Source organism: Poeciliopsis prolifica, unplaced genomic scaffold, assembly GCF_027474105.1.
Source record: "Poeciliopsis prolifica strain line A6 unplaced genomic scaffold, Auburn_PproV2 SCAFFOLD116, whole genome shotgun sequence".
NCBI lineage: Eukaryota > Metazoa > Chordata > Actinopteri > Cyprinodontiformes > Poeciliidae > Poeciliopsis > Poeciliopsis prolifica.
In genome coordinates, this window is record NW_026562491.1 from 392263 (window position 1) to 514158 (window position 121896).

Consider the following 121896-nt stretch of genomic DNA (forward strand, 5'->3'; position numbering starts at 1 on the left):
CTTCTGAGGCCTGAAAACACAAACCAAACCAGAAATGAGCCGACAAAACCAGGAAAAACGTGAACATTCAAAATGACAGAGAAACTGAGCTTTTTGTCCAGCTTGCTTTTAAATCCAAAGTTTACTACTTATAAATGACAGTTCCTGAGGTCAGCTGTAATCTAAGTCAATTAAACAGTACCTGAATTCAATTATGTCAAGGCTCTTGAAGCCTGGCAGCCTGTCGAAGGCGACTTCAACCTGTCAGAGGAAACACAAGTTAAATCCTGCTGCAGTTCGGACCAGAACAACCAGAGGAGGTTCGTTACTCCAGAACCGCTCATCTATAAAGGTCATGGTCATCACTTACTGGTCCACTCTGATTTTAAAGCTTTTTGTCATTGTTCAAAGGTCATCATTCAAACTCAAACTGAAGCAGTATTAGCGGATGGAAGGTGAAACATGTTCAGGAACCAGGAAATGTTCTGTTCATTCCCTTCCAGGATGTTAGTCTCAGCACATCTGGACCGTTTGGGGTCATTCAAAGAGCCACAACAGAAGAGCCTCAGTGGAGGAAGGAAAGCTAAAGGTCTTCCTAATAAAGACCGACACTCAAGTTTTTAATGAGTGAAATCTGCAGCTCAGACCTTTCAAACAGAGTACAGTGGCCTGTGGCTGCCCTTTTCTTCTTCTGCTGATTCTATTAGTGCAGTTATCCACTTCATATTCCCTCATTAAAGATCCTGACCATGACATTCAAACCATAAACTGCTTTCCCGCGTCACTAACATGGAGCGAGGCCCATAAACCTCCCAGTGGAGCGGGAACACACCGGCGCTGCGCTCTGCTTTCCTGGCAGCGCAGCTTTTTCCAGCGGCTCGAGGTGAGTCACTGCTCGTATACTGTATGTTCTCCGCAGCCTCCGCGGCTCGTATAGCTGCTCTCTGGCAGCCGCAGCAAGCTGAGCTGTAATGCATAAAGATACTTAAAGCGTGAAAGTCAGGCGAGGCCTTTAAACCGGAGCCAAAGTCCTGAGTCTGCAGTTTGGAAGAAACCACAGGCAAATCAGTTTGGTTCTGAGTGAGTGTTGTGGACGTCAGAGAGGGAAAGAGACTCAAAACAAGAAGATGGTAACAACACAGAATCATTTTCAGTGGTGCTGATGAAACCATGAGGAGAAACTGAGCTGAGGGGCAGGAAGACGGAACTGCTGCTCAGAAACACCTTTCTGAAAAAGACCTGCATAAGTTAGCTTTCAGTGGGTTCATTGACCTTTGACCCTTACACCTCTGGTATAGACTGGACAGACGCTCACCCTGCGTTTGAACTGCTTGGCCAGCTGCTGGTACTGGAAGCTGCTGGGGTCTCTCAGAGCGTTGCTGTAGGTTTCTCCCTTCAGTTTGATCCGCTGCTCCACCACGTACTCCTTCAGGGGTCGCAGGGGTCGCAGCAGCGTGTCGTCTATCTCGTTACCAATCTGACAACACAAAATATACCCAGAGGATGATCTGATGATGGAGTCAACACTTAAACATTGTGAAATGTTCTACCTCTGCTTACCGAGTTATCGTCCTCTTCCACCTCCACAAAGTCATTGTTCCCCAAAAAGATGTCTTGTTCTACGTAGGGTCGGACTGCTACATCTGGAAAGTTTCCATTGTTGGTTTCCACTACGTACTTAGGAGAGTGTGTTGTAGACCGAATGGTTGCCTCCTCGGTGGGTCCCACTGTTGAGGTTCCTAGTGGAGTTTCCTCTGCTACATCTGGAGCTTTGTTAGCTGGTGGGAGAACCATTAGGGTACCGTTCTCTCTTGGTAAAACATTTTCCTCAGAGGGACGTTTCTCAGGGACGACAGTTTCTCTTGTTTCCTCAGGGATGATAGTGTCTACTGTTTCTTCAGGGAGGACAGTCTCAGTTGTTTCCTCAGGGAGGACAGTCTCGGTTGTTTCCTCAGGGAGGACAGTCTCAGTTGTTTCCTCAGGAACGATAGTGTCCACTGTTTCCTCAGGGAGGACAGTCTCAGTTGTTTCCTCAGGGAGGACAGTCTCAGTTGTTTCCTCAGGGAGACAGTCTCAGTTGTTTCCTCAGGAACGATAGTGTCCACTGTTTCCTCAGGGAGGACAGTCTCAGTTGTTTCCTCAGGGAGGACAGTCTCAGTTGTTTCCTCAGGTACGACAGTCTCAGTTGTTTCCTCAGGAACGATAGTGTCCACTGTTTCCTCAGGGAGGACAGTCTCAGTTGTTTCCTCAGGGAGGACAGTCTCAGTTGTTTCCTCAGGTACGACAGTCTCAGTTGTTTCCTCAGGGACGATAGTGTCCACTGTTTCCTCAGGGAGGACAGTCTCGGTTGTTTCCTCAGGGACGACGGTCTCGGTTGTTTCCTCAGAGGGACGTTTCTCAGGGACGACAGTTTCTCTTGTTTCCTCAGAGATGATAGTGTCCACTGTTTCCTCAGGGAGGACAGTCTCGGTTGTTTCCTCAGAGGGACTTTCTCAGGACGACAGTTTCTCTTGTTTCCTCAGATGATAGTGTCTACTGTTTCTTCAGGGAGGACAGTCTCGATTGTTTCTTCGGGGACAACCGTCTCGATTGTTTCTTCGGGGACAACCGTCTCGGTTGTTTCCTCGGGGACAACCGTCTCGGTTGCTTCCTCAGGGACAACAGTCTCAGTTGTTTCCTCAGGGAGGACAGTCTCGGTTGTTTCCTCAGGGACGACAGTCTCCACTGTTTCCTCAAGGACGACGGTCTCGGTTGTTTCCTCAGGGACGATAGTGTCCCTGTTTCCTCAGGGAGGACAGTCTCGGTTGTTTCGTCAGGGACGACGGTCTCGGTTGTTTCCTCAGGGACGACAGTCTCCACTGTTTCCTCAGGAACGACAGTCTCCACTGTTTCCTCAGGGACGACAGTCTCGGTTGTTTCCTCAGGGACGACGGTCTCCACTGTTTCCTCAGGGACGACAGTCTCCACTGTTTCCTCAGGGACGACAGTCTCCACTGTTTCCTCAGGAACGACAGTCTCCACTGTTTCCTCAGGGACGACAGTCTCGGTTGTTTCCTCAGGGATGACAGTCTGGACAGTTTCCTCAGAAGGAGGCTTGATGGACCCTTTTTCTGATATTGTCACTAAAAGGGCTTTGGTCACAACTTCTGCAGGTGTTTCACTGGGTTTCTCAGCTTCAGGAACATTTTCAGTCACTTTGATCGCAGGTTCAACCTCATGTGAAGGAGTTTCTTTGATGGTTTTGCCTTCAGAACCATATGGAGATCCAGTTACTATGTCTTGTCCAATAGTTCCCTCCAACTCAGTCACAGGTAACTCTTCTGAGTCTTCCGGGCCTTCAGTGGTTACAGTAGTCACTTCTTTTTCAGGCGTCTGTGGTACTAACAAGTCCTCTGGAGCATCTGTTGTTCCTTCGGCTACTTTATCTGATGTATCAGAGGTTCTGTCGTCTCCGACCTTAAATGGTTTCCCTGTTGCATCTGAAGATGTTGGAGGAACACCAGCTTCATCGGGTTTTAAATGAGGTTCAGTCTCTTCAAGTCCTTCTGTAGGTTCCATTTTACCAGAAGGTTCTCCTGCAGGTTCACCTGGTGCTGGTTGTCTTTTAAGTTCTGCTATTGTTTCAGGCTCTTTGGGGAATTCTGTTTCTGCTACAGATTCCCTGGGGACTTCCTCTCCCGGTTTTGGGTCTTTAGCTGGTTCTGATTCTTGTGGTGGTTCTCTGGTAGGTTCTTCCTTGTATCCTGTTTCCATTGGAGGTTCCAATTCTGCAGTTGGTTCTCCAGTAGGTTTTGCTGGTGGTTCTTTTACTGCCTCTTCAGAGGTATCAGTTGTTTCTGGCACTAATGCTGGCCATTCAGTGGTTGCTGGAGTTTCTTTGACTCCTTGTTCAAGTTTTGTTTTGTGTAGATGTTCTTCATCAGTTTCTACTTTGGGGCCTGGTTCTCTTGTAGGTTCTGTTTTAGTTGGTTCCTCTGTGTGGTCAATTTCTTGAGCTGGGTCAATGGTTAATTTGGCTTCTTGTGTTGTTTCTTTTATGAGTTCAACCGCTGGAGCTGATTTTTCTATGTGTAAAGAATCTTGTGTCGGTTTCTCAAATGCTCTGGGTGGTTCTTCCACAGCCTTTGCTTCTGGAGCGGGTTCTTTGGTGGGTTCTGCTCCTTTTCCTGTCTCTGTGGAGGAGACTGTTGTCTGTTCTGGATCTCTTGTGGGTTGAGGTCTTTCATCTTTGGTTGATTCTGTGGGTTCAATGATTGGTTCTCTTTCTTGAGCTGATTCTTTAATTTGTTTGGGTTCTTGGCCTGGTTTCTGTGTTGACTCAAGTTCTTGCACTGGTTCTTGTTTCAGTTTTACGTCTGGATCTTCTTCTTCTTTGTCTTGATCGATGATGGAATCTATTTCTTGTGAAGGCTCTATGGTAAATTCTGGAACCAGTGATGGTTCAGGGGACTTAGCTTCAACAGTTTTTTCTATGGTTGCAGTTTCTTCAGCTGGTTTGGGTTCTTGTGGTTTAGTGGTTGGTTCTGGTCCTTGTGTTGATTCTCCCAAGGGATTTACTTCCTGGGCTGGTTTAACAGAGTCTTCAGGTTCCTTTTCTAGATCTCCAGCAGCTTCTGTCTTTTCTTCCGCTTCCTTTATTGGTTCTATGACCATATCTGGAGATGGTTCTACTGTGGGTCGCGGAAACTGTTCTGGTTGAACTGTGGGTTCTGTTGCTTTTGCTTCCACTGTGTCTGTGATTTCCATTTCTGGAGTTGGCTCTGTCTGTGCTGGTGGTTTTGTGGTTGGTTCTGCTTTCTGTTTTGTCCCTAATGTGGAACTTATTTCTTGGACTGCTCCCCTGGTGGCCTCAGGTTCTGGTGCTGGATCTCTGGTAGGGTCTGTTCTTTGTTCTTTGGCTACTTTCTGTCCAGTTGATGGTATTTCTGTAATTTCGCGTGTGAAAGTCAACTCTCTTTCAGGTTCTGCTCTCTCAAGAGTATCTAACTTGAGTTGCAGGTCATGTGCCGGTCTCTCAACCATCCTGTCTTCTGCAGGTTCTATGTCATCTCCTGGTTCGGTTTTATCTTCTGCTGTTTTTTCTACTATTTCTGGTTCCTTTGAAACAGTTCCTGGAGGTTCTCCTGCCTGTACTGTTTCTCCTGCAGGTTCTGGTTCATGTGCAGTTTCCTCTCTTGGTGCTGGTTCTTCTATAATGTCATGTTCACCTTGTTCTTTGGGTTCTGCAGATGTTTTAGGTTCAACAGATCCTCCAGTAGCTTCCGTCACTGGTTCCTCTTCAATGAACTTCTTGTCCAATGGTTCCAGCTGCTCTTCTGATGGATCTGTTCCCTGAATAGTGGTTTCTTCTGTCTGAAAACTTTCTTTTTTAGCACTAGCCTCTGTTTCCCCTTCCAACATATTATCTTCTGTAAGTATAACTGTTCTTTCATGTTTTGTTTCCACCTCTATCACATACTCTGGCGTTGATGTCAAAACAATAACACTTTCTTTGGTAGTTTCCTCAGGTGTCATTGTCTGTATTGTTCCCATTTCTTGAACAGTGTTTCCTTCTACCATAAGTAGAGGTTTGATTGTCATCTCAGTAGTTTGTCTTATTTCATCCATCTTTCTGGTAGTCCTCAGGATGGAGGCCTGAGAGGGAACGGCTCTATCTGATTCTTGCTCTGGAATCTTGTTGATTTCCGTCTCGTCTTCAGACTCTACCATCAGAAACACAGTTGGTGTTGTTTCTTCTCTGATCTCTTCTTGGCTAACATCTATTGCTGCCTCTGATGGATCATCTACCTGTGGCGTTTTCGCCTCACCTTCAGAACCTAAAGAAACATCAGTCTCAGGCGCAACAACTACAGTTTCAACAATGGGTTCCTGTACAGGCTCTCTAGGTGTCTCAGTCAAAGTAACACCAGGGCTGGGATCTAAAGCGTTATCCAGATTTCCTCCTGGATGGGGCTAACTAAACTCCAAGCAGTTGTTTCAGGTGTGTCTTCAACAACAACAGGAGTGAAAACTGGAGTGAAGGCTTCGACAGTAGGGGGCGTGGTGGGCTTTGGAAGAACCACAACTGCAGGTTCTGTGAGGATTTCTTGAGCAACCAGCTGGGCTGATGGTTCCTCATCCTCTGGTATTACTACAGACACACTGTTCAACTCTTCAGTAGTAGTTTCAAGAAGCTGTTCTTCTACTCTGCCAACATCAGTCCCAATTTCCTGACCCATCGGGTCAAAAGGCTTGTGCGTAACCGGGTGATAAACATCTGTGATCATCTCTACAGTCTCCTCTGAAGTGACTCCAACATTTAGAACGTTTCTGACGACCTCAGCTGAACTCTGTGAAGTAATAATCGGTACAGTTTCCAGGATATCATTAGAGTCTTCTGGCCTGGCGTCAGCAGCAGGGTCAGCGGTTAAATCCACAGGAGAAGTCACTGCAGCCTCTTTAAGCGGAGCTTCGGTTGCAGACAGTGATGGAGTCCAAGAGGTGACTGGAGAAAGCTCCTGCTGACGGACTGTAATAGCTTCTGATCCAAAGACGACACTGTTGTCTCCTGTGAAAAGGAATTAGTGGAAGCTCATATGAAGGTTAGAACAAAAGAGCAAAGGAATATCTGCTGCTAGGTAGGGGGCGCTACCATGTTCTTTAGTCAATTTCATGCATTACATCTCTTCAATGGTTCAAACAAAACCTGCAATAACCTTAAAATAAGGATTTGCTGGACTTCATGAAGGGTTAAAGTTCACTGTTTGACTTTTGTGTATTGAATGAAGCCAATGAGGCTTTCTGTTCTCTAAGCTTCACAGGACAACAGTGAAAGTTGCTCTCAAACAACCTGAAGGTTGAGCTGAATGTCGGGTTTGGTGAAACGGTTCTGAAGTCATTATTCTGCAGCAGGTCTGGTACTTCCTGGTTTGAATGTGTAACCTGGAAACGCAGCCAGCCTGGTGATGCTGCCTCTACAGGTTGCGATAGCCTGTAGCTAACCCTGATAGCTAACTCAGTCCGCTCTGCATGTCCCGCTCCGTCTCCGTCCATTGCCCAGGCTGCTGCCCGTAAATAGGCTTACAGGTCTATTCTGAGAGCGGAGCCTGTGACGGGAATCAACCCCCCTCACAGACACACACTGGGGTGTAAGGTGAGGCACGGCAGCTCCAGACTCTCCAACCTGGGCTGAACACCAGGCCTCATGCTGAGCAACTTCTGCTCCAACCTGCAGGGGCAGGTAACTAATCCCCATGTTCCTCCAGGGCATCCATAGAGAAGAATATTTCTACTGAAACTCTTTAACTTTGGTTTGAAGGTTTCTGCAGCCTGATTATGGCTAATGTTCAGGAGCTGCTTGGAAATGAGAACTGGTGAATAATCTCATCTCTACTTCAGGGACAATATTATCATCGAGCCAAACAGTAGGAGCAACGCAACACACACAAACTGCTTTCATTCACTGATGTTTAGATTTCATTTCTCAGTGAGTTCAGAGTAAACTAACATGGCCGACAAAGAGGAAGCAATGGTTGCAGTTTGTGGTTATTTTGAACAAAGAAAAAAACAATATTAAAAGATGTCTACCAAACTTTCTGGTGCAGCACTGCAGTTCTTTGTTGCTGTCAGACTAGCTAAACGTCTCTTCCATCAGGGTGTCAAAGTTCTGCATCATCCTGACAATACGATGATGCAGGCTCCGCACCATAAGTGCTGAGTGAAAGTCTGGCTAGTTGGCTGGTTTAGGGAAAGTCTGTTCTTCTGGTTCTGGTTTATGACAATGGTTGAGAGGCAAAGCAGCTTCTACCTGGTAGAGTCCAAACGGCGGGTGGTTCAGTCTGGACAGGCGGTGCCGATCTGCAGGACAAACAGACACGTTTCAATAAACCAGAGATAAAACGAGGAGATTCAATCTACAAAGGGGGATGTCAACTATTTCACATCTTCTGATTCTTTGCTTTGAAGCAAATCCAGAACATGTGTTTATTTTCTGTTCTTTGTTTCTGAATCAGAAACTAAAACCTCAGTTTATGGTATAGCTGCTCATGCTCATGTAATGCAAGCCATTAAAATAGTTGGAATTCCCCTTTAAATGATTCTAAGTGCAGCCATGTTTGCACAGCAGACTGCAGAAAGCGCCTCTCACACAGCCAGTCCTCCAGACGAGGCGTCTCTGGTCTATGAGCGGGAAAAGCAGCAAAGCTGAGTTAGTCTGGGCTGGAGTCATTCCTCTTCCTCAAATCCTCCTTTAATCTGTCATTTTCCTCTTTCTGCTCCATATTGAAAGAAACCGAGTGTTTATATCAAAGATTCATTTTAAAATATATTTCCATGTGAACACTCAAGTTGTGTTTCAGCCTAATGTCCAAATATTTACTGAAGTCACTTCAGACACAAACAGACACTTCAGGCTTTGCCAGGTTTTCTCCAGGTTCCTTCAACATGTGTTTACTGGACTTCAGATGAAGTCAAAAGTAGAAATGTTCACTGGAGCAGCATCTGTGTGAAAACAGCCTCAGAGACTGCTGACATCTCTGATGCTTAGAGAGATCCAAAGTGGGAACCACCAGGAATCCAGAGCTTGTCCCAGACCTGGCAGACTGGCGTCTTCCTCCAGGTGATCTCAGACCCGTTTCTTCAGGCCTTTAGATAAACTCCTGGTCATTCCAGGCAGAAGCTTGTAGATTCAGTGGTTTAGTTTGAAGCTTGATTTGGGTCTTTCTCGGCTAGCCTGACCTTCCTGTTCAGAATGACTCCAGCCCTGCTCTGGTTTAGGCCTCCTGCTGGTGGAGCCTACCTGCATGGAGGAGAGCCTGAGGAGACGTGCGCACTGCAGCCGGTGAGGAGGCAACACGGATCAACACGGGTCAACACAAACACAACACAATCAGCTTCACAGTGATTCTCATCAAACCACCCGTCTCTTCTCAGATCCACCAGAACCGGGTCAGAAAGTTTACTGACCTGTTCAAGGCAGCAGCCAGGGCAACTCTCTGAAATAAAGCATCACATCATTAGCACTGCGGCATATTTAATGGTACAGAACATCCAGAAGGTCAAAGGTGAGATGACTTACACTCCTGATGAGACTCTGATGCTCCTCTGATTGGCTGAAGAAGCTGCCGATGTCCTTGATGCTGACCGATCCGTCAATGCAGCGGTTGACCCAGGCCTGGTACTCGTCCCGGTCCGGGAGTCGGTCCCAGAAGATCTTGAAGGCCTCCCACACGGTCTCCTGGCACACTGAAGCACAACGTTCCCGTAACTACCTTGGTAACCAGCAACGGCGCAGCCTGCTGGTACTGGACGATAACAGCATGTTTCTGAGGTCTCAAAGGTTAAAGAAACTCTAATCTGAGTCTTTCTGGACTCGTAATCCATTGATTCTGAGACAAACAACGTGGTGACCCTTTACCCAACTGGCCAGACTGATCTGGGCTCAAACCAGCAAACTAACAGCTAAAATTAGACGTTAACAATCAGATCTGGAGAAAAGGTTGGCCAACATGAGCTGAGCTGCTCATGTTGGTCAACATAGAGGAAGAAACCTGGAGGCTGCGGTTGAACTCCTGACATCTCAGAGACATTATCTGTCCACCGTTTATAACCAGAGTCTACTGCAGGATCATCATGACCAAATAATCTGATCTGGTGCCTCCATCCAGCTGGTTCTGGACCTTATATCAGCCATACTGGATTAAAAGCTGCAGTTCTCTCTCTGTACTGTCAAACAAACCAAACTAATTGAAAAACCTGCCACTGGTTCATCGTCTTCACACCTGGTTCTCCTTCAGAACCCTGCCAGTTGGTTACACCCTCATTGAAGACTTTTCCACCAGATCAGGATGAAGACGGTTTTGGTTGAGTTGTTTCTTCAAGGCCAAATGAAGGACTGAGACAACCTGGTGTTAGCCAGAGCTGTGAGACCCACGGCTTTCTGGGATCGGACCGTGTTGAATCCCTTCACTCCAACTGTCAAATGTCTCTCATAACCAAAAGTTAACCAGCTCTTTAATAGGGTTATGTGAAGCATCTGCTCAGAGCGACCTCCGACCTCTGACCTCAGGCTCCCTGTTTAAGCCCGTAAGCTGCAGCTGAAAGAGAAACAGACGGTACCTCTGAGGTGGAAGAAGTTGAGGTGGTTGGAGACGGCCTGGTCGAACGTCTCCTGGGAGCAGAGCTTCACTCCGCTGGGAAACAGCAAGCTCCTCTTCCTTCGGATCAGAACCGAGTGCTCTCTGACGGAGAGCGGGTCAGAATTCGCCAGGTCCCGGCTGGGATCTGGATGCAACAGGAAAACAGGAAACATTGACCCGACCTCCAGAATAAAACTGCAGGAAGACGTTCTGACCAGGACGGTTCCTCTGCTTCGGATCAACCAGAACCGAAGAAGTTACTTCTCTTTGTGACAATAAATAAAACCTTTTCTGTTGATTAAAACCCAGAATGTATCTCAAAGTTGGACCAGCACAGTGCAAAATGTAAAAGGTCCAATAAAAGCAGTAACTGTTTGGTTCTGAAGACCATGAACTGGAAGAAAAACACCAGAACCTTTCATTCATAACATTCAGATTCTGCAGGGAAATTCAACAAGAGTCCTGAAAAGCTGAAGTTTCCTCCCAGAACCTCCAGAACCTCCACTCACCCGTCTCGGTGCACAGCAGCCCAGACAGCAGCACGGCTCCCAGCGTCCACAGAACCACGCTCCTCCGGCCCATTTTCTCCTCCAATCGGGTCGCCGCTGCTCCTCACCTCCACCTGCTCATACCTCCTGTGGATCTCATGGCAGAACAATCAGAACCAGGACGGGTCGGGCGCGTCGTGCAGGACGTGCCGACAGTGGCAGCTTCTTGCTGTCAGGTGAGCAGATGGGACTTTGCTGCTGCTGCGGGAGATTTCTTCCTCTCCACTTTAATCCTATTTGTTAAGCTGCTGAAGTAGATGACTGTCAGAGGCAGCAGGCCCGACGGGTCGGAACCGCCCAGAGGGAGTCCCATCAGTTCCAGAACACTGAAGATGTTTCAGCTTTCTTTTCTGAATGAAGAAAACTGGAACTTTACTCAGGCAGAAACTGAAGGTTGAGATGCAGAAACTGAAGGTTGAGATGCAGAAACTGATGGTTGAGATGCAGAAACTGAAGGTTGAGATGCAGAAACTGAAGGTTGAGATGCAGAAACTGAAGGTTGAGATGCAGAAACTGATGGTTGAGATGCAGAAACTGATGGTTGAGATGCAGAAACTGATGGTTGAGATGCAGAAACCGAAGGTTGAGATGCAGAAACCGAAGGTTGAGATGCAGAAACTGATGGTTGAGATGCAGAAACTGATGGTTGAGATGCAGAAACTGAAGGTTGAGATGCAGAAACTGAAGGTTGAGATGCAGAAACTGAAGGTTGAGATGCAGAAACTGAAGGTTGAGATGCAGAAAACGATTCTGATGACATGAAAAGTTCTGTAAAAACTTGGTGATTCTATAAATTCATCAGTTTTTAACCTTTAACCCCAAAACACCAGAAATCAGACATTAACGTGGATAAAAGTAATGCCAAGCAGGTCAGAGGTCACACCAATTCCTGTTGATGATCAAGTCTGAAACAAAGTGGCGAGTTTTCTATAATCGGACCCGTCCAGACTGTAATCCCCCAGAACCGGCCCAACCAGACATCTTTTATTGGATAATGGGATTAAGAGGAAGGAGAGGAGATGAGGAAACAGCAACACAAAGACTGGAGAGATTACATCACAACGGATCGGATCAACCGGAACAAAGGAGAACCAAAACCGGCCCAGAACTCCACAGAACTTTCTCCCTTCAGACAGAAAGGTCCGGTTCAGTACAGCAGGTCACCTGATCCCCAGAACAACGATTAACCACCATGGACAAGGTTCTGGACTGGTCCGAAATACCACCAGGACCGGGCCAGAATGCCAAAACCGAACAGAACTCAAAGGCAGGACTTCAGAACCAGAAAAACAAGGTGGATTACAGTCCAAATAGGCAAAAGACCTCTCCTGTTCTGGTTCAGAACCAGAACCGGAGATGAATGAGAGTCCAACATGGACCAGAACCAAAGTCAAACTAAACCGGTTTCAGATAAAGGAACCAAAGTAAGTCCAGAACCAGGTCCAGATGTTGACTGAAACAGAACCAGGCAAGACCAAAGATGGGACAAAATAAGACCGGACCTGAAACCAGAGTCTAGAACGGTTCTGGAACCAGTACTGGTCCTTTAGACTAGAACAGTTCCAGAACTTTAAAGGAACCAGAAACTGGGCCAACTTCAGCCCAGAGAGCCGAACCATAGCAAGCAGAACCTGTCAATGATCCTGATTGGCACCTGGACCCGGTTCTGGTGGTTCCGTGAAGAGATGATCGGCCAGTGAGGTTGTTTTGGTGCCTAAACCCGGTTCAGCCAGCAGAACCCCTCGCTGATCCACTTAGTGAGCTGTAAGCTGATTGGTGCCCAGCGGGGGGCGCTGCGCTGAGCCCTGAGATTAACCAAGCAGCTCCATGATACCAGGGAACCGGATCAGGCTGCAGAACCTGGACCCAGGGAGAGGCACTGGGACCACTTCCAATGATTCTTTCAAAATAAGAGCCTGAGCCAGCAGGATAAATTAGTCTTTATTTTATAAAACAGGAAGTGGACTCATTTACACTCCAGTCAGAACTCGGTGTCCGGGTTCTGTTCACTCAGCTGGGCCCGCTCCAGCCTCAAGAGCAGACTCCGGATCTCGTTACGTTTCTGTCGCACCCGTTGCCGTGGGAACCAGCCCTCTAGTCGCAGCGGCGGGTCAAAGTCGACGACGGGGTTCTAAGGAGCCAATCAGAAGGATCGAAATGTTTTTAAAGATGCAGTTTCACAGCTTCGTGACGATGACATCACTTCCTGTGGGGCGGCCGACCTGCAGGAAGCTCTCGGCGAACTGCAGCAGGTAGACGCCGCAGTCGCTGCCGTTGTCCTGCTGAGGAACGCTGCAGGTGCAGCTCCGCATGGAGGCGGGGGCGAAGAGGCGCGGAGACTTCCTCCGAACCTCCCACTCCACCTGCAGGTAGCTGGAAGGGGTCAAAGGTCAGGGGGTCAGAGACGCCGCAGGCGAGCACAGAGGGGGAGGAACTCACCCTCTGATCAGTCGGCAGACGTCGTCGTGGCTGGAAAGCTTCAGGGAGTCCATGACCAGGATGCACGGCCTGCAGGGAGCAAAACCTGTTATCTCTGGGACAATTTGTTTAAAGTCTCCTTCAATAAGAAAAGATGAAAAATGATTTACTTTAAGATAAAATAAGATCCCAGACATATTTTATCAGCAGAGGAAGGAGAGGCTCACCTCTTGGTGACGGTTTTCTTCTGACAGCCCAGAAGGGAGCACTGCAGCCAAACACGGAGCTTCAGCAGAAGAAGAAATAGCAGCGATGCACTGCTAGCTAAGCTAACGCTAACTGCTAAATACTACATGTTAAAGATACAATGCTACAGGAAAAATACATCGCTGAAAGATGATACGGCAACTACCGGGTCTTAAAAAGCCAACACAAAAATATCAAATTAAATGTTAAATCCTAATAAAAATATATTAGAATAAAACGTCGTAATATTGTGACTTTATTCTGGAAACATTATGAATTTATTCAAATTGCCTAATTCTCATCTTGTTTTATAATCCACTGGATAATTCCTGTTCATACGACTCAGCATTTTTAAAATGAACTGGATTACAATAAATTGGACTTAAGCTGATGAGTCAGCAAATTTTAATTATTACCGGTGGCAGCTGGGACCTGGGACGCGGTTCTGCTGCAGCCGGTTCGGATCCACCTGCACAAACACCAAACATCTGGACTTGATTCCCAGAACCGGCTGGTTCCATCAGAAACTGATTACTGGGCCCAGCAGGTCCGTTTTACAGACAAACACGCAGCGAGCCACGTTCATGCCAGGGAACAAGCAGAACTTGTTCTGGTCCACATCTGGTGAACGGTACCTCGTCCTCCACCTCACAGAACCGGGCCAGCCGGGCCAACCACTCACCTGCTCCACTCTGGAACTCCTCGGTCCGAACGGCCTCCAGTCCGGGGAAACAGACCACCACCAAGAACCAGTGGGCTCTGAGAGACAGAGCCACAAACGGGTCAGAACCACTGCTGGATGGTTGAACATGGAGCAAACATGAAGCAGAAATTTGTGGAACCAGAACCAGAACCGGGTGGCAAAGGAGCCAAAAACTGGACTTAAAACTAGCATTAATGAAACATATTTTACAGCAAAAGCACTAAAATAATTATTTAATAGTTAAAAATTACAAAACAAAATATAAAAAAATTGTAAAAACTAAATTAAAATTATTTTAAAAATGAGAAAAATTTAATTTAGCACAAACTAAAATTTATTAAAAAAAAGCAGAAACTGTCCTCATTTTAACTCACGCTTTGTTAACAGGCACAAACAGGAAGTCTTTGGAGAAAATGTCCACGTCCCGCGTCCACGTCTTCACCCTCTGATGCCTCGTGTGATGGTCGCTGTGGAAGCAGCAGAAGAAGAGTCAGTGTGACATCATCTCCACTGGGCAGTGGCGCTGGGCTTACGGGACAGAGGGGGCGTCGCTCTCTCCGGCCGCTCGCCGGCAGCTCAGCTGCTTGTAGAAGAAACTACTGAAGACGTGACTCCTCTGGGCCACCGTACCGCCAACGCCCTCCAGGAGCAAGTACCTGCCGAGAGGGAGACACCTGCTGGTCACGCACAGCAACTACAACCACAGAGGGAGACCCCTGCTGGTCACACACAGCAACTACAGCCACAGAGGGAGAAGCAGACTGACTTGAGGTAGAAGTCAATGATAACGTCATTCAGGAACTCCCCGGCATCCAGACAGTCCAGGTCTTCCTGCGTCAGCGTCATCCGACCGATACATGGTACCAGAGGGTACTGGATCAGCCTGCAGACAGAACCTGGTTAACCCGGTATACCTGGACCAGAGCAGGTGACGAACCGGGACTCACCTTGTGGGCTGCTGACCAGCAGGGTTCCTCTGAGCTGCGCTGGACTGACCCGGCTTCTGTCAGGAAACAGAACCAAAAGGCCCAGACTCTGTTTACACTAGAGATGCAAACCTGCAACTAATTATTGATAAATTATTGCTTTATTAAATTAAAACCGGCTCCAATCAATTAATGTCAGCTTAGACCTTCTTTTAGTTTTGTACTAAAAAGCCTTCTTAAGCAGAGAATCTCAAGTAGAGCCAGTTGATATCGAAACAAAGATGGTGGGCCCATGCCAGAACAGGAAAGAGAAATTTTCCAAACAGAGTCAGGTTTGGGAAGAAAAATTCACTTTGAAATACAAACACTCAAAGCTTCATCCTAACAACTGCATGACGGAGCAGCAACTTCAACCAAAACAATTTATTAGCTTCAAAAACAAGGAAAACATGATGCTGAAAAACTGTAACATGACAGAAGTCTCATGATATGAAAGAACGACCATTTTCTGTTTATTCATTCTGTATTGAATACAGATGATAAAATGTCAACATTTTAAAGTCAACATGTTATGAATAAAGTAGCCCTTTATGTTATGGACAATAAATCGATCAGATCAATCAGGTCAGATGAACTCACAGCAGAGTGTCCCAGCAGGTGCAGCAGGTGCCGGTCCAGTGGAGAGGGGCAGGTGTGGAGCAGCAGCAGGCCCTGGGGCCAGTCGATGGGGGAGGAAGAGGAGCGGTGCTGCTTGTACTCCCCCATGTCCAAGATGGAGGCCAGCAGAGCGGCCTGCAGCTCCGTCAGCTGCTCCTTCAGCATCAGCAGGAGGAAGGAGCATGGCGGCGCTGCACAGAAACAACAGATCATCAACCTTCACCACAATCTGCTACTTCTGGAGCTAAACACAAAACAATTGAGTGTTTTCGCTAACTTCAATGTTGAGCAACTGTAAAACAGAAACCATGTTACTGTAGCATTTAGCATTAGCTTCCACTAAATACCATGTAGGAAGACCTATGCTCCACTAACAGCAGGTCTGAACTGGACTCACCATTAGCTCTGGCGCTGGACTTCTGGATGAGCGACAGCTCCCGCTGCAGGAGGTTGGCCTGAGCTGTTGACACCCAGAGGAAGAGCAGCGAGGGGGCGGGGCCTCTCCATCCAGCTAGCAGAGCCCCGCCCATCGCCACGCCCCCGTCCCAGACGCCGTAGCCTCGGAGCTGAGACGCCACTACCGCCACCTCGGTGTCCTCCGTTCCTAGAAGGACAAGCTAACATTTAACGTTACAGAACAGAACCACAGCAGAGACAGAACGGGAAGAAGGGCCCAAGTCCGGTACCTTTCAGTGGGAAGGTGATCCCGTTGTCAGCGATCTGCAGAAACAAAGACAAACACTTTTAGTGGCGGGTTGGGAACAGAAAGATGGATCAGTCAGATGTGATACAGACCTTCATAGGCCCACAAGCGTCAGCCTCCATCAGGCCGGAGTGGAGCGAGCAGAACTCCAGATGCAGGAAGGACGGCGGAGAAGAACCCAGCAGAACCTGGAAGAAAAACAACAGAGGAGTACAAACTCCTGCAGAATGTCTGCTGCATATTTATGATAAATACCACAAAGAGCATCAGCATGGTGTTTAGCTTATCACTATAGCATTAGCTTCTACTAAATACCATGTTGGTTTAGCGGTTTAGCATTAGCTTCTGCTAAATACCATGTTGGTTTAGCAGTATAGCATTAGCTTGTGCTAAATACCATGTTGGTCTAGCGCTACAGTATTAGCTTGTGCTAAATACCATGTTGATTTAGCAGTTTAGCATTACCTTCTGCTAAATACAATGTTGGTTTAGCGGTTTAGCATTAGCTTCTGCTAAATACCATGTTGGTCTAGCTCTACAGTATTAGCTTGTGCTAAATACCATGTTGATTTAGCAGTTTAGCATTAACTTCTGCTAAATACCATGTTGTTATGGCGTCTGACCTGCTTTTTCTCTGTATTTCCTGCTCCGTCCACCCATCTGGACGTCCTCTGTCCTTCATCGTCCTCCTCCTCTTCACTGGACAGGACGACTGAAAGCAGAGAGAGGATCAACGTTCTGCTTAGTGGACCAGGAACCTGGGTGCGGAGGAAGCGGGTCAGACTCACTGGCTTCACTGGGATTCAGTTTGCACTTCTTCTGTCTGAGAACTGAAGCTGCCAGCGTCTTCCTGTTTCTGAACGTCCTCCACCTGTGCCTCTGAGTCTCCATCACGTCCTCCAGGTCCGCATGCCGCCTCCTCCTGGCCGTTTTTGGTGACAACGCCGTCTTCATCGAGGAGGAGGAAGAGGAGCTGGACAGAGACACAAACTCGTCCTCAGACGTCTCCTCTGGTCCAACACTGGACGAATTCTTCTTCTCCTGGAACAAACAGAGTCTCTCAAGCTGGCGGAAAACCGGCTGCAAATTGGAGGACTTTCTGTCCTTTTACCTTCCCGTTGGCGACTAGTTCCACTTTCCTCTGTGGCGGAGAAGAACTCAACTTCCCAGCATCCACCTGTGCTCTCTGCTCTTCCAGGTAGTCCACAGCCTTCACAGAGATGCGTTTATGCGGCGTGGACAGAACAGAAACTTTCTTCTGTGGTGGAGACTGGAGACCCGAGGAGTCCTCCGGCTGCAGCAGAGAGTCAGACGCTCTGTTAGGGCGCCCCCTGCTGGACGAGCAGGGGAAAAACACTTTATAAACCCTACAGAACCATCAGGATAAAAGCAGCTGTGGGACACAGAAATTGTATCTTTTGTTATGAAAAATGCAAAAACAAATGTATTGTAAAGGCAAACTGAATACTCAACATCCTGATTCCTATACAGAACATATCTGGAAATCATTTTGAATGTATTCTGGGCTACGAGAACATGATTTTGTTGTTTTTATTCTCATAAATTCAAAATTGTTGAGCTCATTTCGTCTTTACTGTATGTTTATGGTGCTATATGTAGAATATGAATGCAAAAAATCAAATATTTAAAGTTTTCTTTATGATCCCGGCAGTTAATTTTTTATTAACTGGCATCAAGAATATTAACTGAAACTATTAAGAGGCAGAAATTAATAAAAACACTGTAATAACAGAAAATGCATTTAAATAACAATAAGAAAAAACAAAGACAAATTATTATAGGCAGAAAAATATAATATTTACAAATCAACCAAGTCAATAGTACCTGGACATTTTCATATTAATTTAAGAAATGCTGGAAAATATCCGATCTTACCGAACAATTAATAAATAAATTAAATTCTAAATGATGCAGTGAGGTGCCGTTATGGATCGAACCCTTCTGACAAATAAAAACAAATCGACTCCAGCAATGTCTGCACAGATATGATAAGCTGCTATCTCACCAGTCAGAAAAGCTCTGCTGCCATTGGCTGCTCCAGCTTCCTGCCGACCCGTGATTGGCTGATGAAGCTCTGCCCCTGAAAGAGCTGTCCAGACCGAGGAGAGTTTGGACGTAGCTCCTGAATGGTTGCCGCGTCGCCCTGAAAAGACAACATCGTTTCTCCCTGCATCCAGATGTAGCGGTCATCCTGGCCTGAAGGGGGCGCTACACCAACCTTATTCCAGATGATTTCCCATCATGCATTCTGTCAGATCCACCTCTTTTGGTCGGGCTCCCCAAATCCCACTTGGACCAGAGAATACAGATAAACAATGATGTATTAAGGTCATCTTGGATAGAAAAAAAAAATAACTGCCAAAAAACTCAAATATTGAGATTAATCCCTGAAATTTTCTAGAAAAAAAGAAAATTTTGAATTTCAAAAATTTGCCTTTTGAAACTCTAAAATTTCTGCATGTTTTTCCAACAAATTTTTGACTTTTGAAACCGAAATGAATTTTTTTGAGATCTCAAATTTTCTCAAAAAATACTGTTTCAAAAGTAAAAAAATTGCTGGAAAAAAAGATACATTTTGAGATATAGTTTGAATCTATGAAATTCTATTTTATAAAGGAACATTTCTAGCAGATGTTTTACTTTTGAAACTCAGAAATGTACAGTTTTTCTATTTCTGAGGCTAATCTCAAAATTGTCAATTTCATTTATAAAGCACTTTAATACATGTTAACTGCATCAAAGTGCTCTACACAGTATATAATGTATCAATATTTAACATAAGAATAAAACACAAATTAAAGCACTTTTTGGGGAAATTAACCCATCTTACCTCCTTAACCTGGGGGGCGGAGCCATGGAGACGTGACAGGGGCGACAGCAGGTGGATGTGGGCGGAGTCTGAACCCTCAGGTTGTTTCTTCTTGGGGATTTTATAGGGAAACGCCATCCTGTCAAATAAAAAACAAACCACTCCAGACTCCATTGAAAAAACAACCAATTCCACAGCAGCAACCCGGTTCAGCCACTATCTGCATCGCACTGAAAACGATGAAAACACTGCACCAAACTCCATTGAAAAAGATACACATTTTACCAGTTTTCACAGAGTACGTTTCAAGATCAAATTGACATAATAAAACTAATTGAAAATCAAACAAATGCGTTCAATTAAACTTTCAGCTTGTTCTAAATTGATAACAATGATGAACTGCTACTTTTAAAGCACTTCAAACCACACTGAACCTGAACGGAAAGTGCAAATAACGGGGAAAAGTGTTAATTTCAGCTACACTAGGAAACTGAAGCAGGTTATTTTACAGCCGAATTTCTCTGAAGACCTTCTCGATTAATAAAAAAATATTCACTCAATCGCTTCCTTCATATTCATCCGACTTTAAACAGTTTTAATTCATACTCACAAACCTGTGTAAGCCAACTAACTAGCTGGCTAGCTAATGTTAGCCAGCTAGCCGGGGAGCTCAGCTATCTCTCCGCGGCTTGGTTTCGCTGAAGCGTCCCTGGAGTCTCCAGTGGACTCATGGGAAACAGCAGAACTTTATTCTGGTCCAGAAGAACCGTAGAAGTACTTAGAAACCCGCATTATATTTCCAAACAGATCCAGGTTCATCAAGCTAATGAAAACAGAGACCGTGTTCTTCTTCTTCCAGGTTACTGGGGGATTCATCACCAACGATCTGTGCGCGCTGCCACCTGCTGTCCAACAAGAGCAACAGCAGCCTGTTTAAGTTTGCTCTTTTCTGATAATACTGACTTTTTATTCAACCTGATCTGCCTCCTTTGGTATTTTATCATGTCATATTTATTCTGTATGTTGACTAATAGGTATTTTCTTGACATACATAAAAAGAACCACAGACAAAATCAATCGATCAAGTCTTTTGGAAAAGTAAGAGATAGAAAACTGTTCCTTCAAACAGTTTATCATGTGTTCTGGCTCTGATGCATAAGGCTTGTCTTTTATTAACACAAAGCAGGAGTGAGCGAGAAAGAAAAAGGGGTGCTAAGTAAAAGAAGGGGGCTATTCTGATAACAGGAATAGGAGAAAACAGAAACTACATCCTAAACACAGGAAGTTTCACAAGTGAGGAGTTTTCTGGTAAAAAAGAAAACAGCTGCAGAAAACATGTCCAAGGTTTAGAGAAAGTTTTGTCTGGCAAAGGTTTAAGAAATTAGAACACTACCCTTAAATGAAAATCAAACCAGTAAAACTACTAATATAACTACTAATGTAAGACTGATAACAAAACATACATTTATTAAAACGTCTCAGTCAGGATAGTTGGTTTGCATGTCTGTTAACCTGAGTGTGTGGCGTTTGTTACCATCTAATTAACTTCTATACCTTACTTTTTCATAAAGGGAAACTCCTTTATTTAGACCATCAGTATGTTAACACAACATAAATTTCTCTTTAGTTTTCTTTGTTCTGTATGAACAATCTGTGAAAAAAATCAATTTCCTCCCTGAGCTGTTATTGCTGTCTGACAACCAATCAGAGCCAGGAGGCGGCGCCTAGTGCTGTCAGTCATCCTCAAGTACATGCTGCAAAATGTGCTAAAAGCAGAGAAATTACTTATATTTACAGGAAAACTGTCATCCGTGACTATGCTACATAGACTGAGGACCTGCTAATTGCAGCCAGGTGGTGATTGGCAGTGCTAAGCCCCGCCTCTTGACTATGATTGGTTGTTTGTAATCAACGATGAAATAAAGGCAGAGAAACTCATTTTTTCACATATTTTCTGTCTCATGATTAACTGGTAGTTTAAACAAATGTGTATAAATGTGTATTTTTTTAAAGTTACAAGCTTTAACTTCCTGGTTTGCAGTAAACATTGAGTTGGGGCGTGGCCTGCTGCAGCTCATTTGGATTTAAAGTGACAGATCCCTGAAACATCTCATTCTGGAACTCAGACTAAAATACGTTTATCTATCTTTGATTAAAAAAATACGACAAACAGCTTTTGTTTCACCCACAGACCGATCCCAACCTGTTGAAGGACGGATCGCCTGTAAAATGCCTGCTGGTGAATTTTTCTGGATGGAAATGCAGTCATGAAAGCTGCAGATACGTGTTCAATCATGTTAGTTTTTGGCTCCTGTCAGCTGCAGTTATGAAATTATTAAGGTGTTGCCATTGAAAGTGTTTGGTTTGGTTTTAACCCCTTGTGCTCTTGGTTTTCTGCTGGAGACGTTCATCAGAGTTTTTCCCTCAGGGAACTTCTGTCTGTTTGTTGATGGCAGTTTGTCCAGGCTTGTACTCTCTGGACAGAATCCAAACCAATAAACATCCTTGCAGCGTTTGGGTTCAGGAACATGTTCCTGAAGTGATCTGGTTTCTCAGCAGATGTTATCAACATCGAGTGGCTTCAGGCTGCAGAACCACAGCTGCATCGCTTCGGTTCTGCAGGTTCTGAGAGGAAAACCGACTCCTGGTTCAGGTGAGCGAACCTCCAGTTTCATCTAAAAATGTTCAGAATGTTTCATACTAAAGTTTAGAAGTTCAACAAACAGCAGATAATTTGATATAATCTCTAAAATAATCTGAAACGAGAAGATTTGAATGTTTTCTCCTTAACTTGTTCAAAAAAACAAAACATAAATTATCTTTATTCACCGATAGATTAGTTTATGAATTGCTGAAGACGTTTTATCAGTTTTATGTTATTTCTTCAAGTGTTGTTTTATTAAAAGCTTTTTTGCAATTTAGACAATATGTCAATAGTATTTTATTTGCATTTCTTCATATTTTCGAGCAATATAAACCTTTTCCTGTGTTTTTTTTTTATGCTTGTGCAATTTTATTTCTAACATATGCAACATTAGCCTTACACTGAAGTGACTTAGACCTCTAAACTCTTTTCATTTCAAATCTAAATATTTGGGTTAATTTAAATTTTGTCAGTGAACCTTGATGAATTTCACATTTTAACATTTTACAGCCTCGGTTTGTGATTTTGTGTTACTGTAAAACTTTTTAGATGATTATATTTGTGACTTCAGCAGAGATCCAGCTGAGCTGGATATTTCATCTGACACTTTGTAAAGTTCCTCAGAATCAGATCAACACTGAATGTTTGAGATAAAAACTGAAGATGGAGAAAAATGGAGCAAATTTAGAAAAGAATAAAAAATCACTAACAGTTTAGTAAAAAATACTTTATTACAGATTAAATGTTATAGTTTGGGGTTTTTCATTACACTTTTATTTTGTAACATTTTTGAGTTCAAGAAGTCCTAAATTTGGGAGAAAACTCTCAGATATTTTGAGATTAATCTCAGAAAAGTTTTGTAAAAAACAGGAAATTGCAAATACTTGATGAAAAATGTTTTTAGATTACTCTCTGACTTTGAAAAACAAAACAATAAAACTTCTGAGCTTCATAAATCAGAAATCTTTGACTTTTGACACTCAGAAAATTCCCAAAAGTCACAACTTTGTTTTTTTCTGGAAAATAATGTGAAATTAATCTAAAAATGTCTTAATTTCTTTCTCAATTGTTTTATCAAGATCAAACTTTTTCCCTAGAGTTTAATCTCAGCATCTCAGTTTTTCTGAGAAAAATTCCAACTTTATCTGTAACTGATGTTGTGCAGAAACCTCTGCTGTTATCTGTGTCAGTGTTGGAGATCCGGGTCGGTTCTGGTATCAGTATCAGGCCAAGCAGTTTGTTTGAGGTGCACATGAGCGTGACAGTGCTGCAGCGTGTTTCCACCTGCTGTTCCTGGAAGTTGTCTCAGGTTTCAGGCTCCATGTCAAGTTATTAATATCAAAGTAAACAACATTCCATCATTTATTAGTTACTTTGTGGATTAAACAAAAAAACTTCAGTCTCTAATAATCATGATTTCTGTTTTCATTTAGTTTCCTACCAGAAAAATTATTTCCCATAAAAAGAAAATAAAAATAAAATGATGCACTTTATTCACCAAAAGTGACATTTAAATGGTTAAAAAGTAACTAAATTAACAGATTATGATAAAACACATTAAGAAAATGAAATAATAAGAGGAAGAATTGCATAAAATTCCGACATTTTCCTGTTTGCAGAAGCAAAAAATGAAAACAGAGACGTCTTTGTGTCGAATCAGGAAACTGACAAGTCGAGACAAAGAAGACACTTTAATGAATAAATTTTTCTCATCGAAATTTTTTGTAAACTGGTGACTCATTGTTCCTGAGCAGCTCTTGTTCCTCAGAAATGTAGGCGGGGCTTATGCTTTATGTTTTAATGTTAATTTGACTTTTCTGCAGCTGAACTGGAGAGTGAAAGGGAATGTGAGCGCGTCTCATCTTGCAGCACCAATTAACCTGCAGGATGACTCACTGATTCAGATTAAATAAGCAGAAAGTTTCTGACTCACCTAGAGGTGGCGCTGTGCCTTCATCTGAACCCAAAGGCCTCAGGGTTTGGATGTTTCAGAAACTCAGAAAGGAGAAATAAAACCATCCCACAATGCACCTGGAGCGTTGTTGTTTCTGACTGCTGTGTTTGTGGATGTTAGTGCTCTCTGTGTTTTGCTTGTTATTTTATTTTCAGTAATTACATATGAACAGCTTTACTGTTTGGTTTTGATTGTTTTGGCTCCATTTTCACCACTTTGACCTCTCATGACCCCTGCAGAGCTGACAGGAGTATGAATAATTATGGACTTAACTGAAAACCTGCGTGTGTTTTACGTCAGTGCCCCCTACAGGTCAGGTGTGGGAAGAGCAGAGTCATCTGTTTCTGACAGAACGCTGGACCGTAAAACTTCACCAACTGGAATTACAAAATACATTTGATTAGTAGAAACAAACATTTTGATAAATAAAAAAAACATTATCCAATACAAGGTCTTTTTCAGCTGTATCCAAATCAACGCATTTGGCAAAACTGAAGTGGAAACATTTTTTTTTCACATCATAAGTCACATAATCAGCAGCCGGTTGTTACTACTGGCAGAAAAAATGAAGAAGAAGATGGCAGGAAGTGGTGTCATGTTTTTATTAAGTGAACAAACTTATTCACAAGGGATTTTATTTGTGTTTCTTATTATTGGAAAGATTGCAAAATAGTGTTTTTTCAGCATTTGCAGAATATGGCAAAAGTTTCACACATTTCTGATGTTCATGCTGCCTCCTATGAAGGACATGTTGAGGAACATCTGTCCTGTTTCTCTTTCATGCTTTCTGAGCTCAATGGAGAAATTTCACAATGTTCAGCTGCATCATGACCGGGTGTGTCACGTCACTCCTGCTTCATGGATTTTATTTATCGATCGATTGATTCTGATCACGTGTCTATTCTGTTAAACAGTCCAGCTGAATCAGTTCAGTGAACAGAAAACGGGGCTTCGTGGCTCCCTCTAGTGGAGTGATGGCAGCAGGACGATCTGATTGAGAAGATGCTGATGATGAGTTTTCCTCTGCAGGTGGAGATCGAGAGCTGAGCTGATGTGAATCCACCATGGATCAGTGTAAAGACAAAGAGACGAAGAGATTTCTGCTGTTTAAAGACAAAAAGATGAAGACCAAACCTCTCAGGTGAGGAGAACCACATCACCACAGAACCTCCCATCAGCGCTCTCGGTTCGGTTCTGACTCCTTCTGTTGGGTTACAGTATCAAAAAGCCTTCAATAAAGCTGTCAGCTGATCCGGTTCTGGAGTCCTCCAACCAGAGGTCGACATGCCTGACCTGGTGCTGGCCCAGCCGGTATGTTGACCTTTCACTCCATAGTGGACAGGATTCAGGTTGGACCCCAGCTGGTTCTGTTATTGGTAAACACCTGAACACAATTATCTGGATGTCTTTTCCTTGAATGTTCTGTGTTTTCGCAGAGCTCCGAGACCAGACCGTGTTGAATCTGAATGTGTTCTGGAACAGAAACCCGAGACTAAAAGTGAAGCTAAAGATAAAACCAAATCTGCTGTCAAGACGACGTAAGTACCAATGGACCACAGTCCACAGAGATTAGAGAGACCTAAAGCAAACCGATTAATGTTTGATCAAGCCGAACATTTCCTCATGTCACAGGAGTCCTAAGATGAAAATCAACGAGATGTCCAAGGAACAGGAGGAGTGCTGGGCGTCCATTTGTCCACCTGGAGACAAAGACGCTGTAAGTTTGTCCGTCTGTCCACTGGCAGTTTCTAACTGACACACATCTTAGAAAGGTCATCAACCTTCTGGCAATGCTCAAATTGTTTCTTTAAACTGCAAAGAGTGGAAACAAATTTGCTCCAGACATGGAAAACTCAATGAATCACAGAAACAGAACCTGCCTGACAACATGTAGATCTCGATCAGTACCACATCATGTCCAGATCTAAAGAACCTCCAGAACAGATGAGAGGTTCAGACAATCACCTCTTTCTACTGACTGATGTTCAGATGATGGCATTCCACTAATTAGTCTCATTTTCACATGAAAGAAAACCAAGGTTTGGCTGAAGGAGTCTTTGGAGAAGCTGGGCGACAGGGAGTTGAAATACTTCCACAAGTGTCTGTGGACCATGGACAAGTCCAAAGATGGCTTCAAACCCATCAAGCAGATTCGACTGAAGGGAGCAGACACACTGGACACAGTGGACCTGATGAGTCAGACGTACCCAAAGAAGATCAGAGTGGTGACCGAGAAGATCCTGGAGAAAATCAACACAAACAAAGGAAATGTAATTATCTGTACTACCTCGAGTGGTGAATACGTATGAACACTCCTGTGTCATTACAGTCACAGAATCTATGCTCAAACTCTCTTTTTTCATCATTAAGGAGGTTCACAATCGGGTTCTGGACTCTCTGGACAATCTGAACGACAAACAGCTGAAGTACTTCCACTGGTTCCTCCAAACAGCAGACGAGTCCAAGGACGGCTTCAAACCCATCAAGAAGAAGGACCTGGAGGACGCAGACAGACTGGACACATCGGATCTGATGGTTCAGACGTACGCCACAAACACCAAGGAGGTCACAGAGAAGATCCTGAAGAAGATCAAGACCAATAAAGGTCTGTAAACGACTCACAGATCATCTACTCAACTGCTTGGATCATCGTTGATATCAACTCTTTATTGGCTCCAACAGGCAAAGACATACCAGAAGCTGAGGAGCAGATGAAGCCGTCTTCTCCAGCTGAAGCAGAAAGTAAGAATTCATTATTGAAGCGGCTGGAGTTCAGTTAGGATGCAGGCATCTTGGAGGTCTGCATCCTGGATGAACACCAGCAGTTCAGTTTCACAGCTGCTCACAGATACAGAGCTGGGTATCATCAGCATAGCGCTGGTTTGAGACGCCATGTTGTCAGATGTTCTGACCCAGTCAGGGTGTGTAGAAGGAGTCCAGGTACTGAGCCTTGGGGGACTCCAGTGGAGGGACCAGGGGAGTCTCTTTCCTGTGACCCTAAACCATCAGATCAGGGAATCTTCAACATGTTTGATGACATTCACTGAATTCCTTTGTCTTCCATCCTGTAGAGAAAGAAGTCTCCAAGGTTCTGGAGGAGTTTGTTAAGAAAGCTTCAAATGAAACCCTGACCCGGCTGTCAGAGGCTCTAGCAGCAGATGGTGTGTTGAAGTCCTCTGAGAAGCAACACATTCTGGAGAAGAACCACACCAGAGGAAACAGAGCGAGCTGCCTTGCTGACACAGTGATGGATAAAGGACCTGCTGCCTGGAAGAAGATGATCCACCACCTTCAGGCTGTTGATGCTCCACTGTCCTCCAAGCTGGGCTTGTCCTCCAAGCTGGGCTTGTCCTCAGGTCCGTCTGTTCAGCAAGGTGAGTTCTGCTGGTTTTTCAAGTATCTACATCCAGACATCCTGGTTGGGGTGAGATAAAGGCAACTTAATCTCAACTATCTCGACCAAGCACTTGGTGCTAATTCTTGGTTTAACAATCTTTCAATGCAGGTCCAGTTATTGCCATCCATGCCCCGGACTGCTGCTCAACAGAACCCAATCCAGAACCAGAATCTGAGCCTGGTGGCATTAAACGTCTGCTAGGTTTAATGCCTTTAAAAGGATCCTCGACTAACCTAACAGATTTAATTTCTTTAAAAGGATCCTCAACTAACCTACTGGATTTAATTCCATTGAAAGGCTCTTCAACCAATCTAAAGTAAGTCTGCAAAAGTTACAAAATATTATATAAGCAAATAAGAGTTTCATCACAGTGAAACATCAACATTATTTAATCAACATTAACCTTCATTCTCCCCGTTTCTTATAATTCAATGATCCAAAGAGCCGAAGAGAATAAAGATGACAGCTGGCAGCAGATCTGCCCAGAAGGGGACAGCGATGCTGTAAGTTTAATCTTCTTAAACTATCTCAGCTGACATTTTGGTGTTTTCAAACAGATCAGGTTGATTTATGGAAAGTAGGATTTTCAGTTAGGACTTCAGTGAGGAGGGAAACTAGATCCCATCTAGCTAGAGTACAACTTGGGATCTTTCAGAATGATTTAGGGAGTGTTCCAAGGGGGAAGGCCATCTGGGATCCCTTTAGGTCCTGAAGACAAAGACAATGGCCATTTAGAGATTCATCTGTTAGTCTGAAAGCACAGGAGTTTGTTTCAGCCCTGATTTCTCTGAGTCCTGACAGTGGCTAATGGAATCCTGCCATTATTTGCTGATGACTTTTTCCCTTCATTTATTCTTAAAGGACATCAAGCAGTGGTTGAAGGATCATCTGGAAGATCTGGACAAAAGGGAGATGAAGTACTTCCACTGGTACCTTCAAACCGCGGAAAAGTCCAAGGACGGCTTCAGGCCAATCAAGAAGAGCCGCCTGGAGCACGCAGACCTTCTGGACACGGTGGACCTGATGGTTCAGATGTACACCAACACCACCAAGATGGTGGCAGAAAAGATTTTCAAGAAGATCAATAAAAATAAAGGAGATGTAATTATCAGATTTTTTTCATTCATAATGAAGTGTGCAAGAACAAGCTGTGCTGCTTTTCAGATGTGATTGTAAGAGTCCTTTTTTTAACACTTAAAGGGTTGTAAAGATTGGCTTCTGGATATTTTGGAAGAGCTGGACAACAGGGAGATGAAGTACTTCCACTGGTACCTTCAAGCCGCAGACAAGTCCAAAGACGGCTTCAAACCGATCAAGAAGAGCCTGGAGGGAGCAGACCGGCTGGACACGGTGGACCTGATGGTTCAGACGTACGCCGTCAAAACCAGGGAGGTCACCAGGAACATTCTGCAGAAGATTGAGAAGAATAAAGGTCCTTCATACAGAAATGAAGCCACTGCTCCCATTGAAGAGCATCACAAGTTGCAGAATAATTGCAGTTGATTTTTTTTCCAACAGAGACTGTTGTTCCTGAAGTTGAAGAACAGAGTACTCCATCTTCTACAGCTGCTGCAGAAGGTATGACTTCTCTTTTGTCATTGAACAAGCCTCGCTGAATGTCCTCCAGACCCTTTGGTGAAGCCTTTAGGCCTTCAGGTTCAGGTTCGGTTGGGTGAAAGGAAAAGTGTTTGGTTGAAAATATGGAGAAATAACTGAGATAATAGCTGATTTCACCCATTTAAGGGTTTGGGGGAGATTTACAAGACGTAACACGAGACAACTATAGACAGAGTCAGAAGATTTAGATTCTCTTTATGCAGATAGACCCAAGACACGGACTAGACCTGTCCTTGCATAAAACCAGACCTAAACCTGAGGTCCAGATCTGCTTTGGTTAAATCATGTCAGACCCTCTGATGTGGTTTGTGTCATTGCCGGTTCTGGTTGGTTGCCTATACATCTAGAAGGTTGAGGATCAGATCCATAGAGTCCATCCTGCTGCATGTTTGCACAATTTTGATTCCCAGAAGAAACCACAGTAATTCTGTTTTCTTTCTGCCCACAGAGAAAGTGCTCACCAGGATGCTCAATGACTTTGTGGAGAAGGTACCAAGAGAAACATTATCACAGCTCATGGAGGCTCTCATGACTGCAAACACCCTGAAGTCTTCAGAGAAGGAGGCAATCCTTCAGAACCACACCAGAGTCAACATGGCCAGTTGCTTCGTTGACATTGTGATGGAGAAGGGAACCGACGCCTCCAAGGAGCTGGTGAACCGACTTCAAACCATCAACCCTCAGCTGTCCTCTGAGCTGTCCTCTTCCAAACCAGGTGCATTTCCAGTTTTAAGCCACAGTCATTCCTGTATCCTTGGACTGTACATGTGTTCCTCAACCTGTCTCTGAACCTTCCCCAGATAACAAGGTCAAGAAAAGTCTCTTCAGTGGCATAAGGTAAGGAACATTGGATAGGACTGTTGAAACACTACAACATCAGTTTATTCTCATAATTTGATTGAATAACTTCGAAACAACCATTGTGTTGGTCATCATTACATGTTCTCAGTACTAATCTCCATACTCTTCCAATCCAAAGGTTGAAAAGGTTGATATCTGAGGAACAGGAGGAAGCCTGGCAACAGATTTGTCCTCCATGGGACGCAGACGCTGTAAGACAAATCTTTTATTTGCCTTTAACTGGGAAGATCCACAGCATAAACTATTACACTAATAAACTTATTTTACTGAAACCAAGAAGTTTCTTCTGTCTCTTCTTTAGGAGTTGAAGCATTGGCTGAAGGACTCGCTGGAAAATTTACGGAACAAGGAGGTGAAATATTTCCGCTGGTACCTGCGGACCACAGATGAGTCCAGAGACGGCTTCAAACCAATCAGAAGTTGCCGCCTGAAGTATGCAGACAGACTGGACATATTGGACCTGCTGCTGCAGATGTACCCTGGGAAGATCAAACTGGTCACAGAGAAGATCCTGGAGAAGATCAGTAGCAATAAAGCACAGGTAAACATATCAATATTTATATGTATTATACAGTTCAGTCCACTTTGACAAATTTACTTCAGAAAAATACAACTTACACTACATTACAGCACTGGATTCTGGACATTTTCGAAGAGTTGGGTGACAAAGAGCTGAAGTACTGCCAGATGTTGCTGCAGAGCACCGACAAGCTAAAGGGCGGCATCAGATCCCTGAAAAGAGCTCCTGTAGAGGACGGAGGGAAGTGGACGCAGCAGATGTGATGATGAAGATGTACAGCTCCGATACCAGAGAGGAAGTCGAGAAAGTTCTGAATGAACTCAAAGAGAGTGGAGGTCCGTCAATGAAAACAGTCAGAGTTTGCCTCTTCCTGTTGGCAGATGACTGAAAGTTTGGTTGCTGGTTTCAGATGATGTTTTATCTGATGATGAGCAGCCGAGTAATCCATCTTCTCCCAGTGCTGCAGCAGGTAAGTGTTTTTACTTACTAGCCAACATGCATAAACATAATGCAATCTAGATAGATATAGAAATTATATGCTTGATGTCCTTTAAGAATAAATGAAGGGGAAAAAGTCCAAGACTAGGGAGGAGGAAAGAAGTTTCATGAAACTAAAGAAATAAAACAAAACACCGAAAACAAACATGGCGTCTTGGATAGAGAAGCTGGAGGATCCATGAAGAGTCCGAGGTGGATGATTCCGAGGCTGCAGGAGCCAAAGGTAGAAACTTCAGGGCCCTGAAGTCACTGCTAACCCTGACGACTCAAGCAGGACTGATCAAGGTTGGAGTGAAATCTCTGGAGCCTGGCCTTAGAGGATTCACTCTTATGAATGGTCCAATAATCCTGGATAATCCTGAGCATCCATCCAACCATTGTCTGCCACTTATCCAGGGTTGGTCTGGGGGTAGCAGACTCAGTACGGAGACCCAGACTTCCTCTGGTCCAGATCCGCCAGAGGAATCCCCAAGCATTCCCATCAGAGGAACATCGTCCCTCCGGTATGTTCCGGGTCTTCCAATCCATATTCTCCTGGTGGGATGTGCCTGGATGACCTCACCACTGAGGCGTCCATCCTGACCAGATACCCGTCCAACCTCAACTGGATCCTCTTGATGTGAAGAAACCTACCTTGTTCCTGCTCTGATGAAGATGTACAGCTCCATGGCCTTGGATTTGGAGGCACTGATCTTCATCCTGGCTGCTTCACACTCAGTTGCAAACTGTTCCATTGAAAGCTGTAGATCATGACCAGATGGGGCCAGTAGGAGTCTGTGCAAAAAGCAAAGGCTCAATCCTGAGGGGAAACCCCTCAACGTAGAGTCAGTGACATCATTCAAACTGCACAACAAGGTTTTGGCTGCAGCAACATGGAAACCTTTTCTCAGAATACAGTCAGGAGGCCAAGAAGACCAAGACGATTTATCTCTTCTTGGCCTGGTTGGGGTCCAACCATCGTCAGCCAGAACCACTGATAGATGATCTGTTCAGAATAAAGTGAAAAATCTGTTCTGCTGTCTGTCTTGTCATTGTTGTGGTAGAAAAAGGAACGAAGAGCATGCTCCTTGACTTCATCAGGAAGGTGTCCAAGGAAACCCTGGAGCAGGTGGTGGAAGCGCTGGTAGCCGATAAGGTGCTGAGCGCCTCAGACAGAAAGTCCATTCTGGAGAAGAACCGAACCAGAGTGAACAAGGCCAGCTGCCTGGTGGACGTGGTTTATGAGAGAGGAGCTGAAGACTGTCAGAAGGTGATCCATCAGATCCAACGCATCGACCCGGCGCTGCACTCTGACCTCAGGCTCTCCCAGCAAGGTGATGTCATCTGGTTCCCTCTGAACCCGGGCTGGACTTAATGCTGCCAGGGTCTTATTATCATCAATAACACATTAACATTCATGTTTAGTAATAAGTTATTGTCAGTATTATTATCATTCATCCGTATGGCTGCTATAATTGTTTTTTTTTCTCCTGACTGCAGTTTTGTTCAAACGTCTTCGCTCCAAGATGAAAGACGACGGGAAAACCAAAGGAGAGAAAGAGGAGGAAGAGGAGGAGGAAGAACCAGAAGAATGAGATCAATGATCAGCCTGATTCCCTCCAAACAGATTCATGATACTAAACGTTTTCATTTCACGCTTTTATTTCAATCTGCAGCAGTTAATCGGCTTCCTGTCGGGTCACTGATAACATCTGGATGTTTTATTTCTATTCATTTTGTTTTTGTTCAATCGAAACAAACGAAGCTTCTGAACGATGAGATTCTTCCATGTTTTCCTGCAGCAGCTGACGGTGGAGGTGATGATGTTTGATAGTTTGTAACTAAAGTCATTTTAATGTTTCTGTTCTTTTCTACTGCAATAAAAATTGATCTGAAAATCAACAGTTTGATCAGTTTATTTATTGATCAAATAGAGCTGGAAGGCCTCCTGGCCATCACCCTAATCCCCATAGCTGTTGATTAAATGCAGATTATTAAAATATTGTTTTATCTGTCCTTTAAAACTTTGATTATAACACCAGTTTGCATTTTTTTTATAGGTAATACCACAGCTGTGCTCCGTGCAGAATGATTTAATTATTCAAATAGATTAAAAAGTTTCTCAGTAAACGAAACAGATCGGTTCTGCATTTCATCTAATAACTAATCGATTAATGATCAGATCAGAACTGATCAATCAACGATCAGATCAGAACTGATTGATTTCTTATCTCTCGGGTTGATTCTGGATTTTCTCCAGCAGTTTTCTGCAGGGAGGAGCTGAAATGAAAGGCGTCTTCCTGGGAAGTCGACATTCAGGTTTCAGAGACCGAGTGGCTCAGTCCAAGTCTGCTGCAGGACAGAGCGGCTCCGGGTTCTACTGGACCGACTGGAGGACGTACTGGTGGACGTACTGGGAGGACAGCTTACCACTGTAAGTGTCTGCCGTTTGTTTCAGACATTCTGGGATCTTTAGTTTTGGACCTGCAGCTCCTAGTTGCTATGGACTGGTTGCCAGGTCTCTGAATCTCGGTAGAGGAAGAATGGTTCTGTGGTGTGATGCAGATCACAGCATCATCTTCATCACTGGAGAAGATCGTCCAGGGTTTGACTTTCTGCATGTCTGAGTTATTTAGCTGGAAATCAAGGATTGATTTCACACCAGAATCCAGTCCAGAACGCTCTCCAGAAAAAACCGCTCCAGAACTCCAGAACCGCTCCAGAACCCATCTCCTTCTTGAATTGTCCTGTCAGGTTTTTACTTGATGTCAGTTTGGAAACATAAATGTAGAAACATGGTTTGGTTTTGATCCGGGGTCAGGAGGTGAGATCTGATTATTTTCTCATCATTGTATCATATCTTTGTTGCTGCTTGTTCCTTCAGCTCTTTATGAGATGGAAGTGTAGCAGGTTTAACAATAAATCTGCTGAGTCATCAGCAGAACAAGGCAGAATCAGGGCGCGGCTGCAAATAAACTGGAAATACTTTCTATGGAAATAAAATAAAACTATTTGAGTTCATCAGAAAGTTTGCTCCTCTTTGTGGCGCCTGCAGCGTTTACCTAAATGGTTTTAACTCTGATGTTGACTCTCCATGAAAGCTTAGTGTTTAGCTGCAGTAGGAAAGTTCTGCAGAAGGACGATCTCATATTGCTGAAGTCCGACTGGAGGAGTTTTCAGGAAGAATCTTGAATGGTGTTGATGTGCTTCAAGGAAACAGCCAGAGCAATTAGACTAAATGAGCTGCGTTTCCATGGAAGTGAACATTCAGGTTCTGCAGCTGATGGGGATTAGCATGAAGCTAACTGACGTAGCCTGACTGTAACCCTTCGTTTGCTCTGAACTCAGGAGTTTAAGCTGGGTGGCTCTGAAGAGAATCAACCTGCAGTAGCAGGTTGGGGAGGTGGGTCAGTTAAATATCTCTTACTGGTTGTTTACTGGAGCGCCGCTCCAAGGCGCCCCTAGTGGCCAGAGAGCAGAACTGCAGCAGCAATTAACGGAGGTGATGCTGTTTGTCCTGCAGGAGAACTTCAGGATCACAAATCTCAGGATGGAGGCCAAGAGGTGGATGACCCTCCCTTCATTTTCTCACAGCATCTCAGGATTTGACTACACCGTCTCCATCATGTTGTTTCATGTGTTCCAGTAAGAAGCAACCAGCAGGACGTCAACCCAGCAAACCGGCCAAGAACTCCTCAGCTTGTCCTTCCTGGTGTTGTCCTTTTCAGTAAGTTGTTTCAGTTTTTACTTTCTGTTCTCAGATCCGGTTCTGACCCGCCTGTCCGTTCCAGGTTCTGTTCTTTGACCCAGATGATAAACCTGATGGTTCACTGTAGAACTCACCATCTTTTTCAAATCAAACAAAATCATTTGTGCAGCAAACAGTTGACCTGGCTGGTTGACCTCTGATGATCTCTGGAAACATTTCTTAGCATCTTTAAAATGATGGCACCACAAACAGAAATGTGTGCAGCACAAACGTTGGATGCTGTTTTCATTTATTGTGCCTCAACTGAACGTTTGAAACATTTCCTGATTCTCAGGCGAGCAGAACTTCAGGAACCTGAACGGATCCAGTCACCTGGACGTCAGAGCGAATTTAAAGATAAAGTGACCAACACGGCTTCGCTCCTTCAGGGGTAAGCTGGGATTATGTTTCGTTTCCATGGAGAAGTCGGTCATTCTGGCTCCAAAGTGTTTTACAGTTTGGTATTTCTGTCTGTTTTCACTGTTTCTAAAGGAATAAAAGCTCAAATAAAGTCCATGTTAGTCAAACTTGAACCTTCTGGCTCTTCTAGTTTTGTACAGAAGATCCGGACTGAAGAGCAGGCAGACTTCTGGCCCTCGGTTTGTCCTCCCGGGGACAAAAATGCTGTAAGTTTTCATCTTTATGTCAAAACAAGAGGATCTGGAGTTATTCATGTCATTTCAGAGAAAACGAATCGACCATGTTGGTTTATTTTTAAAGGAGTCGAAGCTTTGGCTGAAGACGACTTTGGAAAAGTTAAACAATAGAGAGCTGAGATATTTCCACTGGTTCCTGCAAACTGCAGACGGCTTTAAACCAATCACAAGGAGTCGCCTGCAGCATGCTGACCGACTGGACACAGTCGACCTGATGCTCCAGACCTACCCCACAAATTACAAAAAGGTCACCCAGAAAATTATGGAGAAGGTCAACAGTCATAGGAAACATGTAAATACTTCTTTTTGCATCTATAAATACAGATGCATTATGTTTGGTCTGGTTGAGTTACTCAGTAAACTGATCATGTCTTCCTCCATCTAGGAGGTTCATAACTGGGTTCTGGACTCTCTGGACAATCTGGACGACAAACAGCTGAAGTACTTCCACTGGTTCCTCCAAACGGCAGACAAGTCCAAGGACGGCTTCAAACCCATCAAGAAGAAGGACCTGGAGGACGCAGACAGACTGGACACATCGGATCTGATGGTTCAGACATACACCACAAACACCAAGGAGGTCACAGAGAAGATCCTGAAGAAGATCAAGACCAATAAAGGTCTGTAAACGACTCAGAGATCATCTACTCAACTGATTGGATCATCGTTGATATCAACTCTTTATCGGCTCCAACAGGCAAAGACATACCAGAAGCTGAGGAGCAGATGAAGCCGTCTTCTCCAGCTGAAGCAGAAAGTAAGAATTCATTATTGAAGCGGCTGGAGTTCAGTTAGGATGCAGACATCTTGGAGGGTCTGGATGAACACCAGCAGTTCAGTTTCACAGCTGCTCACAGATACAGAGCTGGGTATCATCAGCATAGCGCTGGTTTGAGACGCCATGTTGTCAGATGTTCTGACCCAGTCAGGGTGTGTAGAAGGAGTCCAGGTACTGAGCCTTGGGGGACTCCAGTGGAGGGACCAGGGGAGTCTCTTTCCTGTTACCCTACACCATCAGATCAGGGAATCTTCAACATGTTTGATGACATTCACTGAGTTCCTTTGTCTTCCATCCTGTAGAGAAAGAAGTCTCCAAGGTTCTGGAGGAGTTTGTTAAGAAAGCTCCAAATGAAACCCTGACCCGGCTGTCAGAGGCTCTAGCAGCAGACGGTGTGTTGAAGTCCTCTGAGAAGCAACACATTCTGGAGAAGAACCACACCAGAGGAAACAGAGCGAGCTGCCTTGCTGACACGGTGATGGATAAAGGACCTGCTGCCTGGAAGAAGATGATCCACCACCTTCAGGCTGTTGATGCTCCACTGTCCTCCAAGCTGGGCTTGTCCTCAGGTCTGTCTGTTCAGCAAGGTGAGTTCTGCTGGCGGTTTACAGGTCTACAGCCAAACATCATGAACTTTGTGACCATAATTTATTATTTTTCCGTCTGTCCATCAGGTCAAAGATCACATGAACCCAAATCCAAACCTGTATCAGAACCAGGACTTCTCTGTAAACCGGTCATTCAACAACTCCTTTCTCTTAAACCTTACCAGAAGTAAGTTTTCACAACGTGGCTGAGAAACTATTGAGCTTTTATTAAGTTTTACATTAATCTGGTGGTTATAATCTATATTGAAGACTTATCAATTCCACCATCTATGTCACTGTTGATTCAATAACTATTGCCTCATGCGGACCCTTCACTTACCTCTGGATATTTGTGAAATGATATCCAGATGTAGTTTGGATTGACTCGTATCCATGACCTAAGCTGCTCTATCTAGATTTAATCATCTACAAAGTTTATCTTCTGTCACTAATATTTCCATAAAAGTGAACCTTCACTGATGTTAGTGTCATCATTTGACCCAAAGACCCGTCGATGACGAGAAGGAAGTCTGGCAGCAGATCTGTCCTGAAGGGGACAACGATGCTGTAAGTCACCGTCCAATGAGTCTGATGTCACTGATTATCGTCTGTGGTACTGACGGTTTTTCTTCACTTGTCTTTGAAGATACTTTGCAATTGATATGATCCTGGTCGCTGCCATATTGATGACACTTATCTACTCTACTTAAAAAGGACATCAAGCAGTGGTTGAAGGATCATCTGGAAGATCTGGACAGCAGGGAGATGAAGTACTTCCACTGGTACCTTCAAACCGCGGACAAGTCCAAGGACGGCTTCCAGCCGGTCAAGAAGAGCCGCCTGGAGCACGCAGACAGACTGGATACAGTGGACCTGATGGTTCAGACTTACACCAACACCACCAAGATGGTGGCACAGAAGATTTTCAAGAAGATCAATAAAAACAAAGGACATGTAAATATACTTTCACTGTGTCACACAAACACAAGTGTGGTTCCTCACACACCTTCATACGAGAGTCAGCATGAACTCAATAAAGATTTCCTTCAGATTCTAACTAAGTCTTTTCCATCACCGGCAGGACTGTAAAGATTGGCTTCTGGACACTTTGTTAGAGTTGGACGACAGGGACATGAAGTACTTCCACTGGTACCTTCAAACCGCAGACAAGTCCAAAGACGGGTTCAAACCGATCAAAAAGGGTCAACTGGAGGACGCAGACCGGCTGGACACGGTGGACCTGATGGTTCAGACCTACGCCTCAAACACCAAGACGGTCACAGAGAAGATCCTGGAGAAAATGAAGAGCAATAAAGGTTTGCTAGATGGAAGGATATGCTTGAAATATCAGACCAACGTCCTGCTAAACATTTATTCTGGTTCCAACAGACAAAGGTCTCCCTGAGGTGGAGGAGCAGATTAATGAAGGTACATCTGGAATGTCCATCAGAAACTGGTCTTCATCGTAAAGTTTCCATCAAAGAACTCAGTGATGCGTTTCTGCCCACAGAGAAAGTGCTCACCAGGATGCTCAATGACTTTGTGGAGAAGGTACCAAGAGAAACGTTATCACAGCTCATGGAGGCTCTCATGACTGCAAACACCCTGAAGTCTTCAGAGAAGGAGGCAATACTTCAGAACCACACCAGAGTCAACATGGCCAGTTGCTTCGTTGACATTGTGATGGAGAAGGGAACCAACGCCTCCAAGGAGCTGGTGAACCGTCTTCAAACCATCAACCCTCAGCTGTCCTCTGAGCTGCGCTCGCCGTCTACCCCAGGTTAGGATATAAACAGCCTTTTTACTTTCATTCCGTCATGTGAATGAAACTAAACACCGTCTTATTTTTTAAACGTCTCCAGGTCACAAGTCTTTCAAACAGCTCTTCACTAGTAAGAAGTAAGTTCTGCAAGTTCTTTGGGAGATTCACCAACGTTCTTACTCAATCATTCATCTGAACTAGGGTGGTTCATTTGGTCCATGAATCTGAAACTTTAAAAGCTTCCTGAAAACTATTCCTGATGCCCAAAGTTCAGGGCCATGTTGGTGGGTTTAGGTTAACCGTCATCCTGTGTTCTTATGATCTGAAGAACGAGGGAGATGACGAAGGAACAGGAGGAATGCTGGCGCCAGATCTGCCCTCCAGGAGATAAAGACGCTGTGAGTCAGTCATCTTCAAACCTTCTGTGTCTCTGTTGTCCTCAGCTCAAATGTCTTCCTGAGGAGGAGAAACAGTTGGAACTGGCTCTGATCATTCTGTAGACATGAAGAGTTGAGATTTAGTCCGTGGTCTACCCACTGACCGTTCCCAACGTAATGAGCCTTAAGTACGTTTTTCTTTCCAGGATTTGAAGCGTTGGTTGAAGAAAACTCTGGAGGATCTGAAGAACAGGGAGGTAAAGTACTTCCACTGGTACCTGCGGATTGCAGACGAGTCCAAAGACGGTTTCCAACCAATCAAAAGGTTCCGTCTGAAGCACGCGGACAGACTGGACACGTTGGACCTGTTGGTGCAGATGTATCCTGGAAAGGTGAAAGAGGTCACAGAGAAGATCCTGGAGAAGATCAGAACCAACACGGCGCAGGTAGCCAGCGTCACGACCCGGTTCTGGGTCACTTGAGACGTGATCGTTAAGCTCCTCCTGTGATTTGCAGCACTGGGTCCTGGAAATGTTTGTGGACATGGAGACCAGGACCTTAAATACTGCCAGATGTTACTGCAGGGCGCCGACAAGCTGAAGCGCAGTTCCCTGAAGAGGGGTCCTGCGGCAGAGGGACAGGAAGTGGACGCCATGAACCTGATGATGCAGGTGTACAACTCAGAGCACAGAGAGGCGCTGAAGAGCGCTCTGAATGAAATCCAGGAGACTTCAGGTCTGTCACATTGAAAGACATCATTCATAACCTGACAGTAACCTGCTGATCTAACGTCTCATCTTCACGGCCACCAGAACTGCCTGATGACGAAGACCAGGACAACCCAGCTTCTCCAACGGCTCTACGAGGTTTGAGTTCTGTTCGTGTTCGGACCCACAGAAATACCTTCCATCAAATCCCCACTATGTGTCTATTTTGGTTGCAGCAAAGAAAATGAAGAGCATGCTGCTTGACTTTATCAAGAAAGTGTCCAATAAAACCTTGGAGCAGCTTCTGAAGGACCTGGTAGCGGATAAGGTGCTGACCACCTCAGAGAGTCGGTCAGTGGTGGAGAAGAATCACACCAGAGTGAACAAGGCCAGCGGCCTGGTGGAGATCCTGAAGGAGAAAGGACCAGAAGCCTGTCAGAAGATGATCAGCCATGTTGAAACAATGGATCCTCCACTTTACGCCAAACTGGGTTCTTCCCAGAGCCCCAATTTCCAACAAGGTGAGTCCAGAACCTGCTACTGGTGACCCAAATGATCAAGTCTGGCAGGAAGTGAATGAATTAACTCAATTATTATGCTATACAGCTTGCCATACTGAAACTGTGGATGCTTCTCTGCTGATTTGTTAGAGCTGCTCCAGATGCTGTGCTTCAGCCTGAAGGAGGATGAAGGACCACAGGAAGAGGAAGAGGAAGAATAAACAGGATGTTTATTCAGTTGCTCCTCATGTTGAGGAGCAAACTTCCTGTTTCTAGAGCTGACGGTCTCCTGTTTTGTCCACCACTGTTGAGTTTTCCACATTGGACTTCAATAAAAGCCTTTAATTACAATAACAGCTGTTATTCTGTCAGATGTTTCTCTGCTTCTGCACTGAAACTGTTCTAAGTCTGTTTCATGAAGCTGATCAAATTCAATCTGTTTATGTTTTTACATGGCTGCAGCAGTGAAGTCAGGCTTCATCTGATTCACTTTGCTGTCAGAAACCTAAACACTCACAACCAAAGAGCTTAAAGACGGAGGAGAGACGAGACGGAAAGCAGGTGAGTCCAGTCAGAGGAAACAGAACAGCTGAGGACAGAGGACAGCAGGAAACAACACATTTTATGTTTCTTTTAAAGTTTAACTTGAACCATCTTATTATGTAATCATTCTGCTATTTTAATAATCCATGTTTTGCACTTTTCAACAGACAGAATAAAATGACAGATTTAAATCCTGGTTGTTCATCTGACAGCAAAGAGCAGCAGCAGAGAGGATGTTGATCATATTTATAACAAAAAGCAGAACATGAAACTCAACATGGAATCAGGTCACAGCTTCACCTCTCCAACTGAAACCTTTTCACAATAAATAGCGAATCTAAAATGTCGGAGCCTTCGTCATGACGATGGGTTTATTCGATAGAGTTCTGCGCTGTGATTGGCTGTGTTGGCTTGGTTCTGTTCAGCTCCAGGATCAGAACCCTTCATTCATCTAAAGCTGCTGTTGTTACATCCTGGCTGTCAGGTAAAGTCCAATCATTCAGGTGAGTCCAGTGGCCACGCCCCCTTGCACTTCCTGAACAGCAAAGTGGGGGGGGGCTACATTCACTGCTGGTTCTGTCTGGACCAGTTGAGTTTCAGAGACGTTTGTCTCAAAGTTCCACTTTTAGCCTGCAGTTCATCCACTTTCAGCAATAATCAAGAACGAGCCAACAGAGTGTTTCAAAAATAAAACGAGACAAAAAGATGAAGAGCAACTAAACTAATAACTGGTTAAACCGGCTGGATGTCCAGTCCGAGGAAACAACTAAAATCAGACCAAAGGTCACAGAAATGACAGAATAACGATTCAGCAAGAAAAGAGGAGAAAAACACAGAAACCAAAATATTAACTAAATCTGCAGAGTCCAGACCAGTTTGATCCAGTTTGATCCGGTTAGTGATAAAGAACTAACTAAAATGATTTAAATATAGTCAGAAAAACACTAAACAATATTTCAGAAAGAAAACAAAAACAGAAGAGAAAAACAGAGAACAATGTATAAACTAACTCTAAAGGTCCAGACCAGGTTGAACCGGATCGAACCACTTAGAACCGGGTTGAACCGGATTGAACCGGATCGAGCCGGGTTGAACCGGTTGGAACCGGATTGAACCAGTTAGAATTGGTTTGAACCTGTTAGAACTGGATCGAACCAGTTAAAACCGGGCTGAACCAGTTAGATCGAACCGGTTAGAGGAAACATTTTGGACGACCCTGAGCAACCTGTCTCAGCTTCAGCTCCTCCACCACCTGGTTCTGATTGTCTTCTGTTCACAAGTGTCTCTGAAATGTTCTGGACCTGGCCCAGCTGTCTGAAGACCCGGCCCAGGACGAACCTTCACTGCTGGGCCAGCAGGGCGTTCCTGTTGGCCTTCATCTTCTCCAGACGCTTGGACAGGTGGCTGTTGCTGACCTCCAGCTCCTCGATGCGGTCCAGAGCCGAACGGAGCTGGAAGGAGCCGTACGATTTTAACCAGAACCGGTCCGCACAGAAAACCAACCAAAGGTGGCGCTCTCACCTCTCTCTGCAGTCTTCTCTTCTCCACCTTCAGCTCATCTTCAATCTTCTCCGCGTTCTCAGACGCCGACTTGTAGCGGCACACCTGACCCTCAAGCCGCAGCACCTGAAGACAAAACCGTCCAGTTGAGACTGAGGGCTGGAGGACCGAGAGGAAATGAACCCATGGAAACATGAAGGCTGACATTTTGCTCCAGAGTCGTGACTTCCTGCTCAGATTTCACCAGCTTGAACTTGAGTTCACTGATCTGCCTGTTGGCGTCTCCTGGTGGAAACCAAGCAGAGGCATCAGGATTGATCCTGCAGCAGATCAACAGAGGAGAGATCAACACCTCGTCAGGAACTCACTCTGCAGGTCCAGCAGATGAGGGTCTATGCCGTTCTCCTGGGGGTTCGGCCCGGGGTTCTGAACTCCATCCACCCCGTTCCTCTGGTCCAGCTGAGACTGGAGAAGTCTGACCTGAACATTCAGAGATTAACATCATTTTCTAGAAGATGTTTCAGCCTGTTTAGTCTTAAAACCAAAAGGTTTCCAGATCGAACCTGATCCCGTAAGCCTTCTCTGTCATCAAACAGTTTCTTCATCCGCAGCTCTGAAACCAAACAGAGAGCAACAATCAATGACTTTCCCGAAGGTCAGCCTGAAGGTCAAAGCTCCATGAGGTGAGATGGTCGACTGCAGTCAGAGCTCCATCTGGAGGTCCAACAGCACAGCTCTGAGGAACTCCACTGTTAGCTTAAGACTCACTGGACGGAGCTTTGGACCCTCGTGGTGGAGATATTCAGCTGGTGAAATGATCATTATCTCCAATTTGATTTCATGAAAATTAATTACATTAATTACGATTGATTATCAAAAATTTACTTTCAATCATTTTATCTCAACTTCTCATGATTTCCAATGTGATCTGGGAACACAGAAGAAAGTCAGCTTACCCTTCAGGTGTAGAGAACATCACCTACTGATAAGTGGAACAAAACCACCAAAAAACACAACTCCAGGATTCAGATAAACATTTATTACTGGATATGAAAACTTTTCTACCCTCGTTTTTCAGAAACACATCTTCTGAAGAAACTTACTGATATACTCAGAAGACCAGTCATCCCAACACATTCAAACCTTCTCATCAGTCACCTCACACCTTCATCGGTCACCTCACACCTTCATCAGTCACCTCACACCTTCATCGGTCACCTCACACCTTCATCAGTCACCTCACACCTTCATCGGTCACCTCACACCTTCATCAGTCACCTCTCACCTTCATCAGTCACCTCTCACCTTCATCAGTCACCTCACACATTTAGATTTCCAGGTTCTAACTCTTGATGTGAGTCTCTGCTTTCTTCTGGCTCTATCCAGAACTACCAGTCAACATGGTTTCTTCTGACAAAATCAGATGAACATGAATGTGTTTGATGTTCATGAAGACCAGCAGCAGAGGGCGTTCCTGGGCTCATGAAATCTTGCAATCTGTGTTGTCATTTTTCCTGCTGTCCAATCCGGGTTCTTCGTCTTCTATTTCTGGTTCCAAGGTGCCCAGCGGTGGAGCGATAACCTGGAGCTCATCCTCCATGGTGGATCGGTTCTGTTGCTGTGATGGAACCAGTTGGACATCCTCTTCTTCATCAGCCTCCTCACAGCTGTCCATGTCTCCAACCGATAGCTCCTCAGTAGAACCAACACTGGTCAGGTCCAGCCGCCGCCCCTCCTGGAGGCCCACCAGAGCCAGCTCAGGAACAGCCAAGGCCCTGATCTCTTCAGCGGTCACCTCCATGAACCTCCTGACTAAGGAACTTTGTCCAACACTGGAATGTGCTGATGAACTGAAGTTCCCTCTAAGCTCCTTTGAGTCTTTGGCTGAAGCCAGAACATGAGTTGGACTGTCAGACCTGGAGTCTGTTGAGTTCTTGTGAGATTCAGAAAAATGCGAGTCAACAAAAACAAAATCTCCAGACAAACTATTTAGAGGAGAATCAGGTGGACTGGCTTCAGACTCAGCGTTCAGCTGTACGTCTCTTGCTCCAGACCTCATCTCTTCTTCGTCATTAGTGGTAGAACGATCATGACAAGTTGAACAAACTCCTCTTGAGGAACCAGGTGGGTTCTCCTTCCTTTCTCTGGCTGAACCGACTCTTGGTGATGAAGACATCCAGCCAGATGTTCTTCACATCCAGGACCTCCTGCTGTTTCTCTGGTCAGGCTTGTCAGAAGCCATGAGGAGAGTCTGGTTCCCCTCAATGGCCACACTGACTCATGTCCACCTCCATCATTCAGACAGGACTCACGTTCTACTCTGTTCCTTAGTGTGTTCTCCAAATCTGACATCCAGTGGTGGAGACACATCAGGATTTCTGAGAAGATTCTTGAGATTTCTACTACAAACCCTGGTTTATCCTCTAGTCCTTGGAGCAAATCTTGAACAGTCATCACCAGACCGGTCCACATTTCCTCTGGAGGAAAGGGGGACGCCCTCTTTGGGGTTTCAGGGAAAGCTTTGTGCACCTGAGCAGGTCTTTGGAGTGGTTCTCCAGTGCTCTGGTTCTCAGCAGGAGATGTGAAATGTACTGTGGTTTCCGGAATGGCCTCTGTCCTCCTGTCGGAACCGTCTTCACCACCTGCAGCCACAACCTTTGACTTGTTGGACTCGGCTGCAGCTTTAAGGCTGGGACCTTCTTCACTGAAACCTGAAACTTCATCTTCCACATTCCTGTCTTCATCTTGACTTTGGGATTCCAGATCTGAAGTACTCATATGCTTTTGTTCAAAGGTTGTTTCAGAGGAAGAAGATTCACTTTGAGGAGCCAAAGAGCCATCCTGCGTCATCGCCTCCTCAGATGGAGAGTTCAGTTTCTCAGCAGCTGAAAGGCCCAACACCATGGCTCGGTTATCCAGGATAATGTCTTGAGCCGATCGCGGTGGAACAAGTCTGGATCTGAAGACTTTCTGAGCTGGATCTTCTTTGCTAGGCTTTTTCTTGTTTGCCTTGTTTACATCCGCTCTAACAGGAAGCTTTTTGGTCGGATCTTTTTTACTTGCCTTGCTCCGTGTTTGTCTGTTTCTGCTTGGATGTTTCTCAGTTGGGTTTCGTTTTTCTCTGGATGGCCTGGGTTGGTCGCTCACAGAGGTCATGTTCTGTGGAAGTGACCTCTTGTTGTCTTTGGGGTCATTTTGAGGGGTTTTGCTGCCATCTGCTGGCTGCTGCTGTGAAGCCTTCCCTGAAAGACCATGAAGACACGTTGGAAGACCAAACAGAGTCGACATTCAGGAAAATAGAAAGTAGGAGATTAACCGAGACGATAGCAGAAGGAGGATCACAGAGGAATTACAGGAGCTGGGTTGTTCTTCAGGATCAGGTCCACGAGTTAAAGAGCTGATTGAAAACCAGATATGCACCAGTCAATCATCAGTCGATGATTGACTGGTGCATGCGCTCTAGTCTCCTGTTTAGAAGTGATGATTAGAGGAAATCAAAGGTTTGGTTAGATGTCAGAAAGTCTTAGTAAAATAAATACTCCTTCCTACCGAGCATGCTCTCTCTCCCGCTGTGAGGCGAGTCCTCGGCCAATAGGGAGGGAGATTCCTCCTCGGTCTGGTCTGCGTCGCCGTTGGTGGCGGTGTCAGGAGAGACGGCCACGCCATGGGTCTATAGAGCAGAGAGTCGTAGCTTGGTAACTTTGAAGACAGTTTCTGTCTCCTTCCTGGCTTAATAGAGAAACATCTGCAAAACTTCTGCCTAGACTCTCGTCAGGTTCAGAACCAATGTGACGTCTCAAAGGCAGTTCCAGTCCTCAAACTTCACTGTTCGACAATTTTTGCATGCAACCCTGCTCTGGAACACCTGAATGAAAGACCTCAGGCGTTCGGTAGACATCCGAACTGAGTCCAACTCTTGTAAGATTGTATGTTCATGGACTGCAGTAAGGCAGAGTAAATGGGGGTCTCTCTCCTCTAAAGGGTTCCTGTCTGAATCTGTGGTAGAACCTTTGAGTTCAAGGAATCTCTACATCAGTGTTACAGTGAACTTGTTTTCAACACTGAACTAATTCCTACACAGATTCAGATGTGGACTCTTGCTGGGCCACTCCAGAACTTTAATGTTAGGTTTTTATTGAGCAATTTTAGAGTCTGTTATGGGTTTGTTTAACTTTTTAAGGATTTTCACCATCCAGAAGATGCCCGCTAGGTGCATCTTCTGGATGCACCTAGCGGGCAAAAAAACAAAAAAAAAAACAAGGGTTTGGGTGGGGGAGGAGAAGGCTTACATGGAGTTATGTAAGGATCTGTTCCTTTGATTGTAAGGAACAGATCCTTACAATCAAACTGTAAGGATCTGTTCCTGACGGGAGGAACAACAGAGACGAAGAAGTTCTTCGTCAAAACAATTTCTATAGTTTACTCTAACAATGGATTTGCTAGGCAGGAAGGTTCCACAGTAAGGCCTGTCTGAGAACCCGCTGTAACCCCCAGGCTGTAGTTCCTGTGGAAGAGGAAGTTTCGGCAGACAGACCGAACAGAAAGAAACCAGAGATCTTCATCACCAGGTGTCTGCGTCTCTGCAGGGTCAAAGTTGTAGTTGGGTTTTTCTGATACCTTCAGTGAGTCTCGCAGTTGAACCACCTCATCTGTGAGCCGGTCGCGTTCGATCCGAACGATGTCGGAGATTTCTCTGTGGCGCTCTAACGCCTGACACAGGAAGGAGGTAGTGAAGAAGGTTAGAGAGGAAACAAGGTGAGGAAACAGGAAACAAAGAGGAAAACAGCTTGGAGACGTTTCTCAGAGGCAGAGAATAACCAAACCACCTTCCTTGGTTCTGTTCTGTTGCTGTCAGGAAAAGACTGATTTAACTCAGCCAATCATGGTGGCTCTGCACAGATGGTAGCAGAGACAGGCATCACTCTGGATGCATCTTAAGTCCTGGGGTTAAATGTTCAGAGCAGGACCAGAGGACTGGTTCTGGTTCTGGTTCCTCTGCCTCTGAGAACAAGAGCAGCGTCCTACCGCGATCTTCTTGTCCTTCCACTGCAGAGCTTCCTGCAAGTCAGAGATCTCCTGCCGGTAGCTGCTGCTCTTCTGACGCAAATCAGAGACTTCCTGTCCACCAGAGGGCAGCAGAGAGCAGGAGGAGGAGCAGGAGGAAGAGCAGCAGGAAGAGCAGGAGGAAGAGGAAGGTCAGGAGCAGGAAACAGGAAGCGTTAGTTTAGATGGAACAAGACGATGAATCTGAAGTGTTAAGTTAATACAGCAGGATGGAGAAAGCATCACGCCCTCGCTTGAGTCACTGTGGATGACCTTTGACCCTTTCTTCTCTACAGAACTGATTTCATTCAGAAACAATGTAGAGTTCTCCTGGTGAAGGTTTGACTAGGCCACTCCAGTGCTTGTGTCTCACCGTCAGCAGCTCGTTGCTTTGCCTCAGGGTTTCCTCTGTTTGCTTGAACTGGACCTTCAGGACGCTGTGGGCCTGGCGCTCACGCTCCAGCTCCTGGAGAGACATCAGACCAATCTAACAACGCCTTCATTATCACCGTCGTCATCATCATCATGTTCCTCACCTTGGTGGCGTCGTCCCAGTGGCGCCGGGCCTCCCACAGCAGCTCCTCCACGTCACTCAGCTCCTCCATCAGGTTCTCCACCTGGAACATCAGCGCCGTCTTGTCGTTGTGCAGCTGAGCGTTGGACACCATGGCCCTGCGGTACTTCTCCTCCGCCTCCGCCAGCGAGTCCTGCACAGGCACGGGTCACATGGTCAGTCCTGTTGGTTCTGTCCGGATCTGTGGTCAGGCTGACAGCTGACACCTTCATCTCTCTGATCGAGGCCTCCGTTTCCACAGAGAACGATGTGTCACAGCTTCCTCGGCGTGACGAGGCTCCGCCCAGAGGCCAGCGTGGCGGCGGACAGCGTGGACGCCGTCCTGGAGCCCTGAGGGACAGCAAGAGAGAGAGAGAGAGAGACGGTGAGGACCAACTCTATCCTGTCTGACCAGTGCAGGGTCAGTGACCTCACCTTGTCAATGAACTCCCGGTCCGTCCTCTCCTCCACCTGCACACACAGAACCTGATCAGTAACCGTCCAATCCAATCAATTAATCGACTTCATCGCCTGCGGCTCCCCAGAGAGCCAGCAGAGGGAGCTAGAGGGCGTTAACTCTCTCACCACGGGGCTGGCCCGGGCCGAGCTGGCCCTGGAGGAGGCCCGAGAGCTGGAGGCCAGGAGGCCGCCATAGTCCGAGGGCTAGGAGGGAGGAAGGACAGGAGACAAGGAAAGGACGCAAGAAAAAGGAAAGAAATAAAGAATGTGTTAGTGAAGAGGAAAGATGAAGATTATCAGAGCTACAGGGTGATGTTAGAGCCAGCTCAGACCAGTTCAGACCAGCTCAGACCAGTTCAGACCAGTTCAGACCAGTTCAGATAGCTTTAAACTGGTTCAGTTCTTGCCACTAATAAAACAGGGCAAGGAAAAACTAGTTCAGACTGGTTCTGACTAATCTAGACCAGTTTCTTCTCTCAGGTCTGTTCATCCAGAGGAGCTGGGCTGGATTCTGGTCCAATGAACCTGGACCTCCATCTGGTTTCTGGTCCACTCACCCGGTAGCTGCCCCGGCTGCCCACAGACATTCTCTCCTCATCATCAGAGATCTACAGACAAACAATTACAGGATCACTGCAGCTGAGCGCAAACACAGAAGAAGAAGAAAGAGAAGAAGAAGAAGAAGAGATACAGACCGAGGTGTGTCTCCGAGAGAGACGAGAGTAACGCTCGCTGTCCTCCTGAAAGGCCATGAAGAAGAAACGTGTTAAAGGAGGAGAAGAAGGAGTCTGCAGGAGGTTCACCTGACAGACAGCGAGCAGGGCAAACAGCCTGACAGACAGCGAGCAGGGCAAACAGCCTGACAGACAGAAAACAGGGCAAACAGCCTGACAGACAGAAAACAGGGCAAACAGCCTGACAGACAGAAAACAGGGCAAACAGCCTGACAGACAGCGAGCAGGGAGTGAATTCACAGCATGGAGATGAAATAATAATAAAACTATAAAAGAAAAAAAAATGAAAAATCATATTTTAAAACAGAAACTGTTTTTTGTTAAATATCTTTTGCTTTACTGATAAACATTATTTTAAAAGATTTATTTTAACATTTAAAATTAACTAAAATCAAAGTTTCTGTTATAAAGATTATTAAACAATAAAAACATTTTTAAAATTGGAATGAATGAAAGCAGCAGACATGAATAAAATAATTCAATGATCATCTGGAGCAGAGCGGATCATGCAGAACCCGGATCAGAACCCGGCTCAGAACCAGGATCAGAACCCGGATCAGAACCCGGCTCAGAACCAGGATCAGAACCCGGATCAGAACCGGGATCAGAACCCGGATCAGAACCCGGATCAGAACCCGGATCAGAACCCTACTGAGCACGTGCAGAACAGACAACATGCAGCCCCTTCTGGTTGCAGCAGCTCTCAGTGAGAGGCCCGGTTCCACCAGAACCAGGAGAACCGGACCCGACACGCCACACTGGAGCTGTGAAGGAGGTTCTGCTGGACAGAACCGGTCCTACCATCCACTGCTCGATGTGACCCCACTTGTTATCCAGACCATAATACTTCTGAGGAGACCAGACCATACAGAGGGTTAGAGGCAGGAACAGGAACTGGGAGAACTGGGAGAACTGGACCTACCTTGGAGTGAAACAGCTGCACCACATGGAGAGGAAGAGGAGGAGGAAGAGGAAGAGGAGGAAACAAGAGAAGGAGGTCAGGCTGGTTCTACTGGACCGGACCTTTAAAAGTTCTGGATTCATTTTTTAATCAGTTTTGCTGATCTTTTTCTCCAATTTCTTGGATTTTTCTGATATTTTCTGTCTTCATGGTCTGAAAAAACATTTCATTCAAAACTAGATGCATAAATTAATACTGATGTAATTGAATAATTAATAATCACTCAACCTAATCAATAAATATCAACATTCATATCAAAGTCACTGGTTTTCTTTGATCAAAAGTACGTAGATCAATTTTTAAAATCTTATTTTTTGTTCCTCTCTATCTATTTTTCTTCTGTTTCTTTCTCTTTTTCCTTAAATCATTTTTATGTTTTTATTAAGATTTGATATTTTTTCTTTCTCTGGATTTTGACCTCATTTTTCCATTTTTGTTTTCTTCCAGGTTTTGCTGTAACATTTCTTTGTTTTTACTCTAAAATCAGATTTTCTCTCAGATTATTATTCTGGATTATTTCCTGCAGTTTTTCTTCTGATTCATTTTCAGCATTTTCCAGGTTTCCTGTCTGTTTCCCAGGTTCTGATCCGGGTTCTGTTCCTGTACAAAGTTCTTGTTAATCTGGAGGTAAGCTCCTTTGTCTCCATGGTAACCAGAGTGACTGGACCCAGAGCCTTCAGAACCTTTAGAACCTTCAGAATCTGTTTGGTTTCATCATAAACTGTAAAGTTTTAATTAGACTCACCGCAGCAGCTGATCCTGATCCTCTCAGCCTGACCTTTGACCTGCTATCACATGACCCCATCAGCTGCTCTGACCCGTCGTGACAGACTGATCTGTGATCCAATCAGCTGTCAGATCAATAACCCCACCGGAGTGATTTCAGAATAAGAGCGCTCACCTCCTTCTGCTGCCTCTCCAGCTCCTTCATCCGGATCTCTCGGGCCTCGGCTCTGGCGGCCCGCTTCGCCGCCAGCCGGGCCTCGGCCTGCGGAACACACTGATCCATCAACAGATGTCTCCAATCATCAATAATCGATCAAACATAAAAACAGGAAAGAAACTTTTTTCACAGAGGCTGGGTGTGATTACCGCGGCGGCCAGCAGGGGGAGACAGAGCGCCTCCATGTTTAAATGTTTTTACACTTAAACTTTATTTACATGAATAAATTAACTTTAAACGGAAACGTTTTATTTATAAATATGTTTTTTTATTTTAATTCCTGGTTAATTTTATTTCTAATGGTTTTTGTCTCTAGTTGAAGTGAAATTTGTTGATTTAAGGTTTTCAGTCAGTGATGAAGATGAAGACGATGATGATGATGCTGTCTGAGCTGTGGATTATTACTGGATTACAGCGAGCAGGTCAGACAGTCCCAGTAACAGACCAGTCTGCTGTGGCCGCTCCCAGGAGGTCAGACCCCCAGTTTACGGCTGGTTCTGACCGGATCTGGGTCAGAGACCAGAACCAGTCTGAGGACGGACAGGACCAGACGGTACCAGCAGGAGACCAGCATCACAGTCATCACCAATCAGCCTCATTGATTGATGCCCAGTTATACCAATAATCAGCTGATGGTGGAACCTGAGTGAATGGACCAACTGGTCACCTACTGGTTTCAGACCAACCAGCTGGACCCAACTGGTTGGTCCAACTGCTTGGACCGATTAACTGGATCTGGTTGGTCGTCCCGGTACCACTGACTGTAGGGAGGATGATACTGTAGGTGGTTCTGGTTCTGATGGTCCCCCATAGACATGTGAGGATTTAATGGGTCCAAGATCACCTGATGCTCCTCATAAATTACAACCATTTCCTCATCAATCAGAATCATTTCATCATAAATAAATCATCTCATCATAAATAAATCATTTCCTCATCATCAGAATCATTTTCTAATAATCAAATCATTCTCTCATCAATCAGAATCATTTCATCATAAATAAGAATCATTCTCTCATAAATCACAATCATTTCCTCATAAATAAATCATTTCCTCATAAATCTGAATCATTTCCTCATAAATCACAATCATTCTGATTTTAATTCCCAATAAACCAGTTCGACATCTGAGCTTATCAATCAGCCTGGTTGTTATTGATTACCTATTTTATCATTGATCATTCTGATAATCAGCCTGCCTGGTTACCCATCATGTGTATTGATGATGAAGATGATGATGATGATGTTTACCTCTCGCGCTATCTGGCTCAGCGCATCCTCCTCCGCAGCCAGCTTGTCCCGGTTCGGAATCCTCTTCCGGCCCGGGCCCTGGGTTCCCATGGTTCCGGATGGCTCTACCTGCAGCCGAGCCCTCCTGAGGTTCGGGACATGCGGTTCTGGAGGTGCAGCAGCAGAACGGCCCGGTTCCAGTGTTAACCCCGCCAGTTCGGTCACCTTGTCTCGGTTCCGAGTCCTGATGGACCCATCCCTTAGAACTTTACGTGCAGCCGAAATATCACCTCGGTTCTGATTCAGCCCGGATCACTCAGACCTGTGACCCGGACTATCCAGAACCCATGATTTTTCCGTTTCCTTGTAAAATTAGAGGTTCCGTTAGTGCGGTTCGGTGCTGATGGGTCCGCTCTGCCGCTGCAGGTGGCGGTTAGCTGCTCCCAGTCAGACCACCGAACCGGACCAGCGTCAGGGTGAGTATCAGAGTCCGGGTGGCTCTGCGGCCCAGTTCGGGCCGCCGCGACGGAGCTCCGGCAGCCGAGAGCAGAGCGCCGAGCCGCGGTCCGGTGAGCTGCTGCCGCACCGAGAGCCGGAGACACGGATCCACTGCGGAGGAGAGGCGCGGCGCGGCGCGAGCGAGCGAGCGCGGAACTCCGGCGCGGCGGAAGTACCCCTACAAATTAAGAGCCCGTGACCCGCGACGATAAGAAAATGAAAAAATGGCCACCAGAAACGGAACCAGGGTATTGAAAGGTCATTTTAAGATCCGACCAATTGAGATGTAAAATATTAAAATACGGCGGCGTGTCAGGGCGAAAGGTAGAATAAAGTAATACATTTCAGCCAGAAATATCAACAATTTTGAGATTAATCTCAGAAATGTTTTAGAAAAATAATTAGCTAATTTCTGAAAATCTCTGAAAGTCAGAAATGAATCCCAAAATGTCTGGGATTCATGTTTTATTCCAACATTTCAACTCAGAAATTTTTATTTGTTTCCCAGAATTTGGTCCCCCCCCCACACACACACACACACAACACACACACACACACACACATATATTGTGGCAAACTCCCAGGGTGGTATGATGTCGGGCGGCTGCACCCGTTCCCTCCCATCATGGCTGGTCAGCAGCGTGTTTCCAATCATGAGAGATCAATAACTGCTGAGTTGTTTATTGAACAGAAGCTAAACACATCATCATCATCAGTCCTTCAGCAGATGCAGAGGGAACGGTAATCAGGTGTGGCTGGACAAACTGAACCAGTGATATGTGATTAAAGAGTTAATTTAAATAATTTCACCAAGGGTGTGATTACTTTTCCACTCAAAGTCAATGGATTTGACAGAATAAGTGAAATTATGATTTAAAATCAGACTTTGTGGTTTAAAAGTAAAAGAAGAAGAAATTATTAGGAGGAGAGATCCTCTTCACAGCTATGTGCCAATTGTAATCTTGAAGAATCTTCTAGAACTTCCAACTTCCAATCAGATGGAAACAGAATCCTGAAAGGATCATTCCTTGAATCTCAGAAGGATCTTCTGGTTCTGTTGGACCTGTCTGGTGGTAAAGAACAGAATAAACCAACCCAAAGATCCAACCCTTCAGGTTCAAACTCCATCTGCAGGTTTTCTGAACTCCATGATGTTCCTCTGATTGGTTGTGTGTCCCGGTTCCGGTCCGTGAACGTTGATGAAGAACAGGAGGAAGAGGAATGAACTACATCCTGAAACCGGGCCTGGTTCAGAACATGTTGCTGGATCTCCAAGGAGCGCCGTTACTCTCTGCCAACAACAATAACAAGTTAGAGCAGATCAGTGCCGCTCAGGTGGATCAATAACCAGCGGTGGGTAAACATCAGCTAATGTGATAAAAGCAGAGCTAAATTATTGCTTAGCATATAGGACTAGCTTCTACTAATTACTATGTTGTTAGAGCACTTTAGCAATAGCTTCTACTATGTTGCAATAGCGCTTTAGCATTGTGTTTTAGGGTTAGCACAGGTAACTGTAGTTAGCACTGCCCACCACTGCTATAACCAATAAGATGAAACCGGTTCTCACTGGGCAGGTCTGACGCAGTCCGTTTCTTCTGATGAGATCCAAAAACCTGCAGGGTTTCATCAGAACAGAACCTTTTTATTAGAAAACGTCGTTGCATAGAACATGAGCTGATTAACAAAGTTTAACAGTTCTTGTCCAGAATCACATAGAGACATGATGATGGACAATTTCATCTGACTGTGTCTCAGCTGAACGGATCTGGTGTCTGTTCACTAAACCGGGTCGAACCTGGACCAGGAAACATCTGAAAGTCAGATGAAGAAGGACAGCTTCTGATCTCAGACTGACCTTCTTCTTGGCGCTCAGAGCTGCGATTTTACTCTCAATGTCCGACACCTGGAGAGCAAAGACACACAGTGAAGGACCAGCAACCCAATGTCCACACGTCAAAGCCGAGATGTTATGGATCAACAAAGATGGCAGACCAACCTCGCTCTCGGCGCTCTGTACTCTGGCGGCGGTCAGCGCCACCACGTCCTCCAGCTCCGACAGCTCAGAGTCCGTCGTCCCTCCAAAACGATTCTTGGCGCTTTGCTCGAGTCGCCGCAGCTTAGACTCCAGCTCGTAGGACTGTCCGGCCGTGATGTACACCTGGACAGGTAGGAGGACAGACACAGACTGGTCATCGGACAGGAAGCTGATGGTGATTCTGATGAAGCTGACAGAGCTGAAGGTCAAGGGAACACACTGAATTCCTGCTAGGATCCTCTTTAGGTTCCAGAAGTCTTCTGCTTTAGTCAACATTTTCTAACATAGAGGAACCGATGGCGTGAGTTCTAGTCATGATTGGTGCCGGTGAGGAGCTTGATGGAACCGGACCCTAACTGGACCCAGTGTGTTTCCCTGGTTAACTGGACACACAGCAGCCAGTGGAGGGTTAAAGCCAGTCCGGACATTAGCTCATGCTTCAGCTCATGCTGTGGGGGCTGGTCTTAGTGTAGGGATGGCAGGTCACGTTGGAAGCTTACATTTTCCTCAAGTTCCCTGAAAGCATCATCGGCCTGCTTTACATCAGGGCCAACTAAGGGGGACCTGTCGATCGGCTCTGCGAGGCCGTACTCGACCATTGCGTTTTCTGTGGCGTTAATGGTTCTCAGGACCTCAGTGGTGAGGTCACAGAGGGCGGCGGCAGTGGATCTCTGAAAGCCATGTAGAGGGACAGATGTTAGCAGGGGAAAACAACATCTGCAGCAGCTACCAGACTGGACACCCCAGATCCTGGGGTCAGGTCTGGACGACTTCTCTAACTCAGGTAGATCCTGGTGCATCTGGCGGTGTGGCCACCACTCACTACACACACTGCTATACACTTGTTCACCGATCCTTCCGAGACCTTCAGTGAAGGAATCATATCATTAGCCCTTAAATTTTCCAAGCCAGAGGACAGAGCTGAGGTGCAAGTGAAGGTGATTTCAGTGTTCATCCATCCCTGGTCCAGGCAGGTAGCTGCTTCACATCAACACAACCTGACAGGAGTATGGTGAGGCAGGAGGCGGGCTGTTAGTGAGGAGGTTGTCATGCACCGAGATTAGAGCTGTTCAATGCAGATCTTTGACCTTCTTCTGAGCTTCATGCTGAGCTCTCTAACAGGAGTTCTTTTGTCCTGAGCTGGTCTGGACTTTGTTCTGGTGGAATGACGCTTTCTGCATGCTGATGCTTTCAAACAGGAACCTGGAGGTTCAGCAGCAGCAGTACTTGGTTCAAAGCAGAGGTCTGGGCAGGAAGTTGGTCTCCAGGTTCCTGTCTGCTGCTACTCTCTGAGTGACTGTCGTACCTTTTGAGCCTCTGTTGGCATCTCGTCGCTGGATGAGCTCAGCTCCTTGTCCTTCAGAGAGTCCAGAGGGACCACTGGTCCTCCTCTGACGCCAGAAGAGCCTTTAGTCCCAGGGAAAGGCTTTTTCCCAGCCTCATCATCTGACGACAGGCCTTTATCACTCAGGTTTCCTGCCAGCTCACTCAGCTTCCTCCTCAGCTTCTCCTCCTCATTTGGAGCTGACGAAGTCAAGGCCTGTTGGAATGAGCAACTTTACTGGATTTGAGTCTAAAGTGTGATGGTTTATCATCTTCTCATGCGAGTCAAGGATTTAAGGTTGTGTTCTGTCTTACCTCATCAGCAGGAGTCATCTTCTCCTCCAGACGGCTCAGCAGGCTCTCAATGGCGAACATCCGCTTGTTCAGTTCGTTGATCTGAAAATGAATCCAGACAGAAAATGTCACAGCCTCTCTCCTTCCAGACTCGGTTCTGAATGTCTGTGTCCTTACAGGCGGGGCTTGGCCCAGGTTCTCCTGGGAGGAGGCTCGGCTGTTCTTTCTGCGGTGGTGGGGTTGCTGGTGAACAGGTTGATACCTCTGGTACTCTTCCTCGTCGGAGGTGTCGACATACTGCTGCCTCGCACCGAGGAGCTGATCTTCGACAGAGAGCGGGTCCGGACCATCCGGTTGTCTGCATGCTCATCTGATTATGCAGTGTGTGGAAATAAATGCACATCAAGGGACAGACAAGTCTTTCTGATTTGAACGTTCTAGTTTAAAAGACATCCTCCGTTTCTCTTGGAGGTCTCCAGACTTTTCCCCCTGCTACTAAAAACTCATCGAGGTGACTCTAGAGTGTTTCTGTCCTTCAGACAAGTCCTACATTCATCATTAGGACTTGCCCTGAGGTCTCCTGTTAGTGGAACATGGATGGCTCCCTGAGTTTTCTTACCATAAATCCCAACGGCCTCAGCTGATTAAGCAGGGACTCTACTCTGAACTACTGAGTTCACAATGAAATCCCATCCGTCCAGCGGACAATGAACTCAGACAGAATATGTACAGTATGCTCCAGTATGTGGGAGCCTTTAGAACATGTTATGTTGGCATGCTGACCGGGTCTCATGGCAAGCGGTCCAGACTCTTTCTGCGTTTCCTCGGTGAGTGTAGTAGTCGTAGTCCCCGTCGTTCCGGTAATACCGATCATCCTGCATCTGCTTTCAAACAGCGTCATGAGACACGTGTCTTCCTTAGAACCAGGTCTTCATCAGCCCAGGCTTTACCTGCTCAGAAGGTCGCCGTGAATGAGGAAGGTAGTCCTCTGAGTCAAAGTCCATGGGATGAACCGACAGCAGACGTTTGTTCTTCCTCATCTAGACGGGACACAGCTGCTTCAGTTACTCCGCTCTGACTGAACCCACAAAGCCTCTTGGTGTTCCTGTTTACCACTTTGTAGCGCTGAGCCTCGCCCTCTCCGGGATCATCCTCGGTGCCGTTGTATCCATCTAAAACGAAGCAGCGGACGGGGCTTACTTGGACTATGCCATAGAGAATCACATGCTGGACCTCTGGACCTGCAGGAAGTCTGGAAAACTGGACTGGCTTGTTGAGAGACTTACGGCTGCGGACATCCGGCATGCTCTGGGTGTCGTCATCACGACCACCTGAACCAGAAACACGGACAGGATCAGAACAACCGGACCAAGGTCCAGAAGCATCACAGTGAGACTCACCGTCTCCGTTCAGGCGCTTGTACAGAGACCGCATCACCTTGGCGCTGCCGAAGCGTTTGAAGCGGTTCCTCACGTTGTCATGGTACCAGCCAGAGTGCCCATCTTCAGCACCCTGAAGCACACACAATGAACAGAACTGAACCACCCAAAGGCCCAGTCTGTAGGACCGGCAATGGATCCAGGACCGACAGTCCGGTTCTGATCCACAGCACATTAAGACAGAACTGAAAGCAGATCGAGTCAAGACAGAGAGTTACAGAGACACCCGTCCGTCCGTCCATCGAAATGCCTCTTTACCTCCACAGCTGTCTCCAAATGTCTCTCTCTCTCTGTCTATCATTGACCCGTCTGACCTGCCACCTCCATCTGTCCCCCTGTTGTCCCTGTCCCTCTCTGTCTCACCTGGTCATGCGGCAGTTGTCACACACCCAGCCGTGCTCCTTCTTGTTGTAGCGGCTGCAGGACTTGCAGGTGAACATGCAGCAGTCCAGGCACTGCCTCTTGCTGTTGACCAGGAACTTGAAGGGCTGCAGGCATCGGATGCAGAGCGAGTCGGAGACATTCCTCTCCGAGCCCAGCAGCTCCCGCTTCGTGTCCTCCTTCTCGATACGTGTCTTCAGCTCGCTGCAGATAGGAAAGACAGGAACCACGGTGAACCACACAGCACTCCACTTCCTCTGATCCTGGAAAGCCAGAATAAGGGCAGCTGCCCAGGGCGGCACAGAGAGGAGGGCGCCCAACAACAAGACTAGAAAATTCAGTCTAAAACAATAGATTCATCATGATTTAGAAGTATACAGACTAAAATACACAATTTGTTGAAAACACTTAACATTCAGAGCCAAAACTGAACAAAAATACATTTTACATTTAAGATGAAGCAACTTTCATAACTCCTCAGTTTGCTGTTTTAGCTTCACCGAGATCAAAGTCACTAAAGAAAAGCTTTTTAAACAAAAACTTGCTTTCTTTATTATTTGTTTGTTTAACCTCTTAATATGTCTAATATTGAAAAAAGGCTTGAGAGACTAAATTAATAATCTGGCAATTTGTTAAATCAATTAGTCAAAAGAATAATCAATCTCTAAAACATAAATGTTTTGGCCTGACATGTAGAGGAGTTAGTTTCTTCTGTTTTCTGCTAAAATAAAAATAAATGAATAAAATCTGATACTGGCTTCATTTGAATAGTTAGGTAGGGGGTCTAGTAGGAGGTTCTTGCCCAGGGCAGCAGGGGGTTCTTGCCCAGGGCAGCAGGGGGTTCTTGCCAGGGCAGCAGGGGTTCTTGCCCAGGGCAGCAGGGGTTCTTGCCCAGGGCAGCAGGGGGTTTTTGCCCAGGGCAGCAGGGGGTTCTTGCCCAGGGCAGCGGTTCTGTTAGAGCCGCCCCTGGGCCGGATCAACCTGCTGCTGCTCAGCTGTTAACCTCCTGATTCCTGGCTCTGCTGCAGCAGGATCTGATTTCCACGGTGGAAATGTGATTTGAGCCGCAGAGCCGCTCCGCTCCCTCTGCCTCCGGGGCTGATGGGAGTTGGAGTCTCCAGCGGAAACAGAGCATCTTTGTTATTCCAGAGCGTGTGACGACGGCGTGATCGGCTGCAGCAACAACAGCATCTTTCACGCTCACATTCCTGCTGGTGTCACATGAGCCGGGATGTGAACAGAACCAGAACCTCCACCTGGACCTACGTCAGCCTCTCCTCCTCCTTCTTGCGCAGGTTGAAGTCGCGCTGGATCACCTCCCACACGTGTTTGGCCTCTTCATCAGTCAGACGGAAAGATCCAGCTTCCGCTCCATCTTCCTGGAACAGAACCAGACATTACGGCCTGATGCAGGAGTTCCTCAGGGTCCAGCTGTGGGAACCCGTCTGGTGTGAACACATGAAACTGAAATCTCCCAATAATCTGGGCATAAATAGACATCATTAATTATGAGAAAACTCAGAGGCAAAAACATCAATATCACTTCAGCCAACTTTAATTAACAATATTCAGAGAAAAACATAAACCTATTGTAAAAAAATTACTTTATATTATTTAGAAAACATGAACAAAAATCTCCTGTTTGTGTAGAAATGGAATAAAATCTAATATTTTAATGTATGTTTCAGGAAAATATGCAAATTAATAAACTTTGGTTTCATCCTGAGTCAATAATTAAAGAAAAAAACATTCTTATATCACAAAGCAAAACAAAAACAGCAGATTTATCTTCAGATGCTTTAAAAATCATAAATCATGAATCCTGAGCTTTGGAGCCGCTGTGGCCTTTATGCTCACAACCACGATCCAAACTGTCACAGGATCAGCTGCAGTTAAATCAAATTCAACAAAACAAACAAATAGAGACGATATTAGATCAAATCTAATAATCTATAATCAATAAAGTGGATTAAAGAGGATAAAAAACTTACGTCAGTGTCTGTGTGAGACGCTCTGCTGCTGCTGACTGAAGAAATGAGACGGAAAACCCGAAAACATCAGATGATCACTTGAGCAACACACTGAGGCAGAGCCAGCGTTTCATAAGGACAGGAAGTGACATCACCGGGGAAAACAGCCTGGACACTCCTGGAGACACATGGAGACACCTGGAGACTCATGGAAAAACCTGGAGACACATGGAAATACCTGGAGACTCATGGAGGCACCTGGAAACTCATGGAGACACCTGGAAACTCATGAAAACACCTGGAGACTCATGAAAACATCTGGAGACTCATGAAAACATCTGGAGACTCATGAAAACACCTGGAGACTCATTGAAACAGCTGGAGACTCATGGAGACACCTGGAGACTCATGGACACCTGGAGACACATGGAAGCACCTGGAGACACATATGGAGACACCTGGAGACTCATGGAAACAGCTGGAGACTCATTGAAACAGCTGGAGACTCATGAAACATCTGGAGACTCATGAAAACACCTGGAGACTCATTGAAACAGCTGGAGACTCATGGAGACACCTGGAGACTCATGGAAACACCTGGAGACTCATGAGACACCTGGAGACACAGTGAAACACTGGAGACACATGGAGACAGAACCCAGGTCCTGACCTGGATAAAGGGGATAAAAATGTGAAATCAGACCCTCCCGGCCGACTGGGAGGGTCACTGACCAGTCCTCCCAGTCGCCCGGTCAGTGACCCAGATGTCTCTTGAAGCTGACAGAGCTGCAGTTTGTGGTTCTGACCAGCAGAGGGGGCTCTGTACAACTCTAACTAATTAGTTGTTGTGGTGCCTTCAGGGACTGCAGGAGAAAATGGTCTGACATAAACCTCAATCTGATTGGCTTAAAATTTAATTACAGTTAACAAAAGAAGAAATCATTAATTAATTATTTAAATGAGCAGCTTGATTTAGAAATTAAGTTATGATTCTGTTGAAACAGATTTTTCCCACAGTCCCTGAATGTGACGCCTTCAGGAACGCACACAGCAGTGGGATTTCACAGGACCAGAACCGTGTTGGGATGGGTCGAGCAGCAGAACCGTCTCCAGGGTTTCCTGGACCCGACTCGTCTCTCTCTCTCCATTCCTGCTTCCCATTCCTACCGTGTCCGGTTGCCATGGATACGCGGCGAAATGAGGCCCCTTGATGAACCACAGACTCAGACTGACGTCAGACCAGCTTATGGAGACAGACCTGGTGACTGAGCAGGGGTTTCTGGTGGCCGTGGTAACCTCAGTCGCCCTGTCTGTGTGTAGGGGGGTTGAAGCCCACCACCTCCCGCTGCACCTGTCACCATGGCTCAGGTGAAACAAGACCCAGTTTCATCTCTCTATCAGTGGAAAGAATTTAGTTATTCAGCCTCAAAGAACTAAATCAAAGTTTATATTTTCAGTCATATTTTCACCAAGTTCATGGATTTAGTTTTAAGCTAATTCTCTTCAGACTAAATATTTGGTTAACTCTCGACCGAAATGAAATATTTAGATTCAAGCTGATCAGCTATTTAAAAAAATACTTAAATGATAACGATATAAAGCAAAAGTTGTTGACGGTTCCGTCTGCAGATCCATCTGCTTTATTATGGACTCACACTGATCAACCCTGAACATCAAGAGCTTCAAAGCACCAAACGGATCTGCAACCCGGACAGAAGAAGTTCTGGACAGTCTCTGTGGATCCGTTCGGTCTTTCACTGAAACGTCTGATGAAGGAAGCACCGTTTCTCTCGAGTTTAGACCGTCAGTTTCCTGCCAGCATGTGTCTGCAGGTCTACAGATGTTCATGGTGACTGATGAAAGACCATTGACCTTTAACCCACATGATTCATCATCTGACATCTAAACCTGCTCCAGGTTCTAAAGAAGCCGTTGGGTTCGCCTCAGGTTGGACCTCGGGGGTCCATCAGGACAGCAGAGTTCTCTGTCTGTGAGGCCTGCGAGGAGTCCATGAGTCTGACCCGTCCAGTCCTGGAGGAGAACCTGAAGCTGAAGGCCTTCATCAGGTCGTCCCTGTAGCTTCTGTGCCAGAGGTTGTAGAGGACGGGGTTGACGCAGCAGTGCACCAACGAGAAGCACTGCGTCAGGTGCAGCGCCACATCCAGGAAGCTCTCCATCCGGCAGGTGAAGGGCAGGACGTTCATCAGCGTCAGAGTGTCCAGCAACAGGACGGCGTGGAACGGCAGCCAACACACCAGAAACACCAGGATGTAGGAGAGGACGATCCGCCGGCTGACCCGGCGCTCCGGGTCCGAGCTGGGAGGGACGGCGGCGACCAGGAGCAGGTAGGAGACGGCGATGATGGGGAAGGGGACGGCGAAGCCGAGCACCAAGAAGCTGAGCTGGACGCCCACCATCCAGTCCCGGCGGTTCTCCAGCGGGTACACGGATCGACACACGGCGCCGTCGCGGTGGGGGGACCGGGCAGCCCGCAGGAAGTAGGTATCGGGAACGACGGACGCCGCCAACGCCAGCAGCCAGAGCGACGCGCAGATCAGCCGCCGCAGCGTCTTCCTCCTCCAGCTGAGGGCGCCAGAGAGCAGCGTGGCGGACAGGTAGCTGTCGACGCTCATACAGGCGAGGAAGAAGATGCTGCTGAACAGGTTGAGGCTGAACACCAGATGGGGTGACCTTACAGACGACCTCTCCGAACGGCCACAGTCCGCCCTGCAGCAGAGACGTGACCCAGACGGGCAGGGTCAGAACCACGCCCAGGTCGGCCACCGCCAGGTTCACCACGTACAGCCGGGACCCGCACCGGGCCCGGTCGGGCCGCAGGTTCACCCAGAACACCAGGATGTTGGAGGCCACGCCCCCCAAAAAGATGAAGATGTAGAGGACGGAGAGGCAGAGGAGGAGCGTGGCGTGGCTGATGGCACCCGAACACACCATGGCCTCCACCCGAGACAGGTTGGAGGTCAAGTTCAGCTCCTCCCACTGGTCCACCAGCTCAGACAGGTCACTGCTGCTCAGGCTCATGGCGGGCCGGATCCGGCTGCAAGACACAAAGAGGCCCGTCAGAACCAGAACCAGAACCTGGACCAGAACCAGAACCAGAACCAGAACCTGGAACAGAACCAGAACCAGAACCTGGAAACAGAACCAGAACCAGAACCTTGGACTCAATCACGTCCTGTCTCTGGTTCTGCTGGTTTCTGACAAACATATCCAGTCTGGATCATTGTCATGCTCTCCACCAATGTTGGACCGGAACCCTGACCCGGTTCCAGGTTCTTCAGAACCCTGCTACCAGCTTTGGACCCGCTGGATTCTAGAGTCCATTTCAAGGCTCTGGTTCTGGCTTCGTTTAGGACCAGTGTTGGAGATCAGGTTACCATGGAAAACAGACAGCTGATAAAAGTAATCAATACGTATCAATGATGTGGGTCTGCGTCGGCCCGCGGGCCTCATGTTGACCCTCAGACTGTCCACCGGCTGACCTGAGGATGAGGAGGATGAAGAACAAAAGCTGAGTGTGATGAAGGTCCAAACCCAGCAGGACGCCTCAGGCTGAAGGTCAGGACCTTCACAATAAAAGCTTTATTGCAGCAAATTAGAGGCTGAAAAGAACCGCAGGAATCAGAGGAGAAGAAGAAGAAAAGCCCTGATGGTGGCCCAGGTCAAAGGTCAAAACCATCTAAACAGAGTGGTTCTGTCTCCCCTGGTTCTGGTTCAGCTGGTTCTGTCTGTCTCAGCAGGGTCCAATTCAAAGTTCTAGTGAGGATTAAAAGTTTGGGTCTGAACCAGCATCCTTCTGTAGAGCTTAATGGAGCGGGTTCTGCAGAGGTCCGGGTGGTACCAGCAGTTTGAAGAAATTGGGTCAGGACAACTGGACCTCCAGAACCAGATCAGCTGGTCCCTGAACGCACCACCATAAAGCAGCAGTCAGGGGGCCTAAAGCGCCTTCACTTAGTCACAGATAGAACCAGACTCCGTTCAGAACTCGGTCCATTCAGCTTCTCTGGACCGTCTCTACCTCTTCAGGGCCGTGAAACTGAAAATTTAATCTAATTCACATAAAACCGAACCTCAGCTTTAATTCGGCTCAGATGTTCCGATCCCAGACAGAACCGTGCAGAATCTGTGGGTCTGATCAGAACCGCACAGCTCCTTCAGAACTTCTCATCAGTCCTGCAGGTGTTCCCCTGCAGCAGGTGGCGGCTCGGTTCCGATCCGGCCGAGCGAAGTTAAAAAACAGCGCAGTTTGCGTCAGTTACAGCGGAGGTTCTGTTGGGTACTTACAGATCAGACGGCAGGGTTCGGTTCGGTCCAGAGACGGCTGCAGAGTGAGGAGTCCGGTGCCTCTCAACTTTAGAGGAAGAACCAAGAACCTCCCACAGAGAGAGAGAGAGAGAGAGAGAGAGGAAGAGAGAGAGAGAGAGAGGAAGAGAGAGAGACAGAGAGAGAGGGAGAGGAAGAGAGAGAGAGAGGAGAAGAGAGAGAGAGGGAGAGACAGAGAGACAGAGAGAGAGAGAGAGAGAGAGAGAGAGATGAGAGAGAGAGGGAGAGACAGAGAGAGAGAGAGACAGAGAGAGAGAGAGAGAGAGAGAGAGAGGGAGAGAGAGACAGAGAGAGAGAGGGAAGAGAGAGAGAGAGAGAGAGAGAGAGAGAGAGAAATACATCTGCAGAAATACTGCAGAAAATGACAGCATAATAATAATAATTGGAAAATAATATTTAACAACAAATATATACTTTTGTAAATGTGTCTTTCTCTGTGTTTCATTTGAAAATATTTTGCATTATTTAGCTGTTATATGCATCAACTCTATTATAATAATAAGACGTGTTTAATGGCTAAAACCAAATAAATATGTCAATAAATACAGCAAGTGAATGTCGCTATGGAAACAAAGACAAGGTGAAAAACTGCTACTAATACACCAAAATATATTATTTCTTAATTCACTTATTTATTCTTTGTTCTGTTTTTGTTTATTTTATTTTTTTCCCATTTCTACTCAAAATATCTCCAATCTGAGAAAAGTTAAATAATAATAAAAATAACCCACTCATGTCATTTCCACTGTTTTATCCTAAATGTATCTATTTTAATTTGTGCTGAATATTTTGTTATTTTATTTTTGTTGTTTGTTCTTTTATCGAATTGATTGTTATTTTGTAGATCACCTCTGTTATGGATTCATTAATTAGTGAATTAATTTACATAAATAAAAGTTCTGGTTTCAGAGTGTCGCCCCCTGCTGGAGGTTTTTGTAACTAAGTTAATTTTTTGTCTATAAATTAGAAAGTGAACTGAGTGGCGAGGTAGAAACTTTATTCATCGTTTCAGACAAATCATCAGTAACAGGAGTGAAAAAGCATTTAAATAAATCACAAATAAACTGCTAGTCGTATTTAAAAGAACAGTGTACATTTTCCTATCACACCCTTCAGTAACAGCATAAAGGCTTTTATTTTGTTATAACGGTTTAAAGGCTTTTAATTGGTTAAGACAGTAATGGGCGATGACATCACCGGGCGTCCTCACAGGGTGGTGAAGTGACTCAGTGCTTCCCTCAGCTTGTCTGCTATCTGTCCAATCAGAGAGCACACAGGCGGTGATGTCACAGGTTAGCTCTCCTGTCCTGACCCCTGACTGACCCCAGCTCACCTGTTGGTAGAAGGCCACCTGCTGCTCCAGGTAGAACTGCAGCACGCGGTTGTAATCATAGATCCTGTTGCTATGGAAATGGTTCATCTCAGCTGCAGGAAACAGGAAGTGACATGTTTGGTTGTGAGCGCGCTCAGTGGGCGGTTCTGATGGCGGTCCGGTTACCCTGCAGGGCGTAGCTCATGCTGCTGACGCGCTGGGTCATCAGCTTCCTGTCGCTGCTGCTGATCCTTCCTGTGGAGACCAGACGCTCCGCCTCCTTCACCTTGTCCACTGCAGCCTGCACACAGGTGAGGCCACGCCCATTAGGCCCCGCCCACTTCCTGGTTCACACACATTTACACCAAATAACCTGGAAACTCCAAAATAAAAGCCTTAATAAATGGGAAGGAGAAACAGAAGACTGTGCTGAACTAATCAGAACCATCAGAACCATCAGAACCAATCAGAACCATCAGAACCAAGGTGTGTAGGAGAACCTTGTGAACGGCGATGACCTCAGGGAAGCATCCCAGCAGACCTTTATATTCACTGTTGGTCTCCAACAGAAAGTGCAGATCCTTCTGAGGCTGAAAACACAACAGGATATTAATAAGTGTTTTACCTGCTTAGTGTGTGTGTGTGTGTGTGTGTGTGTGTGTGTGTGGTGTGTGTGTGTGTGTTGTGTGTGTGTGTGTGTGTGTGTGGTGTGTGTGTGTGTTACCTGCTGGGCGACGATCTGAGCAATCTCCTCATACGTTTTCCCAGCTGCTGTCAAAGCGTTCGTCAGCGTTTCCTCTCCTACAGCACAAACATTTCTCAAACTCAGATGTCCCAGTGTCCCTGAAGGCACCACGGTGTCCCATCTCCACCTGAGCTTGACCTCACCTGGATACTTGCTGGTGTTGAAAACGTTGGACAGGATCCCGAAGGCCCGGCCAATCCGCTCGTACTCTTTAGGCAGAGCTGCAGCACAAAAACCAGAGAAGAAGAAAATCAACCAGTAGGAAATGGCGGAGAACATAAAGCCGATTCCATGTTTGTCCCCTGAACCCGGATTGGACCCAGACTGACGTCCAGTGCAGCGTTTCCAGTGTGTCTGTCCGACGGTCAGCAGCTCTCTGACTCCATCGTCCATGGACTTGGTGAACCGACTGTAGAGCTCACACTTCTGTTCCCTGCACAAAAACACTCCATGAAATGTTACCATGATGACCTGCACCTGTGAGGTGAGACAGGTGACTTACACCTGGGCCACGTCGAGCTCTGCAGCTTCAGGCTGAACCAGGCTGAACATCATCGGACCCACCGTCTCGTCTTTCTCCGCCCTCCTCTTGCCAGACTTCCAGTCCTGAAACAGAAAACCAATCAGCACCTGAAGCCAGATCTCACCTGCAGGGGGCGGAGCCTGACCCACCGCTCGTCCTTGTAGGTGAGGAAGAGCTGGAAGACGTCGCTCTGGGAGACCACCGGGTGGCGACACATCCTGGTCATCCAGGCCTGCAGGCGCTCCATCCTGATCCTGATGAAATCTTCATCAAACCGACCTGAGAGACCCGGCGACACTCAGACAGGCTCCACAGGTAAAACGGAGCAGGTGGCTATGGCGACTCCTCACCTGTCACCTGTTTGTCAGGAAGGGAGGGGATTGGCAGCAAGGATCCAAACTTCTCCAGGAGACGCTCGTACAGCAATCAAAATGCTTAGCGATGATTCACAGTTCTGCTGGTGGTCTGCAGGGGCGCACTGTGGTGAGGACTACTACACAGTACTACACAGTACTACACAGTACTACACAGTACTACATAGTACTACTGTTTACTATACTGTTCACCTCTACAGATGAAGTCTGTGTTGTTTATAGCTGAATTCATCAGAAAGTACCTTCACTACAAACTACTATAGTGCAACACAAAGTACTACATAGTACTACAAGTACTATGTAGTACCATGTCTACATACAGACAGCCTGGAGAACTACATGGTGTGTCAATATACTCGGGCAGAGCAGAGCGCCTCACGTTGGGGGTGATCTGGTACTCTATGAAGCTCTTCAGGCCGTACAGTTTGGACTCTTTCTTCGGGTCGGCGATGACGCAATCCAGAGGCGTCGCCGGGTAGAGCCACACCGGACCCACTTCCCCCATCTGATTGGACAGAAAACAAGAGCCAATCACAGCGCACTGCACAGGCCCGTCCTAACTCAGAGACCAATCACAGGCAGGACTCACATAAACAGGAAGCGTTTCTCTGCTGGTGACAGGAGGGCTGGCCAATAGGAAGACTTCTGGGCTCGGCCCTTTGGAGAACGGGAACCTGAGGACACATTACTGGGTTATACTGGGACCAGGACCAGGTCTGGACTCTGAACCAGCGGCTACTGGTCTGGTTATGGTCCGGTTCTGGTCCCTGACCCGGATGAAGGAGTGATTACTTGTTGAGGGAGATCTTGACGGCGTGTCCGTGTGTGCTCCGCCCTGAAGCCCCCGCTTCCTCCTCCATGTGGCCGTTTCCATGGTAACTGCTAACCGACTGGTCGTCCCAGTCGTCGTCCCATTCGCCGTCGTCGTCGTCGCCCCCTGCTGGAGACTGCTGGTAAGCCCCGCCCCCCGACCAGGAGTCTCCGCCTCCTCCGCCAGCAATCTGCAGGAAGGAAGCGATTCTGATGAAGATGATGATGAGGAGGAGTTAGTGGCCTTCCTCCTGACTCACCTGTAGATACCCCTCTGGTACCAGACCGGTCTGGCCGCCGGCGTTCTGAGCAGCGATCCAGCCTCCGCCCACAGTCTGCACAGCAGAGACCAGTTAGCAATGAGAGAGGACAGGAAGGACAGGGAGGACTGGGAGGACGGGGAGGACTGGGAGGACAGGAAGGACAGGGAGGACGGGGAGGACTGGGAGGACTGGGAGGACAGGAAGGACAGGGAGGACGGGGAGGACTGGGAGGACAGGAAGGACAGGGAGGACGGGGAGGACAGGGAGGACTGGGAGGACGGGGAGGACTGGGAGGACGGGGACTACCTGGTCCACGATGGTCACCGTCTCTCCCTCTCGGACCGACAGCTCGTTGTTTCCGGGTTCCGCTATGAAGTTATACAGAACCACAGCCTGAAACAGAACAGAGACCAGAATCGGGCTCAGACCGGACCGCTGGAAATAAAACTGAATGTCTGTGGTTCTGGTCTGGGTCTGGCTCAGGTTTGGTTCTGATTCTGGTCTGGCTCAGTTCAGTCCTGATTCTGGTCTGGCTCAGTTCGGTTCTGGTCCGGTTCAGGTTTGGTTCTGTTCTGATCCTGGTCTGGTTCAGTTCAGTTCTGGTCTAGTACTGGTTTAGTTTTGTTCTGGTCCAGTTTTGGTCCGGTTCGGTCTGGTTCTGGTCCGGTTCTACAGAGTCCAGCTGTGCGTTTCTTCAGCAAATAAAGCTGCAGCTGCATGATGATTAAACCAACTGGTTCCGGTTCTGAACCTGTTTACATCCTGCCCATTAAATACGGTTGCCATGGTGACCCACTGACACATGCAGGCTCATGCAAGACGGAGGAATGAGTTCTGGTTCCGGTCGGTGGAACCTGGACCGTTACGGAATCGCGTCCCGCTGCTATTTGACTTCCGCCTTCTGCCCACCTGGAAGCCCCGCCCCCTGGCCGCCCTGTCTTTGATCTCCACAGGTGTCACCAGTCGTTCGTTCAGCTGAGCCGCTCGCGCACAGGTGACCCATCCCCGGAACCCACCTGACCTCCACGCGCAGCTCAGATCCAGCTGAGCGTGGTTGTGTTTCCGTCCGAACCTTCTACTGGACTTCCGGTACCGCTCGGTCCGGGTCCAGATTGGGGTCCTGATCCGCGTGAGCGCTTACCTTCACAGCCATGCTGACGTCACTGAAGATGGTTCCGAAGCGCCGCGCGGTTCCGATCACAGTTCCATCCCGTCCGCTCTCCCCGCATCCAGCTGGATGTTGCGCTGCGGAAGCATCCGGGTGTTCCTTTCAAAGTAAAAGCACGACGATAAAGAGATCCGTTTAGGACTCGGTTCTGGTCGCTGGTTCCGGTCCAGTCTCTGTGCTGCGTAGGTGTAACAGCGGCAGCTGCACAGATACGGTACCGTAGGCAGAACCGCTCAGAGCAGAACCTTCATCTTTCAACGGAACAAGGGTTTCCTGAGACAGTCAACTTCCGGTTTGTGACGTCAGACACCCGGAAGACAGGGCTGGATTTACTGGGCGTTCCCAGAGCAGCGTCGGGTTGCAGAGGAGCTGCGTTTACGCTATAAATAAAACTTTATATATGAAAACTTTCCACTGGAAGGCATGAACCGATTATGACACTGTGGAAAATATTTCTGTAAAAATATTTAAATTTCAATAAATATTCCTCTATATGAAAATATAAAACGGCAGAGCTAGGTACGAAGCAAAGTACTTCATTACTGCTTGTTAAATACTTATTTAGTTGTATAAGTAGTTATTTTGTATACTGTAATATAATTTGGAACTGTGACATTTATTAATGATGAATAATCCTCGTAATCTCTGTCTATGGCGGCCATGTTTCTGATTGGATCATGACTGATAATAAGGAAGATGATGAAATGTGTGAATATCTGGTCCAATAAGGTTCTGTTCGGAAACCAGAACTAAAGATAAAAACAGAAGTTCAGCTGCTGGCCTCGGCCTGCAGAGGGCGCTGCAGCTGTTTTCTCTCCAGGAGCAAAAACAACAGAACAAGTTTCCTGTAAGTCTTTTATTGGTTTGAAGCAGTTTTCAGGTCAGTGACGACATCAGTTACAGAACCAGAACCTCCAGAACTTCCTGGAAACAAACATTTCTACATAGTTAGAGTGGAGTTATGCAGATCAATACAGATGTAGTTATTGATTAATGCGATCAGTTCATCCTCCATCAGCTTCCTGTCGACTCATCAGTCTGATCAACTCTGACTCCAGGGGGCGCTGTGGCACCTGCAGGTGGCGCTATATCCTCCTGTTAGCGATGGTTAGATCCACACTGACACGTCGATGAGGCTGTTACACAAGCTGACTGCAGGGGGCCGCGGAGCGCTCAGTGGACACCACCACATGACCAGCACGGAGGCCAGCAGGCCAATCACAGAGCCTGCTGCAGACGAGGAGGCGGAGTTACACAGGTCGGAGTTGCAGCACCTGAAGGTGAAGCTGGAAACCTGGGAGGTCAAAGGTCAGAGGTCAGGGTACCCAGTCAGCAGGAACCTACCAGAGAACCCAACTGGTTTCAGTCCTAGTGTGGTTTCCATGGTAACGGAAAACCTCAACAGGAACCGGAACCAGAGGTTCTCCAGGGTGGTTCTGGAAGTTTGTAGTTACAGGCTGTGACCACAGGAGGGCGACAGAGAGTTCCTGGCAATAATAATCATACAATTTTTTTATAGTTCTCTAATTTTTTTAAAGATATATCGACTTGTTCGTTTTGTCCTTCAATTATTAATCTAATTCATAATAAACTATCCTGAAACATTGTAGTGTAATTACAGGCTGTGACCACCGGAGGGCGCACAAGGTCTCTGGCAATAAAGAAAATCTGGTACCAGTTTGGTTCTCCAGCAGAACCTTTATGTCTGAAAAGCTGCAGGGACCGAGACAGAACCTGGACCAGATTCCAGAACCAAACTGGTCAGAGGGTGAACTGGTTGGTGTCTGGACGTGGACCTGGTACCTGGGGAACATCTGGGCCAGGCGGCTCCGCTCACACTCCGTGTACTTCAGACACTTCCTGTAGGTCATCCCACCTGCAGAGCAGCAGACAGCCAGGTGAGAGATCCGGAGCGACACCTGAGGTCCAGAGGGCCCGGTGGACGGTACGCACCTCTCTCGATGAGCGTGAGGCAGGCGTCGTCGTAGCTGCAGTCTCGCTGCTTGGTGCAGCTGGCGGTGTAGTCCTTACAGCTGTAGCAGCGGATGGCGGACCCTGAAACACAGCAGCAGGTCACCTGGGGTCCAGTTCTCCATGAGGGGTCATTCACAGGTCATGAGTTTCACCTGAAAACTTCCTGAACTCTTTTGAAATTCCCAGAAAGTTTTGAAACGTGGCTAAATACAAAGCGGATCATCCCACCGGACTCAGCTGGCTTCATTTGGGCCGACACGGCCGGGTTCTGCATTACTCAAGATTCTCACATATCACTGCAACCCTCAGCTCTCCCAGAGAGCAGGACGGGTTTAGATCCGTCCACATGCAGAGTTCTCAGCCAGTCCAGTTGTTCTTGGCTCGTGTTCTGCTGCTGTCTGATTCCCAGAATCGTCCAACTGGACCTTCCAGGATGTTGAGCAACAGTTATTTCCACATCCAGCAAATTTGAGTTTCTCTCTGACTTTCAAACTGACTCAGAACATTTGTAAACATGAACTATTGATATCATTTTATTCCTCTGCAGTTCCTGAAACGGTTCTAAAAGGTTCTGAATGTTTCTGTGGTTCAACTTAAAGGATGCTCCAGGGAGTTGGAAAAACGACCCAGAAATCTCCTGGGAGGTTCTGATGGTTCCTATCAGCTTTAACATGAACCAGTCAGGAGAACAGAACCTGTTCCCCAACAGATCTGAACAGAACCACGGTCAGAACCAGGACTCAGACTCTGAGGTGCTGCCCCCTATTGGTCAGACCATGTCGAGCAGATGATTCAAACACATCAGAACTTCAGACCCACAAACATCTCAGCAGGTTCTGCTGAGGCGTCAGAACCCGATCAGCCAGGAGAACCAGACGTACCGAGTCCGACCAGAGGAGCAGACCAGCAGGCAGATCACTAGGGAGCACTTCATCTTCACCTCGGCGCAGCTCAGTCTCTCCTACAGACAGAACCAGAACCAGAGAGAACCCGGGCTCAGACAGAACCAGAACCAGGGTTCAGGTCAGTGTGAGCAGAACCTCAGGGTACTCACCCAGCAGGAAGCAGCAGGACGGTTCTGGTGAGGATGAGGAGCAGAAACTGAGCCTCTGACGGATGACTGAACCTCACAAGCCCCGCCCACTGGGAGGAGTCAGCGTCGCATCGTTCATAAGCCCCGCCCAGTGGGCGGGACTTGTGTTCAACCGTTCATAAGCCCCGCCCAGTTCATTCTGTCCCTGACTGGGGGACATGAAGACTGAGAGTCAGGAAAACACTGACCCACTGGTAGAGAGGTTCTGAGTCAACAGAACCATCCAGAACCCAAAGCCCGTTTGGTCCCAGGTGACACCAGATTCAAAATGAGATCAGATTCCTCCAGTTGCACCTGAGAACCACGAAATGTTCTGTTAAACGGGCCGGCTGCATCAGAACCAAACCCAACGCTCCTTAAACGGGCCGGCTCCAGTGAATGGAGGCCTTTGTCGTTTGTTTTGTTAGCAGATGCTAGCAAGTCTCTGATTGGCTGAGAGCTCCACCAGGATGACAGCATGTCAGCCTTATTGTAAAGATGTTTTTGTGTAATATTTATCCGGAAGTGGCGACTTTCCTTCCTTCTTATGATTTGGGTTTAGTTTCTTTAGCAGCCTTTAGTTAGCATGTCTGACACGAGGTCAAAGGTCACCAGGCCAGGCCTTGACCTCCACCCCTGTCTGCAGGGTGGAGGTCACAGGTTCACCTCCACATCCTGTTTAGTTTTATTACATTTACGTATTTTTATGATTGATTTGTGTATTTTTTGCTTTTATTTAAACTCTAATTGTTCTGATATTATTATGACTTATTTAGTTGTAATAAGATTTTATTACATTTTTACACATTTCCTGTATTTTATTTTGATATTTTATCTTTTCCTTTTATGATTGTGTATATTTTTATTTTGGTTATTATTTAACCTTTTATTATTTTATTTGCATTTCTTTTGTATATATTTTGTCTATTGTTTATTTTATGTTTTACGTTGTTTCATTTTTCAATATGTTATGTACTAAGTTTATATTTTTTCTTATTTTGTTTCATTATTTATACTTACATTTTATTATTTTTCTGTTTTTTTAGTGTTTCTCTCCAGTCGTTCTTCCAGCTCTGAGCTTCTTTCTGTTGATGTTTAACAGCCAGACCCCAGCAGCCCGGGGTCACGGGTCATCCTCAGGACAGGCCGTGCCTCTGTGACGGCGCCGTGGAGAGACCGGACCGCGGCTCCGCCTGCGGCCGTTTAGCTCAGTCCAGATGCCGGACAGCTGTGGTGTCGGCCGCTGCGGCCGCCCGGCGCCCAACAAGGCGCTCAGTGTGAGCGGAGAACAACGGCGGCCGTGTTCCCGGCCCGGCCACAGAGGACGCTTGTTCCCCTTCATCAAACATTTATTCAGAACCTCGTCCAGATCCGCTCCACGATATGATGCCGCTGCTCCCACCGGTCCTCCAGAACCGACCCACAGCCAGCACCGGAGGTCAGGGACCGGCTGGAGGCGGAGCCTTCTGACCGTGGAGGTCAGCGACCCCTGAGGGTTTCCACCAGGAAAACACGGCAAAAACACTCAAAAAGGTTCTAGTTCCACTGGCAGATTATTTCATTTAAAAATCTTTTTTTCCCATTTTTCAAGTTAAGTAATAAACAAACTCGTATATCTTGTTCAGACTTTGGAAAACATTTCTGAAAGTGAACATTTTTAGGATTCAGCTCAAAATTTGTGAGTCTTTTGGTGGAAATGGTGGCGCCCCCTGGTGGTCAGAGTCAAACTGAAGCTCTGACTGAATTTACCTGTCTGACCTCAGGAGTCTCCAGATCCCTGCTTCTGATTGGTCGGCACTGCTGGCTGCTGATTGGCTGTCAGGCAGCAGGTGGGAAACAGCAGTCATGTAATGTGACGCCTTCGTTCATCATTGATGAGCAGCAGCTCCTGATGAAGGAAGGTCCAGTTCTGGTTCTGGTTCAGGTCTGGTCCAGTTCTGGTTTAGGTCTGGTTCAGCTCTGGTCAGTTCTGGTTCAGCTCTGCTCTGGTTCAGTTCTGTTCAGCTCTGGTCCAGTTCTGGTCCAGTTCTGGTTCAGGTCCAGTTCTGGTTCAGGTCTGGTTCAGTTCTGTTCCGGTTCTGGTTCAGGTCCAGTTCTGGTTCTGGTTTCTTGGGATCCGGCCAGAATACTCTTGCCTAATCAGCCTCTCTTGTTCCGTCTCTCAGAAGAAAACGGATCAAACTCCTGTTCTGGTAAGTGGATCAGAACCGACCCAGCAGGTTCTGGTTCTACGGAGTGAGTCCTGGAGTTTGACTCTCTGCGGAGGATCTAAGGAATCCACCGGATCTCCATGGACCCGAGCCGCACAGGTGAGATCTGTTGTTCTGAACCAGGAAGGTCCAGACAGGGGTTCTGGTTCTGGTCTGAACCCTGACTCTTGTCTGCCAGCTGAACCTGGACCTGCTGATGTCATCGATCCAGTAAGTCAGTTTCAATATGAACAGTTCTTTTGTTGTTTTTTGTTGTTCTTTGAACAGAACCTGTGACTGAGGCCCGTCTGTCAGTCTACAGAACCACCATGAAGGTCCGGTCTCTGCAGAGGTTCTGCCACAGTAAGATCACTGGTTCCTTCCCAGTTCAGATCTGCACCAGTCAGATCTCACTGACTGACTGCGTTCATTTATGCTGAAAGGACTGTGTTCAGGTCATGAATGAACTTGCTCATTCTAACCAGAACTGGTTCACTTTGCTGATATGGTTCAATGAATCAGTTCATAAATGACTCTGTTCATCATTGAACATGTTCAGTTCACCTTCAATGAACTGAGTGAATCAGTTCATACAACATGAACTGATTCAAGTTAATGAATCACTGAAGGAATCGGTTCAGTTTCATAAATCAGTTCATATTAATGAATCAGTTGACCTTGTGACCTGTCTTTCTGTTCCAGTGGACGCCGTCTTCATTCAGCACATTGCAGCATCCTTCCAGCTGGTGGGTGGGGCTAACCCAGCAGGCTCCCAGCTGGTGGGTGGGGCTAACCCAGCAGGCTCCCACCTGGTGGGCGGGGCTAACCCAGCAGGCTCCCACCTGGTGGGCGGGGCTAACCCAGCAGGCTCCCAGCTGGTGGGTGGGGCTAACCCAGCAGGCTCCCAGCTGGTGGGCGGGGCTAATCCCAGGCGGGACGCCATGTTGAACAGGGAAAGCGTGGCCATGGTTCTCAACAGGATGTTTAATTGCGCGTCCCAGGAAGTGACTGCGGCGGCCTCAGAGGAGACTGGCAGTCTACTGTTCAGGCTGCTTGACCGGTCCGTTGGATCAGCACTAGGTCCGGTTCTGGTTTCTAGACGACTGGGCTGATTGTGGACCTGCTGTGTTTCAGAGAGGGGACCGGTCAGGTGTCGGCCCGGTCTCTGCAGACCGTTCTGGTCGCTCTGTCTGCGGACAGCGTGCTGGCCAAGTACAGGAGTGAGTAACTACCAGAATCCTGATATGAACCAGAAGCATCCAGAACCAAATGGACCCAGAAGGTTCTGGCTCTGTCCTGCAGGTCTGGTTCGTTTGTCAGGAGACTGCTCTGGATCTGTCACCAGGACTGCACTCAGCTCTCTGCTGCAGGACCTCAGCAAGGTAGGACTGCATTTCCCATCATGCCCCAGTGCTCCAGCTCTCTGACCGCTCAGTGTTCAGGTTCCTGCGGCGGTCCAGGAGCAGGAAGTGTTCGGCAGTGTGGAGGCAGCAGTCACTTCCTGTTTTAACCAGGTGAGGACCCACAAACGCTTTGCTGCAGGTGAACCTGACCTCACCTGACCCAACCTGACCTCACCTGACCCAACCTGACCCAACCTGACCTCACCTGACCTCACCTGACCCAACCTGACCTCACCTGACCCAACCTGACCTCACCTGACCCAACCTGACCTCACACCTGACCCAACCTGACCTCTGACCCAACCTGACTTCACCTGACCAACCTGACCTCACCTGACCCAACCTGACCTCACCTGACCAACCTGTCTGCAGGACGGGGCTCCAGCTGTGAGCCAATCACATCTCCTCTCGTGGCTGAAGAGCGAGCCCCGGCTGTGCTATGGTTTACCGACTCTCTACGGACTGTCGGCCAGTCAGAAGGTGAGCCACGCCGTCCGCTGCCACACCTGTAAAGCCTTCCCCATCGCCGGGCTCAGGTGAGTCTGATCGGCTGGACCAGGTGAGGACTGAGAGTCGCTCAGGTGAGACAGAGTCCAGACCCGCTTCACATCTGTGCTCAGGTATCGCTGCAGGAAGTGTGTGAACGTCCAGGTGTGTCAGGAATGCTTCCTGAACGGCCGGCAGACCAGGAAGCATAAAACACACCACCCAGTGGTCGAGTTCTGCACTCAGGTGAGGTCAGTCAGGTGAGGTCAGACAGGTAAAGTTAAAGCGCTTGACCTTTGTTTGTGTGTTTGTGTGTAATCAGCCCACCTGGAAAGAGTCTCTGTCCTCCTTGGTGCATAATGCTCGTCACACCCTGTTGCCACGGCGACATACTCACAGAGCAGCTGATAGGACGAGCGTCCTGACATGGGCGGAGCCAACACAGACCCAGAACAGGTGAGTGATCTGCAGGTAAACCTCTGTGGTCCAGTACTGAAACGTTCTGCCCGCAGAGCTCCGCCCACCTCTGATGCTGCAACGCCACCGGCCGCCTCGGCGCGCTCTTCGTCCTGTGATGAAGAGGAGGCCCGGGACGCCGCGGTGCAGGCGTCTCCTCCTCTGTCCTCGTCCAAGTCTCTGCAGACGGATGAGGCTCCGCCCCCCAGCAGGTGAGGCAGCTCCAGCTGAGCGAAAGGCAGCGTAATGACGCGTCCATCCTGCAGGGGGCGGCGCTGCTGACTGAGGTCAGGAACCTGCAGAGAGACAAGTGGTGAGGCTGGAACCAGCACCATCCCAGTATGGTCTGTACCTGGGTCTAACTGCTTTGAACTGGTCCCACAGGTTGCTGGAGCAACAGCTGGGGGCGTGGCGCCTCACCGTCCAATCAGAGCAGGGCATCCTGGAGGACCGCTGCTCTGAGATGGAGGTCACCATGGCAACGATGAGGCAGCACAACGAAAAGCTGCAGGAGATGCTCAACCAGGTAGCTGTGACTGGCATTGAGGACAGGTGCATCATGGGAGCTGTAGTTTATGTTTGGTTCTTCTGCGTCAGGCTCTGAGAAAGATGGAGGCTCAACAACACGCCAACAACACGCATCACACTGAGGGAGGAGCCGCAACGCCGACCTCTGACCCTCCAACCGATGAGGAGGAAGAGGAGGAGCTGATGAAGGATGGGGACGAATGGGGCATGAATGAGCCTCAAACTCCATCTCCCACAATTCCACACAAACCCAGTCTGTCACATGATGAACAGGAGGAGGAAATGCCAGAGGAACGTCAGCCAATAGGACGACAGGAATCATTAAAAGACTCTCAGCCAATAGGACGACAGGACTCATTAAAAGACTGTCAGCCAATAGGACGACAGGAATCATTAAAAGACTGTCAGCCAATAGGACGACAGGAATCATTAAAAGACTGTCAGCCAATAGGACGACAGGAATCATTAAAAGACTGTCAGCCAATAGGACGACAGGAATCATTAAAAGACTGTCAGCCAATAGAACGACAGGGAGACCTTGAGGAGGCGGGCCTACAAGCAAACATTACCTGTCTGTCCGATGAAGAGGATCCTGGGACTTGTAGTCCTGAAGTCTTGCTGCAGCAGATTGTGGACAGACTGAAGACAGAGATGGACGGGGTGAGAGACAGAAACACAGGTGAGACACAAATGGAGAGATAAATCCTGCAGGTGAGTCACAGGTGAGACAGACTGCCACAGGAGGAGCACCTGTCTCACCTGCCAGGTGTTACCTGTCCTCAACAGAGTGAACAGCTTCGGTTTGTGTGCTTCCAGGTGAGAGCGTGAGGGTGGAGCTAGCGGCGGCAGCGGAGCAGGTGGGGGACGCAGTGTCCAGCCTGGTGGACGCTGTGAGGACAAACTGAGCAGGCGTGGCTCTTAGAAAACGTTTTATTCAGGACCAATATTTAAACACGCAGGTAGAAAAGGTAAAAACATGGCCACCTGTTAAACTGGTGAGAAAGTACAGACAGAGCTGCCGAACAGTAAACAATGATGTCATTAAGTATGTCTCCATGGCAACAAACATGTAGCTGTACTGGTTTCCATTCTGTAAAAACATTGTTTACCTTATAAAATTATTAAAACAGATCATAAAGAAAATAATTTCTATTGTCAGCAATTCTTTACACCAAAGAGGAAATGATCTTTCTTCTTATTGCACAGTGGAGTTTTCTTTAGTGTCAGGTGAGCTGGGACAGGTGTAGCTCCAGTCCGTCCATAAAGAGTCCGGCCTGCTACCTGCCCCCTCTCTCGCAGCCGCGCCCCCTCTGGCTCCGCCCCCTGCGGGGGGCCGGGAGGGCGTGGCCTGTGGAGCTGAGGCGCTTCCTGCTGGGTGGTGCTCGTCGAAGCCCCTCCCTCCTGGGAGGAGGGGGCGGGGCTAGAGTCCTGGTCCTTCTTTGGGAGGGTGGGTGGCGTGGCCTGCCGCCCCTCTCTCTCTCGGTGGGCGGAGTCTGAGGAACCCTTCCTGTCCTCCTGACGGTCTCTGTCCCAGAGTCTGCACTGAGCGCGTTCATCAGGGCCAAGTCGCCTTTAGGCCCCTCCCCCGGCCGGCGGTCCATGTTGAGGTCAGGACTCAGACTCCGGAACAGCTGACGGACGCATGGTGGAGGATGGCCAGAGGGGGCGGGGCCTCTGGGTCTCAGTAAAGCCTGTGGAGGGTTTCTGAGGATCTGATTGGTCCCCGGTTCGTAGAACTTAACAGGAAGTCTTTTATACTTGACCTTTAGCCTCTGCAGGTCGACAGGCCGCCGCCTCCTTCTGCAGCGCTTGGGAGCGGAGTCTCCAGGCGGGGCGGCAGCAGAGCAGGACGGGGAGCAGAGCAGGTAGACCAGCGAGGTGCGGGGCTGGACAGGAGTAACGATGCTGGAGTAACACGCAGGCAGCGAATGCCACGCCTGCGACTCAGGAGTTCTCTCATTGGCTGCAGGGAGGCTGGTGGGCGGAGCCTCTGAGGACAGCTGATGAACAGTCGGGATAACCAATCGTAGCGTCTGAGTGCCGTGACTCACTTTAACCACCTGAAAGGATAATACCAGGTGAGGCGTTTGTTTCCAGGAGAGAAAATCAGACACAACCCCCTCCTGCTTACCTGACACCTGGATGCCACTCTGAAGCTCCGCCTCCTTTTCTTCATCCTCACACAAGCAGAGTCATCATCATCCTGGTCCACCAAGGGCAGAATACCTGTGTCTGGCTCCGCCTCCTGGGCCTGAGGGGCCTCCTTCCTCCTCCTCCTGCCAAACCTGAGGGAAACAGATCACCTGAGATTACCTGAGATTACCTGAGATTACCTGAGATTACCTGACACGACTACTTATGTATCTCAGACTAGTGAACTGTTCCACATTAAATGTTTAGATCAATAGATGACCAAGTGGGCCACACAGGGCTCACCTGTTTACCTGAGAACAAGTGAGCTGAAAAGCTAACAACTAGGAATGGATGTGAACATGTTCACCTTTGATCAGGTGAGTTAACAGGTGAGCAGGTGTTACCTGGCCAGAGACTCTGTGTCGAAATAGCAGATGAATCTGCCCCGTCTGAACTGCTGGACCAGCCTCTCCACGCGGGCCTCGTCCTCCTGTTCAATCTGGGTCCAGGTCTTCCCCCTGAAGGATTCTGGGATATGTTGTGGGACCGGCAGGACGTCCTCTATGGGGACGTCCCAGATGCCCTGGTCCAGCTGGACCGCCTCGCCCAGCAGGGCGCAGTCCAGCTGGCTGGAGTACACCTGGTCCTCCATGTCCACCTGGACGTCCATGAGGCGGCACAGGTCCCGCCCCTCTGTCTGGCTCACCTGGACAGGTGGGTCAGCTCTCTGGAAAACCACCTGCTGAGCAGAATCCCAGTCAGAACCTGGACAAACAGAACCACCTCCACACCTGTACATACCTGGACAGGTTTGTCCCAGTCTTCACTCTGCGTTTCCATGGAGACAGGAAGGCTGAAATGGAGGCTCTCTGTCTCCTCCTGCTGGTGGTGAGGTGAAGTGACGCTGTAGCAGCACATCTGGATCACCTGGGAGGGTTCAGAGGGGACAGGTCAGGTGACATCAGCTCTGCGTCTGATTGGTCGGTTAACCCCAGCTCTGCACACCCACAAACAATGAAAGAAACATTTAATTAATATATTTTCACTTTTATTTATCAGTCATTTAGCATAAATGCTGCTGCATACTTTAGTGGACATTTCTTTATTCACCTGATCAACTATTTATGTATTTTTTAAATTACATTTATTAGATTCCATTTTTCCGATGAATCCCAGTCAGAACCTGGACAAACAGGACAAACATTGGGTGAAAAACCCTGGGTAAACCACCGACCTCTTCAATGGTCTGCTCCTCCGGGTCGCTGTGGGTGGAGAACGCCTCCGCCTTCTGGACCGCCCGCCTCTCCCTCTGCCAACTCACAAAGGGCCTCTGGGGCCTCAGGTCTGAGCAGAACCGGGTCCTTGGTCCAGATGCAGTTTGGATCTTTGGCTCTGCAGGAGCCTGGAGCCTCTGGCTGGCGCTGGGGTCCAGCTGAGCCGGCCCCCAGGGAGCCTGAGTGGAGGATGAAGAGTCACTGGGTTTCCTCCGGTTGGTCTTCCTGTGGGCTTTTCTGTGGACAGAGGGCGGGGCCTGTGGCTGAGGGGGCGGAGCCTCAGGGTGCAGAGTTTGGTGCTGAGGGGGGTGAGTGTTCCTGCAATGGGGCAGAGGAGACGCCTGTCCTTTGTCCTGCCTGTCTGATTGGCTGTGGAAGCTGTGTTCTGTTTCCTGATTGGCTGGCTGACAGGACGCGTCATCAGAGCTGGGCAGGTGTTCTCGAGTGCCTAGCGACTGCCAGTCTCCGTCGGAGGAACAGAGTTCATCAAGCTCCGCCTTCGGCAGCGGGGCGGCGGAGACAGACGGCAGGTCGGCGTGGGACGGCCTGGAGGACCCAGACGGACAGGTTACCCATAGCAACAGCTGGACTGTTGCGTTAGTGGAGGTGTTTGTTTTGCTCACCTGGCGTCGCCGTAGCGATGCGGGTGGTGCTCCTGGACGTCCCGCAGGAAGCGCTCCAGCAGAGTCAGCCTGCTCTGGTTGCCCCTGGCGATGGACACAGGAGCGGAGCCTCTGGCGGACGCCCGGACAGAATCCAGGTGTCTGAGGCTGGACAGGTGCTGTGTGGGACACATGGTGATGATGTCATCAGGAGCCGGAGTGAGGCCAGACTGGGTCTAAACTCAGGCGTTCCTGTACCTGGTCCAGGCTGGTGTAGAGGACTCTGCAGTAACCACAGTAACCCTGCCTGCTGGGCTCACACCTGGACGGACCGGGCTCTGGCTCCGCCCACATCCTGCCAGACAGACCACACCTACAGCTCTCTTTCACTGATGATTGTCTCTGATTGGTTACCAGAAGAGTTAACAGGTAAGCTCACCTGCTGGGAGGCTCTGCCTCCTTCCGGTTACCTTCATCAGACATCCTGACGGCACACCTGGAACACACACATCTAATAACACACCTGCACATGCTGAACACACACATCTAATAACACACCTGCACATGCTGAACACACACATCTAATAACACACCTGCACATGCTGAACACACACATCTAATAACACACCTGCACATGCTGAACACACACATCTAATAACACACCTGCACATGCTGAACACACACATCTAATAACACACCTGCACATGCTGAACACACACATCTAATAACACACCTGCACATGCTGAACACACACATCATCACATCCACTCACCTGGAGGTGGTGCAGTCAGAGGGTCCGTCCAATCAGAGTGCTCCATGCTGTAACTAACAGCAACGAGGCGGGAGCTCCAGAGTCCATGAGCCTGAAGGGGAAGCAGACGCCATACTGGTTGCTATGGTGATGCTCTGCACATTAAGCCCAGAGTCGCTTTGAAACCCATCAGAACTGTTCTGGTGGACCCTGATCTGCAGCAGAACAGTTACCTCCTAAAAGAGCTCAGGAGGTTCTTTACTCTGGACCCGGTACTGATACATGAGCCTGAGTTAACACCTGCTCCTACTGATACTTTTCACAGTTACCTGTCTAACTGTCATCCAATCAAAGCACCGCTCTCCCCGCTGCCAACCAATTATACACCAGATGATTTTCTTCTAACCAATCACAGTTTAGCTCTATGCATTTCTAACCAATGAGCTTGCACTTCTTGTTGTAACAGTAACCCATGTTTAGTCAATTTAAGTCTCGGTTCCGTATTCTGGGTCCAACTAGAGACTAACCCGGGTCGTTTTGAACCGTGACAACAGAGACGCTGACGTGTCACAGCGGTCAGCTTCCGGTTAGCTATGTTGTTAGCAGATTAACTCCTAAGCTTAACGGCAGCACGAAACCAGTCAGCGTTGGTCCGGTACCGGTACTGCCGCCTCGAATCACTGCCTGTCGGGTTCTTTTACCTGCAGCAGATCGATGGTTGCGGTTTTTACGGATTATTTATCTTCTTCCCCCGAGCGGTGCTCCACTGCTGTTTAGTTTCCGGTCCAGTCTTCTTCTGCTCCATGTGGAACAGTTCTTTAAACTGCATCGCCACTAGCGCCCAGATAGAGGAACTGCAGCCTCAAGAGTTAAGCAAGAGATCTAAGGTGATAAATTCACCTCATCATTCAGATTAAATTGGATAAACTGAGGCTTTATAAATGCAACTGTTTCAACCATCATTGCTTCAACTTTAAAGCTGGAGTAAATATTTCCCTAAGATTAAAGACTCAACAGTTGATTTTTGCCAAGTGCTTTTTATTAAACATGATTAACTCAGATCTTATTGAAAGCTGCGACATCCATGGACTGCACAAAGTCCTCGAAGGCTGTAATCTTCTCCTCCAGGATGTCTGTGCCCACCTGCAGAACAAAACACTCGGTCAGACCTCAGAACGACACTCAGAACCAACCAGGCGACGTGTTGCAAGCGTCTCACCTTGTCGTCCTCCACCACGCAGCTGATCTGGAGCTTCTTGATGCCGTAGCCCACTGGGACCAGCTTGGCTGCACAGATCACAGCATGGGTTGGTTATAGTTACTACCCGTCAATAAAACAGTTTAACATTTAATGGATGACTGTGATCAGTTTCTGTAGCGGTCAGATCAAAGAGTGTCCATCAGTCTTCAGCCGAAAGATGGTGAGATGGATCATCATCTGTGCTACTAGAGTAGCTACAGCTAGTGTGGGTGCTATGTGGTACTGGGTTGGGGGTACTGGTCCCAGTACTGTGTGCGGTCCTCTTACATTGTCCCCAGACCAGCCCGTCCATCTCAATGCTGCGGACACACTCCTCCAGCTTGGCCATGTCCGTCTCATCGTCCCATGGCTTCACGTCCAATAGGAGCGACGATTTAGCGATGAGAGCCGGCTCTAACAGGAGACAGACATAGAGTCAGTTACCAAGGAAACCCCGCCATGCTGCTCTCTGATTGGTGGAGACTCGTCAGGTAAAACAGCTGTCCATCAGGCAGTCAGCCGAAAGATGGTGATTGGTTACTCATCATCCAGAGCCACGTGGGTGGATGGTGAGGACGCCTCACTGGTCATGTGATCAGTGAGGGGCCCTGTGATTGGTTGAGTGACGTACTTTTTGCTTTCTTGGCGGCGTACTCGGCCAGGCGCTGCTCCTTCAGCTTGGTCGCCTCCGCGTCTTCCTGACAGACAAAGATCAGGGTTGAACACCACACCTGAGCTCACCCGTGACCTCACCGTGACATCATAACGTCCTCACCTCCTCGTCAGAACCAAACAGGTCGATGTCATCGTCATCCTGGTCTTTGGAGGCGGCGGGGGCGGAGCCTGAGGTGGCGTCGGCCACTCCCGCAGGGCCGTACTGCCCCAGAGGTCTCTTCACACCTGGGAGGCTGACAGCCACGAAGCGTTGGTCACACTGTGCACTCTGACCTGAGGATGAGGATGAGGAAGGGCTCACCTGTTCTTCTGGCTCTGGTACGACTTGATGTGGTTGTACCACCGCAGGGCGTGGCACAGGTCTGCTGGGGGCGGGGCTGAGAGGACGTCAAAGACCACCACGTCAGCCTGAGAGGGGACAAACCTGACGGGGGACAGGGTTACCATGGTTACAGATGACTCAGCTGACCCCTAAAGTTGCATTTCCCCCTTTTTTTTGGGGTCCAGACCTGAACCACTGAGGCTTGGTTAACCTGGACTGCAAATGATTACTGGACCAGAACCAGAACTCTGCCTGACCAGAACCAGGTTTTGATGCGAGACTTGGACACGATCTGTAGTCTCAGATCTAAAACTAAGATAGTTTCTAATATCTCTGGCTCTGAGTGTAGAACCGACATTAGGTCCAGTATGATCCAGAACCTACAGCAGCCACTGCGCAGCCGCAGAGAGGCTGTTAGCACCATGTGACCGCACAGTGGGCCAATTTAAACCCAAATAAACCCAATTATTTTGATCGAAACTATGACGTCCTTTAATCTGCCAACAGCTTTCATACGTTTATATAAAACCACGATGACTTCCGGCTCCGTGGAGCGCTAATGTAGCTTCATTTACCGCCGGAACTGAAGCTAACTGTTAGCCACGAGCTGAGCCAACATGGCGGCAGCCTCGTTGAAGCTGCAGGAGCAGGGAGGTTCTGCTGGGTTCTGCTGGGTTCTGCCGGGTTCTGCCGGGTTCTGCTGGGTTCTGCCGGGTTCTGCTGGGCTCACCCTTCGATGTAGCTGCGCTCCGACAGGAAGTCGTTAAGGACTTTGAGTCCGGAGGCTGATTTCAGGTCACCGAAGCCCATGATGGAGCTGAAGAAGCAGAGAAGAAGAAGGAAGGAGCAGGAGGAGGGAGGAGGATTTATAGCCGGACTGACTCCTCCTAGTGGATCCTGCTCCTCCTCCTTCAGCTCCTGCACAAATTACAATGTTTCATTTATGTCAGATTATTCTGGTGGCTCCAGAGAGAATAAACTCTTGAATAAGTTTATAATGTCACAAAAACCCACTAAATGATTTAAACCCTCCACATGAAACGAGCGTCCAGCAACACCTGGAGGCCAGTCTCAGTATCCAACTCAACGGAAAATTAAGTGGAAGGAAGAACTGCCTGAAAAGACTTTGAAGGAAATGTTGCTTAAATGTTATGAGGTATATTCTTCAGTGACTCATGAAATGACTGTTAAAGAAGCTGCAGAAAACAGGTTTTATTTGACAGCCTGATTTTCATATTTATCTCATCAACATGATCACATGACTTCCTGCTCAGCCACTCTCACCTGTCGCTGACTCTCAGCAGGCCGGTGTGTCTGAACTGGAATGCAGTCAGAGCTGCCTATTGGTCACATGTGCAGCAGCGAGGGCTGCTATTGGCTGTCAATCAGAGAAGGTCAGCTGCGCCTCAAGGCTGTCAGAGATCCAGTCAGACTGATTCTAGAGCTCCAGAGCGATGGGTCAGAGCAGCTCCGCCTGCCCTCAGGTGAGTCCCTTATTTTCCTCTCTTTAGCTGACTATTGAATCCGGTTCTTACCTTCATCACTGGACCAGAACCAGCTTCGTTTAATGGAGGTGGTTTAATAAACCAAGTGGTTCCATTAAGCTCACCTGTGCTGGTCTGGATCAGGGGTCAGGAATACCTCAAAGGTCAGAGACATGCCCACTTACCGCCTGTCCAGAACTTCTGGGCCCGCCCGCTCCATCAGGAGGACCAGACCGATGGATGTTTGTTCCTTACATGATGTCAAAGAGAAGAACAAAACAAGGCCTGAAAGAATCAAGAATCATTTTCTCGTCTGGTTCTGATCCAGAGCTGCTGGAACCCAGAAATGTTTCTAGTCCTGACTTAAAGAAACCCACAGGTTCTGAACATCTCAGGTTTTCAGGAAGTTTGATGGTCCACATGGTTCCTATCAGACCACAAACTCACCCTAAAGACCAGTTTGGTCTTTAGGGTGAGTCAAAGTGTGGGTCAGGGGCCATTTTGGCCCTTGAAGTAATTTTTAACAGTCCATTGTTCACAAATGAACTGAAGCAGAAAAACACTTATTATTTTTGAAGGGCGGATTTCTAATGACTAATTTATATCTTCTTAAGTGTAGCATTGTATGTAGTGTTTTCTTTTATTAGTCACGTTCTGTTTTTATTTAAGATCCTAGTAGATCAGATCACTGACTCTCTCCTCAGAACCAGACTTGGCTGAATACACAAAAGGTTTTTCAATTAAATTATTTTATTCATTGCAGAGAATCCACTAAAAACATTTTTTGGACCAACAAAGAAACATTCAGCTGAGAAACAATACGCCTTTCTTTAAACACAGCCAACGTCTGAGACTTTTGTTGTTGTTGATTCCACTAGCATCGCTTAACTCGATGTGAAAGGTTGAGTAACTACAAGCTTTCCTCTGAGTGGTCAAACTGACGAGTCAAGCTATATAAATTCATTTTACCATTTTACCATTCACATTACCCAGAATGCTGTGCGGTTCTGGATCAGATGTCTGTTGTGGTTGTTACTGATTCATCGTCCAGCTCTGATAGTTCATAGAAGAACAGTTCTTCTTCTCCTTTTCTTTCCAATTGATAAACCATCTGATGATCCTGAACCAGGTGGTTCTGGTTCTGGTTCTGGCCTGAATCTTCTCTGGGATCCAGACTGGAAGACTTTAGATTTCTTCAGCACCAGAACCAGCTGAGTGTCAACCTGAAGCCTGTCCTCCTCTGTCCAGGTGTTGATCATGGGTCTGGACTCTGCGGGGAAGTCCACCCTGTTGGCCCAGATCCTGACCGGACAGGTGAGTTTCAGAGCACTGTGAGGGTCACCAGGCCTCAGGTGTTCTCATGAAACATTTACCTTCTCAGACGGTCAAAACCTCGCCGACCGTGGGCTTCAACGTGGGAACGCTGGACCTGAACAAGCAGTCGCCTTTGACGTTGTGGGACATTGGCGGACAGCAGAGCATGAGACCCAACTGGAAGTGAGTAAACGACACCCGGTAGGAGCGTCGCCCTAGCAACCAGCCAAAGGAATAACGGATGTCCTGCAGGTACTACCTGGACGAGTGCAAGGCGTTGGTGTTCGTGGTGGACAGCACCGACGCGGCTCGCATGCCAGAGGCGCAGAAGGCTCTGAAGGGCATCCTCAGCGACGAGAGGCTGCAGGGAGTTCCTCTGATGGTTCTGGCCAACAAGAAGGATCTGCCCCACAGCATGACCATACGGGAGGTAGGGACACTTCAGACACTTCAGCACACAGATCATCAACAGAACTGTGAGGATATATCAGGCAGACAGATTAAAGTCAGCCATATACGTCCCAATCAAATGAATCAAGTTCAGTTTATTGTTCAAATTAATGAAACCTGTGTGAGAAAACCAGCAGATTGGCCTGCAGCCCTACCTCAAACTGAGCAGCAGGTGGCGACAGAGGGAAGCTGGATGTAACACTGAATGGTCAAAGAGAGAGTGAAACAAGGTCCCGGGCTCAAATCCCTCGTAGGGTCACCCTATGTGACCTTACAAGGAACCATAGGGCAACCTATGGTTCCTAGCTCCATGCATGGAGTGGGAAAGAACCCATGTGAGAGAGAGGATTGGCGTTTGGACCAATGTGGGAGGTTAGGAACCCTAAAGCTGGGAACCCTGGAAGCAGGAACCTCGTGGTTTACTGGGAACCATTCAGAGAATAGGAAGTCTATAGGGGAGCACCATGATGGATCTTTGGTTCCCCATCTTCTCTAGACATCACTGTCGTTTCTTCGACATGATAAAATAGGCTGATTTTCCATTGGAGGTTCTGCCAGAACTCTGTTCTAACATCACAGGAGAACAAATTGACTGAAGGCCAAATTTAACAACAAAGTGAAGGACCTGACTGTAGAGGTGTGAGTTTCTGCCTGGATCCACAGTTGACCCTGAAAATAACGAGTCTGATCTTCTCCTCAGGTGTCCAACAAGTTGAACCTGAACAGTTACACAGACAGAGAGTGGGAGATCCAGGCCTGCAGCGCCACCCAGGGGCTGGGTCTGCAACAGGCCTTCCTGAAGGTCAACAAGCTGATCAAGAGGAGCTGAGAGGACCAGCAAAGGAAGGAGACTCGTTTAACCTCAGGATTTTATTTATAGAGATTAATAAAAGTTTTAGTGATGATCCAGCGGTCTGATTTGTTCCTTCCTGCTACAAAATCATTTCTGTGACCAGTCTGAGAAAACGATGAGCTCAAACAGTGACAGACTTCTGACCATCGCTGCTGACGGCGTCTACAGCTTCTTCTTCTTCTGGGCCGTCGTTCTGTCTCCTTTGACTGCATGAAGACTCTGGAGACACAACCAGGACTGGACCAGGAGCAGAACCGGGATCAGGACCCAGAGTCCATTAAAGAAGACCAGGTAGACCCATAGGTAGAGCGGGTTGGACGTGTCCAGGTGAGGACTGCCCAGCAGCCAATCAGGACAGAAGGTCATCCAGCCGCCGTACAGCTCGCACACGCTCAGAGTGATCTGCAGGAAGTGTCTGAAATACAAGTCATTTCAGAATCAGACTGATTTAATGGCCCGTTTAAGATCTGACTGACCCACATGAAGCATTAAGAATAAAAACTGAATGAAAAAACTAAACAGAATAGACATCAACATGCTGATAAAATGTTTCATGTTTGAACCAAAGGATAAAAGCCAGTCTAGCAGGTTTTAGCAGCACTGGATGTACTGTCAGAGTATCTGTGGTTCTTCATCAGCATACTCTGCAGTACTTGGACTATATCTTGTAACATGTGATACCTGAGTTGGATGGGTAGAGCGTTTTATTGAAACTGTAGCATCACCTGTAGTACTTGTCATTGAGTACTGCATGTATCAGCAGCAGAGCCAGCAGAGAGTCCAGGACCACCGTCAGAATCTCCAAGGACACATGTTTTGGGTCAGAAACCAACCAGCGACTGTCTGCTTTACCGTACTCCTTCCCTACAGGTGGAACAGCTGACACTGTTAAACCAGGCATTAAAACGTTCAGGTATGTTGAAATACTAAAAAACATATTCAGAAATAAAACTCCTATGTCTCCGGAAAGAGCGTCGGTTCTGTAGAGTAAGACAGAAGGTGATGAAGGACCTTCAAGGTTCATGTCTGGATTCAGACGCAGCTCTCTGATTGGCTGATGAGTGTAGCTTAGAAACACTAAAGATCCTACTTTCTGCTGTGTGTCAGAAACAGGATAACACAGAAATACAAAGACGGTTGCAAAACTCACAGAGCTCAGCCAGAGGACCTTCAGATGTCTCCACTGTCCCAACCAGAGACATGTAAACAAACGGACCCTCCTGAGGACAACAGGGACAATCAGCCAGAACAAAGACAGCTGCACTAACCCAACATTGATAAAGAGACAACTTCAGATAGAGTAGCTTTTACTCAACAATTGATTTGGAAATGCTGTTTTAATATTTCATGTTCAGTCCAGACGTTTCTGTCCAGGTGGACAGTGTGGCACAAAAAACCCAAAAGAACAATCTATGGGTGTTTTCAACTCCTAACAGTCTGTTTGATCAGACACCAAAACACCAAGATGTGTTGCATTTTGAGCTGCTGCAGTTCTTTCTCAAACCAAACTTCCTGCTTTGGCGTGATCCCCCATCTGCTTGGCGTTCATATAGGCATTTCTAACTGAACCCAGACCGACGTTTGGAGGACCAGAGTTTGATGACGCATTCACACCAGCCCAAACAAACCAGGCTTTCTAGATAAATGGACTGAAGTTGGATTAAAGTGAACCAAACCAGGGTTGGTGTGAATGAATCCTAAACATCTGGAGAGTAGTGAAATCTTCAAAAGCAGTTCAGAAACCCATGAAACTAAACGAACAACACAAGTACAGTGGAGGAAGACAAAAAGAACCCAAAGGATGGAAAACATTGATCCCAAGAAGAGGACAGTTCAAAGGTCAGGTCCTGAAATGATGAAGGAAAGATGACAGCAGAGAGCGGCTGAACAAGAAGAAGCTCCTCCTACCAGGGTCAGGTGGACGATGACATCATAGAACAGCCACAGCAGGATCCACCAGTCCGTCTTGGAGCTCCGCCCACCATACCTGTGTGTGAGGAGAGCAGCCACCACCAGCTGGAGGCCACAGCCCAGCAGAGACGACACAGAGACGAGAGAGAGCGCAGGCGGAGCCTCAGAGTTCATGGTACCGGAACCAGACTGCGTACTTCACAGGAAATGCTCAGTATCCTGCAAGCTGCATAAATACTTCAGTTGGACCGTCTGATCTGTTCTGCAGAGACTGGACCCAACTCTGGACCTCCCCGCTCACTCTGATTGGTCCTTCGGTTTGATATCACCAACCCTGTTCTGTCATTGGCTGCTGAGGAGACCACCCCACTTCCTGTCTCTCCCACATGAAGGCCATGAACCAAACGGACTGAAACCAGAGTCAGAGTGCAGAGTCTCAGATCCACCTTGATCTGGTTGATCACAGAGATCAGATGATCCTCTGATTCGAACATTTATCCAGCACTTTTGGTTCCAGAACATCAGACAGTGTGTGTGTGTGTGTGTGTGTGTGTGTGTGTGTGTGTGTGTGTGTGATAGTTTATTGACTGCAGAGTTTTGTGGTAAAAAAGAATTTATACAAGCATTGATAAGGTGAAAAGCACCATAATGTTTATTCTCTGGTTAGGAGAGTGACCTCTGACCTACAGAGTTAAAACTTTTATAGCAGAGAACAGAAAAGTGTAACAATATTTACAACAATCTACCAGCAGGTGGCCTTCAGAGAGGTGAAGCAGAGGAGCCCGAATTACACTGAGCCCAAAAGCAAAACTAAAGACATAAACCATAAGTCACACAGTCTGGAGACGTTTGGACAAGAAATGTCCCATCAGCACCAGAGATGAGATGTAGAAGGAATAATCTTTGGCAGAACAAACAAAAAACATTAATGAACCATTTTAGATCAATCAATCAGTTGGAATCACAAAGGTTATCAATAATGTGACAGCAGGCAGGAAATGTTTCACCTTTCTGCCGTTCAGCAACTCTGAGATAATCAGACAATGTTTGATTGAATATCAGCAGAACCACTAAAAACTGATGAATGGAAAACCAGGAACATGATGAGTAAAGCAGGACAAACAAACACTGGTGCAACATCAACTCAGCGGTCGCTGGAACGCTGCTGAACGTCTGGCAGAGATTTTTAGGATCTGCGATAGAATGTGGTGGAAACTTCTAGAGAAATGCAAGAAATAGAGAGAAAACTCCTTGGAATGTAAGACATTAAAAATACTTGGATCAACCGCAGAGGGTTCATCATAGACAATGAATGAGACCTGGTCAGAGGTCTGACTGGAGGTCATCAGATGAACCTCTGAGGGAGGGGCTTCAGGTATCAGGACACATTTAAAGGCCCTGGTTGGGATGTTTGAGGAACTCTGGAAACACATTGGAGGATTCTGCAGATCCAGCGTTTGCTCTTAGGCAGGACAGAAACCCTGGAGGTTCCCTTGTTTCATGATCCACCAGCTTCTTGGTCAGGTTGGACCCAACATAAATCATAAAATGAGAACCAGTGATGGTGGTGTGATCTCTGAGAGGCCCAAGGTTTATCAGAGGAGAAGGTTGGAAAACCTTTGGGAGAATGTGATTGTTGACATTTAATGGAGAGTTTGAGGAATAAAGCAGAAAACCTTTTGATTCGATCTGAGTGGAGTTCCTTAAGAAAACTCTGGACCCTCTGATTGGTCTGATCTAACGCTCATGTTCTGCTTAGGACTCCTCCTCCTTCTCCTCTACTCCGTCCTCCTGAGGGAGGGTGGAGGACAGAGCGTACGCCTCACTGAGTCCCTCAGAGACCACCGACACGTCAGCCTCCACCACCAGTGAGCCCTCCTTCACTTCCTCCTTCTCTTCCTCCACAACCTCCAGCTGCTTCTCTACTTCCTCCCTGACCTCCACTACCGCTTCCACCTGGTCTTGGAGCCCCCCCTGCTGGTCATTCGGGGCCAGCTGAGCGTGGACCTTGGTGAAGGGGAGCTCCAGCTCAGCGCCGCCTGCTGAGGGCAGCTGGACGTCGGCCTCGGCTGTGAGGGACTCCCTGGTCTGGCCTGAGGCCTCCGGAGGCTGGGAGTCTGAGCTGCTGCGAGACTGAAGGACAGAAGAACATCTTTAGTCTGAACTGACACTTTCATGGACCATCTGACGATCCAGTGACCTGCGCGAGTCTCTGTACCTTCTTGATGCCAAAGGTCAGAGGGGAGACCTTCAGGCTGGCGGTTCTCTGCTTGATCTTCTCCCGTTGTTCTGCTGAAACGATCTTTGTCCCGATCTTGTTCATCTTCTTCTCGATGTTGTGTCTGGAGAAGGCTTTCTTCAGGCTGTCCACCTGCAGAGAGACAGAAACCATGACGTTTGTCTGACTGGTCAAAAGCCTGGAGTTCTGCTCCCTGTGGTTCCTACCTTCTTCAGGCTGGACCGCTTCAGTTTGTCCGCTGTGGACTTCTCCATGCCGTCCACATCCTGAGGCCACGGCTCCTCTTCGTCCATGTCGGCCTCCAGACCAACGTCTTCGTCAGACGACAGGTCGATGGTCTGGAATTCTCCGTCCTGCCTGCCGTCGCTGAGACCCGGAGCAGACGGCTCGCCTTCCTCCAGGATCTCATCCCGAGGAAACGGAGGAGGCTCCTTCATGAAAACGCTGGTCGGGATCTCGTTTTCCTCCTGCAGCAGAGCAAGACACCGCGTCACAACCGGACACAGTCACAGAGAGACACGAGGAAACCACGAGGAAACCACAATACACACATTGACCCAGAGGAATCAGACTGGGTTCTGGAAATGTTTTGGAAGAATTCTAGGAATCAATCAATCAGTTCAGCAACATGGCAGCTCGAAGTGCTTTCCATTAGGAAAACATCAAACACAACGGCGTCAGGTGACAGAAGGCTGACTTTATAACTGCCTTTATGTGATTCCGAATGTTCTGGTCAGATTTTGGGCCTGATTATTAGTTTCCACCTGTAATAACTGGAGCTGCGTCTGGAATGTTCTAATGTTCTGGGAATGTTGCGTGTTGCTGGCAGGCGGCAGAAGGAGAGGAGTTGACCTTCCACCTCGTCGACACACAACTGGACCAGCAAGTTATGGTTCCAGCTCACAACAACCCCGTTACCATGACAACCACCGCCCCCTCTGAAGACTTTCCAGGTCGGCTCCCACAGCAGCTCATATCCAAATAAGGTCAGTGGCTGAAGAACAGCCCGGCAGCCTCCGTGAGACCACATTTCCCAGCATGCATCTGGTGACTTTACACCTACCTGGAAGATGAGCACCTTGAAGTTGTTCCTGCTGATCAGGTGGGCGTGGTTCGCCTCCAGCTTCCTCACCTGGGCGCCCTGACGCTCCATCCTCTCCCGGACCTGCAGAGACACGACATGGAGGACATGGAGGACATGGTGGACATGGAGGACATGGTGGATGGTCCGCCAGGTGATCCAGGTGTGCTGGTGGTTCACTGACCTCCTTCATGGTCACGGACAGCTTGCGGCTCTTGTCCAGCAGCTTGCTGACGGTGTTGGACGTGTGGCTGTGACTCTTGGACAGCCGGGTCATGTCCGCCTGGATCCCTCTGACCACACCCTCCATCTGGACCTGGTGCATCTGAAACACACCCAGAACCGGGTCACCCCAGAACCCAGAGTACAGACGAAACCCACTCAGTCATCAAAGAGCCGCTGACAGCTGAAGGTCCGGTCCGTTCCTGCGGTGGTTCCGGTAAACATGCACAGCATGGATGTGACGCCTTCCCTCGGATCTGCACCAACAGGAAGTGGCGTCCACATTCCTGAGGAGGAACTCTGAGCGCTCTGAGGGTGTGTCACAACATGGAGCAGAACCACAACCCGGGTCTGGTCCAGATGTTCCTCCACCTTTAGCTCTGGTTCTGGTTTAATCAGCTGTTCAAACTGGACCCGTCCACTCACCTCCATCTTGTTCTGGTTGTCCTGCACGGCGTCCAGCATGTTGACCAGCTTGTCGAGCAGAGTCAGAACCGTGATGGCGTTGACTGGACCCTGACCCAGCTTCTCCGGGTCGAAGGCAGCAGAACCAGAGGCCTGCTCCTCGCCCTGCGAGTCCAGGTTCAGGTTCAGGTCCGGGGCGTCGGCGGGGACCATCAGGTCCTGGTCCTGGTGGGACTCGGTTGTCACCATGTCGACGGAGGTGTAAGCAGAGTCTCCTGTAGTGGAGAAAACACCCAAACTGTGTTCGCCTGCAGTCAGAGAGCTGCGCTCTGATTGGCTGCTGGGAGGGAAACTTTCCAGATAACTTCCCTCTGTGGAAACGTCCACACCTTTAACCCCTTCCCTGCTGCCCCCGGGACCGACCGGAGACACACTGCAGACACCAGCTCTGTTCACACAGCTTTCACCCACAGAGACGTCTGGACCGGACCACTGGACCAGAACCCAGAACCAGAACCCTCTGACAGCAACAGGTTTCAGCTCTGCTGCCCCCGAAAGGGTTAAACTCTCTCTCTGCCCTCAGCCTGGAGCTCAGTCTCTCCACCACACCCAGGGGGAGGGGGCAGTTACCATGGAGACGGGGCAGGAGAGAGAGCCAGTGAGCGCCAGTGTCTCTCGCTCGCCCATGTTTTTCAGATGAAGTCATCTGGAAGGAAAACTGCAGCTTTCCTCCAATTGTGTTCAAGCTGGAACTCCAGAGGAAAACCGGCCCGGTTCCACTGATCCAGAACCGTTTCTGATTCTGTTAAACTAAAACACAGAGATATTCTTCTATAGCTAGAGTCCTGAGGAAAAACGGCCTATTTAAAGTTCCTCTGTGTGTCCGGGTTCTACTGATCCAGAACCTCTGCTGGTTCTGCTGACTAATATACAGGGATCTTTGTTTTATAACCAGAGTCCAGAGGGAAGAACAGCTGATTTAAGTTTCTTCTGCTATCACTGTTTTTCTGTGAAGCTTTGACCCACTTCTGCTCTAATGTTTACAATATTTACAAATAAATGTAATAATTTTGGCCAAATGCAAAAAATCACAAATGTAACTTGATAAGACATTTTATGTTCCTGTTTTTCTCATATAGATATAAAATCAATTCATATATAACAGTTTCTATGTTTTTATATTGTTTTTGTTGTGTTGTCTACTTTGTTCAATAAAGTTCCTAAAAAAAAAAATGCGCGCATGCGCGGAAGTAAGCCTTAGTAAGTAAACACAAGTCATCTGATTTATGGATGTAATTTGTGATCAAAGAAAGGTGAGGGGTCAGAGGTCAGCTTAGGTTTATGTTTTAGGGTGTTAGAGGAAATAGAAGTGGCTCGGTTCTGAAAGCGGTTCGGTTCTGGAAGTGATTCAGTTTTGAGAACGGTGGCTCCTTCGTCCTGGAGGCTCAGGTCAGCTGACCTACAGCCCGTCTGTGCTGCCGAACCCCTGCCTCATCCTGCGGTTCGGTTCTGGTCAGACGGCAGAACCGGCTCCTCTGTTCGGAACCAGACCACATCATCCTCCTCCTCAGGATGGCCTTCATCACCGCTAACTGGAACCCGCTGGGAGACACTTTCTACCGGTCAGTACCACGCACACCCAACAGCTGGGGCTCCGCTCCGCAGCTGGGTCCGAACCTGCTGGGTCCGAACCTGCTCTGTTTACAGAACTGGCCGGTTACATTAATCACATGACTAAAACTGAAGCTAAAGCTAGCTTCCGCCACACAGCACACCTGTCCCCTCCCTCCTCTCCAGGTGAGTTCTTGTGGACCCAGACTAGAGCCGAAGGAACCATCGGATGTCTGCCTGCCAGGATCCGGGTTCGGACCGGTTCTGTTTGTCACACAGAGACCCGGTTACCTGGAAGGAGCTGAAACCTGAGCAGAAATGAACAGAGTCTGGTCGGTTCTGCTGGTTCTAGCGTTTAGCTGTCCCGGTTCTGTCTCTGCAGGAAGACGGAACTTTATGAGATGTTCTGGAGCCTCCGGGACGGACTGAGGGACAGTCTGGTGGCAGCAGCTCCGTATGGAGGCCCAATCGGTGGGTTCTGGTTCTGGTGGTCAACCTGGACTCTGTCACTTTATTCAGTTGCTATGGCAACACGATGTGGAGACATGGAGCCTGGTGGTCCTCTTAGCTCAACCGTCTTCAGTCTGTTACCATGGTGACACAATCAGTTACCGCTAGTTGTTAAGGTGTTGTTGTGTCCCAGCTCTGCTCAGAGAACCGCTCAGACGTTCCCCCAGCTCTCGTCCTCAGCTGGAGATCTACTCCGCCTCTGGAGCGTCCATCACCAGCTTCCCTGTAAGGACAGGCGTCCAACACAACCCCTGCCCCAGAGTGACCTCGCCCTGTCCCTCACCTGTCCCGCCTGTCTTTCAGTGGAAGAGCGGTCCGGTGGTCCACCTGGGCTGGTCCGTCAACGACGAGCTGCTGTGTGTTCAGGAGGACGGGACAGTTCTGATCTACGACCTGTTTGGGTCCTTCAAGAGACACTTCAGCATGGGACAGGTGGGTCCAGTCAGAGACGTGTTGTGGGACAGGTGGGTCCAGTCAGAGACGTGTTGTGGGACAGGTGGGTCCAGTCAGAGACGTGTTGTGGGACAGGTGGGTCCAGTCAGAGACGTGTTGTGGGACAGGTGGGTCCGGTCAGAGACGTGGTGTGGGACAGGTGGGTCCAGTCAGAGACGTGTTGTGGGACAGGTGGGACAGGTGGGTCCAGTCAGAAACGTGTTGTGGGACAGGTGGGTCCAGTCAGAGTCGTGGTGTGGGACAGGTGGGTCCAGTCAGAGAGTGTTGTGGGACAGGTGGGTCCAGTCAGAGACGTGTTGTGGGACAGGTGGGTCCAGTCAGAGACGTGGTGTGGGACAGGTGGGTCCAGTCAGAGACGTGTGTGTGACAGGTGGGTCCAGTCAGAGACGTGTTGTGGGACAGGTGGGTCCAGTCAGAGACACTTCAGCATGGGACAGGTGGGTCCAGGTGGGTCCGGTCAGAGACGTGTTGTGGACAGGTGGGTCCAGTCAGAGACGTGTTGTGGGACAGGTGGGTCCAGTCAGAGACGTGTTGTGGGACAGGTGGGTCCAGTCAGAGACACTTCAGCATGGGACAGGTGGGTCCAGGTGGGTCCGGTCAGAGACGTGTTGTGGGACAGGTGGGTCCAGTCAGAGACGTGTTGTGGGACAGGTGGGTCCAGTCAGACGTGTTGTGGGACAGGTGGGTCCAGGTGGGTTCGGTCAGAGACGTGTGTCCACTGGTTGTCTTGGTCTCAAACAGGAAGTGGTCCAGTCAGAGACGTGGTGTCCACTGGTTGTCTTGGTCTCAAACAGGAAGTGGTCCAGTCAGAGACGTGGTGTCCACTGGTTGTCTTGGTCTCAAACAGGAAGGGTCCAGTCTCAGGTGTTGGAGGCCAAGGTTTTCCACTCGCCGTATGGAACAGGTGTCGCCATAGTAACGGGTTCCTCCGCTTCACCCTGGCAACCAACATCGAGGACTTGAAGCTGCGCAGGCTACCTGAGGTCCCAGGTAAGGACGGCTTGAGGACAGCGCATCCGGGCGTCCTCTGCCCGTCCCCCACCTGTTTTCTGTCCCCTCAGGTCTCCAGGGCAAGCCGTCCTGCTGGGCCGTCCTCACTCAGGACAGACAGACCAAAGTCCTGGTGTCCAGTGGACCTGAACTCTATGTTCTGGACAACACGTCCTGCACGGCTGTGGTAGGCTCTTTGCTCCGCAGACAGACAGGTGAGCTGAGGACTCTCACCTGTCTCACCACCAGTCTGTCCTCAGTATCCTCCAGGTCTCAGTCCTCAGGCTGGCAGCATCGTCCACATGTCTGTCTCCTTCAGCTACAAATACCTGGCTCTGTTCACTGAGACGGGACGGCTCTGGACCGGCTTGTCCAACCTACAGGTGAGCAGGCTGCTCTGTCAGGGGCGGGGCCACACCTGCATGGGGTCTGACAGGTTTCTGTTGTCTGCAGGAGAGACTGAGTGAGGTGGACACCAAGCAGGCAGCTACGCCCAAACAGATGGTCTGGTACGTTGACCTTTGGACCTGTCTATCAATTGACCTCTCTACTTCTGCACCTGTGTGTCCGTTGACCTTTGAACCCATCTACCTGTCCAGGTGCCGCAGGCCGAGGTCCCAGCAGCCCTCAGTGGTGTTGATGTGGGACCGGCTCCTCCTGGTGGTGGGATCTTGTAACGACACCATCCAGTATCCTTGAGCTGAGATCAGACTGGACTTGGGGCAGATTGTTAGAGTGGTTGACCCTTGACCCTGAGCCAGGTTCCCCCTGGAGGACCAGTCGGTGCTGGTGGGCGAGCTGGACGGGGGGTTCGGATCATCGGCTCCGGCAGCCAGGAGCTGCTGCAGGAGGTTCCTCTGGTCTGCCAGGACATCTTTAAGATCGCCTCCATGGCTCCTGGAGCGCTGCTGCTGGAGGCCCACCGGAGTACGAGGTATACTGGTCACACTGGGCGCTGGGGCTGCTGCCGGCGACGCCCGACGCGGTTCTGATCCCTCCTGTCTGAGCAGAAGTCCAGTCAGAAGGCGGACGAGTACCTGAGGGAGATCAAGGAGCAGAACGTCCTGGGAGACGCCGTCCGGCAGTGTGTGGAGGCGGCCGCTCACGAGTACGACCCCGACACCCAGAAGGCCCTGATGAGGGTGAGGTCACCAGAACCACAGAACCATCCAATCATGGGACAGAAGCTGAGATCACTCTATACGCATGAACTTCATTGATTGATTGATTGATTGACTGATTGACTGATTGACTGACGCGGCGTCTATCCGCCAGGCGGCGTCCTTCGGGAAGTGCTTCCTGACGGAGTTCAGCCCGGATCAGTTTGTGACGACCTGCAGGGAGCTGCGGGTTCTGAACGCCGTCAGAGAGAGCAGCGTGGGGATGCCGCTCACACACTCAGTATCCTGCCCTGGTGCATCATGGGAGGTGGAGTTCTGGGGAGATAACTATGATTTCATTCAAATGGAGAATTGATGTTGTTTTATCCGATTTTTCCATAAACTGACGTTCTGAATCTAAAGTTCCTTCTTTTCAAATCTGTTTTTGATTGTTTTTGTTTTAATGAGTTGCTGCTTCTATTTCCTTTAGTTTTGGATATTTAAACTTTTACATGGTTCATATTAGATATATGTGAGATGCTCCTTAACCTCTGACCTCAGATTTAAACAGATGACCCTTCAGGTCCTGATAGACAGGTGAGTCCTTCCCCCACCTGTTGCCAGATTGGCTCATTGTTGAAACTTGAGCTGCTTTTCACAACATTTGGTGATTTTAGAGAAACATTTTTAAAAGAGATACTGAGGACGAACCGCACAGCATTCTGGGGGATTAGGCAAAGGAAACATTAGCCGTTAAGCTAGGTTGGTGGAATCAACAAACTCACTCGCTCTTTGGTTGCCTAGCAACAACTTGCTGAGTCACAGCATCAGATTAAGGTTTAACCACTGTTCATTAAAAGTGATTAAAAATAAAAACAGCAGAGGAGAGAAAACTGGATCAAACAGGACAGATCTGGCGACCCCGACCCCTCCTGACCCGCGTCCAGCTCGTCCCCCTCAGTGTCTCCTGTTGTCCCTCAGGCTGGTCTACCGGCAGTTCTACCCTCTGGCCATCGAGGTCTGTCGCTACTTGAAGATCCCAGACTACCAGGGAGTCAGTCGAGTCCTGAAACACTGGGCCTCCTGCAAGGTAACTCTGCCTGTCCCCACCTGTCTCCAACTGTCCCCTCATACGTGTGTGTGCGTGTGTGTCCAGGTGCAGCAGAAGGACCTGACCGATGAGGCCATAGCCGAGCCGTCTGCGCCAAGGTGGGAGACTCACCTGGAGTTTCGTACTCGGACATCGCGGCTAAAGCCTATGAATGTGGACGGCCAGAGCTGGCCATCAAGGTACGCTGCTGCTGCTCTGTAGGGTTCAGACCTCAGCGGCTTCATGCGGTCCGTAGTAACCTCTTCCTCTGCCTGCAGCTGCTGGACTTCGAGGCCCGGTCCGGGGAGCAGGTTCCTCTGCTGCTGAAGATGAAGAGGAGCCAGCTCGCTCTCAGTAAAGCCGTGGAGAGCGGCGACACCGACCTGGGTGAGTCATCAGGCTCCGCCCCCAGCCTGCAGACTGGGGGCGGAGCCTGCTGACCTGTGTGTGTGTGTGTGTGTGTGTGCGTCCAGTTTACACGGTGGTGACGTACCTGAAAAACGAGATGAACAGAGGAGATTTCTTCATGACACTGAGGAACCAGCCGGTGGCGCTCAGCCTCTACAGACAGGTGAGCTCACCTGGGCCGCCTGACCTCCACTGGAGAGACTGGAGGTCAAAGGTCCTGACAGGAAGCCATAACCATCTGAAAGACAAAAAATCTCCCAGAATCACTAAATGTAAACAAAGTCCAGGCAGGCGTTTCCTGTTGGTTACCATTGAGACGAGTGACGTGTCCTCTGTGTCTTCAGTTCTGCAAACTGCAGGAGCCTCAGACGCTGAAGGACCTGTTCAACCAGGACGACGACCACCAGGAGCTCGGCAACTTCTACGTGACGTCCAGCTACAGGGACAAGGTGAGCCGCTCCCACCTGGACAGGTAGGTGGGACGACTGTCCACATCCTCACCTGTCCCTGCTGTCTTTATCCAGAGACTGGAGGGCCGGCTGGCACAGCTGCAGAGCGCCGTGGACGAGTACAACAAGGCCAAGAACGACTTCGCTGCCAAGGTAACGGTCTCACCTGTACACCAGGTATGTCCACCAGGTGTGGACGGTCTCTGATGTCTCCTGTCCTTCAGGCCACGGAGGAGGAAATGCGTCTCCTTCGTTTCCAAAGGAAGCTGGATGACGAGAAGGGGGCGGGGCTTCTGGGACTCTCCCTACAGGTATCTGTAAACACAGGCGACCAGAGACCAGCTTGGCGTTACTGAGTGATGTCACTTCCTGTGCAGGCCACCATGGAGGCTCTGATGTCGTTGGGTCTCCACAAGCAAGCAGAGCAGCTCTACAGAGACTTCAGAGTGCCGGACAAAAGGTGCGATGTTACGGCAGGCTGGGCTGTTATTGGCTGGATTGATAGAAATATTTCATTTTGGAGGTGACTCACTTCCTGTCTCACCTGCTCAGGTACTGGTGGCTGAAGCTGAAGTCTCTGGCTGAGAAGGAGCAGTGGGAGGAGCTAGAGAAGTTCTCCAAGAGCAAGAAGTCTCCTATTGGCTACCTGGTGAGAGAAGCCCTGCCCCTCACCTGCCCGCTTTAACTGTGAACTGCATTTCCCATGATTCTTTGCTGCCTGCCTGCCCTCAGGCCTTCGTGGAGGTGTGCATGAAGAACAACAACAGACATGAAGCCAAGAAGTACGTCAGCAAGGTCACACCTGAGCAGAAGGTCAAAGCTCACCTGGCTGTGGGGTAAGACCACACCTGTGACATCATCACACAGCAGAGCCCCGCCCACTGCTCACTCTTCTTCTTCTCTGGCTGTCAGCGACCTAGATGGAGCAGCAGACGCCGCCATTGAGCGCAGGAATGAGTCTGAGATGGGGGCGGTCCTCTCCAGATGCTCCGCCTCCGACCGGCTGCTGATGGACAAGTTGAACCGGGCTCGGGTCGCCACTGCCAAGAAGTGACCCGATCCGGGCCAAGAAGTGACCCAATCCGGGCCAATAAGTGACCCGATTGGAGCCCAGTCACACCCCATTCCTGCAGCTAGCAGCGCTAACACAGTCTGCTAAATAAATGCTTCTGTTTCCGACCCATTGTTCCATTTGTGGCCTGTTTCTGCTGTCTTCAGACTTTGACTAGGCCACTCTATCCCATGAATCTGCTTTGAACATAACGTGTCTGGCTCTGTGCTCGTCTTCCCACAGCGTGATGCTGTCACCAAGTGCTTTGTTAGTTAGTCAAGAATTAACAGCAACAATTTCGGTTAGTTTGTCATAAGATTAAAAAATGGCTAAAAATTTGATTAACCAACCAAATATTTACCTACAAACCAAATATTTAGCTTGTAGCTAAATATTTAGCTAGCGTAGAGATAACACGTTAGCCGGCTAACCGCATGTAACATGTAATATTTTGGAGCTAAATATTTAATGAGAAGCTAAACGTTTACCTTTCTAACCAGCTACACGTTTAGTTAGCTGCTGCTGCTAACTATTTGTGGACTTTGTGTTGGACGGAACCAGTTCTGGGGTTTAAACTGGAGTCCGGGTCAGAACCGACCCTGTAGATGTGGACGCGGCGCCCCCTGCTGGTCCTCAGGGATTAATTAATGAGACCCACAGAACCACTCCAGAACCGAATTTCAGGGATATTCTATTGTTTTCTAACTCTGGGTTCCGTTCAGCCCGATGCTGGGTCATGTGATCCCAGGCTCTTTGCTCGTAGCAGAACCGAACCCAGCAGACCTGAATCTGGGCTCTGATTGGTTGATTAGTCATTTAAGCTGGACTGGGTCCAGAACCCAGCGCTGATTTGGGCCGAGGCCAGGATGATGGAGAGGATCCAGCCAGGGGCGGTTCGGTTCGGGGCGGAGTGGGGGCGTGGCCTGGATCAGGAGACATAAAAAAGGCTCGGTTCGGCCAGAAGTTCTGCAGGGAACTCCGAAGTTCTGCAGCAGGTAGGTGGTTTCGTTTGGGTCCAGGTGTTCAGGTGCATGACCGACTAGTTCCGAACCGGGCTCAGAGCACCACGTGATCTAATCAGCACCAGAGACGAGGTTCTGGTCCGGTTCTGAGTCCAGTTCAGTTCCAGACGACTTCTGCAGAGTTTCATGATGCGTTCAGGCGCAGCTCGGAAACGGGAGACACTGGTCAGCCTCGTGTTCCGATTCGACCCGGACCGGCTCAGCTCACAGCAGCGAGTCCACTTCCGCCTCCGGAAGTTAGAAGCGGAAGGAACAGAACCAGTGAAAACAGAACCGAGTCAGAACCAGAACCCTGGAGCTGGACCACATCAGAAAGCGCTGAGTCAGCGTCTGGTTAACCTTTAACCTTTCGGCTCTGATGGTTCTGCTGTCTGATGGTACCGCAGTACGTCCTACCGGACCGCGGTACTTCAGTCTTCACAGGCCGTGTATCTATTCTAGTATGGAGGCCCAAAGGGCCAAAATTCAATAAATACTATGAAAAATAAATGTCATATTTCTAAAAATACATTAATTTCAAAATACATATTCAGTCTTTATTTAGTTTTAAATAATTCTAGGTATTTTTATCTGTGGTATTACAGTGACATCACGTACAGCATCCTGTAGTAGTACATTAATAGAGTACTATTAATAGAATATTATTAATGTACTACTACAGTACATTAATAGTACTACATTGCTGGATTGAAGCTAGAAAGAAAAAATACATTTACATCACAAAATTCAGCAATTTTCTAGAAAAACCTTGCAAATTTAAAAGTTTGAAAAGTCAAAATTTTGTTAAAAAAATTCAAATCTCCAGATTTAAAATATTTTCTTGCAGAAAGTGAAACTTTCTGACCTTGTATTGTCTAAAGTTTTTGACTTGTAAATTCTCTGAGCTCCAAAAGTCAAAAACTTGCAAAACAACAAACAAAATTAAAAAATTTTGAGTTTGAAAAGTTGAGCGATTCTGACTTCTGGAAATATTGGGATTCTTTTTTCAAGTGGAGAAGTTTTATATCAAAATCTTTCGATTTTTCTGGACTTTTTTGACTTGTGGATCTCAGAAATTTACTTGTTTTTCTAGAAAATTCCCCGCCTGAAGTTATAAACTTCTCGTTTTTATGCCTGTTAGGAATACTAAAACTATTTCTGTTTGCTAAAAGCAGAAAACTTGGAGAACATTTTTTGTTTCATTTTCTAGCTGTGACTCTACCTCTGCTGGCGCTCCTGCTCAGTGATTGGCTCCAGCAGACAGGTGAGATGTCGTCGGTGAAGGTGGAGTCCGTGGTGAAGGAGCACGCTCAGATCGGCGAGGGGCCGGTGTGGGAGGAGTCAGAGCAGACGCTGCTGTTCGTCGACATCGCAGGACAGAAAATCCACCGCTGGAACGCAGCGACCAATCAGATCCAGTCTCTGCAGACAGGTGGGCGTGTCCTCGTCACCTGAGGCTGCCTCACCTGGCCGCTCGTCACAGCTCTGCTCCTCTTCCTCAGCTGACACGGTGGGATTCGCGGTCCCTCGCCGATCCGGCGGTTACGTCGCAGGCGTGGGCTGCAGCATCGTGGCTGTTGATTGGTCGACTCAGAAGGTGACATCACTGGCCAGCATCGAAGACGACAAACCAGAGAACCGTCTGAACGACGGGAAGGCCGATCCGATGGGACGGCTGCTGGCAGGTACAGCACACCTGTCGGCTGCTGACTCACCTGGTCAGCCTTAACCATGGCGATGTTCTTCCTCCCTCAGGGACGATGAGGAGGGACGCTCAGACCGCTCAGGTGAAACCAGGATCTTTGTACCTGATGAAATCTGACCTGTCTGTCACCAAGCTGCTGGGCCAGGTAGGCTCACCTGGCGGCGCCCCCTACAGTCAGTCTGCGTACCTGCAGCTGGTGGGCGGGGCCTCACCTGTCCCTCACCTGGCAGGTGGACATCTCCAACGGGATGGACTGGACTGCGGACCTGAAGACGCTCTTCTACATCGACAGCCTGGCGATGAGCGTCGACGCCTTTGATTACGACTCGGCCTCTGGAAACCTGGGTAACCACACCCATAACCGCGGCAACGCCCGCAGCCTCCGCCCGCAGCCTCCGCCCGCTCCGCTGCCAAGCTTCCTGTCTGTGTTTGTCCGTCGCCTAGGTAACCGCCGGGTGGTGTACCGGTTGGCGGAGGGGGAGGGCGTTCCCGACGGGATGACCCTGGACGCCAACGGCCGCCTCTGGGTGGCGTGCTACGATGGAGGACGGGTCCTCAACATCGACCCCGCGACTGGTCAGTCAGACTGGGAGGACTGGTCAGTCAGACTGGGAGGACTGGTCAGTCAGACTGGGAGGACTGGCAAATGTCATTTCAACATTTGCTTCATATTTTGAAAGAAAAATAACAAAAACTATTGGCTATAGTCGAGTTGACCCCTGACTCGGGGCCAAAGGTCAAGCACACACCCAGGTGCAAGTCCTGTTTGTTTTAAATGTTTAAGTTGTTCTTAGTTCATTCAGAAGTAAAAATGGTTTTAGACGTTTCTGTGTTTAGCTGAACATGATGGACGGATTTGATCGTTTGTCAGCAGAAACTCGTTTCTTTGAAAAACTCTTAATATGGCGGGTCGAACAGAACCGGACGGATCCGTTCATCAAGTTCAAGCTGTTGGACTTTCAGCCATTAAACGATTTCGGAGCACAACTTTGATCTCTCCAGATTACAGCAGATTATTCAGCAGGAGCCGACCCAGTAAACCCAGTTAACTGGTTAAACTGGCCGTTCCTCCTCTCAGGTAAACGCCTGCAGACGTCTCTGCCCGCCACAAAGACCACTTCCTGTTGCTTCGGCGGCCCAGACTACTCTGACCTCTACGTGACCTCGGCCAGCCTGGGTCTGGACCAATCAGAGCTCCAGAAGCAGCCGCGGCCGGGAACACCTTCAGGGTGAGAGCCCCGCCCCCCGCCCCTCCCTCACCTGTCTGAGGCCTGCTTTGACCTGCGCTGTGTCTGTGTGTGCAGGTGACAGGGCTCGGGGTCAAAGGTCGACCATCAAACGCATTCAGCGGGTGACCTGCAAGAGGCGGAGTCTTCTGATCTTCTATAAGGCTGCTGATTAATAATCAAACTGGTTCAATAAATGATTTTACAGTGCTCACCTGTTCTCTAATAAAGGCCGAGCTGAGCGCTAAGCATGCTGGGAGTTGCAGTCTCTGACGGCGTCGTGATGCAGAAGGTTTGTTTTATTTCCACACCGAGTGCAAAATAACAGCAACAACAACACAGACGGACAGAGAAGCTACAGAACCTTCTAGAAAACGTCTGTACACGTAGAAAACCTTGTGCTCTGAACGTTTGGACTGAAAACAACTGAAAACGGGCCGGAGGGGAGGGACAGTGAGAGCACCGTCAGTGCTGATGCTGACCCGGGTCCAGTTGGTGATTCTTAGTGTTTACATGGATTATACAGCAGACGGTGCAAACATGCAGCAAACGGCCAAACGAGCTGCAAACATGAAGGATTCAACTGCAAAACAAAAGGAAGAAAAATGTCAAATCAGTAAAACTGCATAAAATAGGAGAGGGGAAAAATACCACAAATAGTGAAAACTACAATGGCGTATTCTAGATATAAACTGAGCAAATTACCACAGAAAGAATCTAAAATTTTGAGATTGATTTCTGAGAAAATCCAGCAAATTTCTGACTTTCAAAGATCAGAAATTTGTTAGAAAAACTTATGAAATTTTAACTTTAAAGAAACTGAAATCTGTAGATTAATCTCAGAATTTTTCTAGAAAATACTCAAATGTTTGATTTTCAAAAGTCTAAAAAATTTTTTTAAATCATTATATTTTATTCCTATTATTTATTAATTATAATAACACTGTTGTATAAAACGCAGCGAACTAGCTAAGGTGGATAATCTGAGGATAAATCCTCCCTTATGACTAAAGTCCTCCAGGCCACTAGGGGGAGTCGACCAACAAGTCATACGGAGCCAGTAAACATGGGATTTCAATCGGAGACTTGGTAGAAAAAGTTTTGCTATCAGCTTTATGTTTCTTCAGACTCCCTCTAGTGGCCTGGAGGAATTCTGTGTGGGCTTTTCTCCTTTTTGTTTCCATCTCCCATAGTTGCAGCGTTTTTCTGTTGCGTGTTTTTGTTTTTTTGTATGTTTCCTGTTTGCAGCTTGTTTCGCCGTTTGTTGGGTCCAAACTGCAGAAGCCTGCTGGTTCTGTTGTGGCCAGCAGCACCTTTTGGACCCACCAGAGGCAGAAACGCTGGTTTCTGGTCGACTCTGCTGAGTCTCAGGTGGATAATCTGAGGAACAGAGGTGTTTCTTCAGGAGTAAATGTCCAGATTAACAGAGTTTGTTTGGGTTCTGGAGAACCGGTTGAACTGATTTGGGTTCCGGCGCTGTGGATCTGTAAGGCCAGTAAATACAGCAGAAGATAGAAGCATACGACGCGGTGAGAAGAGTTGAACCCTGTACAAGCGGACGCAGACCGGAGGAACCCAGAACCGCCACAGAACCTCAGACCTGTCGGCCTGCAGCGCCCCCAGTGGAGAGGAGGACTATAGCACCGTGATAAACTGAACCCAGGGGGTTTTAATGGCACCTTATGTTTGACTCAGACCTCTACCAGCTCATGGTTTCTACCCGGCAGCCATGTTGGGCAGGTGTTGCCTCCGCCATGTTTGAAGGCGTTTGGGTTTGTTCTGAAAGCACCAGAGGTCCGTAGCAGGTCTGGGTTCCGACCAGCGACCAGGAAACTAAAACATGATCCATCAGAAAAGTTCAAAGTGCTCATTGGTCCCGTTGCTCCGGAGTGGGCGTGGCCAGCTCAGTAATGCTCCTCAGAGTGGGCGGGGTCACAGAAGAAGCGAGAGCTGCGTTTGGCCGACCGGGCCGTGAAGGGAACCGTCTTCAGTGCTGAAACGACCAAATACAGCCGCTGGTCAGTAGAGCGCCAGCTGACGCCATGGTTACCAGGGTAACCGTGTTACCTGTGATGATGTCCTCGATGGCGCCGTCTTTCCCTTCGTACACGTGGCGGCTGTCCTTGCCCTGCTTCCGTCTGAGCTCTGTGATCAGCTCCTGCTGCTGCCGCTTGCCTTTGTGCGATGGAGACTGGGAGGACGAGGCAAGGTCAGGGTCACGAAGGTCCAACACTTCATAAGACTAATAAACCAGAACGGGTTCCTGACTGACAACGTAACGGACCTGCAGGGTCACACAGGCCGACCCGGTTCTCTGGGTCTCATCTAGAAACTAAATATTTAGTTATTGGTCTAAATATTTGGTTAGCAATCAAACCAGTTAGCTCCAAACTGAGTATTTATCCCTTTACTAGCTAAATATTTATTCTACCAACATAATATTTATCTCCAAACTTCATATTCAGTTAGCTAACTGTACCTTGGTCTCCGCCTCCTCCTGCTGCTCCTCCTGCTCCAGTTTCTCCAGCAGCATCTGCTCCTGGCGCCTCCTCTGCTCGTTCTCCTCCTCCGCAACCTAAACACACTTCCTGTTACCTCAAACTTCCACCACTTGTTACAAAATGTGGGCGGGGCTTCCGTTCAGCAGGCCACGCCCACATCGCGGCCCTCACCCTGTAGGCTTTGATGAACCGGACAAAGATGGGGAAGAAGACGGACGGCGGCATCGTTTTGGAGCTTTCCCCAAAGAACTTCACGGCGTCTTCGAAGGCGTCCTGCAGTTCAACACAGACATGGCTGCCTCGTTTCTACGGTAACAGTCATAGTTAATCAGGAACCAGCTGGGGTTGAACTTTGACGCCTTTCAGAAATGTGTTTTTTTCTGAAATTAATCTCAAAATTTCAGATTTTTGGGGTAGAAATGAATTCCTTGGTTTTTATAAGTATGCGCGCTGAATGTAAACGTGGAGTTGGGGTGTGGCCAGGAGCTTTTTCTGATTTAAAGGGACAGAGGCCCTAATGCAGCTCAGAACAGGAGAAATTGACCAGACTAAAGTTTCTGAGAATGATTTGTTTAGGCCACAGACCGATCCGAACCTCTTCAAGGAATCAGAATACTTTCACTTTAGATTTATCCTAAGAACTGTCACTGAGTCACTGAGGGTCAGTGACTGAACTGTCACTGACCCTGAAGACTGGGTCAGAAATCGTCCTAAAAATCTGGACATCATTTTGGTGTCAATGAGACGTTCTTCTGCCGATGGCTAACCGAGTCGGTACTGGTCGGTCCGGTCTCACCTGTGCGATGCGAGCGTCCTCCTGCAGCTTGTTGAGGCGGGATTCGTTCCTGCTGATGAAGTCTTTCAGCGTTGCATTGTGGGAAACGCTGAACTCCCTCCAGGTGAGCTCCATGCCGCGCTGCAGCTCCTTCACGTCACACAGGACGTTCTCCAGGCTCACTGCAAAGACCGGACAGGTGAAGCCGGGTCAACCGGGTCAGCCGGGCTCTGCTGCGCTGTGATTGGCCGGTGGACTCACCTGCGGCGGCTTTGTCCACGTAGTGCAGCTCGTTGTAAAACAGCGTCACTCCGGGATATTTCTCTCGCACCACGTTGGAGATGTAGTGAAGCAGCGTTTGCTTCCGGTCCGTTGATTTGGTCTCCAGCAGCTGGAAGCAAACGGACCTGATATCTGCTGTCTGAACCGGGGTGCACTTACTTTCCCTCCACAGAGCATCGTAACCCGGCGCATTGGCAGGGAGGAGGAAGAGGACGAAATATCGGCCAAAATACAAGACATTTTCAGATGAATCTCATTGTTTTTCTAGAAAAATTTACACAAAGTTTTAGTTTCACAAAGTCTCAGAAATTTTCAAGGAAACATTTGGAAATGTCTGAGCTTGAAAAGTCAAAAATTTCCAAGAAAAAAGTTGAATTTCTTTTACTTTTGAAGGTCGAAAATTCCAAGATTAATCTCAAAATTCAAAAACTTCATTTTGGGATTTTTCTGAGTTTCTAGTCAACAGCAGCAGCAAGAGAAACTCCACTGCATATCAGGATCAGCAAGTTTTTGTCCTAAAATACAAACATTTCCAGCTAAATATGTCGAAGCTGTTCTACTCTTCCTGTAGTTTTTTGTTACCTCTGGTTGTTTTTCAGCAATATTTTTAGTTTTTTATCTGAGTTATTTGCTAAATTGGTTGCAATTGATGAATCGTTTGATGTTCCTGTGTGTGAGCGCCCCCTCCTTCCTGCCGCCCCGGGTGTCTGCCCCTGCGGTTGGACTGTTACCAGGTCCAGGCTCTGCAGCTTGAAGCCGTACACGGCTCCCCTCTTGCTGCTGTTCATGTAGTTCCCCAGAGCCAGGATGATCTGCAGGACAAACAGCAGAGCTCGTTACCTCAGGACGCCTCGGCCGAAAGCAAAACCGCACAGACCTCCAGGATCTTCTTCAGCTTCTGAGACGATTTGATGGAAACCGACGCGGCGATGATGGCGTGGAGTTGCTGAGAGGAAGCAGTCGGTCAGTTTGGGGTTTTCTCTGAACCTCTGCGGTGTTTCTTGGTTTGCTTACCGGCGTCAGCATCTGGATGTTGTCTGCGTAGTTTCCCATGAAGGTCATGATGGTCATGCGCTGGCTGAGCCGCTCGATGCGGCTGAACTGCATCATGAAGCGATCCTCGTCGCTCAGAGCCTCCAGCGGCTTCCTGTCCCTCTCGTACTGCCGCAGCAGCTTGACCTCGGCCTCCGTCGGGATGAAGCGCGTCAGACACTCGACGAAGTCCACAGGAACCGTCCGGAGGTCGAACCTGCACAGGAACACGGCCGTCGCTGCTGGTTCTACTTTAGAAATATTGGCAGGTAAATTTGAGAACACGTAAATCTGAGGCATAAAAAGGCTTTTGAGGATCATCATAGATAAAAAAGTCTTTTTGGCTAATCTCAGAAATTTTCTGGAAAAAACAGTAAATTTCCAAGTTCCAAAATCAAATATATGAAAAAAAATCTGAATTTTTCTCTCAGTATGAGATAAAAAACCCAAAAAGTGAAAAGATAAATAATTGTTCCAAAAGTCAAAAATGTTTGAGACAAAATTCTGAAATTTTGAGATTAATCGTAGAACTGTTCGAGAAAAATAGAAAATTTAACAGCTGTCAGAAAAAAAAAAAACATTTCCAGAAGAAAATTAGAAATTTCTGAATTTCATAAGTCGAAAATCTTAAAATGTCTGAGATTGATTTCAAAATTTAGATTTTCTCCTGCAAATTTTTGGGTTTTTGGAGCTCAGAAATTTCCTTGTTTTTCTAGAAAATTTCTTAAATTCATTTAGAAGTTTCTGAGTTTGTTTTATTTTCCTCGTTTCCTTTTTCTCTAAAATCGCCCCAACACGCCGTTGCTGCGCTCCTGCGGTCAGTAGGAGGCGCAGTAACGCCCCCTACTGAGCGCGCTCAGTGGAAGTGAACACAGGTGTCTTGTGATTTTAGAGCTGCTGTCCAAGCAGAAGCAGCAGATTGTCATCTTATTCCTCATCATCGTCGGCCATGTTTGTAGTTTTTCTGGTTTCTGTGTATCGATGCGACCCGGCCGTGCAGACCGGATCGGGTCGGAGCCAGAGCCCCGTGTCCGGTGTGGACCTACGTGTGGATGGCTCGGCAGATGACCTCTGAGGCCTGGCCGGCCTTCCTCAGGGTGATGGCCAGGTTCTTGGCCCGGTTGGCCTCCAGCAGCGACACCTTGGACGGGGCTTTCTGGGGCAGCTTCTGCCGGGTCAGCGTCAGGTCCACGGCCGGGCCCTGGGCCTTGGTCTTGAACAGCTCCTCAAAGCCCTCCATGTCCAGGTCCTGGTGGCACACGGGCAGCGGCGTCACGCAGCGGGTAGAGGGCGTCTGGTAGCCCGACCTCTGACCTCTGAAAGTTTACCTGCAGGATGGACTCGTCGTCGATGTCGTTGAAGACGGTTCCGTTGATCTGGCTGGGCTTCAGGGCGACCCAGTTCAGCACCGGCATCCGGAACTTGGTCTGGATCGGTTTCTTGATCTTCACGGCTGGAAGGGAAGTTCAGAGGTCAAATACGAAGATGTTTTCTGTTGCTTCGGCACTTCGTCTCTGAGTTCACTGATATTTCCACCAAAGTTTTCTCATCAGAGGAATTTATGGGTCTTATTTCCAAAAGCATTTCAACTTTTTCTCCCCAGAAAAAGAGAAAATTTCTGCCAATAAAGTTTAAAATGTAAATGTCTGAGTTCAAGAAGTTGAAAATTTGAGACGATAGTCTGAAATTGTTTCACATGGGTCCAACTCATCCCTCATATGTGTGACCTGAACCCAGAGGTCAGAGGTCAGGGCTCAGTAAAGCTGAGCTGTTTTATTACAGATGGATGGAAAATGGGAAACTGGAGACTGGAACCAGTTTGGTTTCCAGTCTCCAGCTGCAGGATGGATAGAGTTAAATGTATAAAAACGATAAAAACGTACAGAACAACTTGAGTGGACCCTCTGGCAGCAGAACGGAGGAGAAAACCCGTTAGTGTCAGAGGTCATCACTTTCTGTTACCATGGCGACGGGCCTGAGGCCACCGTCTCACCTGCGAGGCCAGAGTTAAAGATGACAGTCGCCGACCCCCCTGACCCCGGCAGGGGCGGGGCCACAGGAGGAGGGGGCGGGGCCATGGGGATGGAGGAAAGCTCGCTGGTCCTGCAGGGGGGGGGCGGAGGCGGAGGGGGCGGCGGGGCGGGAGGGGGCGGGGCCGGATACGGCCCGTTGGACACTGAGGACAGAAACAGAACAGCAGTCAGAAACGAGCGAGCAAATTTCAGCCACAAAACTCAAAACAAGCTCAGACATTTTGTACAAAACTTGGACTAATTGAAAACTTTTACATTTTGAGTCAAAAATTTTCCATAAATGAAATTTTTTTAAAACTCAGCAACATTTTCCTGAAAATTTGTGAGCTTGATCTCAAAGAATTACATCAATTTTGAGAATAAACAGGTAAAAAATTGACTTTTGCAAATTTCTGAGTTTAATGATTCAACATTTTCCAGGTTTTGTCAAGAAAATTTCTGAGACGAAGCTCAAAATGTAGAAAATGTTTTGACTTTGGAACGTTTTTCTGTTTCGATGTAAAACATTTTGAGTTTCTCACAAATTTGTGACTTTTGAAACATTTCTGACTTTGAAAAGTTTCAACTGCTTAAAGGTCAGAAGTTAAACATTTTGTTATAAAAAAATTGTGAGATTTCAAAATTTTACTTTGGAATTTTAAATTTGTGATAATCTGAATTATTGTCTTAGTTTTGTCTTAAAAATTTCTGATGTTAATCTAAAAATATCAGAATTCAAGTTTCTTTCTAATCAAAATTTCACCTTTGAAACTCAGAAATGTACAAAATTTTTCAAGAAAATTGTGAATGACTGATTGGTTTTATGTGTCGCTCACCTGAGCTCGGCATTGGCGGCGGTGGTGGAGGCGGAGGGGGCGGAGCCGGCATGCCTGGAGCCCCGCCCATCCCCGGTCCCATGCTGTGATAGGCCACCGTCTCCGGGCTGCAGGAGTCAGGAACCAATCAGGAATTGGTGGCCAAAAGCCATCATCCGGTGTCAGAGTGCGAGTCTTACCTGGGGACAGCGTGGGACACGGTGGCGGCGACGGGGAGGCGGAGTCGGCCACGCCCCCGTCGCCTTCGCCCCTCTGAGGCTGCGGCGCTCCGGGTCCGCCGGACTGCTGCGCCTCCTGCGCCTGGCGCTCCAGGCGACTCTGCCGCCGGATCGTCTGGTCTTTCTCCCGAACTATCCGCCTCAGGGTGTGAACCTGGGTGTTGGCGCTGGCGTACACCTCCTGCACATAGAAGGCTGCGGGTTCAAAGGTCGCGGTCGGACACCTCTTTTTATCCGACCAGCTGGAGTTCAGCACCGACCCGCAGCTGGTCCAGCTCTTTGTTGGTCTGCATCAGCTGCTTCTCCAGCTCCACGATCTTCAGCATGGCTTCGTTCTCCACGTCCAGCAGCCGCTCCGACATCTGGATGAGGAAACCAGATGTTGTCCCAGACTTTGTAAAGGACAGGGTCAGAGGTCAGCCTGATGCTGCTTACCGTAGCGAGGTTCTCCTCCAGTTCCTCCACTCTCTCCAGAGCAGCGGTTTTGGTCTCTGCGTCCTCCAGCAGCGTCCCGACGTCAAACACGTTGTCCAGGTAAGCCTGGATCTGGACCTGCAGCCGGTCGCTCTCCGTGTGCTTCAGCCTCTGAGGGGAACGGCGCCGTGACTCACCGGGCCCCGATTGGCCCGGGGCTCGTCACGTGACCCTGACGGGTTACCTCCAGGTGTTCCTCCAGGTTCAGCTTGGTGAAGTCGTACTGCAGGTGAACTCTGAAGTTCATGTCCTCCACGGAGTGAACCACGATGTTGATGAACTGCATGCAGGCCACCTGGGGACAAGCAGGTTGCCATGAAGACACGAGCTGTTTACATCCCACTGACATGACGCAGAGTGGGCAAAAAATTAAATAATTTCCTTACTAGCAAATAAACACCAAAAAAACGGAATTTTTTAAAAAAAATTTCTAAAAATGTTTGGGAAATTTCTGAGGACCAAATTTTGTAATTTCTAAAATTTTCCAAAATAATTTTGAGATTAATCTCAAACTTTCATGAGTTTCTAAATATAATTGACTATTTCCCCTTTATCTACAAAACCCCTAGTATAACACCTCAAGTAAAAACATTTCTGTGAAATTGAGGAAGTTATTTTGAATATTTGCCTAATATTAGCTTTTCTAATGTGATACTTATAGAATTGATGAAAACACAGATAATGTCACGCAGCAGCAGCAGCAGCAGTTACCAGGAAGTCGATGTTGTCGTCTTCGTTCTTGAAATGTTCCATCAGCTTCTCGAAACGCATCGACTCGTTACACACCTGCAACAGATGGTGAACAGGTCGGGGCGTCAGGCGCCATTAAGAAAAGAAAAGAAACCGAAGGAGGAGTTTAAAATGTTTATGGGTTTAAAATGTGGAATATTTTACATCTTTGAGACTCAAAAATTTCAAGGTTTCTCGAAGAAAATTTCAAATCCCAGTCCTTTCAAACTAAAAAAATTCTGATCTATTTCTAGAAATTTTCTGAGATTAATTTTTGTTTCTAGGAAAATCTTGACTTTCAAACTCTGAATATTCTGTTTTCTCCTCGAAGCTTTCTGTGGTCCATCTAATCATTTCTGATGTTTTGGTCTCAGGTCTAGTGGCAGTAACACGCCGTTGTGACTGGAGACTGTTTACGGTTTTGAAGTTGTCGAAGGCTGCCAGGATGATCTCATGTCCTCCTCGGACCAGGCACACGGCCGCCAGCAGCTCCAGAACCAGCGCTTTGGTCCTGGTGAAACAGCACAGTCCGTCACGCCGTCAGTCTGCTGTGCGGCAGCCATTCGTTCCAGTTTTTACTACCTGGGGTTCCTGTTGTTCAGACTCAGAGCGATCTCGTTGACGGCGTGCGGATGGGACATCACCATGTTGAAGCCGTACTGAGGAAGAGGAAGATGGGTCGGTGTGGCGTCGGGTCAGGAGGGTCTTAAAGCGATGGGAGGTTTTTCCTACCTGGTAGTTCATGATGGCTCTCAGACACATGATGCAGACGTGGACGTCGTCCTTCTTGCAGACGAGTCGTGAGTTCTTAAGGGTTCTGCGACTCGGCAGCGTGTTGGACCGGGTCACCAGGGTCGAGCTGTGGATGTGAAAATCTCAGATTTCCCGGTTTGGGCGGCCTGAGCTCTGGGTTTGGGTTTCTCTTTACCTGATGGAGTGTCGGGCCGAGCGGGAAATGGACGAGGACGGCGACGGGAGGCTGCAGTCGCCATGGAGATCCTCGATGGACCGACTCCAGGGCGAGTCGATGGAGCCCACCTCGCTCCCGGTGTCCGACTGCTCACCATCAAACCTGAGCAGATCAGAAAGGTCAAGGGTCATTCTTCAAAAACACCAAACCTTGAGATGGTAGGCAGAGATCTGACTCACGTGACGGCGTACTGAGCGAAGGACAGATACTCGACCAGAACATCCAGACCTCGATTCTCCTCATTCAGAAACTCTCTGACCCAGCTGGAGACAGAAAGACAAATAAATGGACAAAACGAAGAAACATGGACAGAGAGAGACATGTTGGAGACCAACTGAGTCCCATTAACCTTAAAACTTTTAACTCGAGAACGAGGTTATTTTATTTCACAAACTGCAATGGAAACACTTGAACCACATGATCAAGAACGGGATGTTTACTACTGCCGGAAATAACAAAGAAGACAACAGGAAGTGGTCAGAGTGCGATGGCGCCGCATGTTTTTGAATTGCGTTCTTTATTGACATTGGCAGAAAGTTTTGCACACGACAGAAAAGCGTCTGGAGACGGAGGAGCTGGACGGACAGCTACCCGATGTGGTTTGTACGCAGAGAAATCTCGAGCTCTCTGAGCGTTTGGGTCGATTCCTGAACTCTTCGTCTGAACTTCTGCGGACAGAAAAAGATTAACACATTTTCAAAAACTCAGTTTCCTCTTCAACAGGTTAGTAAACGTCTGACATGCAGAGAATCATTGGGCTTTGATTGAGTAAAATCTGTTCCTGTCGTTTCACCTTTCGCGTCACAGCCGGATCAAGGAAGCCTCTGAGTTTCTGGATGTAGGTATGGGGGGGGTTCTTCACCTGGAATCTCTCCTGACAACACAGAAATGCATCATGGGAATCCAAATATGATTCAACCAAATTGTTCCTGAGTTTTAACGTCAAAATGAGAAAATACTAAGCTAGATTAGCTGGAGTAGCGTTGGGTAATGCAATGAGACCTGCAGGACCTACCTGATCGCAGATCAGCTCCCACTTCTTCTCGTTGTCATAGGAACGCAGCAGACGCACCTTGTCTGGAGGAAGGTTCATCGAATTCTGAAAGACAGAGTCTACTTTAGGCCATGAAACCTCGTCTCCTTTGAGAGGAAGACTCAGTTTTCTGATTCCTGTTTGACTCCACAGCTTGGGCCACGAGCTGAGCTAATTCTGCCATTATCTCTGTGAACTTTGACCCTCGGGTGACCGGTGATTTCCCCTGGTAGCTTGCTGCTTTGACTTGTTCTGACCGGATGTTGTTTCCCCTTCAGGGAATCGTTCCTTCCCTCTGTCACCACGTGCTTGTTTGGGCGGACGGCTCTTCCGTTGTAATCTGAGTCTGTTTAGTATTTATATCTGATGTGATATTGATCCGATAACATGATCGGGTCGTGGATCTGAGCGTGAATTAGCTGCGTCTAGCTGCCGTCTCATCAGACTGTGATGTTTGCCGCCTAATTAGCAGAGTGTCATGCATGCATGGCGGATCAGAACCTGCAGGTCGTTCCACTCACCAACGCGATGGAGAACCGCTCCTCCAGCTCCGCCGGGTCGGGCATCGGCAGTCGGACCGGGGCGGCTCTGGACCGGATCACGGCCAGCTGGCTCTCCATGCTCTCTGTGTTCCCCATAACACACACACACACACACTCTCACACACACCGAGGCAGAGGAGCGACCACAGCGGACGCAGCGAACACACCCACCCGGACCGCCGCGCTCACACACACAGCAGCAGGAACATGTGGTCGGCCATGACGGACGGAGGCGGCTGGAGGCCGGGATGCTCTTCCTGTCCTCGAACGATGAAGATCCCCTCCTCCTCTTCCTCCTCCTGTCTGCCTCTTTGTCTCCTGCAGGCAGCAATGCTGCTGATGCTGCTGATGCTGATCCAGATGAAGCCCGGCTCTGCAGCCGTGTTGTTGTGTGTTTGGATGAAGCGCGCGTGTGTGTGTGTGTGTCGCAGTTGAGCCGGTTAATCCTCCCCCTCTCCTCCCCCACACCAAGAAAGAAAGACTCGGCCTCCCCCTCTTTGTCTCTCTCTCCCCCGGAGCCGCCGTCCGTGTGGAGCTCGCTCGACCCTCCCTGCTCAGACAATGAACCTTCTGCCGCCCAGGCCCCGCCCCTTTGGCCTCGCTGGGGGGAGGTGGATAATCTGACTCTGGATCAGCTGCTGCAGCTTTCATTCATCACATCCACCAGGCCGCCTGCTCAAAGGGGCAGAACCGGGTCGGTTCTGATCTCATTAACTCATCTGGAGGTTCCGATGGGCCGGGCCGCATTTTTACTGCAGATTAAACTGAAATTCATGTTAAATTTAATCTCATCTTCAGAATAAAACCTGAGAAACAAACCGATTCAAAAAAATGAAAGAGTTTTGATGGAAGAAACTGCTGATGTTCTGTGTAACAGCGCCCTCTGCTGGAAACTCGCTGAACTAACAAAACAACTGGACGCACCGTCCACTTTATTAGGTACACCGGTTAACAACTGAATATTCAGCTCAATTTACATATAAGCTTAAAAAAGCAAAACATAACCTTAGTTACCATGTAAAAAATAGATGCTAAATATCAAAGTAGCAAACATGTAGTTTAGAAACTAAATACTTAGCTTTTACCTAGCTAAGCATTTAGTTAGAAAGTTAAATATTACATTTTTTAATCTACTTATTTAGCTTGCAGGCTAAATTTTTTGCTTAGACACAAAATATTTATCTTCATACATATTTATTTTGATTGTTAGCTGGAAGCTAGCTAAACATTTATTTAGGAAGTAATTTTTTATTATTTTAAAACTAAATGTTTATCCAAGCTACACAGCTAAATATTAAGTTTTTAAATTGGATATTTATCTCACTTAGAGCTAAATATTTAGTTTAAAAACTTTACATTTTTGATTTAGATTTCAGCAGCAACATCTTGGATCTTAATGAAACAAAACAGAAGTTTGGATTCTGATGGTTCTGGAAGTTTCCATCACTTTATTTCTGGTTCTGGTCCAGAGCCTAAGCCTGCAGTGTTCTGGTTGAGCAGAGGGCGCTGCAGCAGCACCCAGCAGGACTCTGCGCCTCCTGGATGCTGCGGCTCTGCGGCGGCTCTCTGCGGCGTCGCCATGGGAACGCTGCTGTCTCTGCCTCCCGGCTGCCGATCCGCTGCGGCGGCGGCTTTGAAGGAGCCGCCGGAGGTTCCTGATGATGAGGAGGAGAAGAAGACACGCTCTGTGCTGCTGCAGGCGCTGCGCTGCAGGAAGCGGCTGGCGGCGTTGGGCTCCAGGGGGAAGTCGGCCCCTAAGGGCCCCAAGGTCAGAGCGCGGCCCTGGCAGGAGGAGCAGATGTGCATCAGGAGGCTGGTGGTTCAGGTCGGTACCGGCTCAGGTCAGTCGGGAACCAGAACCTCGTCCCGTCTGATAAAGTCTTCTTCTTCTTCTGTCTGAATCCTGCAGGCCTCCACAGGCGAGCTTCTCCGCTGTCTGTCCGACTTCCTGCGCCGGCGCTGCGTCAAGCTGAAGGAGTTTCCGTCCAATCGGATCGTCGTCTGGCTGAGGAACGTGGAGCGAGCGCTGCTGCTGCAGGGCTGGCAGGTCAGGGTTCTGGTTCTGGTTCTGGACTGTCTGTTGTTGGTCGGACCTTTGGGTCCAATCTACCGTGTTCTCCAAGTTTCTGAGATCCAAAAGTCCAAAATTCCAACCCCAAAATTTTTACCTTTTGAGATAAATCTCAGAAATTTTCTAGAAAATTTTTTAAAAATTCTGAACTCCAAAAGGTGAAAGCTTTCAAGTTAAAGAAAACGTTAAAGTTTTTCTTCCAAAATTTCAGAGATTTGTGGTGGAAATTTACTCCTTTTTCTATCTACAGTGGCATTTATAGGCTGTTGTACGTTTAGCCGTTTGCAGCATTTCTTACTGTTTGCTGCAAGTTGACCTTTGCTCTCTGTCTCTGTAGCATCGGGGCTTCCTCAGCCCGGCCAGCCTCGTCTTCGTCTACCTGCTCTGCAGAGACGCGGTGGACGAGGACACGGCCTCGGAGCAGGAGCTCCACGCCACCTTCCTCACCTGTCTCTACCTGGCCTACTGTTACCTGGGCAACGAGATCTCTTACCCCATGAAGCCGTTCCTGGTGGAGTCCAGCCGCGACGTCTTCTGGGAGCGAGCGCTGGAGGTCATTGAGCATCTGAGCGCCGACATGCTGCGCCTCAACACCGAACCGCGATTCTTCACCGAGGTTTTCCAGGACCTGAAGAGACACAGCGCCGGCGGCGGCGGCAGCAGCAGCGGCGGCGGGAGCGGCAGCAGCAGTGGGAACAGCAGCAGTGGGGACGGCGGCAGTGGGGACGGCGGCAGCAGGACCCATAGGACAGAGAACCGAAGGATGGACGACCTGGACTGAAAGACCCGCATGGGCTGATGCAGCTTCCTATTAAGGCTCTCTTGGCAACTATATCGGTACCGAACTCTCAGGACTGGTTTTGATTCACCAGAACCTCCTCAGGTACGAATAGGTCCAGAGAAGGCCTGGACGGATCTGTCTCTGGGCTTCAGAACCGGACAGCAGGACACACCTCATCCCCAGTAGAACCACTAGATCCAGTTCGACTGATGATCAAAATGCAACATTTGCTACATTTTCAGCTAGTTTGGTTCTTTCAAACTGAACTGGGTCAAACAATCCAAACTAGCTGAAAACCTGTTCCCCTCCTGGCCTGTGGGGGCGCTGCACCAGGAACCCAACGGAAAGATGTCAGATTTGATCTGCTTGGTGTTCACATTCATCCAAAGGATTGATAAATATTCTTACTTCCCCAAACGAACCGGACTTTGACTAGGCCAACAGACTGGATTCGGATTAAACAGGATTAAACAGGGATGGTGTGAATTCAGCACAAAATTACAATGGATTACAACAAATGCCAAAATATGAAGAACAAACTAATTATTTACCCAAACAAACACAGATCTGTGAAAACTATGCAGTAGACTGACTTATTTTTGTAGCCTGATTAGCTTAGCGTAGCTTAACTGTATACAACTCAACTTTTATCACCACTATGCTAACTGACTTATTGAGTGAAAATGATTGAAACATTATATACAGTTTAATTAAACAACCGTTTAAATACCTTTTTTCTCATCTATTGAGTTTTTATTATTATTATTAACCATTATTTACATCAACCCACCAAATGGTATTAAAGACATGAAATACCTGAGCTGTAATCTCATGTATTTTGCATGTAAATGTTCATTAATATATGTTCCATTTTATAAAAAAAAACTTGAAACAATCAACTAAAATAGATATGAATGGCGGTTTTTAAACTAAAGGGGGATTTCTGCAGTGTGGAGAAAATGCTAATCTCCTTCCACGCTCTTTATACTTTAAATTAAGGCTTTTTTTAACATTTCTAACTAAAATAATTTAAATAATTATTTGTAAGTGGTTGTTTTTTACCTCGAGGCCTGTATATTTGTTTTATTATTCTCTAACTACATCTAATTTTAAACAAGTTAGCAAGATTAGCAGCAGCATTGTAGCTTAAATGTTCGGGCGTTGAACTGAGCCGTAGCTAACAAGCTAATTTTCTATTAGCATCTCCGCAAATCTTTTTGATAAACATTAAATTATCGAGACACGTTACAACATACCTTTATCTTGCCTTTTTCTATTCTTCCTCTTTCTTTCCTTTCTCCTGAAGGATTTAGTCCTTTTGAGACATCGTTTACATTGCTATGCTAACGTATCTTCCACCAGCTCATATTACCGCAGAAGCCTGACCTAACGCGGCCGCCAGGGGGAACCCAAGAGCTATTTAGTTTTCCTTTTTGCCCATATGAAGAATAATTTATGAATACATTATCAAAAGTATATATTATTGTAAAGAATAATCCACTTAAGGGGGGCATCTACTGGCCCGGGGCCCTGACCAACAGCTTAATAAAAACGACGCAGCGTCGCTAAGGCTGTAGCTCCCATTTTGACCACCAGAGGGCGGAAAAACCCCGATCTGAATATAGAGATGAGTTTCAGAGCTGCAGCTGGTTTCTGATTTATTCATGTTTTTAAAAGTAACTATAATTGATCATGAGAGTAAAATGTAAATGTTTTGCATAGGAACGAGTACCGGAGCAAATGACAAAAGTTAATAAAAACAACAAAGAGAAAAATGATTGTTTTCAGTACCATGTATTCCTTAAAATAAGTGAACACCATAAAAAA

General features: G+C 47.9%; 16 protein-coding genes and 3 pseudogenes across 18 annotated transcripts in view; 7 read left to right on the forward strand and 12 right to left on the reverse strand.

Moving 5' to 3' along the window:
- Positions 1-2464, reverse strand: part of LOC129354720 (interphotoreceptor matrix proteoglycan 2-like) — a 3842-nt gene extending 1378 nt beyond the window's left edge. For both annotated transcript variants that reach the window (XM_055024204.1, XM_055024203.1), the window contains exons 1-4: positions 1540-2464; positions 1295-1456; positions 182-240; positions 1-10 (exon numbers count right to left, since the gene is read on the reverse strand). The exon at positions 1-10 is cut by the window's left edge and continues 11 nt beyond it. In XM_055024204.1, the coding sequence (XP_054880179.1) occupies positions 1-10; positions 182-240; positions 1295-1456; positions 1540-1773 (465 nt within the window). In that variant the 5' untranslated portion in view covers positions 1774-2464. The remainder of the gene's footprint in view (positions 11-181; positions 241-1294; positions 1457-1539) is intronic.
- A 10100-nt stretch (positions 2465-12564) lies between these two features.
- On the reverse strand, positions 12565-19998 carry LOC129354706 (sentrin-specific protease 7-like). Its single transcript, XM_055024187.1, has 21 exons — positions 19740-19998; positions 19147-19264; positions 18535-18605; positions 18322-18459; positions 17407-17629; positions 17084-17336; positions 16919-17007; positions 16388-16483; positions 16279-16312; positions 15990-16196; positions 15575-15783; positions 14957-15012; positions 14776-14892; positions 14543-14665; positions 14384-14476; positions 13989-14065; positions 13723-13775; positions 13288-13328; positions 13082-13150; positions 12865-13015; positions 12565-12773 (listed from the first exon to the last, which is right to left on the reverse strand). Exons 2-21 carry the CDS (start codon positions 19261-19263, stop codon positions 12624-12626), a joined length of 2367 nt encoding a protein of 788 aa, XP_054880162.1. The 5' UTR covers position 19264; positions 19740-19998; the 3' UTR covers positions 12565-12623.
- Positions 19999-21690: 1692 nt separating this feature from the next.
- Positions 21691-30587, forward strand: LOC129354704 (uncharacterized). The gene is made up of 20 exons (XM_055024185.1): positions 21691-21778; positions 24753-24864; positions 24942-25034; positions 25160-25261; positions 25356-25440; positions 25754-25993; positions 26094-26328; positions 26406-26465; positions 26795-27097; positions 27229-27436; positions 27563-27623; positions 27982-28221; positions 28321-28552; positions 28639-28698; positions 29186-29452; positions 29538-29574; positions 29717-29789; positions 29900-30139; positions 30229-30453; positions 30528-30587. The coding sequence occupies exons 2-19, from the start codon at positions 24788-24790 to the stop codon at positions 30379-30381; spliced, it is 2766 nt and encodes a 921-aa protein (XP_054880160.1). The 5' UTR covers positions 21691-21778; positions 24753-24787; the 3' UTR covers positions 30382-30453; positions 30528-30587.
- Positions 30588-35186: 4599 nt separating this feature from the next.
- LOC129354694 (uncharacterized) lies at positions 35187-40136 on the forward strand. The gene is made up of 17 exons (XM_055024180.1): positions 35187-35291; positions 35385-35619; positions 35697-35756; positions 36080-36364; positions 36452-36551; positions 36871-36931; positions 37079-37318; positions 37446-37680; positions 37754-37792; positions 37875-38144; positions 38227-38263; positions 38455-38524; positions 38710-38949; positions 39088-39238; positions 39316-39369; positions 39447-39731; positions 39861-40136. The coding sequence occupies exons 1-17, from the start codon at positions 35214-35216 to the stop codon at positions 39929-39931; spliced, it is 2511 nt and encodes an 836-aa protein (XP_054880155.1). The 5' UTR covers positions 35187-35213; the 3' UTR covers positions 39932-40136.
- Positions 40137-40365: 229 nt separating this feature from the next.
- Positions 40366-52330, reverse strand: LOC129354709 (leucine-rich repeat flightless-interacting protein 2-like; annotated as a pseudogene).
- A 509-nt stretch (positions 52331-52839) lies between these two features.
- LOC129354728 (melanophilin-like) lies at positions 52840-59024 on the reverse strand (annotated as a pseudogene).
- Positions 59025-61090: 2066 nt separating this feature from the next.
- On the reverse strand, positions 61091-63942 carry LOC129354715 (atypical chemokine receptor 3-like; annotated as a pseudogene).
- A 1124-nt stretch (positions 63943-65066) lies between these two features.
- LOC129354711 (sorting nexin-9-like) lies at positions 65067-69426 on the reverse strand. The gene is given in 16 exon segments (XM_055024194.1): positions 65067-65214; positions 65294-65385; positions 65459-65573; positions 65773-65862; positions 65997-66073; positions 66161-66238; positions 66347-66450; positions 66520-66623; positions 66689-66819; positions 66891-67005; positions 67294-67419; positions 67504-67588; positions 67707-67915; positions 67985-68059; positions 68294-68380; positions 69129-69426. Coding segments are annotated over 16 exon segments (1548 nt in total). The 5' UTR covers positions 69141-69426; the 3' UTR covers positions 65067-65166.
- Positions 69427-70263: 837 nt separating this feature from the next.
- Positions 70264-71342, reverse strand: LOC129354695 (CD59 glycoprotein-like; the record flags this gene model as incomplete). The annotated part of the gene is made up of 4 exons (XM_055024182.1): positions 70264-70462; positions 70959-71031; positions 71109-71210; positions 71282-71342. Coding segments are annotated over 4 exons (435 nt in total), but the record flags the coding sequence as incomplete, so codon positions are not given.
- A 2085-nt stretch (positions 71343-73427) lies between these two features.
- LOC129354726 (dystrotelin-like) lies at positions 73428-78241 on the forward strand. The gene is made up of 15 exons (XM_055024212.1): positions 73428-73734; positions 74367-74510; positions 74679-74753; positions 75093-75450; positions 75525-75610; positions 75693-75772; positions 75833-75904; positions 76166-76329; positions 76414-76525; positions 76602-76735; positions 76792-76944; positions 76998-77048; positions 77120-77261; positions 77333-77942; positions 78080-78241. Exons 2-15 carry the CDS (start codon positions 74492-74494, stop codon positions 78166-78168), a joined length of 2145 nt encoding a protein of 714 aa, XP_054880187.1. The 5' UTR covers positions 73428-73734; positions 74367-74491; the 3' UTR covers positions 78169-78241.
- Positions 78242-78284: 43 nt separating this feature from the next.
- Positions 78285-82814, reverse strand: LOC129354707 (DBF4-type zinc finger-containing protein 2-like). The gene is made up of 10 exons (XM_055024188.1): positions 82725-82814; positions 82045-82135; positions 81712-81768; positions 81531-81627; positions 81294-81451; positions 80631-81216; positions 80198-80323; positions 79801-80135; positions 79395-79548; positions 78285-79323 (listed from the first exon to the last, which is right to left on the reverse strand). Exons 3-10 carry the CDS (start codon positions 81753-81755, stop codon positions 78541-78543), a joined length of 2283 nt encoding a protein of 760 aa, XP_054880163.1. The 5' UTR covers positions 81756-81768; positions 82045-82135; positions 82725-82814; the 3' UTR covers positions 78285-78540.
- A 226-nt stretch (positions 82815-83040) lies between these two features.
- Positions 83041-85123, reverse strand: LOC129354718 (elongation factor 1-beta-like). The gene is made up of 7 exons (XM_055024200.1): positions 84991-85123; positions 84240-84362; positions 84039-84171; positions 83895-83961; positions 83552-83677; positions 83243-83310; positions 83041-83166 (listed from the first exon to the last, which is right to left on the reverse strand). The coding sequence occupies exons 1-7, from the start codon at positions 85068-85070 to the stop codon at positions 83080-83082; spliced, it is 684 nt and encodes a 227-aa protein (XP_054880175.1). The 5' UTR covers positions 85071-85123; the 3' UTR covers positions 83041-83079.
- A 547-nt stretch (positions 85124-85670) lies between these two features.
- Positions 85671-88413, forward strand: LOC129354721 (ADP-ribosylation factor-like protein 11). The gene is made up of 5 exons (XM_055024205.1): positions 85671-85744; positions 86993-87058; positions 87126-87241; positions 87311-87488; positions 88209-88413. Exons 1-5 carry the CDS (start codon positions 85715-85717, stop codon positions 88335-88337), a joined length of 519 nt encoding a protein of 172 aa, XP_054880180.1. The 5' UTR covers positions 85671-85714; the 3' UTR covers positions 88338-88413.
- Positions 88406-90807, reverse strand: LOC129354719 (emopamil-binding protein-like). The gene is made up of 4 exons (XM_055024201.1): positions 90270-90807; positions 89512-89581; positions 89087-89225; positions 88406-88776 (listed from the first exon to the last, which is right to left on the reverse strand). Exons 1-4 carry the CDS (start codon positions 90444-90446, stop codon positions 88524-88526), a joined length of 639 nt encoding a protein of 212 aa, XP_054880176.1. The 5' UTR covers positions 90447-90807; the 3' UTR covers positions 88406-88523.
- Positions 90808-90901: 94 nt separating this feature from the next.
- LOC129354713 (caveolae-associated protein 2-like) lies at positions 90902-100142 on the reverse strand. The gene is made up of 7 exons (XM_055024197.1): positions 100106-100142; positions 94241-94494; positions 93777-93917; positions 93575-93676; positions 92718-92978; positions 92491-92643; positions 90902-92405 (listed from the first exon to the last, which is right to left on the reverse strand). The coding sequence occupies exons 1-7, from the start codon at positions 100125-100127 to the stop codon at positions 92028-92030; spliced, it is 1311 nt and encodes a 436-aa protein (XP_054880172.1). The 5' UTR covers positions 100128-100142; the 3' UTR covers positions 90902-92027.
- On the forward strand, positions 95469-102009 carry LOC129354725 (vacuolar protein sorting-associated protein 16 homolog). The gene is given in 28 exon segments (XM_055024211.1): positions 95469-95841; positions 96213-96301; positions 96474-96565; positions 96644-96772; positions 97535-97718; positions 97721-97783; positions 97855-97970; positions 98044-98166; positions 98237-98292; positions 98383-98472; positions 98545-98587; positions 98590-98704; positions 98707-98717; positions 98794-98925; positions 99059-99216; positions 99445-99480; positions 99865-99973; positions 100040-100070; positions 100073-100173; positions 100252-100360; positions 100447-100544; positions 100726-100830; positions 100906-100983; positions 101055-101141; positions 101208-101290; positions 101383-101479; positions 101563-101666; positions 101743-102009. Coding segments are annotated over 28 exon segments (2631 nt in total). The 5' UTR covers positions 95469-95791; the 3' UTR covers positions 101885-102009.
- Positions 102010-102779: 770 nt separating this feature from the next.
- LOC129354716 (regucalcin-like) lies at positions 102780-106072 on the forward strand. The gene is made up of 8 exons (XM_055024198.1): positions 102780-102876; positions 104093-104314; positions 104385-104567; positions 104638-104732; positions 104818-104932; positions 105032-105163; positions 105666-105816; positions 105892-106072. The coding sequence occupies exons 2-8, from the start codon at positions 104152-104154 to the stop codon at positions 105893-105895; spliced, it is 843 nt and encodes a 280-aa protein (XP_054880173.1). The 5' UTR covers positions 102780-102876; positions 104093-104151; the 3' UTR covers positions 105896-106072.
- A 22-nt stretch (positions 106073-106094) lies between these two features.
- LOC129354724 (formin-like protein 2) lies at positions 106095-118184 on the reverse strand. Of its 2 annotated transcripts, XM_055024208.1 has the most exons (28): positions 117197-118184; positions 116658-116741; positions 116436-116516; positions 116234-116310; positions 115822-115905; positions 115601-115744; positions 115405-115531; positions 115255-115331; positions 115090-115183; positions 114655-114729; positions 114128-114238; positions 113905-114054; positions 113730-113831; positions 113433-113650; positions 113252-113361; positions 112397-112579; positions 112287-112307; positions 111732-111856; positions 111450-111652; positions 110386-110620; positions 110249-110317; positions 110103-110183; positions 109351-109480; positions 109111-109271; positions 108486-108587; positions 108293-108388; positions 107881-108004; positions 106095-107806 (listed from the first exon to the last, which is right to left on the reverse strand). In XM_055024208.1, exons 1-28 carry the CDS (start codon positions 117311-117313, stop codon positions 107718-107720), a joined length of 3270 nt encoding a protein of 1089 aa, XP_054880183.1. In that variant the 5' UTR covers positions 117314-118184; the 3' UTR covers positions 106095-107717. The 2 variants fall into 2 exon arrangements, with proteins under 2 accessions (XP_054880183.1, XP_054880184.1); XM_055024209.1 differs by lacking the exon at positions 112287-112307 and having other exon boundaries at positions 113252-113358; positions 113460-113650.
- Positions 118185-118756: 572 nt separating this feature from the next.
- On the forward strand, positions 118757-120462 carry LOC129354717 (cyclin-dependent kinase 5 activator 2-like). The gene is made up of 3 exons (XM_055024199.1): positions 118757-119042; positions 119127-119264; positions 119626-120462. Exons 1-3 carry the CDS (start codon positions 118797-118799, stop codon positions 120067-120069), a joined length of 828 nt encoding a protein of 275 aa, XP_054880174.1. The 5' UTR covers positions 118757-118796; the 3' UTR covers positions 120070-120462.
- The last annotated feature ends 1434 nt before the right edge of the window (positions 120463-121896 follow it).

Excerpts from the sequence above, each read along its gene's own strand:
- LOC129354704 (XM_055024185.1), top strand. The coding sequence starts at position 24,788 with ATGGATCAGTGTAAAGACAAAGAGACGAAGAGATTTCTGCTGTTTAAA. Across the intron at positions 27,098-27,228 it reads AGGTCCGTCTGTTCAGCAAG|GTCCAGTTATTGCCATCCAT; the intron begins GTGAGTTCTGCT and ends CTTTCAATGCAG. Across the intron at positions 28,222-28,320 it reads TCAATAAAAATAAAGGAGAT|GGTTGTAAAGATTGGCTTCT; the intron begins GTAATTATCAGA and ends TAACACTTAAAG.
- LOC129354694 (XM_055024180.1), top strand. The coding sequence starts at position 35,214 with ATGCTCCAGACCTACCCCACAAATTACAAAAAGGTCACCCAGAAAATT. Across the intron at positions 38,145-38,226 it reads GCGCTCGCCGTCTACCCCAG|GTCACAAGTCTTTCAAACAG; the intron begins GTTAGGATATAA and ends AAACGTCTCCAG. Across the intron at positions 38,264-38,454 it reads CAGCTCTTCACTAGTAAGAA|AACGAGGGAGATGACGAAGG; the intron begins GTAAGTTCTGCA and ends TATGATCTGAAG.
- LOC129354716 (XM_055024198.1), top strand. The coding sequence starts at position 104,152 with ATGTCGTCGGTGAAGGTGGAGTCCGTGGTGAAGGAGCACGCTCAGATC. Across the intron at positions 104,733-104,817 it reads TCACCAAGCTGCTGGGCCAG|GTGGACATCTCCAACGGGAT; the intron begins GTAGGCTCACCT and ends CTCACCTGGCAG. Across the intron at positions 105,164-105,665 it reads CAACATCGACCCCGCGACTG|GTAAACGCCTGCAGACGTCT; the intron begins GTCAGTCAGACT and ends TCCTCCTCTCAG.
- LOC129354719 (XM_055024201.1), bottom strand. The coding sequence starts at position 90,446 with ATGAACTCTGAGGCTCCGCCTGCGCTCTCTCTCGTCTCTGTGTCGTCT. Across the intron at positions 89,582-90,269 it reads TCATCGTCCACCTGACCCTG|GAGGGTCCGTTTGTTTACAT; the intron begins GTAGGAGGAGCT and ends TGTTGTCCTCAG. Across the intron at positions 89,226-89,511 it reads AGGTCCTCTGGCTGAGCTCT|GGAAGGAGTACGGTAAAGCA; the intron begins GTGAGTTTTGCA and ends TTCCACCTGTAG.
- LOC129354717 (XM_055024199.1), top strand. The coding sequence starts at position 118,797 with ATGGGAACGCTGCTGTCTCTGCCTCCCGGCTGCCGATCCGCTGCGGCG. Across the intron at positions 119,043-119,126 it reads TCAGGAGGCTGGTGGTTCAG|GCCTCCACAGGCGAGCTTCT; the intron begins GTCGGTACCGGC and ends TGAATCCTGCAG. Across the intron at positions 119,265-119,625 it reads TGCTGCTGCAGGGCTGGCAG|CATCGGGGCTTCCTCAGCCC; the intron begins GTCAGGGTTCTG and ends CTGTCTCTGTAG.
- LOC129354726 (XM_055024212.1), top strand. Across the intron at positions 76,526-76,601 it reads TGGTCGAGTTCTGCACTCAG|CCCACCTGGAAAGAGTCTCT; the intron begins GTGAGGTCAGTC and ends GTGTGTAATCAG. Across the intron at positions 77,049-77,119 it reads AACCTGCAGAGAGACAAGTG|GTTGCTGGAGCAACAGCTGG; the intron begins GTGAGGCTGGAA and ends CTGGTCCCACAG.
- LOC129354706 (XM_055024187.1), bottom strand. The coding sequence starts at position 19,263 with ATGGCGTTTCCCTATAAAATCCCCAAGAAGAAACAACCTGAGGGTTCA. Across the intron at positions 14,666-14,775 it reads ATCATTGACTTCTACCTCAA|GTACTTGCTCCTGGAGGGCG; the intron begins GTCAGTCTGCTT and ends CCCTCTCGGCAG. Across the intron at positions 13,151-13,287 it reads AAGAAAACCGTCACCAAGAG|GCCGTGCATCCTGGTCATGG; the intron begins GTGAGCCTCTCC and ends TGCTCCCTGCAG.
- LOC129354718 (XM_055024200.1), bottom strand. The coding sequence starts at position 85,070 with ATGGGCTTCGGTGACCTGAAATCAGCCTCCGGACTCAAAGTCCTTAAC. Across the intron at positions 84,172-84,239 it reads TACCAGAGCCAGAAGAACAG|CCTCCCAGGTGTGAAGAGAC; the intron begins GTGAGCCCTTCC and ends CGTGGCTGTCAG. Across the intron at positions 83,167-83,242 it reads GCGTGGTGGAGGACGACAAG|GTGGGCACAGACATCCTGGA; the intron begins GTGAGACGCTTG and ends TTTGTTCTGCAG.
- LOC129354724 (XM_055024208.1), bottom strand. The coding sequence starts at position 117,313 with ATGGGGAACACAGAGAGCATGGAGAGCCAGCTGGCCGTGATCCGGTCC. Across the intron at positions 116,311-116,435 it reads ATCCGGCTGTGACGCGAAAG|AAGTTCAGACGAAGAGTTCA; the intron begins GTGAAACGACAG and ends TTCTGTCCGCAG. Across the intron at positions 114,730-115,089 it reads CCTTCGACAACTTCAAAACC|GTGTGTAACGAGTCGATGCG; the intron begins GTAAACAGTCTC and ends CATCTGTTGCAG.
- LOC129354713 (XM_055024197.1), bottom strand. The coding sequence starts at position 100,127 with ATGTCCGAGTACGAAACTCCAG. Across the intron at positions 94,495-100,105 it reads GTCCGAGTACGAAACTCCAG|GAGACTCTGCTTACACCTCC; the intron begins GTGAGTCTCCCA and ends TCTCCACTACAG. Across the intron at positions 92,406-92,490 it reads TGACCTTTGGCATCAAGAAG|TCTCGCAGCAGCTCAGACTC; the intron begins GTACAGAGACTC and ends TCTGTCCTTCAG.
- LOC129354707 (XM_055024188.1), bottom strand. The coding sequence starts at position 81,755 with ATGTCTGATGAAGGTAACCGGAAGGAGGCAGAGCCTCCCAGCAG. Across the intron at positions 80,136-80,197 it reads ACTGGGACAAACCTGTCCAG|GTGGTTTTCCAGAGAGCTGA; the intron begins GTATGTACAGGT and ends TCTGCTCAGCAG. Across the intron at positions 79,324-79,394 it reads GAGTGGCATCCAGGTGTCAG|GTGGTTAAAGTGAGTCACGG; the intron begins GTAAGCAGGAGG and ends TTATCCTTTCAG.
- LOC129354721 (XM_055024205.1), top strand. The coding sequence starts at position 85,715 with ATGGGTCAGAGCAGCTCCGCCTGCCCTCAG. Across the intron at positions 85,745-86,992 it reads GCAGCTCCGCCTGCCCTCAG|GTGTTGATCATGGGTCTGGA; the intron begins GTGAGTCCCTTA and ends TCCTCTGTCCAG. Across the intron at positions 87,059-87,125 it reads CCCAGATCCTGACCGGACAG|ACGGTCAAAACCTCGCCGAC; the intron begins GTGAGTTTCAGA and ends TTACCTTCTCAG.